The sequence below is a fragment of the Rhineura floridana genome, chromosome 3 (assembly GCF_030035675.1).
Source record: "Rhineura floridana isolate rRhiFlo1 chromosome 3, rRhiFlo1.hap2, whole genome shotgun sequence".
Lineage (NCBI taxonomy): Eukaryota > Metazoa > Chordata > Lepidosauria > Squamata > Rhineuridae > Rhineura > Rhineura floridana.
Genome location: NC_084482.1, coordinates 190,679,517 through 190,816,335, shown reverse-complemented (window position 1 = coordinate 190,816,335; position 136,819 = coordinate 190,679,517). Strand labels below are relative to the sequence as shown.

The 136,819-nt window shown below is 44.8% G+C and overlaps 5 protein-coding genes and 1 pseudogene across 12 annotated transcripts in view; 3 read left to right on the top strand and 3 right to left on the bottom strand.

Annotated features, from left to right (window-relative positions):
- Positions 1–35,006: 35,006 nt before the first annotated feature.
- Positions 35,007–45,316, top strand: LOC133380842 (zinc finger protein 184-like). Its single transcript, XM_061618964.1, has 5 exons — positions 35,007–35,561; positions 37,365–37,433; positions 38,517–38,643; positions 40,667–40,780; positions 41,717–45,316. The coding sequence occupies exons 2-5, from the start codon at positions 37,410–37,412 to the stop codon at positions 42,940–42,942; spliced, it is 1,491 nt and encodes a 496-aa protein (XP_061474948.1). The 5' UTR covers positions 35,007–35,561; positions 37,365–37,409; the 3' UTR covers positions 42,943–45,316.
- An 8,213-nt stretch (positions 45,317–53,529) lies between these two features.
- Positions 53,530–62,558, top strand: LOC133380841 (zinc finger protein 436-like). 2 transcript variants are annotated; one of them, XM_061618962.1, is made up of 2 exons: positions 53,530–53,736; positions 58,524–62,558. In XM_061618962.1, the coding sequence occupies exon 2, from the start codon at positions 58,535–58,537 to the stop codon at positions 60,119–60,121; it is 1,587 nt and encodes a 528-aa protein (XP_061474946.1). In that variant the 5' UTR covers positions 53,530–53,736; positions 58,524–58,534; the 3' UTR covers positions 60,122–62,558. The 2 variants fall into 2 exon arrangements, with proteins under 2 accessions (XP_061474946.1, XP_061474947.1); XM_061618963.1 differs by having other exon boundaries at positions 58,521–62,558.
- A 9,555-nt stretch (positions 62,559–72,113) lies between these two features.
- Positions 72,114–85,725, top strand: LOC133378822 (E3 ubiquitin-protein ligase TRIM39-like). Its single transcript, XM_061613437.1, has 6 exons — positions 72,114–72,500; positions 76,751–76,888; positions 78,112–78,342; positions 78,965–78,987; positions 80,292–80,398; positions 84,343–85,725. Exons 1-6 carry the CDS (start codon positions 72,114–72,116, stop codon positions 84,942–84,944), a joined length of 1,488 nt encoding a protein of 495 aa, XP_061469421.1. The 3' UTR covers positions 84,945–85,725.
- On the bottom strand, positions 76,173–76,291 carry LOC133382545 (5S ribosomal RNA; annotated as a pseudogene).
- A 2,332-nt stretch (positions 85,726–88,057) lies between the features above and the next one.
- Positions 88,058–108,697, bottom strand: LOC133380840 (zinc finger and SCAN domain-containing protein 26-like). Of its 3 annotated transcripts, none has more exons than XM_061618959.1 (9): positions 108,248–108,697; positions 105,289–105,372; positions 103,921–104,145; positions 102,021–102,043; positions 101,811–101,923; positions 98,312–98,344; positions 97,237–97,325; positions 95,444–95,573; positions 88,058–89,705 (listed from the first exon to the last, which is right to left on the bottom strand). In XM_061618959.1, the coding sequence occupies exons 1-9, from the start codon at positions 108,662–108,664 to the stop codon at positions 89,065–89,067; spliced, it is 1,755 nt and encodes a 584-aa protein (XP_061474943.1). In that variant the 5' UTR covers positions 108,665–108,697; the 3' UTR covers positions 88,058–89,064. The 3 variants fall into 3 exon arrangements, with proteins under 3 accessions (XP_061474943.1, XP_061474945.1, XP_061474944.1); XM_061618961.1 differs by having other exon boundaries at positions 108,344–108,697; XM_061618960.1 differs by lacking the exon at positions 98,312–98,344.
- A 28,088-nt stretch (positions 108,698–136,785) lies between these two features.
- LOC133380839 (zinc finger protein 569-like) overlaps positions 136,786–136,819 on the bottom strand; it is a 21,449-nt gene continuing 21,415 nt past the window's right edge. For all 5 annotated transcript variants that reach the window (XM_061618954.1, XM_061618957.1, XM_061618955.1 and 2 more), the window contains one exon: positions 136,786–136,819. This exon is cut by the window's right edge and continues 5,507 nt beyond it. The gene's annotated coding sequence lies outside the window, so the exon portion shown is untranslated.

Below are 136,819 nucleotides of genomic sequence, written 5' to 3'. Positions count from 1 at the left end.
CCTGAATAAACATGCAAAGGATCAGGCTGTAAGCATGCATAGGATTGAACGTATGTAGCACTAGCCCATGTATGTTTATTTGGAACTAAGTCCCATTGAGTTTCATGGGACTTACTCCCGGGAGGAGAGGGGGAGAGAGAGAAAGAGAGAGAGAGAGAGAGGGATTGCAACCTTAATATACTAGCTCAGGGCGCAATCCAACCCATATTTGTGCCGGGCTCAGGAGAGTTGGATGTGGCAGTCCCCTGAATGATCTGGCAGGGTCCTGGCTTCACCAAGCTCCATTGGCAGAAGCCCCTTGCCCCGGCTCAGCTGCAGTGGAGCTGAGACCTGCCAGCTCAGCCGGGGGTCTGCTGGGGAAACGCAGCTCGGCCGAAGGGGTGTTGGCAGAACCTGTCATAAGGTCCGAAAAAGGAGCATTCCAGGGGCATATCAGAGGAGGGGCCAAGGTGGGGGAACTTATGCAACATCCAAGTCCTGTTTGGAGAACTCCTGCAGGTACCGATCCAGGCCAAAGTTACGCCAAGAAAAATGTCTGTCTAAGAAAATAATTAGAGAACCAGTGTGGTGTAGTGGTTAAGGTGTTGTACTATGACCTGGGAGACCAGGGTTCGAATCCCCACATAGCCATGAAGCTCACTGGGTGACCTTGGGCCAGTCACTGCCTCTCAACCTCATGAAAATCCTATTCATAGGGTCGCCATAAGTCAGAATCAACTTGAAGGCAGGACATTTTAAAGAAAATAATTATAATGGAAGTCAATGGGGAGCACTTACTCTCTGATAGGGACATTTGTGAGAGCCACCTTTTTCTTTTCTGTTCATGCGTGCAGCTCCCAGCTGAGCCCATGTTCCATCGGTCCAGCAGCTCCCAAATGGCAAATGGATCCCGCAAACCTTCCAGCCGGCTCCTCCTCTGCCTGCCCCCCATTCCACCAGCTTCCCCTGAGTTGGATTGCTCTACCCAACACTAACTTTCCTCACAGGACTGTGATAGGAACAATATTATAACACAGGTTGCATGTTAAAAATGGTATCTAAATTATGAAGAAAGGACAGTTTTCCAGTCTCTCCTTCTTGGCAGCTGCTCTACATTCTGCTATTTCTACAAAAGAATATAATCTATTTTCCTACAGAGGAGCACAGACTTTAGCATGGTGAATTGAAAAACTCATTATTTTCTTCCAGCTGAAATGTTTGGTGACACTCTGTTGTAGGTGTACGTGTATGTTTTTAAAAAATCAATTTAAACAGATTTCTATTGAAAACACAATAATTTTCAGGTACTGTATAATATTTTGATTTCCTAAAAAAAGGAGGTGTCAGCTCTTTCCTGCTAGCTTGTTTCATTTGTTCATTCCAGTTGGCCACCTCACATGCAAAAGAAAAACAAGTTTAACAATGTTAGAGCCTGCATGATGAGACTGTAAAGCATGCCAGCAAACTCTGGTCCAAAATAAATTCAAAACAAGGTATACTAATTTGTTATTGATGACCAAGCAACAGGGCCTGACCCTAAAGAGTGTGTTGCAGATCCAATCTCTGTTATGCTAGAAGAGGGAATAAAATTCAAATACCATCCAGAGAGGCAGATGCATTGCAAAGACAGTTCAAAGAAATGTCAGTGAAGTGCAAAGCAGATCTGACATCGTCCCACACTAGGTGTGGACACCCTACTCAGTTCACTGCCTCTCAGTCTTAGCCTTCCATCTGTTCAAGGCAAATAAATGTGAACTAACACACAGGGGCTTTCTAAGGATGAATGAATTAGAGATGAATTCCTCCTAACACTACCTGTGTGTTAGGATGGAACTGTAGTCTGGTGACAGGGCACATGCTTTGCACCCAGAAGGTCCCAGGGGGGACTTACAGGCTGTTGGTAATTTTGGGTGAGATTCAATCACATATCAGGAAAAGTAAGTTGTACGATTAAAGCTGATATGGCACTCCTGCACAAACAAATGGTGGGATGGTGCAGGTGGAGCTGGGTTGCTCTCCCAGCTTCCCCAAACTGTGGATTGCGCGGTGTGGCACGTGGCGGTGAACCCAATCCACTCTGACACAGATGAACACCAGAAGCTGCTTTATACCAGCTCAAATCATTGGTGCATCAAGTCCAGTGTTCTCTATTATGATTGGCAGTGGCTCTACAGGGACTCAGACAGATATAGTCAATAGTCAGTTTATGTATATACTGCATTTCCCACCAATTGGGCTCAAAGCAGTTTACATAAACAAACAGCCCAAATACTGTAGCATAATAATATATAATAAAAAGAACAATCACTACAACACTAAAAGAAATCATATAGTATACATCAAAATGTAAACAAGCATAAAGCTCAACAATAAAGCTCAAGCCAAGATATCCAAAAGCAACCCCCAAAGCTGATATAACAATCTCTTCTATCTCCTCGCACCTTCTTCCTCAACCAAAAAGGCAAGAAAGTCTTCTGGAAGCAGCTCCCTTATGAAGGCTCCTAGGGCTGGAGGGTGGGGCAAAATGGAAATGGACTGCCTTCAAGTCGATCCCGACTTATGGTGACCCTATGAATAGGGTTTTCATGGTAAGCAGTATTCAGAGGTGGTTTACCACTGACTTCCTCTTGAGGCTGAGAGGCAGTGACTGGCCCAAGGTCACCCAGTGAGCATCGTGGCTGTGTGGAGCTTCGAATCCTTGTCTCCCAGGTCGTAGTCCAACACTCTGACCACTACACCACACTAGCTCTCCGAGGGTGGGGGAAGGCAGGTAGAAACAGCCATCCCCTGATGGCAAACACAGAGTCTTTTCCCCCTCCAATATATCTTTTCTATCACCTACTACCCGATCCTTTTATTGCAGAGGATGCCAGGGATGGAATCAGGGAACTTCTGCAGGCACGTCATTTGCTCTGTCACTGAGCAATAGCCCCACCCACCTGTTCTCACCTCCAATTTCCCCAGTGGCAGCTGGTGGCTCCGGGTCAGTGGGGCAATGGAATCCACTCCGGTTTTAGTCCAAACTTTCAAGTTAGGCAGAGTGTGTTGCAGTAAGCCAGCCTCAAGGTTACCTGTGCATGGACTACAATAGTCAAGCAATCCCTGTCCAAGAACAGCCACAGCTGCCAAACCAGACAAAGTTGGTAAAAGGCATTCCTAGCCACAGAGGACACTTGGGCCTCTATCAACAGAGATACATATATCCAGGAGTACCCCAACTTACATACTTGCTTCTTCAAAGGGAGTGCGACCCCAACCAGAACAGGTAACTTGCCTGTCTCCCAGACATGAGAGCCACCTACCCAAAGAGTCTCTGTCTTCCTAGGATTCAAACACAGTTTATTGGCCCTCATCCAATCCACCACTGCATTCAGACACATTCCGATAGCAAATGTTGCTGGATGCCTTTGCATTGCAGTTATTCAACAATAAGTAGAACCAGAGATCCATTGCAAGATTAAACATTCTTAGGAAAGAAACTGTTCGGGTACGTTTACTGGCACATTCAGCTAAAGCCTTAGTTTCATTACCTGTTGCAGCATAAGGCAATGAATACAATGTATAGTGGGTAGGAGAAAGCTTCCAGCAATATGTAATGATCCTTAATATGAGGATAGGTGTTATTAATGCAGACATATCCCTCTTTTCATCTGAAATGTTGGAAAGCATGGGGCTATTTAGCCCACTGTGCTGCATAACTGTAGCTTTTTATATTTAAAAGATGTATAGACCACTTTTCAAATAAAATGCTTCCCAACACTGTTTACAAAAATGAACACACAGAAAAAATGAGCCATAATACAATTTTTTGAAAAAGTACATTTCATTGGATTTTTAAACAGTACAAAATGTTGCTAAAATGAGCTTGAACTAAGATGATCAGACCAAAAACCCAGGCACTACCACAGACAGGCTATTGAGAGAAGCAGTAAAAAGGTCAGGATATCTAGCAGACTAGCTTCTCCGGTACAGATTGATTCAATCTTTTAAGATCTTCCAAGGAGCTCCTTCTGGCCTTTCCACAATCAGCGAATTATCACTTGTTGACAATGTGGAAGCAGGCCCATGATTACTGTGTTCTGCCTTCACTAATGGAGGCAGAATGCTTCTGAATACCAGTTCCTGGGAATCACAGGTGAGGAGAGTGCTGTTGGGCTCAGGTCCTGCTTGTGCGCTTCCCATAGGCATCTCTGGTTGGCCAGAGTAAGAACAGGATGCTGGACGAGAAGATCCTTGGCCTGATTCAACAGGGCTCTCCTTATGTTCTTGTATGCCTAGCAACCAAAACTAAATCCAGTCCTATGTACCAGCCATCCCCAATCTGGTGCCCTCCTGATGTTGTTGGACTCTAGCTCCTATCAGCCCAAGTCAGCACTACCAATGGTTCGGGATAATGGGAGCTGTTGTCCCAAACATCCGGAGGGCAGCAGGTTGGGGAAGGCTGCCCTCCAGAGCAGCATGGATCTTTATGTAGCCCCAAAGAAAACCCCTGCACCAACCACACACAATGGGGAGGTATCAGGAGTCTAGGGGGAGCCCCACTTCACAACTGGTGATGGTGGACAGGGGCAGATCAGTCTACAATACATTTGTAGTTTCTGCTAGCAAATCCAAGCCAGGAGAATTTGTTTGGGCTCACTATAATTGTTTGTAGCAGCATGTAATCCCCGCCTATGGCAAACTCTGCGAGTGCCACACACGCTCCTATCTTCCAGTCACAAGGGCATTGAGGAAGAATGTTCCCCCAGCACTTCCTTAGAGAGGAACAAAGGCATTCTCAGGCACGCAGATCTGCTGTGCAATACATCCTCCCCACATGTGCACACACATACACACACACCATGTCTTGAGAAGACAGGCCTGGGGCGTTCAGCAGCGAGAAGTCAGGCTGGTTGAGTAGAGATGATGGGACACAGTGCTGCAGGGGCAGAGAGATGGGCTTACTGAAGCAAAAAGGACAAGTGAAACACACACACACACATGCCAGCCTTGCACAGAGGGCACGGTGGAGAGGCACCATCATACCTCCTGTTGTCAGGGCTGCTTGGGGACACAGCAGTTTCTCCCTGGGGGTGGGCTGCAATGGCCTCTAGCCTCCTAACAACAACAACACCACCAGCATGCAAAGGGATACAGTGCTGGGATCAAATGGGCTTCCCAAAAAATTGGATGCTGGAGAGGGGGAAACAGAGAATGAACCTAGAAATGACTCAAGGTCACAGCATCGATGGGGGGAGGAGGCATAGCTCAGTGGCAGAGCACTTGCTTTGCATGCTTGAGGTCGCAGGTTCAACCCCTGGAATGATCCCTATGTTGAACCATGGGAGAGCCTGCCAATATATCATCTCATTATCATCTTATTACATTTATATCCACTTTCTCAAGAGCTAAGGTGTTACAAGTTTCTCCTCCCTTTTTTCTTCGCAAATACCCCTGTGAGGTCGGGTTGGGCTAGAGGCAAATGATTGGCCCTTAGGTGGACCCAGTGAGCTTCATGGCTGAATGGAGATTCGAACCCTGGTCTCCCAGATCCTAGTTCAACATTCTAACCACTACACCACACTGGCCAAGACTGACCAACCAACAGACTGACACAGTATAAGGCAACTTCCTATATTCCTGCTGAGTGTGTAGTATCATAAGGAGAAGGAATTTGCACTTTTGGCATTCTCATGCTTGGGTTCAAGTGGGAATGGAAAGCTTATAACAGAAAGCTATTGTCCCTCATTGGGTGTTCACATAGTACACTGGTCATCTTGACTTGCTAGTTCATTTCCTACATGAATGTAAAATGTAAATGTACTGCCTTCAAGTCGATTCCGACTTATGGCGATAGGGTTTTCATGAGGCTGAGAGGCAGCGACTGGCCCAAGGTCACTCAGTGAGCTTCATGGCTATGTGGGGATTTGAACCCTGGTATCCCAGGTCATAGTCCAACACCTTAACCACTACACCACAGGGAATTATTAAGGACCCTTAAATCGGGGTCTTTTGCTATGGGCCCTGGATCTCCTGCACCTTCCCCCTTGTTGTTGTTGTTGATGATGATGATGTAACATAAGAACATAAAAGCTTTTCTGAATCAGGCCAAAGGCCCACCAAGTCCAACATCCTGTTGTATTCAGGTCCCATGCCAGATCCCATGGCAAAAGCAGCAACATTGGTCAAAGGCTGCTGCAGGCCCAGTGCTAGCAGATGGCCAGGTTGGGCACTAGCCAAGGGCCCAGGATCTTAGAGGGCGCCTCACCAGAGCTTGGAAGTATCTAGTTACAAGCAACTAATTATTTGTAATTTATTACTTTTTTGAGTAACGAGTGGGTAACTTCGTTACATTTTGCTGGTAATAGAACGAGTAGTAACTTCATTACTTTTGAGGAGTAATTGTAATGTTTCCAGCATTACTTTTGAGCATTACTTGGGGGAGGAGCAGGGGAAGTCTTCTGCTCCTCTGATCTGTGAATAAAAATCATGTGCTTCAAATTGGGCTTCTGTGCAGCGTTGTTCTTCCTTCATGCTCTATGGCTGCTTAGGAGGCGACGAGGGAGGAGGTGGAGAGTGAGACGGGGTGGAGAAAACAATTGCTTAAAAATTGACAGGAGTGGAAGGAGAAAAGAGCTGGAGGCAATATATATATACAAAATATATATATACAAAAATATGTGTGTTGGGGTATCATCATTGCTGGGGGTGGGGTGAGGCGATGTGAGATTCTGTTATGCCATTCTGTTAATCTTATGGATAAAAAAATATATTTTACCACCCTCTGTGTGTGTGTGCTTATTTTTAATGTTGTTCTAGGCTACTCAGATGTGCAGCAGCCAAGGCCAGCACCTTGTAGGCAATTTTTTTTAAAGGCAACTAAAATGTAACTGTACTGATTACCTTTGAGTAAAAGTAATCAGTTACTTTCAGAGCAATTGCAATTGTAACAGTAATTACTACTTTTTGGGGGCCATGTAACTGTAACTGTAATGTATTACTTTTTAAAAGTAATCTTCCAAGCTCTGTGCCTCACCACCCATAGCGCTGGATCTGGTTCCCTCTTCCCACTTCCCATCTTCATTGCTGTGGGGGCCTGCCAGTGCTGTCAGGCCTGACTTGAGCAAGTGAGTGATGTGAGGCAAAAGGGAGGGGCGCTTGCTTGCACGCACCAAAAAGTGGCAGCAGCAGTGGTGCCTCTTCCTTCTCCTGCAGGAGCTGCCGGCAGGTGAGGTGGGGAAGGATGTGTGGGAAGCAGGCAGCCTTTCACTTGAACACCTGAGGAGAAGGAAGAGGTGCATCTCTTGCTGCTGCAGCTGTCTCACACAACACGAATGAGTCCACCCCCTTCACCTCAAGTCACTCACTCACACGAGTTGTGCCAGGCAGCAGCAGCTCCTGCTCCGTCAGCGTGCAACAAAAGCTTCCCTCCTTCCCACCCCTCTTTTCGTAGACCTGTTGCAGGCTGGCAACTCCTGCAACCCAGCAAGCATGGCAAGAGGGGTGGAGGGGTGGCAGCCCCCACCAGGGAGGGGTGTGCAGAGAAAGGGAGCCCTAGAGGGGCCTGTGAGAGAGGGTGGGACAGAAGAGGGGAAGGGCATGGATGTGAGGCAAAAGAGAGAGGTGGGGGGATGAGGAGCAGGAGGGTTAGCGGGTAGTAGGAGGGGTTGGAGAGAGAAAAGAGTGGGGGGCAGGAGGGGCTGGAGATGAAGAAAGAAAAATGGCATAGAGGGGGGATTGGGGTGCAGGAAAATGGAGGGTAGGGGCAGGATGGATGAGGGGTTGGTGAGACAGAGAGAGATAATGGGGGCATGGGGTAAGTGTGAGGGGAAAGGGAGAGGGTGGGGGCAGGAGGGGCTGTGAGTGAGAGGGGGAGAGAAACAAAAATAGAAAGTTATGGAGCAAAATGTACAAGTAAGCAATTTCTGTGAAATGAGCCAGCCTGCCTGCTCCTGCCTGACAGTGTTATTAGCCAATGAATGAAATCAGAGCTGTGATTGATAAGTGCGTTGTTGGGACACCAAGCATTAGGAATCCCTGAGGTCCTGTCATTTAGTGCACTTTTCTGGTCTTTTTTTCTAACCCTTGCAATCTCCATTGTTTGCCCTTTCTCCCTAGCAACCAGGAGACTCCATCTGTGAGAGGAATTGGAGGTCTCCTAACAGCTCTCAGCACCCTTAACAAACTACATTCCCTGGGATTCTTTGGGGGAAGCCATGACTGTTTAAAACAATTATGTTGTCTTTTTGTATACCACTCTTAGAGATATTTAAATATCAAGTTTAGAAATCCATTCAGTAATTAACTAGAAGTGGGGCTCTTGCTCCTTTAAAATGAAACTGTGCGTCATTTTTGCCCATTCCTACTTCCACCATCACAAAAAGGCTCACCTCAGCACACTGCCTCCTCTTAGGCCCAAGCAAGCCTTGTGCCCAAATGAGGACCCTCTCAAAAGAAGTTATGTGACAAGGTTGTGTACTTTGCAACTTCCCAGGGGAAAGCAAACGCCAGCCAGCCAGCTTCCTTGCTCCAGGGTCCCTAAAGTGCCGCTCCTAAGCAGTTCTGTGCCCTCAACGCTTTCTCTCTGTGTTTGTATGTGTGTGTGTGTCTTGTTCTTACACAGGCACATCCATGTGCTGCCTCCGAGGACATTTTTGTCTCCTTCAGTTTCCTGCTAGCCCTGCACACCATCTGCTCCTGACTCCCACAGCATTCGCTCCACCTGGACTCTGCTCCTCCAGGTCTAACCACAGAGGATCCTCCACCAAGAGTAATGGTTGCTCTGGAAACTGTGGTGTTATTTTTATCCCAGTGTTAGGTAGGGGGTGCAATATTCTTGGTGCCCACAAGCACCCCAATTCATAAACCATAAAGGGAAATGGTCCACTGTGCCTGACAGCCCCCAGAAACCTGGAGCTGGCCCTGCCAGTGGGGGGCCGCCAACCCATCCCCTGCCATCATCATCATCACCATCACCTCCACGTCAGCAGAGCGAGCCCCATAGCTATATTACAATGGGATGCCCAGAGGCACTATGATGAGGACAGTCACAACCAACACTGTGGACTGCTGCACACCAGTAGCTTTAACTGCAGCTCCATTCACTCCCAGCCACCCACCCAAGCAGAGAATTTGGCACTTAGCCTTTGAAATGTATGGAGCAAGTATCTGTGGGAGATGGGCAATTTCCACCCCTCCTGGGGCTGAAGACTCCAGACATTAAAATTAATGACCCTCTCCTTTTCATCAAGTGCTTCCTGCTCCAGCTTCTTGAGCTAGCTGCTGAAGTCATGAAAGCCTAAGTACCTTATTCATGTGTTGAATGTTGGGATCCAATTCTGAATGCATATTTGTGTAACTGTCTACCAGGTAATCAAGTGGTTCTTTGTCATTCTGAGCTTATTATTCTACAGGCACAGGAACTCAGCTATAGTCAGGAATTACCTGACCCTCTGGAATTCATGGTGCAGATGCACCCCCCCCAAAAAACGGTATATTTTCCCCCTCTAAAAAAAGGAGAGATGTGGAAAATGTGGGAGATGTGAAAGATGTATTACTTCTTTTGCTGCTGCAGCTGCTTATTCTTACCCCTCCTCCCAAAGAAGCCCATCTGGAACCTCTGGCCAGCTATTGGGAAATAAGGGCTAGAAGACTGGAGGCTAAGAATCCAGGGATGCCTGGGTTCTGTATTCAAGTCAACGATCATAATTTATTAGTCACTTCTTTCAGAAAAGTGAACTCAAATTGACTTGAAAAAACAAGAATAAAGACAGCCTAAAATGATTGCCAATAATATGTATAAAAGAGCAAATCCAGCTGAACCCCACCCCACTAGAAAAGAAGTAGAAAAGTTCTGGGTGAATAATAATGGTTTTGCAGATAGAGATGGCACCAGGCATGCCTTCCAGAAGACAGCACTCCACAAACGGGGAGCCATCACTGAGAAGGCCTGCCATTGTATCACCAACATTTGCGCCTCCCTCAGAGAGGGTACAGGGAGAAGGGCCTCAGATGATGAAAGCAGGGTCTGGGTTGATCCATGTGGGGAGTGCTGATCCTTGAGTTATTGGGGTCCTGAGCCACATAAGGCTTTATAGGCATTATAGATTAAATTTTACAATTAAAGCCTTATCCCTGTCTGCGTCCGTGTTGGAATTGCTTTTTAAGATTTTTTAAAGCTTTTTTTTAAAGATGTTTTAAAAGATGTCTTGTTTTAATATATATTAAAGTCTGTTTTTAAGATGTTTTAGAGTGTTTTTAGTGTTTTTGTTTGCTGCCCTGGGAGGAACAGTGGGATATAAATGTAATAAATAAATAAGACAATCCAGGGGAATACACCTACAGCCTGATTAGCCAGCTTCACTCCTTTCAAACAGCCTCCGCACACCCTTTGCTCCCCGTCCTCTCTTCCAATAACCCAGCCTCCACTGATCTAGTGCCCTCTAGGTTTTTTTAACGGCAAGTCCCATCAACCCAGACAGCTGTGCTGACGGGAGGGCACCAGATGGGCGAAGGCTGATCAGGGCTTGTCAGAAACAGATGTTGACCAGAACAATCTGCCATGATATAAAACTAAAGCAAAGAGGCAGGGGAAAAGTTCAGCGGAGCAGCAGCCCTCCACAGAGAGACAGAAGGATCCTTTCTGCCCTCATTTGTTTTATTGCTGTGGCAGCCTTCTGAGGCCCCTGCTTGGGTCTCCTAGAAGTCAGGTGGGCATGTCCCTGTCACTGCAGTGCTTCCAAAAGCACTCGGAAGCCTCCGGCGCAGAAGACCCAGCTAAATGCTGGTGCTCAATTAATATAGTCAGACAATTAGCATTCCCCTTTTATGCTCCACTTACTCCTTAACTGCAAATCTTCCCTTCCAATCAGCTCGCCTAACCAACTTCTCGTCCTAGGCGGCAGTAATTTGTTAAGAAGGTTGTCCCTTTGGTTTGGAGCAAGAGCGTTTCTTGGGAATCATTTGTGTGGTAAGGGGAGGGCTGCAGCTCACTGGCCAAGCACTTGCTTTGCATACAGAAAGTCCCAGGTTCAATCCCCAACTGCTCTAGGTAGGGCTGGGAGAAACTCTTCTCTGTAATTCTGGTGAGCCACTGCCAGTCAGTGTGGGCCATGCTGTGGTAGACTGACCAATGATTTGACTTGGTTTTATTTATTTATTTAATTTGTACACTGCTTCATACTTCGAAAGAAGCCTCTAAGCAGCTTACAGCGTTGCAAGACAAAACGACACATTTAAAACAATACAGACATTTTTTAAATATCATCTTAAACATCAACATCTTAACATTAATCATAAAAACCGAATTACCTATTTAAGGCAATACAAAGCATTTAAAAATACCTTACATATCAATATAACTACAATAAATCACAATAACTACGAACAGATTAAAACACAAACATACCATGAAAATGAACAACCCCACCAGACGAGCGTATGTGTACAGGTAGCAGCATCTCTCCCACTTCTGCTGCTACCACCCCAACTTATGCTCTCACCAAAAGATGGGGCAACACTACACATTCCCCACCCCTGGAGCTCCTTCCTCTCACCAGGGAGCACCCACAGTCTTTCCACTGCCACACAACACCCATAACGACAAGGGTGGTGGTAACACCATCATCCCATGGGTAATGCACTAAGAATGATCTGCAATAGCACAAGTTGTATGTTCGTGGACTGGGATTTGAACATGCATCGTGTTGAAACTATCCAGCGACTATACTTTTCTTCCCCACCAGTAAGCCGTCACACTCCATTAATGCCTTATGGGCCAGAATCTTGTGCTCAGGCTGCTCACCCCAGGACGAGTGCCCTTTTGCTCATGCCCTTGCCAGGCATGAGTTTAAATAGGTACCTGGAGAGAGAGGAAAAAACACAGCCTTCAGTCAGGGTCCTGGCTGCATCTCCTTCCACTAACACACACACCACCAGCCCCACCTCCAGTGCTTCTTGCAGGGTATAAGGCAGCTTGCTCCTATGGTCCTAGTCACTGTTGTTGTTGTTGATGATGATGATGATATTCCACCCTTTCTCCGGAAGGGCGGCAAACAAAACAATTTAACAACGACAAAAACAAAGCATTCTAAAAACAATTGAAAACACTCTAAAAACAGTTGCATTCTAAAAACAGTTCCGATAAAAACATTATAAAAAACTATTAGAGATAAAAAACATCATTCCATCCAGTGATCTCTGGGCTGCCAGGAACAGCCTCTTTCAGCCATCAAAAGCCTACGTAAAGAGGAAAGTTTTCAAATTCTTCCTAAGAGTCATTAATGTTGGAGACAGATGCACCTCACAGGGGAGGGCATTCCACAAATGGGGAGCCACACCTGAAAAGACTTTGCCATGGGTCAGTGCCAACTGGGCAGCCCCTACTGGGGGGCAGCATTCTCTTAAAGCAGAAGTTTGTGGGATTGGTTAGTTTGCCTCATAGACCCTTTGAATCTCCACTGCACAGATGAGGGAACTGAGGCCTGGAAATGTTGACTAATTACTAAGGTTGCCTTTTTCTTTGTCTTTCTTTTTTTGGGGGGGGGTACTGGCCCTGGTCCTGTGCCTTTAAGAGCAACAGAACATATTGAAGAAGGCAGCAGAGGAGGGGCACTTACCTGATCTTCTGTCACCAGCATCACTGCAGCTTACCAAGAGGGGGAGGACCGAGGTGGTGGCAGAGTGGACATGGTGCAAATACCCCTAGTAGGACAGCCAGATTGGCTCTCCCAGTCTGTTTGTATCATGCCAAACTTGCTGCCACCTCACCCCTCCTCCTCTCCCTCCCAGTAAGCCGCCAGTGACGTGGTGCCAGTGAGGTGAGATTGGGTAAGCACCACCAACTGCTACTGCTGACATTCCAAAATTTAGCAAGGGAAACTTCTCCTGGCATAAAGATGGGGAAAGTTTTTTTAAAAAACTACATTTGGGTATGTCCAGCTTCTGTTAAATGTACAAGATCAGAGTTTGTGAGTAAGAATAGCAATCATATTAGCAGCACATATTCTGCAAGATTGCCACTGAACTCTCTGACCTCAGGGAAACACAAACGCGTTTAGGGTCACTAGATGGCCTTAGGCAAGCCTCTCTCTCTTTCAGCCTCAGCCCCCCCCCCCTGCAAAACGGGGATAACAATACTTTACACTTACAGGATTGTTGTAAAGATGACTGTTGTCAGGATTTTGGCAGATGTAAATACCCAACCAACCACAACCTGGTGTAATGTCTGATTAGGCCAATATACAAACCATTAGTTAGCAGAGGAGCTGCCAACAACTCTGAACTGGCTTCCTGATGCCTCTGTCCCCTTTGAGGGCCCACTGCAGTTTGGTGGCAGCCCGGATTGTGGGAGTGGTGAGTTCTGCAGCAAAGGGCCACCTCTCAGTGGCAGAGGATCTGCCTTGCATGCAAAAAGTCCCAGGTTCAATCACCAGCAGCTCCAGGTAGGGTGGGGAGAGACTCCCTGTCTGAAACCCTAGAGAGCCACTGCAGATAATACTGAGCTAGCTGGACCAGTATCGGCTGGATAAATACTGGATCAGTATTTATTGATTTATTAGATTTAGCTGTCCACAAATAAATATATCCCTCTGCAAAACCATATGCAAAATTTGCAGTTGTGCATGTGTGCAGAACACACGTGGACTAATCGCAATTATGCAATCCTATAACGTGTGTTGTTTGGCTCTGTATAAGGATGTTGTGCGGTGATTAAAGTGCACAGGTGCTAGTCCCCACTTCTGTGCCAAAACTGTAGCAGAGAAAACAGTTCCCCTTTAATCACCGCTCCTTCTCACACTGTGAACATTCTTCAGATCGAGGGCCACATTCCCTTCTGGGCAGCGTTTCAGGGGCCACATGCTGGTGGTGGACAGCGCCAGAATCAAAAGGGGGTGGAGTAGGGTTGCCAGGTTCAGGGGCTGAGACTGATCCTGTATCTTTAGGAGAAGAGAAAGTCAGCCAAGTGCAGGTGTTCTTGCAACACGGTAATGAGAAAAACCACAAGGTGGAATTCTCCCTTCCTCCTGCACAACTTTTAAAAATACAGAAGACCTCTTGGTTGCAGAGCTGGTTGCTGGGTGGTAGGGAAACACTGCACAAGGGACTTTGACAGGTGGGTGGGACAACCCATCTGCCAATCATCTGGTGTCATAATGGTGCCAGATGATTGACATGTGGATCATCCCACCTACTTGTCAAAGGTTGGCCCATAGAGGTGGGACCAGTTAATGATCTGGCCCGCTGGGCCAAATGATCAAATGCCTGCTGAGCTAGTTCCCATTTCTCAGCCTGACCTAATTCACAGAGTTGTTGTGATGATAAAAGTGTGGACTAATTCTGAGCTTCTTGCAGGAAGGCTAAAAATGAACCTAAGAACACTGGCTATTGAAGAAGTAAATAACAGCATATCAAGGGAGATAAGAACCTGTCTGTCAGGCCCAGGATGTGACTCAGGAACCAGACCAACGATTGTAGTTAATTTGTGTTTTATTAGGGTAATGTCCAAACAAAGACTGCGTTTTCTCATGAATCAATACAGGGATACAGGTCCTGCGGCATTGGGAGAAAGTTGACAGAGCAAGGGACTTCTTCCCGCCTGTTCTTTAAGAAGGGGCCAAACGGGCACGCAATCTTTCGCTCCTCCTTAACTGCCCCTCAGGTACTGCCCGCCTTCCCCCCCCTTCTCTCCTGTCTTTTCAGCTGTCTGCGTGTGCGCGGTGAGGGGGGAAGCATCACCCCCTCCTCTTCTGAAGTTTCCGATTCCAGGATGGGGGATAGGGGAGGAGCTGATGGTAAACTGCCTCCCCGCTTTTCGGCTGTGAGCAGCCCTCCCTCTTCCCCCTCTTGCTCTGAGCCTGAAAGAGGGGGAGGCGTGAGAATGTCCAGGGAGGGCTCAGGCTCCCCGTTGCTAAGCGACCTTATCACTGGCAGTTCCTCTGTTTCGTCTTCGCTCCAAAGGGGGGAAGTTCCTCCCCCTTCCCTCTGCCATCCATCCGAATACTCTTCTCCCAACTCTCCGGGATCCAGCTCCCCGGGATTGGGACCCCAGCTCTGCCTTCCGACACCATCCCCCCTCCCAGGCTGTGCCCCCTTCCCCTTGTCTGGCTTGGGACGGTGGGGAAAACGTTGATGGAAAAGTTTTACCAATTCTGGAGCATGCACATCAGCTGCATCTTCCCATGATCTGTCAGCCACCCCATAGCCTTTCCAGTGAATCAAGTACTGCAGCTTGTGGCGTCTGATCCTGGAATCTAAGATCTCCTCAACTTCAAACTCAAGCTGCTCATTTACCAGGAGTGGAGCTCCGGGAGGTTCCTCCAGCCGTAACTCACTGGGAGGGGCGGCTTTCGTTAAGAGGGATTGATGGAACACAGGATGTATTTTAAACGTGTCAGGCAGCTTCAGTCGGTACGCCACGGGATTGATTTGAGTTTCTATTTCGAAAGGACCCACCCTCTTGTCTTGTAATTTTCTACATTTGCCCGGCCTCTGGAGGAAGCGGGTGGACAGCCATACCTGGTCTCCCGGTTGAAGGGGGGGGGGCTCCTTCCTGTGCAGGTCAGCAACTCGCTTGTACTCCGTTTTGGCTTCGTTTAACTGCTGTTTCAGTGTCTGTTGCACCGCTTGCAATTCCTTAAGGAAGTTCTCAGCTGCCGGTACCAGCATTCCTTCTGAGCTGCTTGGAAAGACTTTAGGATGGAATCCATAATTAGCGAAGAACGGGGTTTGTTGAGTGCTGGAGTGCAGAGAATTGTTGTAGGCGAACTCTGCAAAATGCAAATATGATACCCAGTCAGTCTGTTGATAGGACACATAACTTCGTAAATATCTTTCCAAAACGGCGTTCAAGCGTTCCGTCTGCCCATCTGTCTGGGGGTGATGGGCGGAGGAGAGTTTTAATTCCGTCTGCAACTGTTTCCACATTGCTCTCCAAAATTTGGCTGTGAACTGAGTTCCTCGGTCTGAGACTACGCTGTTTGGCAATCCATGCAGCCGGTAGACTTCTTTTATGAATAACTTGGCCGTTTCTTTAGCCTCTAAGGCCCCTGCACAAGGAAGAAAGTGTGCCATTTTGGTAAGTAGATCCACCACTACTAAGATGGCTGTCATTCCTTGGGACTTGGGTAGATCAGTTATAAAATCCATGGAGAGGTCCTTCCAGGGTTCGTGTGGGACAGGCAACAGTTGTAACAGTCCTGCTGGTGTCCCTGTTTGTGTTTTTGTCCGCAGACAGACAGAGCAGGACTTTACATAACTCTCAATATCCTGACGCATTTTAGGCCACCAGAAGTCCTTGGCCACGTTCTGAATGGTCTTGTAAATCCCAAAGTGTCCCGCTGTGATGGAATCATGACACTGGCGTAGGATTCTGAGCCTTAATTCCCCTTCTGGCACATATCTGGCGGTTTTGAACCATAACAGTCCATTTCTCCAGTGAAAGGTTACTTCTGAGTCTTGACCTTGTCCCGTCTCCTGCTGATATTTTAGCATGTCTGCATCTTCTTGTTGTGCCTTTTTCAGTTCCTCTTCCCATGAAGGCTGGCATACTCCCAACGTAAATTTCTCTGGCGGGATTACGTACTGAGGCTGGTCCTCGGATTCACTTTCTTTGTATTGTGGCTGTCTGGATAAGGCATCCGCTCTCTGGTTTTTGGCTTGGGCATGGTAAGTAATCTGGAAGTTAAACCTAGTGAAGAACTGGGACCATCTTATCTGTCTCTGGTTCAGCTTTCTGGCGGTTTGGAGGCTTTCAAGATTCTTGTGGTCGGAGCGCACTTCAATTCGATGAGAGGTCCCCTCTAGGTATTGTCTCCAGTTTTCAAAAGAGTCCTTCATGGCGACTTCCGGGAAGGGTGACTTCGCTTGTGCCTGCTTTTGGGACGGGCTCCCGCCTCAAAAGAAGCTTATTCAGATATAAATCAGTCAGAACATTTTTTTTTTTGACTGATGAAATTTCTCCCGGGCAGGGAGAAACGTAGAGATCAACCTCAAAAGCCTGTTTTTGTTGGGAGGACTGGATTTCATTAATTTATGAGATAAGGTCCAGCCAACAATGCCGGACGGACTTTCTAACAAGCTCTATCTGCTTAAGCGATACGTTTATCTTTTCTTTAAAGAGAGAACGGACTAACAGGCAAGCACCCTTCTTTCTATTATTATTTTTTACTTGGTTTAAATTGTTACAGCAAAAGGAGATTTGTCAGATTGATCGGCTTTGGACAACTTCTGGGTGAGATATAACTCTTTTCTGTTATTCACGAAATTAACAGCTTATCTCTGTTTCTGTCGCAAAAAGCTGTCCTGGAAGTGCATTCTAAAGATAATAAACAGAAGAGGGATTTCTATTCCTGATTTCTACTCCGAGGAATATTATATTGTCTGGGACTATTCTCTTTTTGGTCTATTTTATTTTGACGAATCTGCTTCTTCACGACGCCACTAACTGTTTTGATGCTGGGAACTAAATTTGTTTTGCATTCTTGAACATAGAGAGATAAGGCAGGTTGCTCTGTTTATACTGTGATGTCATCAAGCCTGGAATATTAACCCAATTGTTGCTGAAATAAGAAGTGGTTCTTCTTTATTTTTGTTTTGCTTTGTTTTCGTGGTTTTAAAAATGGCAATCAAGAAAGTGGCTGAGAATCTGGAAGTAACTATGTTTCAGAAAATAATGGATGAGATTGAGATAACGAAACAAACCCTGCGACAGGGCAGTAAGGAGCTGAAAATTGAACTGAGCAAAATGACGCAGGAGCTTAAAGAAATAGGGGATCCTGTGAGAGAGGAGAATGAGATCAGAGATGAGAAAAGAAAAAATAAAGGGAAGATACAAGCCCTGGAGATTGGAACAAATGTGGAATTGGAAAAAGATCTGGAGTTTATGGATTTTAGAAATAAAATCTACTGTTTGGAATTTAACGTTATCTCTGAAGAAATTAATGAAGATATTAGAGATAAAGTTATCAATGGCTTGGATAATCTTCTGGACTGGAATGATGTGATGGAGCTTGATATAGAGAAAATCTATGGAATTAACTGCAGCCATGTGACAATGGAAAAACTCTTAAGAGATGAGCCAGTGCATTTTGTAAAAAAGAAGAACACAGATATGACTTTACAACAGTATTTCAGCAACTTATTCAGAATGGATGGCAAGAAAATATTGGGATAGAGGAAATTCCCATCAGACTCTTATTATATGACTATGGTTACAACAGCAAGATTATTATGGAATACTGATAATGGAAGATTGGACACTGAAATTACTGGACTTAACAGGACTATTGAAGATGGAAGATGGAACTAATAGGGATAATGGAATAATGGCTATTGAAATTATTGGACCTAACAGATTCTGATGAGATGGATTAATCGAAATGTTTATTTGGACTATGGTTATGACAATAAGATTATTATAATTATTAACGAGATGGATTAATTGACATGTTTATTTGGAGAAAAATTGATAGATATATTTCTTAAAGAATTGAAACCTCTCTTTGACTTTTTGTGGAAAGAATAAAGTAATGTTTATGAGATTTGATGATTAATTAAGATAACTACTGGAGGAAAGTGATTTTATAATATGATTTAAGAGACAGGATTGTTATATATTGTAGACCTATAACTGATTTGATATGTGACAAATGGGAAGTCAACATTTTATTTTTTTTGTTTAATCATTTTTGTTTTGTTTTGTTTTTTGTCTTTGAATGTTTTATGATTTTGTTTTCTATGTTTTATGAAAATTTGAATAAAAATTATTGTAAAAAAAAAAAAAAAAAGAGTCCTTGATGGCCAGCAGCTCCTTCTCCCAAACTGTGTAGTTCTTCTCTGCAGGCTTTAACTTCCGAGAGAAGTACGCACAGGGGTGCAGCTCCTTCCCTTCTTGGTCTAATTGTAGCAGGACCCCCCCGATGGCAAAATCTGAAGCATCTGCTTCCACTACGAAAGGGCGGTTCGGATCAGCAAAGCGCAGAATGGGCTCAGTAGCAAACCTTCTCTTCAGCTCCTCAAAGGCCTCGGTGGCGTTCTCTGTCCATTGAAACTTCTTCTTCCCCCTTAAACAGTCAATCAGAGGAGCTGTTAATTTGGAAAACCCTGGAATGAACTTTCTGTAATAATCGGCAAACCCCAAAAACCGTTGTACATCCTTTTTGGTGACAGGTTGGCCCCAGTCCAATATGCAGCTTACTTTCCCTGGGTCCATCTCCACGCCTTCCGCTGAGATTCAATATCCAAGGAAGTCTAGAGACTTGAGGTCAAATCCACATTTCTCTAATTTAGCATACAGGTGATTTTCTCTCAGTCTCTTCAACACCGTCTTCACATGCTGGTCGTGGTCTTCCTGGTTCTCTGAGAACACCAGGATATCATCTAAGTAACAGATTACATATGTGTCCAACAAGTCTCTAAACACGTCGTTCATGAATTTTTGAAAAATTCCTGGACTTCCACAAAGCCCGAACGGCATGACCAGGTATTCATACTGTCCGTAAGCGATCAAGAATCCTGTTTTCCATTCATCTCCCTCCTTCATTCTGATCAGATTGTACGCTCCTCTCAAATCCAACTTCGTGAAGATTTTTGCAGAGTGCAGTCGGTCCAGCAACTCTGAGATCAGGGGCAGCGGGTAGCTGTTGGGGATGGTGATCTGGTTCAATGCGCGATAGTCGTTACAGGGTCTGAGTCCCCACCCTTCTTTTTCACAAACAATAGTGGCGCTCCAGCAGGGGATTGTGAGGGGCGTATGAATCCTCGCCTCAGGTTTTTATCCAGGAATTTCTTCAGGGCCTCCCTCTTATTCTCTGTGAGAGAGTAGATTCTCCCTGATGGGATGCTGGCTCCTGGCACTAGATCAATCGCACAGTCGTAAGGGTGGTGGGGGGGTAAAGTCTCTGCCTCTTTTTCATCAAACACATCTTTGAATTCTTCATACTTTGGCGGCAGGGTCACTTGCTCGATCTCTTGCACTGCCCCCGCTAAAGTGTTCTTGATTCCTTCAGGTTGACAGTTCTCCTGGCAATACTGTGAGGTGAACCACACCACCGCCTCCTTCCAACTTATTTTGGGTTCATGCTTTGCTAGCCAGGGCATTCCCAGAATCACCTCAAAGTTCGAGAGATCTGACACGTATAGCGAAATGAACTCTTCGTGCCCAGGGATTTGAAGTTTCACTTCCTCCGTGGCTTGTGTCACCCCTCCTGACTTCAGGGATCTCCCATCGATAGTCTCCACAGCTAGGGGAGCGTCCAGTTTCCACCGGGAAATTCCATGACGCTTGACTAACTTTGCATCAATAAAATTTGTGGAGGCTCCACTGTCAATTAAGGCAGTGGAATTAAACACCACTCCTCTGGAAGTTGTAATTCGAATAGGCAAGACCAACACCCCCTTTGAGGGAGGTTGGATCGTTGGGGGGCTTTTATACAACGCTGCCCCCAGTCCACCGGCCTGCACGTGGACTGGGTGTTCTAGTTTCCCGACGGCTCGGCTTTCCCCCCTTTCAGTCCACAGTCTCTGGCCACATGGCCCGGCTTTGAACAATAAAAGCATAAATGTTCCCGGCCTCGTCTTTCCTTTTCTTCTTCCGACAGTCTTGGCCTAGCCCCTCCCTGTCCCTCAGTTGCATTACCTGCCATCCCTGTAGTGGGAAGGGACTTGTTGCGGGATGCCGAGGCTGAGTATCTTGGGACCTCCTGCTTCCTTTCCAGGCGCCTTCCTTCCATCCGGTGATCTATCTGTAGGCATAGCCGGATGAGCCCTGGTAGGTCAGCGGGGGGGGAGGTCCTGGCCAACTCATCCAGGATTTCAGCATTTAATCCACTCCGGTACATAAACATCAGGGCGGCGTCATTGTAACCAGTTTCCTGGGACAGAATGTTAAAAGCGTTAGTGTACTCGGAAACAGTCCCTTTAGCTTGCTTCAGAGCGCCTAGTTGCCGCGCTACTGTTTCAGCCCTTTGCAGGTCTTGAAACATCTCGGTCATCTCCTGTATAAATCCTCTGTACCTTCCTAAGACAGTATCCTTTCTCACGAGATACGGAGTCACCCATTTTGCAGCTTCTCCCTCCAGGAGGCTAATCACGAAAGCTACTTTAGCCCCATCGTCTGGAAATTCCGTGTGCCTGACATCCAGATATAACTCACATTGAGCCACAAAGGTTGCCAACTGATCACGCTGTCCCGCGTATTTTGGGGGCAATCCAATGGGAACCTTTACTACGGCAGCTGGAGGGGCTGTTCGCATCTGGTCTATTGTGGCCTTCAAGGTTTGATTATCCGTCTTCAGCGCCTTGACTGCTGCTAGCAGGGCTTGAACATCCGTCTGCAAATCAGCTACCTTAGTCCTCAGGAGTTCCACTTCTTCCGTCTCAGAAGTGGGGTTCGTCCCCCCCCGCTGCTCCCTTTGACATCTTGTCCCAGTCAAGTGAAGAGAGCGTTGAGGGTGATTTAGGTGGCTCTGTCAAGCTGTCAGGCCCAGGATGTGACTCAGGAACCAGACCAACGATTGTAGTTAATTTGTGTTTTATTAGGGTAATGTCCAAACAAAGACTGCGTTTTCTCATGAATCAATACAGGGATACAGGTCCTGCGGCATTGGGAGAAAGTTGACAGAGCAAGGGACTTCTTCCCGCCTGTTCTTTAAGAAGGGGCCAAACGGGCGTGCAATCTTTCGCTCCTCCTTAACTGCCCCTCAGGTACTGCTCACCTTCCCCCCCTTCTCTCCTGTCTTTTCAGCTGTCTGCGTGTGCGCGGTGAGGGGGGAAGCATCACCCCCTCCTCTTCTGAAGTTTCCGATTCCAGGATGGGGGATAGGGGAGGGGCTGATGGTAAACTGCCTCCCCGCTTTTCGGCTGTGAGCAGCCCTCCCTCTTCCCCCTCTTGCTCTGAGCCTGAAAGAGGGGGAGGCGTGAGAATGTCCAGGGAGGGCTCAGGCTCCTCGTTGCTAAGCGACCTTATCACTGGCAGTTCCTCTGTTTCGTCTTCGCTCCAAAGGGGGGAAGTTCCTCCCCCTTCCCTCTGCCATCCATCTGAATACTCTTCTCCCAACTCTCCGGGATCCAGCTCCCCGGGATTGGGACCCCAGCTCTGCCTTCCGACACTGTCTTAGGTAACATTTCATTATACATCACTGAGGAGGCATTAGGCATTGCACACTGTGAGCATTGAAATGTGTGTTCAGAGTGCTCTAAAAATACATGAAAAGTACAACAGGTGGACTGTTCAACACATAAAACATGATTATGTTTTTTCATCTTGAGACAGTGATGATGAAAGAGCACTTAAGTCATTAGTATTATTCCATTGTTCTATCAACAATGGAAACTAATTTGGGGGCAGGTACGCAAGGAAATGTATCAGTATGAAACAGCACAGTTATTAGCCATGCAAAAGACTGTAATGCAAAATCAATGTGGTGTAGTGGTTAGAGCCTCAGACTATGCCCACAGAGGTCCCATCTGCGCTATACATTTAAAGTAGTTTTATACCACTTTAAACAATGATGGCTTCCCCCAAAGAACCCACTTTGCAATGGGTTCTGAGAGTTGTTAGGAGACCCCCCTCCATTCCCCTCACTTTCTCAGGGAACTTTGAGCAACAATTCTCAAAGTGGTTTAACAATCAATCCCTCTTCCCAGGGAATTTTAGGAATTGTGGCTCTGTGAGGGGAATAGGAATCTCCTAACAACTCTCAATTGCCCTAACAAACTACAACTCCCAGGATTCTTTAAGGAGAAGCCATGACTGTTTAAAGTGGTGTAATACTGCTTGAAATATATAGTGCAGAAGGAATAGAAATCTGAAGGCCTGGGGGGGAAAGCAGAAAAGTTTGGGGGTGTGGGCATTTCCCCCCTTTTTTGAGCAGGGGGAATGGAAAAATTAACACACACACCCATTTTTCCAGTTCTTTTCTGAGCCTTCACATCTCTAGGTCAGAGTCCCAAGTTCAAATCCCTTACTCAGCCAAAAAGTTCACTGGATGAGCTTGGGCCAATCACCACTCTTTTAAAGATATTTTCAAAGCTTTTTTAAAAACATGTCTTTAAAGATGTTTTGTTTTAAGATGTTTTTAAAGATGTTTTATTTTAATATATTTTAAAGTCTGTTTTTAAGATGCTTTAGTGTGTTTTGAGTGTTTTGTTTGCCCTGAGCTCCTTCTGGGAGGAAGGGCGGGATATAAATCAAATAAATAAATAAAATCTCTCAACCCTAACCTATATTGCCAGGTTACTGTTGTATAGATAAATTGGGGGCAGGGGAAAAATACACTACCCAGATCTCCTTGAAAGATAACAAATTTGTTTATGTTTTAGAGCCCAATCCATATCTACATCTCCTACTACACCTTTTTCTTCTGCACAGTGGCTGTCTTTTATGGGAGGGCAGGGGTGGAATTTTAGAATGGGTATGGTATGGGGACACTTTGGGCCTCCAAATGCTGTTGGACTTCAAGTCCCATCATCCCTGATCATTGACCCAGCTGACTGGGGCTCATGAGAATTGGAGTCCAACAGAATCTGGAGGGCTACAGGTTCCCCATACTTGTTTTAAACAGTGGGCCCATCTGTTATGTTCAGGGCCGGTTCTAAAGGGTGGCCAGGTGGGGCACTGGCCCGACGGCCCCTGGAGCTACAGGGGGGCCCTCAGCCACCCCTCAGCTCCCCTTCCATGATCCGCATCCCCCCATGCCCCCCCACTACCTGTCTGCTGTCTTTTACCATTGCCCTTAACGAAGATGGCAGCTGCGGTTTCCCTAAGGTACTGAAGCCCTTGCCGCCATCTTAGTTGATGGCAGAGGTGTGTGCGCGTAGCACGCACACGTGCCATCAACAAAGATGGCGGTGGAGGCATCATCCCCTTAGGGAAACTGTGGCCGCCATCTTTGTTAAGGGTAATGGTAAAACAGCAGACAGGTAGGTGGGGGCATGGGGAGCTGTGTGCGCATGCATGCACACACACACACACACACACGCCAGGGGCCAGGGCAAGCTGATGCCCAAGGGCCCCAGCATTCCTGGAGCCGGCCCTGCTATGTTAACATATTCAGTCTGTGGTTTATGTGTTCCAGTTCACCAGAGCCCAGAGGAGCACCAGTTCAGGTTTTACCCAACAACCTCAGGAGCACTAGAGACTAGGCCTTGAGGCAGCTGAAGAGAGAAATTTCTCAGGCTTTGTTCTAAATGTGGTTTGGTCACCTTCCTTCATGCAAACAGTATATCTTACACCAGCCTGCCTAGTTATTATCTTGGGGTTTCAGTATGTAACCTTTTACTTATGTTAGGCTAACGGGGAAAAATAGAAATATTTAGACATTTTAATTTTGCACACACCCACGTAAGCCATTGCAGCAGAAGGGTCCTAAGATGTTTTTGGCATATATTTGTTCTGCTTGCCTCTTGGCCTGGGAGTTTAACAATGAATAATGACCCTGAAGGAGCCGCAGCTGAAATGTGGTCTCATATAATATGTGAAGGTCTGCTGTTCTCCTCGAGTTGGAATTCCACCCCTGCCTGGGGCTGAGCTACAGCTTGGATGATGTACAGGGGAAGGATGGAGCAGTGGTGAAGGATCTGCTTTGCATGCAGAAGGTCCCAGGTTCAATCCCCAACACCTCCAGGTAGGGCTGGGAGAGATCCCTGCCTGAATGCCTAAAGAGCTTCTTCCAATCAGTGTAGACAATACTGAGTCTGATGGACCAATGGTCTGACTCAGTATAAGGAACCTCCCATGTTCCTAATGTCATAACAAGCCCAGTGGTGATGCAGAAAGTCCCAGGTTCAATCCCCAGCATCTCTAGCTAGGGCTGTGTAGCCTGTGTAACACCAAATGCCTAGTGTTTGCCAAGCACAACACTACTGAGTTTGGAATTTCAAATAAATCATGAACACCGCCGGCTGTGGGGAAATGAAGGGTTTATTACAGCAAAGAGATACAAGCAGCTAAAATGGAGGTAAATAGCCGTTAGAGCAGGATTACAAACAGCTAAAATGAAACTAAGCAGCTAACATAGCTACTCCCCCCCTTGTCTCTAAGTGCTCTTATCTCACATCTGTCTCCCTGCATGCTGGAAACCTCCTAACACAATAATAAATCTTGCCTGGGAGGGGTTGAGTCTTCAATCTTCTTGATGCTGCTTCTTGATGGTACTTTGAGGCTATGTCAGCCCCCTGGAGGCTTGGTATGATCTTGTTGGTATCTTGGGGCTTCTTCAGCCCCTGGAGGCTTAATCTCCCTGATCTTATATTTATCCTTCAAAGACCCCCTGGGAGGGGACACCTTACACCTATTAGATCATTATCTTCCCATCATTCAGGTAGCTGGTTTCCCCCTCAGGTGATGTCTCCTGATCCTGTCCTCCTGGCATCTTGAGCTTGAGAATGCAGTTGCATTCTCAAGGTTGCTTGCTTGTTTTGATTATCAGGCTACTTGTTTTGATTATCAGGCTACTTGTTTACATTAGCCAAGTGAGAACATTTGTAACCCAATTAGCTCATCACCTCTTCAAACCTTGAGAAAGCCATAAACAAACCCACCTGACAGATGGGATAAACGGCATTGTTTTGGTTACTGAGCAAAAACTTTCCAGACCGTGTTTTGAGCACAGAGGCAATGGGAAACTTCCCAAATGCTGTGATTGTGTCAGGGAGCCTGCATTTTGAGCTTCCCAGACTCCAATTCTAAGCAGTAACAGAGTACAAAAGCAATCAGCATTCAGCACCCCCATAAATCAGGAGGTTAGGGGCAATAATTAGGGGACAGAGGCCATTCACATGTCATTTCTAATCTCGCTACATCAAAGTTCTTGTGGTGACTGGCAATACCAGCTGGGAGAGACCTTGGTCTAAAATCCAGGCTGCCAGCTAGTGTAGACAGTACTGAACTAGATGGACCAATGGTCTGATCTAGCTTCCTATGTTCCTGTGATAAATGCCTGAGAAACCTCAGTCAGCCTGCATGAGTGATGCCCCTTGTAAACATCCTTATACGCCCCTTGCAAATGTCCTGCAAACATCCTGGGTCTCCTTGGACTGACAAATGGGATGATGGACATCCTCCCACAAATGACCAGCAACTGTTGCCAAATCGGCACCATTCTTGAGACCACAACATCCTGACTCTGCTTTGAAAGGGCAAAAGCAAATGCCTTTAATGCCTACTTGTTGCCAAGCATAATAGAAGAAGCAACCAGACAGCCCCAAAGGAACAGATGCAGCCAAAGGCCAGAGGCATTATATAAACAGCAGCTAGAAAGCAAGAAACACTCTCTATCAACAGTGATTAAGTTGGCCATTAAATATATGGCAAGCTGAGCCTTTGCTGGCTCGAAAGAGTTACCGGTATATGGCTTCTGCATGACATATTGCAGTTGATTTTACAGCTGAGCCAAAATTTCTCGGAAGACATCATTTTTCCCCTGAGAAAATTCCTGAGATGTTTCTTTTTCTCACCTGCTCTAGAAAAAGAAGGCCACTTTGCAGAATATTCTCTGAATATTCACCACCATTTGAGGGGAGGGAGGCAGCCACTGTTCCACCATCATCATGCCCTGGAATGACGCAGGGTCCCTGGCATTGTGGAAGATGCACAATGGTAGCCAGGCTGACAGCACAGTTCCAGCTCTTGCCACTTGCAGCAGCAGTACAAAAGAAAAAGAAAAGAAAACGGTGCTCCTGCCGCTAGAGAAAGGAAGAGCAAAGGTTCCCACAATTTCTTTGTCCACAAATAGGGTAGATCAGCCTTTCCCACCCAGTGTGCCTCCAGATGTTGTTGGACCACAATTCCCATCTTTCCTGACCATTGGCAATGCTGGCTGAGGCTGATGGGAGTTGTGGTACAACAACATCTGGAGGCACACTGGTTGGGAAAGGCTGGGGTAGATTATTTTGAAAGGCCATTTGCACATCACACAGCTAGTTATTTATAGTTGTTGTTGTTGTTGTTTTTATTATTATATCCCACTGGTCCTCCAAGATCTTTACAGCAGCATATATGGTAGACCTCCCCACCATTTTATCCTCACAACAACCCTGTGAGGTTTGAGAAAGAGAGAGAGAGAGAGACTGGCCCAAAGTCAGCGAGAGAGCTTCTTGGCTAAGTGAGAATTTGGATTCGGGTCTACTCTGTCTCAGTGAAGGCTGGTCTATTAGGGAAAATGGGCCATTGCCCCACCAACTTCAATCTGCCCTTAGCTAGCTCCCACAGAGATCCTGTTTTGCACAAGGGGTAACCAGATGCCCATGCAAAGTCCACAAGCAGTCCTTTGCATGCCCATGTGAAGTTCACACAAGCTCAGCAGCCCTGTCCTGCTACAAACCCTGGCAACTGGTGTTTAAAGGCATAGACACTGAAGGTAATATATGGCCATCATGAAAGTAGCTTTATCCTCCACAAATTTGTATAATCCCCTTTTTAAAGTCATCTCTACATCTTGTGGGAGTGAATTCCCTATGTGCTATGTGAAGAACTACTTCCTGTTTTCTGTCCTGAATCTTCCAACAATCAGTTTCATTGGATGATCCTGAGTTATAAGAGAGGAAGAAAAACTTCTCTCTATCCACTTTCTCCATACCCTGCATAATTTTCTGCACCTCTATTGTGTCTTCCTTTACTTACCCTTTTCCCCCTAAACTAAAAAGCTCCAATGTTGTTACCTTTCCCCACTGAGAAATTGCTCCAGCTCTTTGATCATTTTGGTTGCCCTTTGACAACCTTTTCCAGCTCTACTATTTTTTAATTCATTTATATCCTGCCTTTTCCTTAGAACTGGGCCTCAATGCTTACAAAAATTTAAACATTAAAAACATAGAAGTAAAACAATATCCTTTTTGAGGTACAGTGGCCAGAATTGTACATAGTATTTCAAATGTGGTCACACCATAGAATCCTAGGAAATGTTGTTTGTTAAGAGTCCTGGGAATTGTTGCTCTGTGAGGGGTAAACGCAGTTCCCAGGATTCTTTGGTGGAATCCATGTGCTTTAAATATATGGTGTGGATGCCACCCCAATGGTGTGGATGTGACCTTATTTTCAACCCCATTCCCAATAATTCCTAACATTGAATGTACCATTTTTCACAGCTGCTGCAGACTAAGTCAATGTTTTCATTCACCATTTCTCCATGATATACTAGTGGTCAGTGTCTGCTGTTGACCTGAGGGAATTTGATTACTTTTTAAACATTAGATGGGGAAAAATTTAAAATGGTATATACACACACACATATCACTGGAAGCGATACAGTTCGTTCTACAACCTCATGGTTGTCTCACGTCATTCTGTTGCATGTGTAGTCCAGGCCAAAGATAATTATAAAGCCATAGAGTCGGAGGGAGCTTTGTGGACCATTTTGGCCAATCCTCTGCTTAGTGCAGGAAATCCAAATCTAACTAGGGCATCCCCAGCAGGTGGCTGTTCAACCTCTGCTTGAAGACCCCCAGTGAGGATAAACCTACCACTCTGATAGATCACTGGTTCTACTGTTGAACTGTTCTTAGCAGCCCTGCTGGATCAGGCCAAAAATGCCCATCTAGTCCAGCATCCTGTTCTCACAATGGCCAACCTGATGTCAATGGGAAGCCCACAAGAAGGACTTGAGCGCAAAGCAATTCTCACCACTTGTGATTCCCAGCAACTGGTACTCTGAGATATACTGCATCTGACAATGAAAGCAGACATAAAAGCTTGTTCCCAACTTTATATCTCTTTGGCCTGCTTCTTATGGTGTAGTGGAGGTATAGAAGCTCCAGCAGCAGAATATAAGAAAAGATCCTGCTGGATCAGGCCAATGGCCCATCTACTCCAGCATCCCGTTCTCACAGCGGCCAACCAGATGTCTACGGGAAGCCCATAAGCAGGACCTGAGCACAACATCACTCTCCCCACTTGTGATTCCCAACAACGATATTCAGAGGCATCCTGCCTCTGAGAGTGGAGGTAGAAAATAACTAGCATGGAAAATGGAAATGGACTGCCTTCAAGTCGATTCCAACTTATGGTGACCCTACGAATAGGGTTTTCACAGTAAGCGGTATTCAGAGGTGGTTTTACCATTGCCTTCCTCTGAGGCTAGGAGTGACTGGCCCAAGGTCTCCCAGTGGGCTTCATGGCTGTGTGGGGATTCGAACCCTGGTCTCCCAGGTCATAGTCCAACACCTTAACCATTACACCCACTGTCTCTCTTAATAACTATTGTAAGACTCCCCAAAGCGTCTCCTGATGTTCAACCAAAATCTGCTCTGCTGTAACTGAAGTGCCTTCGATCTAGTCCTGTGCTGTGGGGCAGCAGAGAGCTAGTCTTTGCCCTCTTCTCTGTGAAAGCCCTCAGGCGTGTGAAGAGCACTATTATATCCCCCCTCAGCATATGTAAAGTGCTTTGAACCCTCTCAAAGTGCTACATAAATGCATAATATCATAAGGATCAAAAACAAGAGGAAGAAACCAACACTCCCAGGAATCTGGGATAATAGGATGGACTGCAGCCTATCTGAATCTGCCTTTGAATATCACAGCTGGAAAGAAAGTCATCCACTTCACTGGCTATCTAGGCCAAGCAATGAACAAGCGACTTCTTTGCTGTTTTCACCCTTAAGCAATCTAGCTCTAGGTGGTGCAGCATCCAAAGGATTATTCTAGGTAAAATGCCTCCCTCCCATACTTTGTATACTATTACATTGCCACCCCATCCTTCAGCCCATCAAAGGGTCTGAAAGTATGCATATTCAAACCATTAAATAATAACATCTAACAGAGCTTGGAAAAGTTACTTTTTTGAACTACAACTCCCATCAGCCCAATCCAGTGGCCATGCTGGCTGGGGCTGATGGGAGTTGTAGTTCAAAAAAGTAACTTTTCCAAGCTCTGCACAAGTGCAACGTTTTAGTGTATTAATAATGTCATACTCATGCAGTTAATTTTGACCATCAAAATAAGGTGGGAAGGTTGTTTTACTGGGGGGGGGAACCTACCCCACTGTACATTAGTGTTTTGGTTATGATTCTTTATTATTTCTATATCACTTATTTGTATTAACCGAGCTGGGGAAGAGGGAAGGCTGATCTCCCGACTATCATAGCAGGGGAAGAGAGGAAAGCCAAGTAAACGGGTTGCTACTTAGAGTAGACCCATTGAAATGACAGGACCTAAGTTAGTCTGTTCTGAGTAGGAGTAAGTAGATACACTGCATACAACCCAATCATTATAAAATGCTGCACGAATGGTAACAGGCACTTGTTGAACTAAAATGGATTGATTAAAGAATTGATGCATAATTAGCTGATGCTTAACTGGCATGATGAAAAGTCGACTGGATGAAAATAAAATAAAAAATGAGGGTCCCTAGCAAACAAAGTATGAACAATAAAAAAAGGTAAAGGTGTCCCCGCACTTACAGTGCGAGTCGTTTCTGACTCTTAGGGTGATGTCTTGCGACGTTTACTAGGCAGACCGTATATATGGGGTGGGATTCCCAGTTCCTTCCCCGGCCTTTCTTTACCCCCCAGCATATGCCGGGTACTCATTTTACCGACCACAGATGGATGGAAGGCTGAGTGGACCTCGACCGCTTTTACTGGAGATTCGACTTCCTCCTTCCGTTGGAATCGAACTCCAGCCGTGAGCAGAGCTTCAGCTGCATTACTGCCGCTTACCATTCTGCGCCACGGAAGGTCTTTGTGAACAATAACAAGACCCAAAATTTTAAAAAGGTTCTGCATTAGACTCAAGATACATAGATGCATGTGTATCTTGGCATCTTCAGACTTGAACGAGCACATCATAGTGGTTAGAATGTCAACTAGGATTGGTGAGATCCTGAATCAAATCCTCACTCAATCATGAGTCCCCCTAGATGACCTTGGGCCAGTCATTTATCTTTCAGCCCAGCCAATCACACACGGTTACCGTGAGAATAAAATGAGGATGGGGAGAACCACATGCTGCACCTTCAACTCTTTTGGAAGGATGTCATTGTAATAAAAGAAGATCAAGTTCTTCCACATTTAATGGGAATGTCCTTGAAGATTTCATGAGGAAAGACTTCTTGTGTCCATCAGATAACTGGGCATGGCATTCCTTTTTATCAGTTTGGCGCACTGACACAAACAAGGTTGTGAGGAGAAAGCCTTATGAGTTTATGAAAAAGATGTTAATTACTGCTGTTATATTAATAGCCAGCTAATGGAAGAAAAGCAATTTCCCTTCTGTATATGAGTGGCAAAGTAAGCAGTTACAGCACACAGCAAAGAAATAGTTAGGTTTGCTCATCTAATTCAAAGAGACAAAGCAAAAAGAGAATATGCATATTTTATTCAGACTTTATGGATCACATTTTGGATGGAAGCTCACAATCTAATAGTAACTCATCTTGAAACAACGAGTATCTAATGCACCAACTGTACAACATATTAACAGCTTAACTGTATAATAAGTACACATTTGCGTCACTATTTTGTATAAATGTATGCAATTTAACATATGTGCATATAATTCCAGATGATTTTGTAATGACTATCTCCTTCCTTTCCTTGATTTTTAAAATAAAAATGTAAATTCACCCTAAGCATTTTTATTAAAAGTGCTATAACATTTTTTCATTTATGCATTAGCCCTGTATCCCTTTAACAGCAGTTTGATCTGCAGCAATTAGCAGGTGATAACATTTTGCTCCATGATCTGAAAAACTTCAGGTCCTGGTTTCTGCATAACAAATCTCTATTAAAGTGATCTTAGCCAGCCACTTGGCAACCTTAATTTGGCTGAGGGGGGGGGATTCACTATTTAATTGGTGGGATGTTTTACAGATACATTCCATCTAAGGTTGCCAGGCTCAGGGGCTGAGACTGATCCTGTATCTTTAGGAGAAGAGCAAGTCAGCCAAGTGCAGGTGTTCTTGCAACCCTGTAATGGGAAAAACCACAAGGTGGAATTCTCCCTTCCCCCTGCGCAGCTTTTAAAGATATAGAAGACTTCTTGGTTGCCTTTATTCCAGCAGTTCCCCTACTTCCACCACCAATTGTAAATTGCTGATTGATTGATTTATTTTTGCCTGTTGTAGCAATTGTAATGCAATGGGCTAAACACTGTCTGATTTTTAATTGCATGTTATTGTTTCTTTTGTTTCTTGCATATTGAATTTTGTTGTATTTCATAGAGTTCAAACTGTTATATAAGATAAGAAATAAAAGAAGCAATAGAAATACTATTAAAAATCAATATGCAATGGATGTGCCATCTCCCATCTTCAGCCACAAATCCACAGACATGCTGTGGACCACCTGAATGAAGCTTGAGGGCTACTGGTAGTCCACGGGCCACCGTTTGAGAACATCTATTTTAATTTATTGTTTTCATTGACTGTGGTATGCAGAGGTGGGGTAGGAGAGGTATTACAATCTACCCCAAGAACAGGCCAGGCTTAAGATTGCCAACTTTATTTCTAATGGAGGCATGTGCATATCATGTCCAGAGGAGGGTGACAAAGGGCATGGAGACCTACAAGGAAAGGCTGAAGGACCTGGATAGGTTTATCCTATAAAAGAGATGATTAACAAGTGATAGGAGAGCCAGCTTCAGATATTTGAAGGGCTGTCACATAGACTTATCATTTTATTCTACATTTAAAAAAATGTCCTCTCTTTTTGTGTGCTCATGTATACAGATGATGGACCACGTTTATTTTCTGTTGTTCTAAAGGGCAGGACCAAATAAGTTGGTTCAAATGACAAGAAAAAGGATGTGTGCCAAACATTAATTTCTGCTGGCACGAGTTGTACCACTGCCTCAGAAGGAGGACTCTTCTTTGCTAGAGGTTTTTCCGGGAATTCAATAGCAGCAGATTTCCTGCATCAGCAAGACTAGATTGTCTTTGGGTGACCCAGCACTCTGTGGTAGGGCATCTGCTTTGCATGCAGAAGGTCCCAGGTTAAATCCCCAGCATCTCACAGTAGGGCTGGCACTCCTGCCTGAAATCCTGGAGAACCCCTGCCAGTCAGTGTCAACAGTACTGAGCTAGATGGACCAGTGGTCTGATTCAGTACAAGGCAGCTTCCTGTATTCCTATGAGATCCCTTCCAACTCTATGGATCTGTTGTTGTTGTTATGTGCCTTCAAGTCGATCACGACTTATGGCAACCCTATGAATATTGCAGCTGCCAGATAGGTAGGAATTAAAACACGTGCATCTTTATTCAGCACTGTATCCCATTGCTAGCAAAAGCTGTCCCTAGTGAATATCTGGAAAAAGAAGGAGGGACCAAAGCCAAGATGCTGGAAAAATAGAAATTTATTTGTATTGTAAGCCCAATGCATTTCAGCCTGTAAATTTTCAGGCCTTCATCAGGGGTTATAAATGAAACAACAGGGATCAATTTATTCACATAAACATATAAATTATAAATTTGTTTTTCCAGCATCTTGGCTTTGGCCCCTCCTTTTTCCTGGTTTGGATGCTAGCCACTTTTTGTCACTGCCTAGTGAATATCTGCCTGTTGTGAAGCAATGCACCTCTGTCAGTCACCCTAGTGAGTCTAGAAAACTAGTTAACTAATGGATGGATGGATTAAGGCAGCCTGCTCTGTATAGCTCTAAAAACACAAGCTCATTCATGAATATTGCCCCCAGCGCCCACCTCCCTGCTTCTCAGGGTTAAATCCAGCTTGCATGTTTTTGAACTCTTGTGGGAGTTTGCTGAGAAATCAGAAGCCACTCCTTTCACCAAAGCCCTTTCATCAGAGCTAATGGCTCCCCCTGCTGACAATTAAGAAGAACAACCACTATTTATATTTGTATGTATCTATCAATGCATCATTCTAAGTAGAACTTAGCCTCCACCCTCACAAAAAGATTGCTGACTTTTTCTGACCGGGCTTCAGTGCCTTTATCACCTGTGTGATAAACTTCATCAGGTGAAGTTTCTCCCAGCATACACATGCAGTGAATGAAAAAAGCTTCACTTGCTAAATTCCAGCTTCACACAAGTTAAAAACTCAGAAACCTTGCCAGAAAGAAAGCTGGTAAATCTGGCTGCAGCACAGCTGCCCAGTGAGCAGCAAAAAAACACAAAACATGTTCTAGCCTAGTCTTGTTCTTTTAACAGAATCCCGAATTTTAGCTTCGACAAGATAAGAGTAAATGCATTTTTAAGAGGGCATGTTTCAAAAAATCCTTGGAGACCATTGGCAGTTCTGTTTGCCCTCTACTTCAGCATGAACCCCTTGCTTGTTTAAAACGAAGGAGGCTTGTTCTCTGTTGTTGTTCTTTCAAGTTCCACGGTTTATATTAATCTTTAATTTCTAAAAAGGAGAACTCTATCAAGGGCTGCTACTTTGCAACTTTCATCCATTTTAACACAACAAATCTTTTTTATTTTATTTATTTATTATTTGATTTATATCCCGCCCTTCCTCCCAGCAGAAGCCCAGGACAATTATGTTTCCACTTGACATACTCAGAAGCCAGCAATGCCAAAAACCACTTGCAGAGGGCATCCCAATTATCAAAAACTCTAACTGGTTTTTACAATACATCTCACACAAAGCTACTACTAGTATGCTTAAAAGTGCATAGGTAGTTGGAAAGCAACAGTACTTAAAATGAAAATCAAGGAGTTGGAAAGGACCTCAAAGGTGATCTAGTCTAACTTTCTGTCTATGAGGCAAATTCACTGCTACAGCATCCCTGGTAGATGACCACCCAGACTTTTCTTAAAATCCTCCCCCAAAGAACAGTCCACATCAGGTTTTCCTAGCCCTTAGGGATATAAGTTTTTTTAATTAATAGATAGAAATACCCATTCTTGGAACCTGAACCTGCTGGTTCAGGCTCTACCTTCTGGAGTAGGGAAAAGATGCCAGAATCAAATATGCTTCATGCCACACACCATAACTCTACAATATGGGGTTAAACAGATCCCAGGGGAGGCAGTCCGCAAGTGCTCCGCCCCAGCTCAGATTAAACCCTAATGATTTTGTTTTGAATTACAAAGAATTGGCCCAGGTGAGGGTGGGAGTGGCAGACAAAACCAGATTAAGTTATATAGGAGCAGATCCTAATGTGGGGAGGGGGGTTGTTCATGTATTTATTTTTACTAGCAGGCTTCGCCGCTGGACTTCTTTATAGAAGTATAGGGAGGTCCTTACCGGGTTCCCCATTCCCTCGTCCTTAAAATGGTTTCTTCTGTGTCGAGACCTTCATGATCTCCGGCTACAATGACGACCGAAGGACTCGCTTCTTCTACTCTCTTTAAAAGGCCCTTTGCAGCCTTATCTCCGCCTGCCTTCATGAGGACTGGCAACCCGCTAACTCCCTCTCTCAAAAGTTCCTTCCATCTATCCCGCCCTTTAAATCATCGGAGGTGTTGATGTTACCGCCCGTTGCTGCTGTTTCTTCTCCCTCCCCCGCAACTCTTTTCGGGTTTTGTTTTGGGGATGTGTGAGGGTGAGTAGTTGAGCAAGTCAGCAAGCAGCTCAGTTTCCTGGCCCCCTATCGCATCGCCTGTTGGAGAGATGGTCTGTGCTGGAGCGGAGAGACATTTAGATGCCACCTTCTTTTTTGTGCGACCCAGGCAAAGACTTCGCGAAGGCTGCTAAGCCGACATATTCAGGTGACTTGAAGCGCAGCGGTGATGGGGAGCGGGCAAGGAAGGTGAAGTTTTTCCGTCGGGTAGTGCCGAGGCTCCTCCAGGCGAAAGGTTTGGCCGCAGGGGTACCCGTAGTAACCTTGGCTCTTCGCTGTGGCCTCGGTGGGGATTGTAGGGGAGCGGTTGGAAGTGGATGTTGACTAAGGCGACCGTAGCGCAGCGGTAGAGCGTCTGCCTTGTATGTAGAAGGACCCAGGTTCAATCCTTGGCTGCCCGGGAGAGCCGCTGCCAGTCAGTGTAAACAACCCTAAGGTATAGATGATCTGCCGAGCTTGAGAATATTGATTGTTGTCAGCATCGTTTTCACCCAGTGAATTGAAATATGTCCGTTGCAAAACCGCGAAAGCCATTGGAAATGAATCATAATGGCCTGAGGGAGGGGGCTTTTCATAACTCAGCTCTGTTTGGGGCATCCCTGTAGCTGCAAGAGGGGCGAGGAAATTATCAGATGTTAAAAGGGAGGGGGGATTCGGTGGAATTTGAGAGGATGGATTCAAGAGTATGGATACAGATTTGTGACCTATAAACAACGGGTAAATTTTATGGTGTAAGCGTGTGTATGGTAAAAAGCTTTCCCCATTGCCACGTCGCGTGTAGAGATTCTAAACTGGCAGGGCTTGAAAGTGCACAGACTCGGCGTGGCTACTATCGTGGATTAGTCGATCAGGTATAAAAGTGGGTGGTCTTGTGTGTGTGTCCTCTTGTCTAGTTGAGGAATTAATACAAGGCTCCTGGTCGCTTCCTCTCTGCCTGCCTTCCCTACCGTTGAAATTGAGATTAACTCCTTGCTGAAGGAACCTGCCTTCTTTTTTCACTTTTGCTGATTGATTCTGTAAAATGCCAAATACTTGTGTATATATGGCACTATAGACATTTCTTAATAAATAATATCATCAATATGATTAATAATAACAGAGTTGGGATGCCCATCCATGATATCCTCCGAAGCTGTAGTCTGGAAAAAAAGAAATCTTAACCTAAATACAAAGGAAGCTGCCTTCTGCCAAGACAGAGCATTGATCCATCTAGCGCAGTATTGTCTGCACTGACTGGCAGAGTCTTTCCTAGCCTTACTTGGATATGCCAGAGATTGAACCTGGGAACTTCTGCATGCAGCGGAGATTTGCAATTAACTGTAGCCACAGCTGTTAACTGAGCCACTAACTACTACTACTAGGTTGCCCCCTCCTCCTCATGGTTTAATGGCGAATCAAGGCCAAGGAAAAGGCCGTATTATCGCCACCTACTGGCAAAATACTTTAGCACATCTCACTTAACAGCCTTTCATCGCACTTTTTTGGAGCCTTAAACTGCCAAAGAATCTCCAACACCAAGCCCCAAAGAGTCTTATCTCAAAGGGCTGATCCGGCAGACAAGTTTGTCAAGTCGCCAAACCTACGGAAAAGAGGCTCTCCATCTCGCGTAATCCCAAATAGCACAATCCACTGTTTCCACCACCCTACAGGGCTCGCAACACTCAGAATCCAAACTTCCAACCCTGTACAAGCTGCCCTGAAGAGTGCAGTGCCCCGTTAGGACTGTAAACAGACTGACCTTGTCTTTGCCGCCCGTTCAGGGGAAATGCTAACTATTAAGTCTTCTGACATTTTACACACATTCCAAACTACTCCCTCCCCCAAACATTTAAAATATTGGGTGAGGTGGGGATTACAAAAAGGAAGCAAGTGGAGATCTGGAATCGCCACAACTGTTTTTTTTTTTTTTTAAACTGAATCCAGGGTGTAGAATTATATTTTGTTTCTGCAGATCACCTTTGATGAATCCCAGCCTCCAGGAGGCGGAAGAGGGGACATGGCGGCTGAGGAGTATATTCAGGTAAGGCAGGAGTGGAGGTGAGGGCGAGGTCAAGGTTTTGGGCGTTGGGAGGGTTAGGGTCAGGGCTGAGTAATCCCTGCCAGGAATGAATGAGATTTGCTTCTCTGATCTTGATTTGTTTTCATATGCCTGCAGCCAGGAGGTTGAGAATTGCCCCACAGGTATGCTACCTTGGCACTACCTGAAAGCCCACAGAAGGAGCTGAGGCACTTACAGTGCAATTCATAGGAACATAGGAAGCTGTCTTGTACTGAGTCAGACTGTTGGTCCATCCAGCTTAGTGTTATCTACACTGACTGGCAGCAGCTCTCTGGGGTTTCAGACAGGAAACATTCCCAGCCCTACCCGGAGATGCTGGGGATTGAACCCAGGACCTTCTGCACGCAAAGCAGATGCTCTTCCATTGAGCTACTGCCCTTCCCCTTCCAGTCACTTCTAGTCAAAAGTAAATTCTAGTTCAGTGGGAGTTATCCCCATGTATGTGTTATGGGATTGGACTAGGGTGCAAACACTATTGAGTGCCATAGGACTATTTATTTATGTATTTATTACATTTATATCCTGCTCTTCATCCCAGAAGGAGCCCAGGGCAGCAAACAAAACACTAAAAACTCTAAAACATCTTAAAAACAGACTTTTATATTAAAACAAAACATATTTTTAAAAGTATTTTTTTTAAAAAACCTTTAAAAACATCTTAAAAACTAATTCCAACACAGATGTAGACTGGGATAAGGTCTCTACTTAAAAGGCTTGTTGAAAGGGGAAGGTCTTCAGTAGGTGCCGAAAAGATAATACAGATGGTGCCTTACTTTCTTCTGAGTAGACCTGTCTAGGATTACAGTGCAAGACAAATTACACAATGTATTTATTCAAGACTGTTTGCCTTAAGGCTCTTGGAGTTAAGTCTTTTTCAGATGTTCAGTGAATGGAACACCTAAACAAAGCCCCTATGTGTGGCAAGAATGTCAACATGGTAAAAGCAGGAGGGAGATCTGGACTACAGGCATTCTTCTGCTTTCCTTTTTTTAAGCCTAAACAAGTGCTGATTTTTCGGAGGGGGGCTTGCTCTTGCTGCTTTAGGTGCCGACAACCTTTGAAGAGGTATCTGTGACTCTCACTGAGGAAAAGGAGCTCCCTTTGGATCCCTACCTGTTTGCCCTCAGTGGGAATGATATTGAGCAGTATTGCACCATGCAGTCCTGGCTGGGTAAGGCTTGACTCTTCTCATACTCTTTATGAAGGGTTTGTTCCACCTTCTCTCCAGCCATGCAATTTACTGTCACAACACCCCTGTAAGGTAGGTGAATTGGAAAGATAATGGCTTGCCCCAGTACACTTCACAGTGAGCAGGAATGGGGATGTGGCTCTTTAAAATTATTTTTTAGTTGTATGTTACTTCATGCTTCAGAGAAGTACCTGTTTTACAATATTATAAAAATATCACAAATAAATATGAAAATGTTCTTGCAGTGGAGGAGGGGAGTCATGGATGGGTTATCGCCATCCACTCGCCCCACTGTCAGGAAGAAGAATTCTTCTGGAGAGACTACCTGAGTGGGCTGGGCCACCTCTCCCCAGATTCACTTCCTGCCAGCTTCATTGCAGACCACAAGTTCTCCATCGAGAGTATGTGGAGTTAGATGAACTGGGGATTTACAATATTGCAGATAAATATAAAAATAGTAATAAAGATTTCACATTTCAAAATAGTACAGATCAGTGGAGACTGGTGGCTCTGATGTCTTTCAGCACCTTGGACAGCTCCTTGAAAGTTCAGACTAAAACCCGGAGCAGATTCACTGCCCCACTGACAATGATGCCACCAATCTCCACTGGCACAGATCCTCTTAAACTAAATATAAACTAAAGCAGTGAACACAGGTGTGGGGAACATATGGCCCTCCAGATATTGCTGAAGTACATCTCCCATCATCCCTGGCTGTTCACCATGCTTACTGAGGCTCATGGGAGTTGGAGTTAGCAACATCTGGAGGACCAATGGTTCCCCATACCTGAACTAACATATGGGAAGGATAATAACTACTGGCAGCGGAGACAACCAACCCCACAACTAAGTATATAAGCATGTGTTTGTCTAGGTAGCAGCTGCACTCTGGCTTCTGTTGCTCTCTCCCCCCCAACTTAAGCTGTTGCCAAAAGGTGGGGCAAATGTACACGTACTGACTAGTAGCCTTCTCCTGTTTTAAGCCACTCCTTGGGTTATTGAATTCTCTTTTGATGTTTTCTAATAATAATAATAATAAAATTTTATTTTTGAGTCTCCTATCTGGCCGAATGAACAGCCACTCTAGGCAACGTACATAATACAGTAAAATACAATATAAAAACCAAGAAGGACCGTAATTTCATGTGTTACTAAGGTCACTTCCGGATGATCGGTCTCTATATTAATGAGACTTCTGTATATCTTACTCATTAATACCTCATTGGTAACCTCAAGATTGTATGACCGAAATGTGCTCTATGTAGGGCTACCCTTGAGTTTGGTCTGGAGGCTGCAGTTACTGCATAACTCTGGTGGCTAGGTAGCTTGTGGGGGCAAACTATAACTAGCATATAACACCTTGCTTGCAGGATTTGCACTGGCCACCAATCTGCTACCGGGCCAAGTTCCGGTATGTAAGGCCCTATACATCTCAGGACCAGGTTTCTGTAGGTCACTGCAGTCTGCTGGAGAACATCTAGTTCCAAAGAGATCAGAAGCCCTCTCCACAGTAATGCAGATGAGGGATTTCAGTCTGGCTGCCCTTGTTCTGAGAAGCAGCACTCCTGTTGAGATACAGCAGGGCCCCATTATCTGCACTTTCTGGAAACAATTGAAGACATTTTTGTTCTGATGGTCTTTCTCCGCTGGGTGAATAGGTCTCTGCCATGGGTGTCTACTTTGTATTGTTTTAAAATTTATCTGCTTTTTTTTCTGTGTAAACTGTTTCTACTTGGTTTTGATCCTGCAGTATTACATTTTCAAAAGCAATCTTTTCTCAGTTACAGTGATGAGGGTTGTAGTCAAAACATCTGGAGGGCACCAGGGTGGGGAATGCTGGTGTACTCTAAGTGGCAGCAGCTCTCTAGGATTTCAAGCAGAGGTATTTCCCATCATCTACTACTACTTAGTTGGAAATGATGGGAATAGCTGTGCCCATTTAAATTGGTTGTGAGCTTGACCTCGTAAGATTTCTCTCTTTCTCTCTCCCTCTCTGGCTGAACAGAATTGCAGAATCTCAAGCCTGATATGTACCTTGAGACAGAACAAGGTGTCATGATGCCCCTCTCGTTAGTCCAAGTTGTAGAGGAGTTTGAGATTTGGCCGTCCTTATACCAAGGTGAGGAACTGCACGTTTATCCTCAGAAGAAAACAGCACAGTACGTCACTGGTAGTCCCATTTTACAGATGAGGACAGTGAGTAAAAAGATGGAGATGCTTAAGAAACCGGCTTTCTGAGAGCTGATTCAAATGGACAAAGAATGTGATACAGTCCACCCTCTCAGGACTGTACCACTTCAGAATGCTTGTGTGTTTATTATTTGTTCTTATAGCCCACCCTTCACTGAGTGGTTCCAGGGTAAGTTAGAAAAATGTCATAATTAAAACAAGTAAATTTTACATTAAAATCGTAAAATAAAACCACAAAACAACCAATGACAAAGTAGCAAAACAAAAATGTTGGTGGGGGATTGCATATTTGAACACTCACCTAAACCAAGAACTTCCTGTGCATGGAAAGATAGCAAGATAGGGCAAAGATGCAGCCGGAGCCCATTTCCATGATGACATACTGCCTTATAATAGCGATTATAGAGAAAGATGGTAGTAGGTGTTCAACAGTGACTACCTTGGGAGCTGGTGGGCCCTTCTTCATTGGAGGTATTTAAGCAGAGGCCAGATGGGCCATCTGTCAGGCATGCTGTAGTTGCTGATTCCTGCACTGAGCACAGGGTTGGACTAGATGCTCTACAACAGCGGTGGGGAACCTGTGGCCCTCCCGAGTTGGACTACAACTCTCAGTGTTGCGGTCCGTTCCTTATGTTGGCTGGAGCTGACGGGAGATGGGGTCCAACAACATCCGGAGGCCCACAGGTTCTCCGTCCCTGATCTACAGGAACTCTCCAACTCTAAATGTTCTATGACTGTTATAAAATATGTTATCTAATAGGTAAATCTGCCCTTTTTGGCATGCTTTATGCCCAAGGCTGCATTCTTAATTCATTTTCAAAACTGGGTTATGACTCATTCCTGTAATTTCTTGTCATCCGTGCAGGAGATGGGACAAAGCAAATCTTAGAGTATGAATCCATGCAGCAAGAAAGTGCTGTACCACTGGTGCGCCTGCAGTACAATTTCATGCCAAAATCGGAAGGAGATGTCCTCCAGGGAAAACCTTCAGGCTGCATTACTGTTTCAGAGCTCCAACAAGGGACAGATCTAGAAACAAGGAGTGATGAGTCTGTTTCCCCGAGAAAAAAGCTCAGCCTCTCTCCAGAGGCGCTGAAAGATCATCTAGATAGGGAAGAGCTAATAGGAGATTTAAATGCAACAATTCTGCAACAGGAAGCATCTGGGCAGCCAGCTGTGGCAGGCTTTGCTGTAGTGCAACAAAGTGAATGGATTGTTTCCCAGGGATCGCAGTGGAGTAATACCCAAGATGTGGTTGGATTGAATCTGCTTCCAGGAAATGCTTCAAGACAGGAAGGGCATCCCTGTGATCATGGTCCTAAAGAAGCCACCATCCACCATCAGAAGGGAGTTGGCACTAGAAAGGAACCTTGCTTGGGTCCCAGCTTTGGAGGAAAACCTAATCTGAACCTGAACCTAACCCCCCTTACCCAACAGTTGGTCCCCTCTGAGAAGTCCAACAAGTGCCTGGATAGCAGCCACCCCTTTACTTACAATACCATAAGTATCACCGGACACCAGAGAATCTTCACAGATGAGTGGGAGAAACTCTTCAGCCATCTTAACCTCAGTCCCCTTCCCAGCCAGACAGGTGATGTTGGTGAGAAACCCTTTAAATGCCCCGATTGCGGGAAAGGCTTCATTCACCGATCAAGCATCCACAGGCATCAGAGGCTCCACAAGAAAGAAAACCAATCTCCAGATTCTGAGCAAGAGAGCAGCTCCGGCCAGGGCCTAAACCACCTTCCCCATCAGAAGAGCCACTTGCAGGATAAACTCCTTCCGGGCTCTGAAGATGGAGTGAGCTTGCACGAAATGCCAAATGCCCCCCGTGAGCAATGCGCTGCTCTGAACGGCCCTTGTGGGCCAATCTCCCTGGCTTCAGAGGTTTATAAGCATCAGGCCGCTGACAACAAACCCTTCCACTGCCCAGACTGTGGCAAAATGTTCACTGCAAAGGCATCGGTGACCAGGCACCAGCTGCTGCACCGAGGTGAACGGCCCTTCCGGTGTCGCTACTGTGACAAAAGCTACATCCAGAAGAGCCACTTGAAGAGGCATGACCAGCTGAAACATCAACCCATTCATTAATCGGAGACTAGCTTTGAACTCGCGCCAGAGCTAAGAGCTGCATCCTGCAGTTGTATGCTTATTGTCTTTGATCTTGCTCTGGAGGAATGTGAATTATCAAGAGAAAAGACCTCTTCTCTCTCTCGTTCAGTACTCTGAACAGAGCCCCCTTTCCCAGCCTGTGCCTGTCCTTCCCCCTAGACCATTGGTAGGAAACCTGGGCTGTGCCCTCCCAGACGTTGCCGAACTTCCAACTTTCATAAACCTCAGCAGTGTGGTCAATAGCCAGGGATAATAGGAGCTCTAGTCCAACAATGTCTGCAGGGCCACAGGTCTGCACCCCTGCCATAGCCTGTGATCTCTTCCATTCTCCATTGCTGATGCCCTTCAGCCCTCACTATTTTTGGGGTGGTATGGGAAGAGATCAGTGACATAGCCCATTGACTTGTAGAAAACACTCCCCATTCACTTCCAGGTTAATCTGTGAATGGCTGGGAAGTCTGTTCTGCAATAGCTGGGCAGCCTCCACTTCCTTCCTCTCCTGGACATAACAGCGGGCCTTTTGGGACTAGCATCTGCAGGACACCAGGCTGGTAAAAGCTGGTTTAATACATAGGTCAGTAGCATAACTGGCATTAATTGTGGAAGTTTGTGGCAAACCAGGAGATGAAAGCCCCTTGGCCTGGCTATGGCTTTGATTTGGACCAGCACTCCTGTGTATCCCTGCAGCACTGAGCTTCTCTTGGTTTCTTGATAAGAGGGGAAAAAAGTCTCAAGATCCAGGGGAAGAACCTGTGGCCCTCCAGATATTTCTGGACCAGTACTCCGATCATCCCTGACCATTGGCCATGCTGGCTGGGGCTGGTGGGACTTGGAGTCCAACACCATCTGCCCTAGAATGAGATTGTCAGGGGCTTAAAAAGTGCTAGCCAATCCATGCGGTTAATATATCCCAAGTGAACAGCAAGACCAATAGGAACTTGGATAGCAATGGGAGATCAGTACAGCCCTGGTGACAAGAAACCACCTCTGTACTGCAGGAGGGCTCTCCCAAAGCAGCTTGGAAACAGTAGCAGTTGTTATATAACCACCATTTAAAATAACAATTTTTATTAATCTTTTCAAAGTAAAATTATATTTTTCACCATTCAGAATATGCGACAAACCGTGGGTTGTATTCAACTAAATCCTACTCCAAGTAGGCCCATTTGAAATTAATTTAGTCATGTCTATTAACTTCAGTATGTCTACTCTGAATAGGACTAGTGTTGAATGCCACCCACTGGTTTGCTGTGACAAGGACAAGCAAGTCTAAGCCTTGGGTCTGCATGTTCCCCCAAGCTTTATACACGAGGACTCTTAAAAGTGTCTGTTCATCATTTGTGTAGTTCATTTTAAATATATTTCTTAAATCCATAGGTTTTATATCACAGTATAAAAAACAGAGGAAATGGGCATTGTGTAACAAATGTGATGAGAAGTAAACACAAATTAGGCATACTTTCTTTTTTTGAAGACTGACTTAAAGCCTGGCAATTGAAACTACAAAGACATAATTCCCAAGTCCTGCTCGGCCAGCTATTTACCTAGATTTAAATTTTCATCACATCAATTTCCAGGTTTTATAAAGAACTATTTGCCATAATAAAACATGCCAAACTTAAATCAAGATAATTGAAATGAGCAAGGTTCTCCAGTAGTATGCTTTACATTAGCTTTGTAGAATGTGGCTTGTGCCTTCACTGGTGCCATTAAAAAGGTAGCGGCTTATTATCTTGATTTTAATGTCCGTATTGAAAGGCAAGAAATCTATCTTCTGACACACTAACCAATGGGTACCTTTTTTAAACAGAGCAGCAAGATATAAGAGAAATACCTTGTGTCAGCAAGGAAACAATTGAACAGATAATGTGGAAGATCTAAAACACAGAGGCAGAAGAATTGGTTATATGGTGTCCTTGCTAATCTGCCTTTTAAGAACTACATGGAATCTTAATTGGAACCTAACAAGAGTGAGTTCCTTCCTCAAAACAAAATTGTTGTTGTTAAGTAAATAATTCACTAGGCCTGGGTTGTATTTAAGTATGCTATATCAGAGGAGATACCTTAAAGACTTTAGAGATACAATTTTTTTTATTGCATAAACACATCATTTGTACATAATTTTAACTCCTTGACTAAAACAAGATCTCTCTGTGGGGAAAAGTAGCTCTCTGAACTGTGCCACGTTTCTGAAGTAAGCATATCATATTTTGATACCAGGGTTTCTCCCTCAATGGACTAAAGCCAATAATTCAAGATTTGTAACAAACTACACTTTCCTGTTTCACCTAAATATGGAAAATTGATTTGTACAAACTTTAGTTAGTTAATAAGCCATTATATCAAACCACACTTTTAAACCTGCCTTGATAACTTGGTTTGTTAACTAACTGTGACTTGTATAAACTACAGTATGTCATATTCAGACAAACTGGTTTGTTATCAGCTGCAGACAAGAGCTTTAAACTGCTTCCTCTCACGTGCAAAGAACCTGAGGAGCACATGAGCCCAATGCTTGCATTTTGATCACAACAAAGCTAGCTGGTGTGTTTTTGTCCCAAAGACCTGTAAAAGCATTCTAAGTCATATATACGTGAAGGAACACTTCTCCCATTACCTGCTACCCCATGCTTTAAGGTTTGCAGAGGAGACCCTTCTTGCTATCCCATCAACGAGTGTAGCTCATGGGGCGGTAATGCAGTTGTGGTATCCCATCTGTGGAACTGTCTCACCCTAGTGCTACTTGGCTCCCTCTTTACTGAGTTTCAGGCATGTTATGAAAACACACCACTTTAAGCAAGCCTTTTAAACCAGAATGATGATGTTTGGTTTTCTATTAGGATGCCTGCTGCGGTTTTGTTTAATGGTTTGGATTGTTTAATAGCAGGACTTTTAACTTGATTTTTAGTTTATATTTTAATGTTTTATTGTGTACTTTGCTGTTTTGATTGGACAGATGTGTAAACTGTCCTGAGATCTTCATTGATGAAGGGTGTTTTAAAAAATCAGATAAGCAATTACTGTGAATATAGAAGCCCAATTGCCTGTTAGACACATAAGCATAAAGTCAATCTGTAATAATTGTTATACCTGGAATAAACATAATTATAGTTTTAAAAAAGGAAAAGGAGTCAAGTACTAGAAGACAGAACGACTCATCAAAATTCAAGAGGATTTCTAATGTTCTTGCAAAAGTTAACGTATTCTTTCTCTATGGGAGCTGTAGTCCAAAATATCTGGAGAGTGCCATGGATAGGCCAGAGGTTGTTCCAGCATAGGATGATGACTGCTAGAGTCCAATGGTACTTGGAGGGCCACAGGTTCCTCATGCCTGCAATAATCAGCAACAAGCCTGGATCCCAAAGGATTACTTAAGGTACATGCCTGAGTGCTTTCACATGCCTTTCTTTGGCTTTTGTCTTTGAACAGCAGATCTCCCTGAGAGCAGATCACAAGATGCTTTTGAAATACCTCTCAGTTCCAAGAGTGATTTCCATGTGACACCAGGAGATTGCCGCTTTTGGAGCACAGTATTCATTGCACAGTTCTGTGGGTCCTGACTGATGTGTCAGTACTGCCAGAAAACTTTGCTTCTGTGGAAACAACCATGGTTATCTACTCTAAGCCATAAACATAATAGGTGCACAAGGCAAATTATAGCTTCGTCTCTTATGTGGAAGGTAGGAGTTTCTCAAAGAGTTTGATGAGAAACTTCTTTTTTGTTCTAAATGTTGTAATTTTAGATTTACCCCCTCTCATCTCTTTCCATTATATTGCCAGTTATTGAATCTTTATGATTACTGATCTTTTACCTAAATATTTAGAAGACACAGTGGGTTGTATCCAGCACAGTCATCCTGTTAGTGCAAGGACTTCCTTTCGCCTGTTGAATGAGATCCTCTCCCTTCCCCATATAACTATTAACTATAATGGCTTTACAGTGTAGAACTTCCAGGTTTAGCAACAGTATATCTCCAAATAACAATTGCTGGAGAACAATAGCCAGAGTGGGACTATACTTTAATGGCCTGCTTGTGGACTTCCAGAGGTATCTGGCTAAGCCACTAACAACTGTGAGAAGCGGGGGGCCAGACTAAATGGACCTTTGGTCTCATCCAGCAGGGCTCTTCTGAATATTCTTAAGTCCAACTTTGTTCAGCGCCACTCACGTTCAAGTAATTGAACCCAGAATTGTAGCCTTAAGAAAACTTTCGTTTTGTCTCAAGGTTTGATGGGCTGCCCAATTTGGGCTGGGCAGGAATTTTGGTGAATATTATTTTCTGAAGAATATGTAGGTGCAGCCCTTAGATGTAAACAGTCACAGGGGCAGTACACTCAAACTGTTTTAGCTTCCCCTGTGGCGTGCTGCTTGGCTTACTTGCTTGGAGCTGCAAATCTGCTTTGCCTCATCTTCCCAGCTGCATACTTCTTCACACAGCACACAGTTAAGCTATGAAACTCACTCCTATAGGAAGCAGTGATGGCAGCCAACTTGGATGGCTTTAAAGGAGGATTAGAGAAATACATGGAGAAGGCTATAAATGGCTACTACCCATGATGGCTATGCTTTGCCTCCATGGCCAGAGACAGTATGCTTCTGAATACCAGTTGCTAGAAACCACAGGTGAGGAGAGTGCTCTTGCGCTCACATCCTGCAATGCAGGCTTCCTATGGCCATCTGGTTGGCCTGATCCAGCAGAGCTCAGGTTCATAACTGAAGCGGCAAAAACCTTGATGTGTCTCCCTGCTCTCTGCTTGTGGGCCATGATGTGCTCAGGATTGTGGTGCTGGTGGGTGCATGTCCTTGCCCAGATCAGGGATTTGTCCTATACAGGTTGACAATGCTTTGCCTGTTCTTTCCAATTGCATTGTTCAAATTAAGCCTTGTACAGAAGGGAACAACTCAGTCTTTTTCTTATATGTACCACATCACGTCTGCACCATGCTTCCACAAGTTTGAGATCCTATCTGCATAGGGGCCAGCAGGTGGTACATGCCAACCAGTGTAAGCTCTGATCAGACCCTCAGTTCCCTGCCAGAAATTGATCCTGTGGACAGAGGGGGACCTCCATTGCACAGAGGTGGGGCAAGTAGTGTGATCCCTCCCTGCACTCGTCTGTACACAGATGAACAGAAGACATGATTAAGAGGCAATATAATAACCATCAAATATTAAGAGGCTCTCGCATACTGTAGATGATGGACCCAGTTTATCTTCTGTTTCTTCACAGCTGGTTCAAATTACAAGAAAAAGGATTTAGGTTAAATGTTAGGAAGAACTTCCCTGATGGTACAATAGTGAAACAGACAGGCTGCCTCAGAAGGTGGTGGGCTCTGCTTTGTTAGAGATTGCTAAAGGTGGATGTTAAGTGGGTTTTCTGCATCAGCAGGGGGTTGGACTAGATGACCCTTGAGATCCCTTCCAACTCCATGACCCAGAGCTAAGCCCTGCTGAATTCAATGGAGCATAATACTTGGTAACTCAATACAGGACCACAGCTACTGTATGTGTATGGGCTACTGTGAATGCTCAAGCATGTTGGGGGTAATTTATGTGAAGTGCCAGCATAGTGTAGTGGTTTGACTTGGACAAGGAGTCCCCACCCCCTGCCCTGGAGCAATCAGAGTGAGCTTGGGATAGTCACTACCACCAGCCTAGCTTATCTCACAGGATTTTGTGAGGATAAAAAGGGGTGGGTGGAAGCCCATGTTATGCCATCCTGAGCTTTTTGGAGGAAGGGCGGGATACAAAATATAACAAGAAATAAAAATAACAAATCTCTGTTTAAAGCTGCAATCCCAAATGTACGTTCTTGTGATTGAGTTTACCGACAGCCAGCATGATAACAGTGAAAGTATTGGACTAGTACTGGAAGACCTGGGTTCAAATCTGCCATGAAGCTCACTGGGTGATTTTGGGGGTAGTTGCTCTCAGCCTTTTTTTTGGGGGGGGGGACTATGCATGTGGAGAGGGTGAGGAACATGTAGCTAGTGCTGGTGCCAGGCTATTTTGCACCCTAGGCAAGGGTAACTACTTGCACCCCCCCCAAAAAAATTGCTAACTTCAATTTTCAAAAACAGATCTTTTTTTTTCAATTAATTTTTATTCAAATTTTCAAAATCAAAACAATACAAAAAGAAAAAACACAAATTAATAACTAATACAATAAAAGAAAAAAAACTAATACAATTTAAAAAAAAGGAAAAAAAACTATTGACTTCCGATTTGTCGTAGTTCAGCTGTAGGTCTATAATATATAACAAGCCTGTCTCTTAATAGATTATAAAATCACCTTCCTCCAGCGGTTATCTTAGTTGGTATCAAATCTCATTAACATCATATCATTTTATTCCACAAAAAGTCAAAGAGAAGTTTCCAATCCTTGAGATATATGACTATCAATTTTTTTCTAGATAGACATGTCAATTAATCCAACTCATCAATACTAAGTCCAGTAATTTCAAATCGCTCTTCTTCCATTATCCGTGTTGATTCCATCTTCCATCTTTGCGCACCCAATAATCTTGCTGTCATAGTCATATAATAAGAGTCTGATAGGAATTTCCTTCATCACAAATATTTCCTTGCCATCAATTCCGAACGTATCACTGAAGTATTGTTGCAAAACCGCATCTCTGTTCCCCTTTTTTACAGAATGCACTAGCACATCTCTTGAAGGTTTTTCCATTGTCACAAAACAAGAATTAATTCTGTAAACTTTCTCCATTTCAAGCTCCATCAAATCCTTCCAGTCCAGGAATTTTTTCGAACCGATGATATCTTTATCTCCAATCTCTTCACCAATTCCTTCAGGGACAGCGCTGAGTTCCAAATAGTAATATTTGTCTCCAGGATCCATCACAGCCAGGAAATCCAAATCTTTTTCCAAGTCCACATTTAATCCAATCTCCATAGTTTGAACCTTCCCTTTCTCATAGAATCCTGAATTTCTTTCAGCTCCTGTCTCATTTCGCCAAATTCAATTTTCATCACTTGTCTGTTATGACTCAGTTCTTGTTTTGTTAGCTTAATCCCATTCATTATTTTCTGAAACATATCTAAAGAGAAAGTCCCTTCTTGTTCATCCATGATCTCAACCACCTTCTTGATTGTCATTCTTAAAACCAAAAGAACAAAACCCCTTCAATTTCTAATATCCCAAGCAAAGAACAGTTTATTTCTTTATCCAGTTACAAAAATCTTTCAAGCCAGCTGACATCACCCTCTAGACAGCACGAACTGCCTTATCTCTTATATGTCCAAAAGTGCAAAAACAACTTTAGTTCACAGCATCCAAATAATTAGTGGCAGAAAGAATGAGCAGATTCGTCAAAAAAAAAAAAAAAGTAGACCGGAAAAAATAGTCCCAGACATATATTACTCAAAAGTCTTATAAATCAAAAAAAAAATTTCTCTTCAAATTAGAAACCCCTCATCCGTTTGTAATCTTTATAATGCTGAGTTCCCTGCCAGCTTTTTGCAATAAAAATAAAGATAAGCTATTTCTATTTTCTTCCCCTTAGTTCCGTGAATAAAAGAGAAAGTTATGACTCACCCAGAGTTTCTTAATTGCTGATTCTTTGACAAATCTCTTTAGCTGTATTGATAACAAAATAATAATAGGTAGACAGGAGAATGCTTGCCTGTTAATCCGTTTTTCTTTGAAGAAAAAAAAAGTCTCACTTAATCAGTTGAGCTAGTTAGAAATCCTAGCTCTGTCCGAGCTGCTGGAAGACCTTCTTTCACAGACAATTCTAATGAATTCCAGTCTCCAACAAACACAACAAAGCTCTGTGGAAAATCTCTACGTTTCTTCCTTATCTGGAAGAAATTTTTCCCAGTCAAAAAAGCCCTTCTGACTGGTTTTAAAACTGAAAAAGTTTCATCTAAGACGGGAGCCCGTCTTAGAGGCAGCACAGGCGGAGTGATCCTCCTGGGAAGTCCAAAAACAGATGTCTTGTAGAAAAAATGAAAAGCACAAAACTTTATTTTAAATTGCAAGAATAAGTAATACAACAATCTTTGATTATCTTTCTCAAATACAAAAGAAAATGTTTTAGCATACAAATCATTTTGAATAATCTTGTGAACTGTGATGTTAAAATTTAAGTCTCTTAAAAGTTTCCATTTCAGGCACATCAAAATTTCACTTTGCGTGCCTTTTCCTTTGCAAATTTTGTCACCAATTCCTTCAGGTCAAGTGTTGATGCTTGGGCATGTTCAATTGATATAGTTGCCAACCCAACTAGTCTCTTTTGCAACATTGTTGAGTGTATGTAAGTTTTTATAAGTTTGAGCTTTGAGAAACTGCATTCTCCACTTGACACTGACATTGTCATTTGTTCAATATGACTAATATCAGGTGTGCAGTCCAGAATAATTGAGTAGTATTTGGCTGAGTTTGCATGTGCTAAAATTTTCTGCTTTATAGCACCTGCTAGAAACTGTATAAGCTCATTTTGGATATCTTTTCCTAGGTAGTGAACCATTGTTTCTTGATCTTTAACTCTGCGCAAATGTTCATTCATGATAGGATCAAAAAGGGCTAGATATTCTACAAACTTCAAAAAATTTCCATTGCTAGCACTGTACAACTTTTCAGTTGTACCTCAGAATGCCACATTTTGCATGCCAAGAAGTATGACCAAAGCAATCAAGCGTTCCAAAATTTGTTGCCAATATTATTCTTGCCTAATTTTCTGCTGGTTAATATCAATTGTTTTTCCTTTAGTTAAGCGCAATTCAAGTTCTCTCCAGGTCTGATAGGAATACTGACCGTTTAGAAAACTCTCATGTGAAGACAGAACTGTTCCAATGTTCTTCTAGTCTTTTGAACCTGTTTCTTGTAGGTTGATGCATCATTTTTTTTGCTGAACAACTTACAGCAAAAACAAAAAACCACTTTTTGAGGTTTTTGGCTAAGAAAAAAATCTCTTATTTTTCTTAGTTGCCAACTAAGAAGAGATTTTTTTCTTAGCCAAAAATATCCCTAAATTTCAAAAATAAAAATACATATAAAAAGGATAAATAAAAAACAGAATATAGAAATTTTTCATAAGACTTTATAATTAATTATATTCCATAGCACTGTTGTTAAAATAGTGTTTTAATAAAATAGTGTTAAAATAAAAAATATAAATTGTCAGTTGCATTTTTTTTGCAAGAGTTAAAAATACTAATCTGTATAAAACTGCCCCTCAAAGGTCAGTACTGTGCCCCTCTGAGGTCTGTGCCGTAGGCGGCTGCCTAGTTGGCCTAATGATAGCACCAGCCCTGCATGTAGCTCTCCAGATGCTGGATTCTTTAATTCCAATCAGTCCCAGGATTTGTACCTCAAACATATGAAGGGCCACAGGTTCCCCCTTGCCTGATATATACCACCTTGAACTCCTTGGTGAAAAGGGGTGGATACAAATTGAAAACAATAAGATTGCTTATGAGTCAATCTGTTTAAGGATTGGGCTACTGCTGTCCTATCTGTGCTTAAGCTAGGAGCAAATCTTTGTGGACTAAGGGGTGCTTTCAGACATCATTGTGTGATCTGGTGCTGCCCAAAGCCTTGAGTGAGAGAGTAGGATGATGTCAGCAGTTGCCAGGATCCCTAGACTTTTTGGGAGGGAGAAAGCTGAGCTGTGTTTAGGCCTTCGGCAAGAGCCAAGGAGGATGCATGGAGCCCTGTGTGAGAGCCAGGAGTCTGAGCAGGGAGGTTTGCCTGACGGAGAAGGAACTGATATTGGTTTATATTAATAATTTTTATTACTGTAACATTTGTATATATAACATTGTGTATTTTTGTACCATTTGTTTAAGTTGTCTGTAGTTCTTGTTTCAGTTTTCTGCAAACCACTCTAATACATTAATAAATGTCACAAATAAACAAATGTCAGTGTCAAGGTGCCAGCTGCGTTCCCCACCCTCATTTAATCCAGACTTGCCTTTTCTGCAGAAAATCAAACAAGACTGATTTGCTACTTAGCAAGCAACTTGTTTGTAATAGCTGAATGACCTGCTTGTCACATTAAAGGGAGACCAGAGTTCGAATCCCCACACAGCCATGAAGATCTCTAGGTGACCTTGGGGCAGTCACTGCCTCTCAGCCTCATGAAAACCCTATTCATAGGGTCGCCATAAGTCGGAACCGACTTGAAGGCAGTACACACACATACACATGGAAGCACATAAGATCCTTGCTGGGCCAGTCCGAAGGCTCATCTAGTCCAGCCCAGCACCCTGTTCTCTCAGTGGCCAGCCAGTTGCCTACGGCAAGCCCACCTGCGAGCAACAGCCACTCTCCCCACTTGTGGTTCCTCACCAACTGGTATTCAGAGGCCTATACGGCCTCTTACTGGAGGCAGCAGCCAGGCAGCAGCCAGGCACCATGACTAATAGCCATGAATCGCCTTATCCGCCAGGAACACTCCTGAGTCAAAATGCGCGTGCAGGCTGAGCCGGGGGTGAGTTTTGCCACGCAGAGCGGTCTATTGACTCCTCCTTTTTTGCTTTTTTTTCCATCTCGCTTTGCTGCCACCAGAGGGCTCTGGCCGTTTGAAAGGAACGGGAGCCTGCGCTCCCTCTTTGTCTCTTTTTTACGCCTGGCGTTTCTCGGGATGAGTTTCCTGTATCAGGCGCTCGCTGCATCCGGATCAGCGGGAGTGAGCTCGCATTGAGTGCAAGAGCCGCAGCTGCTCCCTAAAGCGATCCGGAACCCGCCCGGCTAGAGGGACGAAAGAGACGCCGGCTCCCCGAGCCTTCCCTTTCTCTGCTCTACCGAGGTGGGAACTGCCTCCGGCCAAGGCGGCTCGAGAGGGCTCCGCCCAAGCTCTCTGCAGCCGTCCAGCCGCCTCCCCGGCCGAGCCAAACGCCCCCGGGGGATGGAGAACGGCGCGATAACCATTTGTCGGGGGCGGGGGGGGAGGAGGCGGCCGGGGGAAAGGGGCCGAAGGGAAGTGCATTTCAAAGAGAAGCGAAGAGGGACCCAGGCTGCCAGATAAAAGCCCCGATCCACCTTCCTTGGCCGCGGGTTGTTTGTCCCGACTCCCAAGAGAGGAGCCGACTTTCGAAGGAACCGTGTTTTCCTACTTCTCCTTCTGTTTGGAGGGTGCATAGAAGGGATTGCTTAGAGCCCAGCCAGCCTCTTTCCACCCTGCAAGTGGCTTTTTTAAAATTGAGACAGACTCTGAAAACAGCACAAGGCGATTTCCTCCCTCTCCTGGAATTCCAGAGGGGAGAGGAAGAGGCTGTTTTTGGCTGGAGAAAGGAAGGCTGGGTCTCTATCGGAAGGATAATGCAATGGGACAAGGCTGCACCGTCTATCGTCCCTGGCCATTGGCTGGGACTAATGGGGTTCAACAACATGTGGAAATGCAAGAAGTTCCCTAACGCTGGCAAAGGAAAAGGGTGCCCTCTTAGCTATCTCCTCCTAGAAAGATAGCAAAAGTGGAGGAAGAATTTCTGGCGATTGCTTCTCCAGCAAGTCCAGAAGAGCGCAGGGCCTTTGTTCTCCCTTGCAAGGCAGTTTTTGCCAGGTTGAAATTTCAGGTGTAGGTCTGGGGTGAGAAGGTTGCCTAGGGCCTTATCTGTGTTGTTTGTTTATGTAGAGCGTTTGTACTCTGCTCCTCAGCCGAAAAGGCTCCTATAAAGTAAAATAAAACAAAGTCAGTCCCTGCCCGCAGGCTTACAATAGAAAAGTCACCACACAAAAGGAAAAAGGGACAGGGTGAGAAGAGGAAAAAAGAACTGGGGTGCCATTTCTTAAATAGTACTGAAAGAAAGATGGGGTAGGGGTGATTTATGATTTGCTTAGGAAGCATGTTATTAAGTGCTAGACTCAAGTAAGGTCTGTGCGATTGTACCACCAGGAACCTTGCAGAAAAATTGGTGGCCGTGACAGGTAGCGACAGCCCAAGACATGCTGCTGAGGATTGTTTGATACATATTTTTTTTTTGTACCTTAGTCTAACGCCCCCGGTTGTGCTGACAGGCGGCAGTTGAAGAGCAATGACTGTGTGTACTGCATTAGGATGGGGGTTATTCTGGGCCCATCAGCCCACCTTGGGAGTGTAATAATTGGGTCTCTTGCCTCTCTTGCTACAATATGCAAGCTGATCCTGTGTGGGATGCATTGTGTGGTGATGGATCCCATCTGGTAGAAAGGGGAGGTGGGCGGAATCCTCCAGTGAGTGAGTCTTGAAGGAAGGAGGACTGGCGGCCAATTGAGCCATGTAAGGAGATGTGGTATAGCCATGCCGGGAGGTGTGTGGTACATTTGCATGTCAAAAAGGAGGTGGCTTAGAAATGTGTACCTTGGCTTTTAGAGTTCTGCAAGGAGGCCAAGGAGGGAGAAACAAAGATCCTGTTGGGCCCTGACTGCGCGCTTTCAAATGGGCGTACAATTATGCAGCTTAGAGATCTTTTCAAAGTAAAAGCAAATTGTTCTAAAGAGTGCAACTGTTGGCCCAGATACTGGATTCTCTGTGTGCTTTGCACAAAGAACCTTAGAAGACCAAAGCCCTACCTGCGTGCTGAGGGAGGTGATGGACAGGAGAGTGTTAACAGCAGTGGGCATTGACATGGGTGGGGTAACTTGAGCAGGCCCTCTAGGCTGGATTATCCCCCTTGACAGCATTTGAGTTGATTAAAGCAGAATTGTAGTTATGTTAAAAAAAAGGAAGGCTGAACCAAACCATTTTGGCCTAAGGTCTTAATATTCAAGGTTTTGTCTGATACCAAAATGTACTTGTGGTGTTTAATCTTGTCTTTGCCTGAAAGGAAGCTGCCTTCTGTTAGGTCTGACTTGGGCTGTGTAGACACCATGCTTTTAGAGCATGTTGCTTCCCTCATACAGTCTTGGGATCTGTAGGTTACTCCTCATAGAGCTACAATTCTTAGCACCCTTAACAGACTATAATTCCCAGGATTCTTTGCGGTAGGGGAAAATGTGTACTCGAGGTATGGTGTGTACACAGCCTGTTTGTCTAGAGCAGTGTTGTCTACCTTGATTGACACCAGCTCTCTGGGTTCTTGGGCAGAGGCAGAAACTTAGGAAGCTGCCTTTATACCTGGGAGACAAGGATTCGAAGCTCCACACAGCCACAATGCTCACTGGGTGACCTTGGGCCAGTCACTGCCTCTCAGCCTCCAAGGAAGGCAATGGTAAACCACTGCTGAATACCGTTTACCATGAAAACCCTATTCATAGGGTCGCCATAAGTCGGAATCGACTTGAAGGCAGTCCATTTCCATTTTTCATTCTAGCTTAGCATTGACTTCTTTAGGAATGGGGAACCTGTGGCCTTTTGGAACTTGTTGGACTCCACCCAGCATGGCCAACAGTCAAGGAGGTGCGATGTGAATTGTAGTCCAATGACATCTGGTCTGCTTTGACAATAGTATAATGGTTCTCCAGGGTTTTCCAGCAGAAGTTGGCTATGATGAGAGCAGGATGCTGGACTAGGTTTTATTTTATTTATTTGTTACATTTATACCCCACTTTCTTTCACCATGGAACCAAAGGCTGCATACATGTGGTTCCCATCGGTCTCCCATCCAGGCGCTGACCAGACCCAGACCTACTTAGCTTCAGCAAGGTGGTGACATCATGCTCCTTCAGATCATAGCCTGGGATCACGTTGGCATAGGCCTTTGGTGTGATCCAGCAGAGCTGTTCTTATGTTCTGAAACTCTTTTCAATCTTTGCCTGAAAGTGCCAGGGATTGAACTTGGGACCTTCTGCATGCAAAGCCTGTGCCTTATGGAGCCAAGTACCTCTCCTGCTGCCAAGTGGGCTGCTTGCCCAGACAGTCTGGCTTCATTGCTTAATGGTGTCTTGATACTGAGAATCCATGGAAATACTCAATACTTTGAGAAAGCATTGCTTGCTAAGCGCTTGTTCACATTGTCACATTGGAGTGTGATAGCTTGGTAAAAGTACTGGTTTGTTTGCAATGTGGATTTTACTTTGTGGATGTGTCCATTTTGTCCCAGAACTTATTTTGCCTGTGGTGTCCAAAAGGAAAGCTCTTCCCAATTATGAGACAGACACATCTGCAGGAGGTGGTGGCTGGAATCTCCCACATTGTTGAAGAATTGTATTCAACTAAGGTCTACCTGGAGTAGACCCACTGAAATTAATGAACCAAAGTTGGCAATTTCCATTAACTTCTGTGGGTCTGTTGTGAGTAGGACTAGCATTGGATACACACACACACCCCGGTGCTCTGTATGCTGGAGCAGTCATGTGACTATCTCTGCATAGAGATAGTGAAGGCCCAGAAAAAAAACAGAAAAATATGCCCCCTTTTTTTCTTTTCTGTTTTCCCCCCAATTTTTCCAGAAAAAAACCATAAAAATTTCAGAAAAGGATGGGGGGAAATGTCCCCCCTATTTTTCTGGGGGGGCGGTCCTTCACATTCTATTTCTGCGTATGCTGACCAGCCACTATATAGTGTCAGTGGATGGGCCTTGACACTCCAGCGGTGACTGATTCACACAATCACTTTAATAGGCTGTCACCAAGGGCTTAACATCTCTGTGGTGACCGCTCTTGTGAATGCTCTAGCCCATCTCCAGCGTACATTGAGATACAGATTTGCTCCCTGGGAATCTCTTTATGCAGCTGTAAGTCTAGAAACTGGTCTGTGTGTTTTCTGCAATAAGGTTAGAATTAAGGCCACATTCTGCCATATTTCATATGTCACACAGCCGGGGGCATTGTTATGGGGTGGCCTGGGGGTGGTGGTAGGGGAGCGTTGAGTCTTTTGTCCTGGGCCCTGGATTTCTTGCCCCTTCCCATTTTTTTTACTTTGGTTACAGTGAGCTCGGTACACTGCAAAGTGCAGTACCAGTGATCCTCCAGCCCTCTTCATAATGTCACTTAATGCTACCCTCTTCATAATGCCTTGAAGTAGATTGAGCTTTGACAGCAAGAGCCAGAAGCATTTTTCCCCCTTCTAAATTTGCATCATTACCTATAAATTCGCATGTGTTTTATGCAAACTTGTGTTATGGGCCTGTGCCCCAAGTCTTTTAAATACCTAGCAGTTCACGTGGATGGCTGTATTGGGTGAGATCACAGGCACTGAGCCCTAATGACCCTGCCAATATCCCTCCTCTTGCTGGCCTCTCAACATCATGTATGTACCCTCCATATTCAGATGGAACATGATGGTAATGAGGCAGATATTGTTGGACTGTAGCTCCCATCAGCCCCAGCATGGCCAGTGGTCAGGGATGATGGGAGTTGTAGTCCAGCAACCTCTAGAGAGTGACAGGTTGGGAAAGGCTGCCTTAGAGGTCAAAGGGTTTGAGCCATTAACCCATTACCGTATGCCGAGAATGGGGACCCTGTGGCAGCCCAGATGTCATTGGCCTCTAATTCCCATCAGCCCCAGCCAGCACGGCCAGTGGTCAGGGACAACGGGAGCTGTAGGCCAGCAACATCTGGGAGGGCTGCAGGTTCCCCATCCGTGTAGGATTGGGTTACTTTGCAGAAGATTTAGCTTGTGGTGCATGTGACTTGACTCCTGAGTGACTTGCTGAGCTCTCTGGTTTATCCAAGCAGGTGATGGAACAATGAAGGACACAGAAGGGAAGACGCTACAGCAGCAGGAGGAGGAGGACTTTGAACCCCAAGTGGAATTGCACTTCACCATATTGGAAGAATCAGAAGGCGGCATTTCTCAAGGGAAACTGTGGCACTGTGAGATCAATGCCGAGCTGCAGCCCGATCGTTCCTGTCAGCCGGAGCTGGATGATGATTCCGTCTACTCTGACCGATCGCGCTCTCCCTCCCCAGAGCTACAGGAAGTACTGCCGGACCCTGACAGGGGAGCCGGAGAGAGAAGGGTGGAGGCTTATCTTCAGCAAGGTCCTGAGCAGCAGGTCGAGCTTCATTTCACCATATTGGAGGAGTCAGAAGGGGGCATCTCTGAGGGAAAACTCTGTGCGAGCGAGGTCAGAGCAGACGAAGCCCTGGAGGTGGACTACCGAGAGCGCCAGTGGAATGGGCCTGTACCTTGGAATGAGAAACTCAGCCAGCCGTTGGAGGCAAGGAAGGCTTCCCTCCCAGCGGAGGGCAGGCCGGAAGGTGAAACCAAAGGGGAGGCCCCTCAGCAACAAAACTCTGAGCAGCAGGTGGAGCTCCATTTTACCATCTTTGATGATCCTGAAGAAGTGAGCCTTTCCCAGGGGCCAGAGGACTTCCCCGTCTGGGAAAGCCCGTTCAAACCAGCCATGTATCAGGGAGACTATCCAAAAGAGGACTGGGATACATCCATTGACAGCCTGGGAGATGTCTTCGAAGCATCTTTCCAGCAGCAGTTCTACTCGGGAGGGAGGATGTACCCCTGTACCGAGTGCGGGCGCGTTTTCAACCGGAAGTCGACGCTGACGCGACACTGGCGGACCCACACGGGGGAGAAGCCCTATTCGTGTCTCGACTGTGGGCGGAGCTTCAGCCTGAACCTGAACCTCCTTACCCACCAGATGACCCACACGGGAGAGAAACCCTACAAGTGCCCTGACTGCGGGCAAAGCTTCACCCGCAGCACGAGCGTCACCAGGCATCAGCGAAGCCACAGAGAGGGGAGCCCTTATAAAAATGACCTATGGGATGAAAGCTTCCCGTACGAGCTCCCGGTCCCTTTTCCCTATCCCATGCCCCAGGCGGAAGAAAGGTCCTACGTGTGCCCCGATTGTGGCGAGACCTTTACCCACAGCGGGAGCCTCAATAGGCATCTGCGGATGCACAGGGGAGAAAGGCCTTACAAGTGCGTCATGTGCGGGGAAGGCTTCTGTTCGATGTCTAAGCTTTACAGGCACGAGAGGATCCACATGGTGGAGAAGCCCTACCACTGTGAGATCTGTGGGAAAAGCTTTGCCGTCAAGTCAACGCTGACCAGGCACCAGATGCTCCATCAGGCAGAGAGGCCCTACATGTGCTCTCACTGTGAAAAAGGCTACGTTCAGAGGAGCCACCTGGCCAGGCACCACCACAAAGCACACCCTGGGGTGCCCTTTAACCCCGTCAAAGCGAACAGTATGCCTGCCACCATTCTGGATTCCGACAACCTAGTCACCTATTTCTGGGGGGATGAGGAAACGGACACTACCTCTGAACCTGTTCCAACGCAGTTGATTTACTCGGGAGCAGACTGCTGAAGAGGGGCTAAGCCTCACCTGGAGTTACATGGTTCCCCCCCCCCACTTGAAGAGAAGCACTTTGGGCCCCCAACCTCTTCTGCTCCATCTTTTCTAAGTCTCCCACATGTTGGAATCTTTCTGATTTTAAGAGCTTGGGGAATTAGTCCCCAAAGTGGATTCTTATTGCAGGTTTTGTTGTGGGCGGCCTCAGTGCCAAGATTACTTTCTTGCCTTGCTGCTTTGCTAACTTGAGTCCGAATGCCAACAAAACATCCCAAGAGGATGCTCTACCTGCTCTGTCCTGCTTTCTACTGTAGATGGCACCAGCATCTTAACTTTTAATGCCTACTGTGGCAGGCAGACCACAGTGGACAGCACAGTTCTGCAGCAGGCGATAAACATATTCCTGAGCAAAACTGGTTCATGTGGACCACTTCCCAAGCTGCTTAATGGAACAAAAGCAAAAGTGCCATTTTGTAAAGGGGGTGGCAAGTCTTATGTGGCGATGGAAAAACCTGCTTTAGAGGGGAGAGCAGCCTGGTCTGTAGCAAAATGTCTAGTCTTAGGGAGATGGGCAAGGAGTTTGGGAGTTCATCCGAATTCATTTTTTTGTTTGTAGTAAGGGAGAAATTTTTTTCTTAAAGGAAAACTACACCTTGTTTTATCACTTTATGTTTCTAGTGATGGCTGAACTCTTGGAAAAAATTAGTAAAATATGGAAATGGGGAAAAAAGCACTCAGACGCTTTTGAGAAGTGTTATTTGATGAGTAAACCTAGAAATCAAATGAGAAAATGAAGCCCTTAGAGTCAAGATCCTTTTGGTACGGGGGGGGGAGTGTTGGTGGTTAAGAGCATATATAGGAAGCTGCCTTATACAACATCAGGCATTTTTTCATCTATTTATTATTATTATTATTATAGTTGCTTGTTACCTGAAAGTCTCAAATGACTTACAACACATTAAAAACCTAAATGTAAATACATAATACCACAGAACAAACAACACCTGGAACTGCTACAGGACACTTGGCGGCAGCACTAATCACAAAAACATCACCTCAGTCTATCAAAAGCCTGGGGAAAAGGTAAGGTTTTGCCCTGGCACCAAAAAGAGGTCTATGATGGCACCAGATGGACCTTGTTGAAGAGAGCATTCCACAGCCAGGGAGCCACAAGTGAAAAGCTCCGGGTAGGTTTATCTCAGGAGAAGCGTTCCAGAAGATGTAATCGTATCTTTTAGCCCTGCATTTCTCTACAGGAGGTGTGGGGAACCTTTGTTCCATCCAGCCATTGCTGAACTAAAACTCCCACCAGCCCCAGCAACATGGCCAGAGGCTAGAGATGATGGGAGTAGTTCAGCTACATCTGGAGGGCCAAAGGTTCCTCACACCTGACCTTCATTTGACTGATCTGTATTTTAACAGACTTGTTGGAAGAGGAGAGTCTTCAGTAGGTGCCTGTCTAATATTTAATGGGAGAGGATTCCGGAGCGTAGGTACCACCACGCTGAAGGCCTGGTTCCTATATACAAGCCCCGTTGGGATTGCTTCCATGCAGGAGTTCCTGATTGAAGCTCCAAAGTGCAGTCAATCCCTGCCCCAAAGTGAGGCTTGCAAATGTTTGCAGCAACAGCAAGCATGATACATGACACAGGAACATTTTACCCTTGCATACTGGCTTGAATTCAAGCCAGCCTACAAAAGAAAACACATTACCCGATGTCAGGTGATTTGATTGCTGGATGTGGGTTGGGGGAATGTCATGATCTCGCCAGCCTGATTGAGTTCCCCACCACTGGTATACAGAGAGAGGATAATTGCCTCTAGTTAAAATCAGTACAGTTTTGAAAGGTTCAGTCTGCCATCTTGATTCAAAATGGCGTCCAGTTGTATCCAAACATAGGTGAAATACCTTCAGAAGCGATCAACTGCATAGTGCAGGGGTTCCCAAACTGGTCCCTGAGCTTCATTTAGGTGGTCTGCAGCATGTCTGGATTTGTGGTTGAAGGTGGGAGATGGCACATCTATCGCGTTAAATGTTCATATTGATTTTCATTGTATCGTTAGTGCTTCTTTTATTCTGTGCAATTCAAATTGTAATACAATAAAATATAATATCTATAAGAAATGAAAGAAGCACTAAAAATACAATTAAAGTCATATAGCACCCAGTACACTGAATTATAACAAGCAGAATAATCACTGCCAAGACCCTTAACAATATTCATGGGGGGAAAGGTTTGGGAACCACTGGCATAGCAAACAGACAAACAACTTTCCAAAATACTTAATAATTATAGTACTTATAGGCCGCATTTTTCATTCAGTACATCTAGGTGGCTTATAACATGCAAAGGCATAATAAATAAATAAATAAATAAAAGCATCAATAATATTGTATTGCCTGCCGGGGGGTCATGTTAAAAGACCTGTCTAACAGGTTCGGATGTTAAAAGATGCCTAAAAGAAAGGAGGGATGGTTCCTGCTGAACCTCTGTTGTTAGGGAGTTCCACAGGGCAGGGGCTGCCACACTAAAGGCTCGGTCCCTGGTAGAGGCCAACTGAAAGTCAGGGGTGTAGGGCACCATCAAAAGTGCCCCATCACAAAATCTCTGTGATCGAGATGGAACGTAGGGAGTCAGGCAGTCCTTAAGGTACTTTGGGCCCAAGTGGTTTAGGGCTTTGTGAACTAACACAAGTACCTTGAATCTGGCCCGGTAGCAACTTGGCAACCAGTGCAGCTCAGCAGTGGGTTAACATGTTGCCAGTAATCTACTCCTGTAAGCAGTGCGGCTGCTGCATTCTGCTTTAGTTGCAGCTTCCAGACCAGATACAAGGGCAGCCCCACATAAAATACATTACAGTAATTGAGTCTTAAGGTTACCAACTCATGGATCACCGTGGTCAGGCTGTCACAGTCCAAGAACGGTCGCAGATAGCGTACTAGCTGAAGCTGGATGAAAGCACTCCTGGCCACAGGTCTCGCTTGATAGATTTATTTATGACTTACCCTTCTTCTATGGTACAACTCATTTTGGTGTATGGAGAGTTTCCCAGTGTCATTCTGGGCCAGCATTGATCAGACCCTGACCTAATTACCTTCAACAAGATTGCTGCATGCATCTTGTGCTTTCAGACCATATCCCCAGGCCACATAATCTTTGGCTTTTACTGCCAGAAGAAAACTCTGAGCGGGTTTTCACTAAGAAACACAAAATATCTGTTAGCTTTGGATACGAATGTGAAGAAAACGTCTCTCCAAATATTTCTTTTTTCATCAGATAATGGCACAGGGAGGACCCTGCACATCTGTGCCAGTTAAGAAAATAAGAAGGGCCTGCTGGGTCAGGCCACTGGCCCATCTAGTCCTATCCTCACAGTGGGCAATCAGATGCCCACGGGAAGCTGCGGTTTCCAGCAACTGGTATTCAGAGGTGTACAGCCTCTGACCAGGGAGGCAGAGCATAGCAATTGAGGCTAGTAGCCATTGAGAGTTTTAGTATCCTTGGATTTGCCTAATCTTTTTTCAAAGCCATCACTGCCTTGTGTGAGAGCAACACCGTGCCAAGTATCATACAGCCCCTCACCTTATCCACCTTTGTAGGCGCCTTCCCTGAGACATGTTACCCATGTTGCTCTCTTTTCTGCTGTTGGTGCATCTATCACACTGTGGTCTATGCACTCAGGTGTAGAGAAGCTGTGGGCCCTCCACATGTTGTTGGCTTCCCAACCATCAGCCAGGATGGCTGAGAGTCTCGGAGCGCCTCTTCCTCCCCGTCCTCTCCAAATGTCCTCACTGTGAAGAAGATGGTGGGTCTGCGAGCTGGCACTTTGCCTTTCCTGTATGTGTGTGTGTGTGTGTGTGTGTGTGATGTAACCTTTAAAGAGCCTTGTTTTTTGTAAGACGCCCATCATAGGCTGCCATGAGAAATTATCATTTGTTGGAAGAGATGGCTGTGAGCTGATGTTTCAATCACATAGTGTGGTCAGGAAAAATTTTGTAAGGCAACTGTCATGCCTCTACTGATGAATGCTTGGTGAAGGGTTTAGGCAGTCTACATAAGACATCTGTGAATGACACTCAATGTACAGAACAGACAGACAAGACTCTCAAACTTGATGATGAACTGAGTTTTACATATGATATCCTTATAACAAGAATGTGTTAGTGATACGTTAGTTAAAGGGAACAGTTCTTGAATATTTTCCTGAATTTACATATTCACATTTCTATACATATTAACATTATAAATTAACATTTCTCCACCCACCCCTTAATTTTTCTTTTTCTTTTGTATGCTGTTCTGGCTACTTACTGGAGAAGAGCAGGATATAAATACTAAGTAACAATAAAGAATGATGGTCAGGGCTGATGGGAGTTGTAGTCTAACAGCAAGAAGGCCACAGGTTTACACTGACAGGCAGTGGCTCTCCAAGGCTTCAGAGAGGAGCCTTTCCCAGCCCTATGTGGAGATACCAGGGACTGAACCTGGGATCTTTTGCGTGCAAAGCAGGTGCTCTACCGCTGGGCTACAGTCCTTTTGCCCAGGAGGGATGTCCCTTGTGTGGGAGACGTAATTAATCTGTTTTGAAACCGGTCTACGTCTGCAGTGTACACCTGCCCCAGGCCAACATAACCACAATGGCATAAAACCCTGAGGTGCCATTTCATGGAGAAACGAGTGAGCGGTTGCCTGGTACCTAACAGGAAAATGGAGACAAGAAAAGAAAGGGTATGAGGTTATGAGGAACAAGCTCTCTGTTAAGCACACAGTGGCTGGCTGATTCCATGAGGAACCTGTGTTTCTGCTTCCATGTTTCTGTGCATTTTTCTTGTATAGGGGTTGCTCCCTCTTCCCTCACTCATGGGAACAGTCAATTATGAAGTGTGGTGAGAGTTGTTAGGAGACCCCTATTCCCCTCACGGAGCTACAATTTCCAGAGTTCTCTGGGAAGAGAGATTGATTGTTTAACCACTCTGGGAAATGTCTTCTTGGCAATCACTTGTGACCGAGTAAGATTGTCTTCCAAAATAAAGTCTTTAACAATGGATCCGTCTGAATCTGTATCCACCGCCAATGTGCCAGTCCATGACTAGGGGCTTCTGGATTTCACAGTCCTGTCCCTGTCACCATTCGCCAATCACCACGGGACTCTTTTATGGAAGATGCCTGTGCGTGAATTTGTTTTATGTGGGGAGATCGCCGCACAACAATCAACATGCAATCTTGACAGAAAAAGGCTTTGATCCAATGGCAAGGGTACCACGATGATTGGAAGTCCTTTATCTGCTGCAGCCTTCATCTGCCTTCACAGCCGTTGTAACGTACACATTGTTATCCTCTGCCTGTTCTGCTGTTGAGGACATTCTTGGGTCGTTCTTTGTCTGGTTCCTGTCCCTTGACCTTACTGCCATGGGTCACTCTGCTGGGAGTACATAGGCTCCCAATGGCATTGCTCATAGGGTTCATTGGAACATGCAAGCCCACTCACCATTACAAAGTGACAATCCAGTGAGGGGTCTGAGAAGTGTAGCTCTGTAAGGGGAATAGAAAGTCTCCTAGCAATTCTCAGCATTTATTTTATTAACTACAGTTCCCAGGATTCTTTGGGGAAAGCCATGATTGTTAAAGTGGTATCATAGTGCTTTAAATATATAGTGCAGATGTGGCCACACTTTAAGGCTGAGATGCTTCATAAAATAATGCAGGACCAGAAAAATGGGGGGCATCTTTGCAGGACCCAGGCATTCTATCCTCTCCAGCTGGATTTGGGCCTGAAAGACCAAGGAAAAGTGTGAGTGCATAAAATGTGAATGAATGTGTACTGCCTTCAAGTCGATTCCTACTTATGGCAACCCTATGAATAGGGTTTTCATGAGGCTGAGAGGCAATGACTGGCCCAAGGTCACCCAGTGCGCTTCATGGCTGTGTGGGGATTTGAACCCTGGTCTCCCAGGTCGTAGTCCAACACCTTAACCACTACACCACACTGGCTCTCGCATAAAATGTAAGCAAGCATAATTTGTGACACTGCACAACATCATTACTGATCACAGGGCATATCTCTCAAGACATTAGCCTTGGCTTCCAATTTCCCAGCTTTAAGCTTTTAGATATAATTGAATATATACTTTTTAAAAAAAAGTATATATTTAGCCTGTATTCTTTTAGTAAAGTGGCAGAAAGGTGTGTGTATTATTTGACAATTAACATTTGTACTATTTATATTATAGTTGCATCATTTGTAGATAATGTTTGCCGCTTTAAAAAAAACCAAACCCATGTATGGTTCTTTCTAAGGGATGCTTCATACATTACCTTTGCTGTGTAGAATCCATTACCATGTGGCCCAGCTCCAGGCTTCTTTAGCAACCCACATAAAGAGGGATCACATTGCATGGTTTGGTCGGCTTGCCTCTTGCCTGTGGGGTCAGAAATGGCATGGGAGGTAATCCATTATCTGCTTCCATTTTCAAATGTGACATGCTACTGGATTACTGGAAACATACCAAGATCAGGAAGCATCCAAAAATGAGGATCAAAAAGGAAAAATATTATCTCAAACATGCCAAAAAATAATTTTATTGTTTGATATGCCCAACACGTTTAGGTAAGAATGCCTTTTTCAAGGACTTATGTAATAATTCTGCCATTTTCTATATTTGACCTTCATCCAGTATGGAGCATAGCTTGTGGCTATCTAGCTCAGGTGTGGGGAACCTGTGGCCCTCCAGTTGCTGCTGAACTACAGCTCCTATCAGCCTTAACAAACAGGGCTAATGGCCAGGGATGGTGGCAGTTGTAGTTCAGCAACATCTAGCGGGTCAAAGGTTCCCCACACAAGCTAATCTAGCTTTTCAATGAGGTGCAAAAGAGGTTTCTCTGCTGTCACTGCTCCAGCCTTTGCAAATGAAAGGTCGACTTCCAACCCTTTTCTCTCCCCCCCCCCCCCCCGGACAAAGAGCCTCTACTTTTCTCAAGCAGGCACAGCCCCCTATCCCTCCATCTGTTGGATTTCCACATATCACTGCAGCTGTTAAGAAAAAGGGCCTTTGTCAGAGGTTTGGAGAAGGTGGCAAATAGGCGCACATATACCTCTGAAAAGTATGAAAGTATCAACATTGGAAAAGCAGCAGCTATGCAAGATAGTCATCATTTCCTGCCACCAGAGGGCTCTGGCAATGGAGCCAGGAAGGTGACTTTTCTTTCTTCCATGTAACCCTCTCTCTCTGACTCTCATACACACAAACTCATCCTGGCTTTAGCATTACAAATAACTAAGCTGGGGTTTTCCTCTTTTCACACACAGCTCCACCTGGTCTTCTCCATCTGGACAGAGTGAGGTGGAAGGGACCAAAAGATCACCGGGTCTAGTCCATGCTGTGGGGCAGGACTGTGCACTCACCACCTCTCCCGGTAGACTAGGGATGGGGAAATCTGTCAAGTTCACTTTCTCCCAGTTTCTCATTTTTCCAGTCTTAAATTCAGTACTCCACATTTCAACATCAGTTTGCGTGTTGATTTTTAAAACTCATGAAAATTCTTCAGCATTTTAGTGTGCATTGCTGCAAATATGAGTTTTGTATGTAATTTTGCACAACAGACATTTTTGCAAAGCAATTTTCTATAACAAAACATGCTTTTGTGTGTTATTTAAACTAGTATTTGCATTTATATGTGCACTTTACCCAACATGTATTTACATGCAAACTTTATGCTAATATATGCAAGTTTGCACATATTACTTAGCAGGAGAACTGCATTGCAAAATTTGGGGAAGTGCAGATTTTGAGAGACGGGCTTTGGGTTCATATATTGTTTCAGAAGTGTGAATTAGGTAGATTTGCCGTCAGTTGTGAACTGAATAAAATTTCTCCCCCATCCCTCCTGTAGAGACTGTAGCACCCTCTGCCACTCCTCCGGAGTCCCTGGCCATTCCCCTCTGTTGGTAATCAGAGATATGTGTTGCCACACAGGCTGCCATGCACCCTAGTCTAAACCAGCCTGCTGCTCTCTGGTGCAGCAGGAGATGCTATCCTATGGCCAGTGTTGAAGTAAGATTCAACAGTTGAATCTGTACATGGAATGGGGAGGGGGGGCATCTTGTCCTTTCCCTCAGGCAGCAAAATATGTTGGGCCGGCCCTACCTGGAGATCGGTGCTGGCCAACCTTTTTGACAAATTGGCCAATGGTGCCACCACTGCAGTACAGTCCTATATGCAAGCAACCCCTTGTGCCTTGAGGTGGTTTTGACTGAGCTGGAGATGTGCAAGCAAAAAGAAGGACGAAGGGGCAGTTGGGAGTGTGAGCTGCACTAATACTGTCATTAATGCTGTGGGTTAAGTTAGTTTCTAATTTAAAGTGGAGCTGGTGTTACAGGAGAAAGCTCCATTGGACTATAGGGAGTGGGGTGGGTAGATATGTCCATTTCAGTTTCTTATCTTTGCCATCTTAAGTTCTCCAGGTTTGCGCATCAGTTTGTGATTTTTTAAAAAAATCTTCATTAAAGTGCAGTAGCATCTTGGTGAAAATTTCTCCTAATATACACATTTTTGCATGCCATTTTGCCTAATACACACATTATTACAAAGAAATGTTTCCTAATATACAGACCCATAGATGGGGCAGTGCGGTGCAGGGGGCCTGCCCCCCTACTTTTCTCTCACCCTCAATCTTATTTACAAAACATAAATAGAATTTATTACAGACATTTTTCTGACCCTCCCCTACTTTTTGGGGGTGCCCCCCTGAGATTTTAGGCTGGCTACAGGCCTGCTAATATAATGCATTTTTGCATGCTATTTTCACTAATACATGCATTAAATGCACACTTTACAGTAGTATATGAATTGCTATACACATTACTTGGTTGGAGAACTGCTTTGCAAAATATGGAGAAGTGCAAATTTCAAAGGATGACTGTTTCAGTTTGCATGTTATTTTGGAAAGTGTGAGTTAGGAAAATCTGCCTTTAAATGCAAACTGAATCAAATTTCTCCACCATCCTAATAAGGACCCAATTAGACCAGAGAGTCATCTGCTAATAATTCCATACTTATGGAACAAAATGGACAGTAACTGCAAGAATATACAGTATGTTTATTGTTGTGGGAAGGCAGGGAGGGAGGTATGTGTATTTGTGGTTCATGATTGTAAGCATTATAAAACAATTAAAATAAAATAAATAAAAGGCTGATGATCCCTGTCCTAATAAGTGTAACTCTATGCATGTTTACTTGAAAGTAAGTCCCATTGCTCCCAAAGGGACTGACTCTCTTGTAAACTGGAGGGCATCAAGCCTTACAAGATTCCTGCAACTGAAGCACACCCTCAGGACAGATGTGCAAACTGTGTATAACAAATGAAGAACTATTGTGCCGAAAACCTCATTGTGGGTCTAACTCCAAGCACTCCCAGATTACCTCTTTGTAGAGCATTCATCCCAATTTGTTTGCAGGGAGATTAGAAGACATTGGCTGTTTAATGAGTATCCATTCTGATTTGTCTGCAGGGAGATTAGATGACAGTTGCATCAAAGCAAGTGTTATCCCACACTTTTCACTGCTTTTTACTGTAACTGTTTCATTTCTTTGAAAATTATTTATTTTATGGTTTTATTTATTTATTGCACTTGTATACCGCCCCATAGCTGAAGCTCTCTGGGCGGTTTACAGCAATCGAAAACATTAAAACAAATATACAATTTAAAATACATATTTTAAAAACAATTTAAAACACAATTTTAAAATTTAAAACAATATAAAAATAATTTGGTTGTATATTTTATTGTTGTAACCCACTCTGCAAGCTTGTGGAGAAGGGCAAGTAGGATATCCAAATAAATAAAATTCCCGTCACTTTCCTTGTTGTAAAATGTCTGATCTTTGGGGGAAGAAGGTTTGTTGCATAAGAGCTCCTTATAAATTTGTGATTGAATCCCACCTGGAAAAAACCCCACAGTCTGGAAGTGCCCTCTGTGATCACATTTCTCTCCTGTTTGCTTTCTGGCAGGCTCCAAGGCTACATGCACACTAGTTCCTTAAAAAGCAGTGAGATTGTTTTATCAGGGTGTGGTTTTAAACCAAACTGCACCCAGCTGTACACATCTTTATTGTTTGATTGGAATACACCCATCACCACTGCTGATGTCACACCTTTTCAGACTGCCCACAACTGTCTGCTGGTGGGTTTGTTTGGACCAGGCAGACCATGGATGATCTCCAGGATTTGCTTATGCCAAAACCTGAGCAATTGGCAGGGATGCTGGGAGCTACAAACAAAAATTTGGGTGGACCTTCCTAGATATTTGCCTTCTGATGTGTGTGCTGCGTAGGCATCATTGCAGTCCAGCCATACGACATCAGCCCAACAAAGGCTCCTGGTCCTTGTGCATATCTGCACAACAAGCCTACAGAGCTTTTATACCAGGTCAATTATTTTTTGTTGTTTTATTCAAATACTGTTTAATTATCAAAAATCTCTAAAGTTACCAATAAAACCAGATGTTAAAAACAAGTTACCCTAAACATTTTCAAAATAAAAAAAGCAGTTTTACAAATATAGATTATAAAATAATATGACATCGTAAAATGCATGTCAAATTTATATGTCTGGGTAGCTTCAGAGAGAGACAAGGGGAGTGTGACTCTGTTGATCCTCCTTGATTTTTCAGTGGCTTTCAGTACCATCTACCATGTTATCCTTCTGGGGCGATTGTCTGAATGGGGGCATCAGATTGTGGTGGTTCCGTTCTTACTTTGATGGCCAGCTCCAGAAGGTGGTTCTTGGGGAGCATTGCTTGGCTCCATGGGTTCTCCAATAGGGGGTCCCGCAAGAGTTGGTTCTGACCCCCATGTTGTTTAACATCAAGATGAAAACGCTGAGTTGGGTCATATGGAGTTTTGCAGTGCATTATTATCAGTATGCTGATGACACGCAAGTCTATTTCTCCTTTTCATATTCTGCAGATGAGGCAGTGGATGTGCTGAATCAGTGCTTAGTTGCGATAATGGACTGGATGATTGCCAATAATCTGAAACTTAATCCAGGCAAGACTGAGATGCTTTTGGTGGGTGGATCCTCTGACCGGCTGAGTTGTGTGCAGCCTGCTTTAGATAGGGCCACACTCCCTCTGAAGAAGTGAGTTTGTAGTTTGGGGGTTCTCCTGGATCCACTGTTGTCACGTGAGGCACAGGTGGCCTCAGTGGCATGGAATGCCTTCTATCAGCTTTGGCTGGTGGTAGAGAGGTAGTGGGCTCTCCGACACTGGCGGCATTCAAGAGGCAGCTGGACAGCCATCTGTCCAGAATGCTTTGATTTGGATTCCTGCATTGAGCAGGGGGTTGGACTTGATGGCCTTATAGGCCCCTTCCAACTCTACTGTTCTATGATTCTAACAACAACAACAGCAGCAGCAACAATAATAGCTTGCTTCAACAAAAAAGGTTTTAGCAGGTGCTGAAAGCAACACAGCAAAGGCACCTGCCTAACATCAATGGGCAGAGAGTTCCAAAGTGTAGGTGCTGCCACACTGAAGGATTCCTTGCAAGTGCAGAGCAACCATTATGTGATAGTTGTAAAAGTGCCTGTTCTGCAGATCAAAGTGGACAAGTGGGCATATACGGGGTGAGGCAATCCTTCAAGCAATCCATTCCCAGTTTACATGGTTCCCTCTTGGACAAACTGCCCTGTAGTCTCCACATTAACCTTCGTTTGTTGTAGGTCTATTATCCTTTGGATTATTGCTCCCAGGAACTTGTTTTATTACTGTGACTGTGTTAATGCAAAATCTCCATGCTGAACTTTGCCTGAAAGATTGCTGGTTTAGTGCTATGAATGACTTCTTGTTAGATCCGTCCATCACAATTATCAATATAGTGTTTGTGCCGCATAGGCCTGGCACAGTTCCCTGAGGATCACTTCGAACCAGCAGCTGCTCTTTCAGTTTTAAAAAGATTCTAGAAGCTAGGAAAGTGAAACCTAAACATCTTTCACTTCCTGGAGGAGTGATGGCTACTGCTGCTTCGAAACCAGCCTCCAAGCCCAAACCCCGGAGGCCAGCTGTCTGCATCATTTGCCAGGGGCCCTTCAAAACTCCTGTCATTATTGATGGCTACAAATTGTGTCGTTTCTGTTTCTCTAACATTAAGAAGGAAGCTATTGCAAATGGACCTTCACCAAAAGATGACAGGAAGGCAAAAAGGGAAGCAGACAGAAAGGGGGCGAAAGGAGCTAGGAAGAAGGAGGAGGAGGAGAGACTTTGTGAGGAGCACAAAGAAGAACTAACATGGTTTTGCAGGAAGGAGGCGGCTCTCATTTGTGAGGTCTGCAAGGCATCCAATATTCATGCATCTCACTTAGTGGTGCCCATTGAAGATGCTGCCCAGGAGTACAAGGTGGGTAAATTTTGCTGCCTCCCTCCCTTCAGTCCCGTGAAGATGAACCTCTTTACTCTGGTCTTTTGACACCTGAGATGTATATTTTTAGGACCTGCCCTATTTGGGGGGTTTTGGGGGAGTAATGTTATGATTTTAAGTTGATTTTTTCATTGTTTTTAATTATGTATATTAAACTGTTGCAACCCACCCTGGGACCTCGGGTTGAAGGGCAGATTATTATTATTATATCATCATCATCATCATCCCATCCTTAAATTTCAACCTGCCTTTGTGTGGTGAAACATTCAAGGTGGTTAATACTTAATTAAAACCAACTGTAAAAATTGAACAGAGCATCAAAGAAAAAACAAGAAATTCCATAACTTGCCTGAGTCATTAGCAGGAATGAGAGAATCAAATTTTATTATCCTGGCTGTGCTGTGCATGTGTTTCTGGGAACAGTGTTCCAAGAGCAGGGTGCCACCACAGTAAAGACCCCATCTCTGGTTGACACCTGTCTAACACCTTGTCTACAAGCCAAGGGTGTAGCCATCCAGGATCAAAGGGGTTGTAGACCCCTTACTTTTGGGGAGCAGGGTCCCAGCCTGGTCCCTATGTAACATCCAACCAGCATGAAAAGGGGCCTCACCTCCAGGGCTTGTAGGCATGACTTTTCTGGAGGGAGGTGGGGCCTCCCCCAAAATCCACAGTTGTCTCTTCACAGAGCTGAAGATACACTCTGTCCTGGAATCCCCTTGGCTCTTCTTTGGCCTCCTCCTGCACCTGTCTGTGCACTCTCAAGCTGCAGGGAGTGTGTCAGGAACTCAACAGCTGGCAACCATGACTCACCTGCTAGAAAGGGAGAGAGAAAACAGTGCTTGAGGGCAGGCCTGACTGGCCTCCTCCCCTCTAGAAAAACAGAAATTCATGGTAAGTAAATAATTTCTGTTTCTCTCTGCGAGGGGGAGGAGGCCCGTGGGAAGTTGAAAAGCAGTTCATCCCTGGGCAGGACCAAACTCTCCATCACCCTGCACCGCCCCCTCCTAAGGGAGGCTGGACTTTTTGTGAGACGTTCTGCCCAAAAGAAGTGCTTGGTGACACACTTGTCTATAATTTCAGAATGTCAAAGCTGGGGAAAAGCCTACGCACACAGCAGTTTCATTCTGGTGTTATAATTCTGTAATTGCAGAAGAGACAGTGAATCCTGGGGGCATGGTGTGACTATTATGAGGGGACCCTGCACACCTTAATTTTCCACTACGTTACTGCTAAAGGGAGCCAGAGAAAGGCCCCTGAAACAGGGAAAGGGCTGTAGCGCTGTGGATGAGCATCTTCTTTGCATGCAGAAGGTTCCAGGTTGAATCCCTGGCTTCTCCAGGTAGAGCTGGGAGAGAATTCTGCCTGAAACCTTGGAGAGCCACTGCCAGTCAGTGTAGACAATGCCAGGCTACATGGGCCAATGGTCATCTACGTAAGAACATAAGAACCTGCTGGATCAGGACAATGACCCACCTAGTCCAGCATCCTGTTCTCACAGTGGCCAACCAGTTGCCTATGGGAAGCCAACAACCAGGACCTGAGTGCAAGAGCACTCTCCTCTTCTGTGGTTTCCACTGGTATTCAGAAGCATTCTGCCTCAGACTATGGACAAAGAGCATAACCATTATGGCTAGTAACCAATCCTTATCCTCCATTAATTTCTCTAATCCTCTTTTAAAGCCATCCAAATTGGTGGCCATCACTGCCTCTCGTGGGAGCCAATTCTATAGTTTACTTATGTGCTATGTGAAGAGGTGTTTTCTTTTCTTTTGTCTGTCTTGAATCTTCCAGCATTCAGCTTCATTGGATGTTATTGTTGTTTGCCTTCAAGTCGATTATGACTTATGGCCACAGCTTGGAAGTAATTCGTTACAAGTAACGAATTACTTGTAATACCCTACCTTCTGGTCCATCTACTCCCACGGGTGGTGCATGCCCTGGTCTCCTCTCGCTTAGACTACTGTAATGCGCTCTATGTGGTGCTACCCTTGAAGACTGGTATAGAATGCGGCGGCACAGTTGATTAAAAACAGCCGCCGGCGGGATCATATCACCCCAGTGCTGGAAGATCTGCACTGGCTACCAGTTGTGTACCGAGCCCAATTCAAGGTGTTGGTGTTAACCTTTAAAGCCCTATACGGTGTCGGTCCAGTTTATCTAAAGGAGCGCCTCCAGCATCACCAAATATGCCGCCTGACGAGATCTGCCTCACAAGACCTTCTCTCGGTCCCACCAGTTAAGACAGCTAGGCTGGTGCGGACCAGAGAGAGGGCATTCTCAGTTGTGGCCCCCACCCTCTGGAACTCTCTGCTATACGACCTTCGCCATGCCCCCTCCCTGGTAGGTTTCCGCCAAGGATTGAAAACTTGGTTGTTTCAGCGGGCATACAGGTCTCCTAGATAATTTTAGTTTACAGTGTATAGATGTAGGTTGGTGGATTATAATTGTTTTATATGTTAAAACTGTATTACATGTTGTATTTTTAATTATGTACGCCGCCTAGAGTGGCCGTTCATTCGGCCAGATAGGTGGCCTAAAAATAAATTTTTATTTTTATTATTATTATTATTATTATTATTACTTTTTTGAGGAACGAGTGGGTAATTCCTTTACATTTTGATTGTAATAGAACTAGGAGTAATTTTATTACTTTTGTGGAGTAATTGTAATGTTTCCAGCATTACATTTGGGCATTACTTTGGGGGGGGGAAGCAGGGGAAGTCTTCTGCTCCTCTGATTTGTGGATGAAGATCATGTGCCTCAAGCTGGGTTTTTGTGCAGCGTTGCTCTTCCCTCATGCTCTGTGGGTGGGTAGGAGGCAACGAAGGAGGAGGTGGAGAGCGGGACAGGGTGGAGTGGAGAAAACAATTGTTTAAAAAAATGGATGGTGGTGGTGAAGAATGGAGTGGAGGGAAAAAGGAGTCAGAGGGCAGGAACATGGATAAAGGAGAAGGAGGCAGCAGCAGAATGGAGATAAAGAACTATGGAGGTGAAAGATGACAATGTGTGTGTGTGTGTGTGTTTGCACTTGGCACATAAAGTTGTCTCCACCACCCTCTCTGGCTTCTGTGCTGCATTTGTTTTAACTTTTTTGCATCTCATGGGAAAATGTTTGCTTGGGTCAGTGTCCCTTAGTTGGTGGCAGGGCAGGGTCCAGGAGGTCATTAAGTGAGAGAGATTATGCTTGCTGGCTGGGGGGGGGTTGCACTTGGTTTGACGTGCAAAGATCTTAGTGGCCTCAGCCTCCCTCCCCACCTCCCTTACCAGCGGAGACCACCATTGGTATCTTATGGATAAAAAGAATTATTCTACTACCTCTGTATGTGTGTGTTTATTTTTAATGTCGTTTTAGACTACTTAGACGTGCAGCAGCCAAGGCCAGCACCTTGTAGGCATTTGTTTTTTTAAGTAACTGAAATGTAATTGTAGTGACTACTTTTGAGAAAAAGTAATCAGTTACTTTCAGAGCAATTGTAATTATAACTGTAGTTACTACTTTTTCGGGCCATGTAACTGTAGCTGTAATTTATTGCTTTTTGAAAGTAATCTTCCAAGCTCTGCTTATGGTGACCCTATTAATCTTTTGAATGTATTCATAAGGGTTTTCATGGTAAGAGGTATTCAGAGGTGGTTTACCATTGCCTTCCTCTAAGCCTATGGCACCTGGTATTCCCACATGGTCTCCCATGCAAGTGCTAACCAGGCCTGACCCTGCGTAGCTTCTGAGATCAGATGAGATTGGTCGTGTTCGGGGGAGTATGGCCATAGGCCACTTAATACTGAGGCTGTGAAATTCATTTCTGGAGAATCCCAGCAGCTGGGTTCTACTTTCCTTGGGACAGAAAAGTGGTGGTGAGGGTAAAAATCACAGTGCAATCTTGTCTACTCAAAAGTCAGCCCCACAGAGGTCAGTGGCACTTACTCTCAGACGTGTGTGCATAAGATTGTAGTCTAAGTAAAATAAAATAGCTCCGGAGTAACTCAGTTGCTCCCCTTGATGGGCAGTAGTCCATGAGTCACTTGACTCAATTCATTCATGAGTTTCAACAATTAAGCTGAAACAACACATGGCAAAATGGGCTGAGTGGTTGGTAACTACTGAGCTCAGCTATGCCAGAATTCTCTGGAAACTGCAAAATGGATTGAATGCACTGAATAGCTTGGGGAAAGAAAGATTAAATAAATTTAAAAAATCTTTTTTCCTCTTTTTTTCCCAATATTCCTGCCAGGGGAAACTACAGCATGCTGTATATTTGCTCACACAACACCTTGAAGAGTCTCGGAAGCAGAAATCTGAGGAAGGAAAGAAAACGGCTGCGTGGAAGGCAGGTGCCATGTTTGCAAGCCTCCAAGGATTTGCTGCTCTTGTAGGGTACAAGCAAACACAGATTACCTGAGGGTTTTTCTAAACACAATACCTTTGAAGGCAGTAGGAAGGGCCAGCCCCTACCATTAGGCAGAGTGGGGCAATTGCTTTGTGTGTCAGATGCCATTCCTTTCTGTTGGAGATCAGAGCTATGTGTGCCACCAGCCTAACTTGCACCCCTTAAGCTAGTCTGCTGCCCTCAGGTGCACTGAAGGGTGCTATCTTGTTGCCATTGGTAACGTAAGGGCACATCCACTCCAAAGATTTAAAACACATGGCTTCTCCCAAAGAATCCTGGGAACTGTAGTTTACCCCTCACAGACCTACAGTTCTCAGCACCCTTAAGAAACTACATTTCCTAGGATACTTGGGTGTGTGTGTTTTAAATGTGTGTTAAATATGCTTTAAATGTATGATGTGGGTGTCCCCTAAGATTCAACTGCTACTAGCCACAATGGCTATCTTCTGCCTCTGCAGTCAGAGGCAATATGCCCCTGAATGCCAGCCGCTGGGAATTGCAGGTGGGGAGAATGCTGTTGTGCTCAGGTCTTGCTTGTGGGCTTCCCACAGGCATCTGGTTGGCCAGTGGGGAGAAACAAGATGCTAGACTAGAAGGGCCACTGATCTGATTCAGCATGGCTCTTATGCCAGCCTTATGCCATCCAATCAGCTTCTGCATATGGTGGTGGTGGGGAACAGGATCCGGCTCCCCCATCCTCTGCTGAGGCCACTTTGACATGTGGGCAAGTCATGTGCTTTAAATGTAAGAGGTGTACACAGCCACACACAAAGCTACACAGGGAATTATAGCCTTGCTCTTTGACCAGCAGAAATCTTACTGAGCAGCTCCTCTGGACCCACACTTTCAGCCCTATCTTCGCAGTCTTAAGGGCTAGAATCTTGCTTTGTTCTTCTTGCTACTGTTGTAAATCAACCTTGATTCTTGGGGCGGGGTAGGTGCATGGCCTGCTGAAATCCCCTCTTCCACGGAACTGGCCTTCTGAAAATATGCTCTTCTACAGAGCTGTGATTAAAACTTGCAGGACCCCTCTCCCAGAGGTGCCACTAGGGCAAGACTGTTGGATGCAGATCCAGGGCCCTGCACCACCCAGAGGGTCCCACACAAATCAGGGTGCCCTCCTTTGCCCCTGGCTACCCTGCCTTACTCTTACCAGGACAGTGGAGCCAAGCTTGGCTGCCCTGCTGAATTCCTTTGTTCCTTAGAATAAGGTGCACAGCCAGAAAGAGCGAATTGAGAATGAGTTTGAGAAGCTGTACAACTTCCTGGCTGAGGAAGAGAAGAGATTCCTGCAGAGGCTGAAGAAAGAGGAGCGAGAGACCCTGAAGAGGCTGCATGGGAATTTAACACAGCTCTCGAAGCAAAGCTCCTCGCTGGAGCAGCTGGTTGCAGAGGTCAAGGAAAAAAGCCAGCAGTCGCCTGTTGGACTTTTGAAGGTGAGTTGGGCCTTAAGGCTGCTACACTGACCTGGGAGTAAGCCCCACTGAAATTAGTTGGGTTTCAACACTGGGCACCAGCTAACTTTAAATGTCCATTTAGGGGAGGGGTCACAGCTGAGTGGCAAAGCTCTTGCTTTGCTGAAGGTTCCTGGTTCAATCCCCAGAACGTGTAGTTAAAAGGATCAGGTAGCAGCTGATAAAGAAGACCACACACATACATCTGAGACCACGGCCAGTTAGAGCAGACAGTACCGGACTGTATGGACAAATAATGTGACCTTCTTTGCTTCCTGTTCCTTAGCATTGAGAACGAATTCCTACACTTTTTTTTAATGGCCTGCAGTCTCAGTTTGTGAATTCTGAACCAGACTGGAACACCACATAAATATCCACCATGGGATAAGTAACAAAACAATTATGTTTGGCTCAGTGAATCCATCTTAGCAAGACCCAGCTAGGTGAAAATGAAAATAAAGAGCTTAGGCTATTTTAAAACTAGCAAGGCAGCAACATTACATGCAGTTGATTTAAGATAATAGATAAAGGAGGTATACTTTTAAAAACATTTTAAATTTTTAAAAAACCCACTGATTTTTCTTTTGATTTGTCTGTTCTCAAGGACGTGGAAGATGCATTACAAAGGTAAGCTTGCCAGTTGCTTTCCCCTTTTAAAAATGTTTATTATTGTTGTAGTTGTTATTGTTGTTATTATTATTATAGCTTTGAAGTATCCAGTGTAAATGCCATATATTAATCAGGCCACAAATGATCAAATCTGGCCCCTTGGCACAGAATTTCCCCTATTTATTTATTTAAAGCATTTTAACACTACTCTTTAGCTGAAAAGGTTTACGCCATCAGTAGTAAGACAGTCTCTGCCCTCAAGCTTAAAAGTTAAAAGACATGACACACAAGGAAAAAAGGAAGTGGGTGGAGAAAGAAAGCTTAGGCACTTTTTCTTACAGTTCTCATAATGAATGGCTGGGATAGAAACAGTTCAGGTAGCTTGGTGGGATTGCTGCCTACAGGTAACATTCGAGGGAGCTCCAAGGACAGCTGGTCTTCTGGCAGAAGTGGTGGATTGGCCTTGCTTCCATTCTTTCTCTCTGTGCTGCAATCTGATGCAGCATAATTCTCCACTACCCACCCACCCCCAGTGATTTTCCAGTGGTTTGGGGCAGGGTTGATACTGCAACTGGATGCAGCTACGGTCGCATAAATCAGAAGGGACATTTGCAGGGCTTAGAGCTGCCCCACCAGTTCCTTGTCCTCACTCTCCACCATGGGTATCAAATTCTCAGCTTTGTCACTGAGGGCCCATATACTACGGGTGGGAAATCTGTGTCTCCCCAGATAATGTGGGACTCCCTGCGCCCATCATGGCCAACGATCAGGGACAATGGGAACTGTAGTCCAGAAATATCTGGAGGGCCCACATGTTGCTCAGCTCTGCTATACAATCTGTTTCCCCTTTCTGCCCCATACATTCCACACATTCTATCTTTGCTCCATTATAACTTGAAATTTTTCAAAAGAACACGATTCAAACAATAGATCTGTATACATGTGTTGCATAAAAAGCATGGCTTCCCCTCTCTGTATTTCACAGATTATGAACTGATGGTGTTTTGAATTTACTTGAGGCCAGGGATGGGGAACCTGTGGCCTTCCAGATGTTGTTGGACTACAGCTCCCACCCAGCAGTTCGTCATATATATATATGGTTAATTATATAAGAACATAAGAAGAGCCTGCTGGATCAGGCCAGTGGCCCATCTAGTCCAGCATCCTGTTCTCACAGTGGCCAACCAGGTGCCTGGGGGAAGCCCACAAGCAGGACCCGAGTGCAAGAACACTCTCCCCTCCTGAGGCTTCTGGCAACTGGATATAATATATATATTATATATATATAATTAAGTAGAAAATCCATGCCATGATTCTTTCAGGAGTGATAACATAACCCTGTTTGAACCAGAAGTTGTTCCTACTGAACTGAAGAACATATACAACATTCCTTGCATCGACATTATTCAGATCTTAACAAAATTCAAGGGTAAGTGCACAGGAAGGCTTGATTTTTCACTCAGCATACATTCCACTTTGCTTTAGCGCAGGGATGAGGGAACCTGTGACCCTCCAGATGTTGTTGGACAACTCCCATCACCCCTGGCCATTGGCCACATTGGCTAGGACTGTTGGGTGTTTTAACTCCAACAAGATCTGGAGGGCCGCAGGTTCCCCAGCCCTGCCTGGTGCAGACAACACTGGGCTAGATGCACCAATGATACTAAGGCAGCGTCCTCTGTTCCTCCTAATGCAAATAGTAAGTATGAGCTTCAAAGGAGCGGCGCGTGCCACCACTTGTGTACTGGACCCTTGCCCTTCCTGGCTCATTACAAGTACCAGAGGGGGACTGGTCGATTGGGTCAGGGGAGTAGTTAATGCCTCTCTACAACAAGGCAGAATTCCATCATGCTTAAAGGAGGCAGTTATAAGACCACTGCTGAAAAAGCCCTCCCTGGATCCCTCTTTATTAGGTAACTACTGGACAGTTTCCAATATTCCATTTTTAAGCAAGATAATAGAGCGTGTGGTGGTCGCCCAACTCCAGAGATTCTTGGATGATACGGATTATCTGGATCCATTTCAATCTGGTTTCAGGCCTGGCTATGGGACAGAGACGGCTTTGGTCGCCTTGGTGGATGACCTACGCAGAGAACTGGACAGGGGGAGTGTGTCTCTGTTGGTTCTACTGGACCTCTCAGCAGCTTTCGATACCATCAATCATGGTATCCTTCTGGGCCGCCTTGCTGAGATGGGACTTGGGGGCACTGTTACAGTGGCTCCAGTCCTTCCTGGAGGACCGAACCCAGAAGGTGGTACTGGGGGACTCCTGCTCGACCCCCTGGCCATTGACCTATGGGGTCCCTCAGGGTTCAGTTTTGTCCCCCATGTTATTTAACATCTACATGAAACTGCTGGGAGAGGTTGTCCGGGGTTTTGGGGTTCGGTGCCATCAGTATGCCGATGACACTCAACTCTATTTCTCTTTTCCACCTGAAGCCAAGGAAGCCGTACAGGTCCTAAATCAGTGTCTGGCATCAGTGATGGACTGGATGAGGGCAAACAAGTTGAGATTAAATCCTGATAAAACAGAGGTACTCCTGGTCAGCTGGAGGGCAGATCAGGGAATAGGGATTCAACTGGTGCTGGATGGGGTTGCACTCCCCCTGAAGTCTCAGGTTCGCAGTTTGGGTGTACTCTTGGACTCAGCTTTGAATTTGGAGGCCCAGATTACTGCTGTATCCAGGAGCACCTTTGCCCAATTAAAACTGGTGCGCCAGCTGTGCCCGTTCCTGGAGCTGCCTGATCTGACTAGGGTGATGCATGCCTTGGTTACATCCCGCTTAGACTACTGTAACGCGCTCTACGTGGGGCTGCCTTTGAAGACTGTTCTGAAACTTAAATTGGTACAAAGAGCTGCAGCCAGAGTGCTAACCGGGGCTGGTTACAGGGACCATACAACTCCCCTGTTACAACAGCTCCACTGGCTGCCAATTTGTTTCCGGTCACAATTCAAAGTGCTGATTTTGACCTACAAAGCCCTATAAGGCTCAGGTCCAGGCTATTTGACAGATCGTATCTCCCTACATGAACCTGTCCGGGATTTGAGATCTTCAGGTGAGGCCCTTCTTGTGCTCCCCATACCTTCGCAAGTACATATGACGAGGACACGAGATAGGGCCTTTTCGGTGGCCGCCCCTAGGCTATGGAATTCCCTTCCGAGTGAGGTGCGATTAGCTCCCTCCTTGCCGTCTTTCCGGCGACAAGTAAAGACTGTTTTATTTCAACGGGCATTTGGGATAGAGAACGACCAAGATTAAATGTCATAGGATTGGTGACTACAGTATATGATTTTATTATTTTAAATTGTCCGCTGTTTTTAACGTATGTTTTATGGTTTTTAATTTTTCTCATAGTTTAATTCTATTTTAATTGTATATTTCTGTATGTTTTAATGGTGTTGTTTTTAGTTGTAAGCCGCTCTGAGTCCTATTGGAAAAAGGGCGGGGTAGAAATAAAGTTTATTATCATTATTATTATTAATGCAAATAGTAAGTATGAGCTTCAAAGGAGGGCTTTTCCTCAGGAGGACAGCAGGGGAGGAAAGGGTTAGGTCCCCTTTCTAGGCCTGACCTAATCCTGTTAATTGTCACTCCCCTCAGTTGGTGCTCTTTGCATTGGTTTGTAAAACTGCATGATGTGAAAGATCTTTGCATGGGACCTTAGAGACCCGCACCTAATCTGCACAGACCAGCCTTCCCCAGTGTGGTGCCCTCCAGATGCTTTGGAAGGGCTGCAACTCGGTGGCAGAGCATTTGCCTTGCATGCAGAAGGTCCCAGGTTCAGTTCCCAGTATCTCCAGGTAGGGCTCGGAAAGTCCCATGCTTGAAACCCTGGAAAGCCACTGCCAGTCAATGTAGACAATACTGAGCTAGATGGACCAATGTTCTGACTTAGTATAAGGCAGCTTCCTAAGTTCTTATGACTTTAGCTCCCCTCCTCCCAGACTATTGACCATGCTAGGTGGGGCTGGGTGGAGCTGGAACCCAGCAACATCTGGAGGGCCACAAGTTCCCCATCCCTGTCATGAAGCTTCCAAAAAGCTTGAAGGACAGTAATAATGGCTCTGCCTCTAGCCATTCACTGAATTCCCGCAGGTGGACAAAAATCCCCAACCATCTAGCCTTCACCACCACCCGTCAGAACAGCATAAGCGAAAGAGTTCTCTCCTTATGAATCTCAGGGTCTAACCGGATGGGATGGCAGTCACACAATTGGCAATTGTGCAAATTACTTTTTAAAAGTAAAGGAATTAACCGCTTTCCCCCCTTGTTGCAGTACTGATCCACCCTTCCTCCCCAAAGTGCTTGCTATTTGTATTGGAAGAAAAGCTTCCATTGGCATAAATAGGAGTCGTCGTCCCCCAGTCTCCAATGTAAATAGCAGGCGCTGACAGAGAAAGATCTGCACTGGGAGCTCTGCAGGATCTCCCTGTACTACACACCACCCACCAAAGTCCTGATCTGGAGCCTGGCTTCCTGCACAGACACACCCCTGCTAATTAATTCTGAAAAGTCATTCATGCAATTGCTAATTGCAGGTACTTTGGGTCATGCTTGTAAAAGTTGTCCAGGTGACTCTTTGGGGGTATGCTAGTTATCAGGGGGCTGTGATGGAATCAAGACATATGAAGGCCCTTTGGAACTGGATTAAGAGACCCCATCTGCTTTCCTTTTTTCCCTTGCTCCTCTCGCAGGGTTCATTTGGAAGTTAGACAGGTTCAGGTAAAGCGTGGTGATTTAGGCAGAAAAATGAATTCCCAAGGCAAGACGTGGAAACCCTTTCATTGGGATTTTCATAAGGATTGTGCCGATATGCTTAGGCCTATTTAATTCTGTCTTCCTGGAAGAGCATTGGACTAAATGCCTTCCAGATGTTTTGAACTACAACTCTCATCACACACACCCCAAGGATGGCCAGTGTTCGGGGATAAATGGTGTGGTGTAGTGGCTGGAAGGTCAGATGAGGACCTGAGACACCAGGATTCGAACCTTCATTTGGCCAAGAAGCTCACTAGGTGACCTTGGATCAGTCACCAACTCCCAGCATAACCTACCTCTCAGCATTGTTGTAAAGGCAATATGGAGAGAACCATGTACATCCTCTTGAGCTTCTTGCAGGAAAGATGGATTATACATGGAAGAACAGAATAAAATAGAGAATGGCAGCCCAAACAGCATACAGAGGACACCAGGATGAGGAAAGTAGGGCTGCATGTTGCTGAACTACAGCTCCCATCATCCCTGGCCACTAGCCCTGCCAAAGGTTCCTCATGATTCTTTCTAGCTCTGCATGTCTCTTCAGCTTTGTTAGAGCTTTATGCCGGATCCAGAACTGATTTCATCACCCTTTTTCTCCCCCCCCCCCCTTTAGTGGACGTGTCCCTAGATCCAGCCACAGCTCATCCGAGCCTTATCCTCTCTGAAGACAGGAAGAGTGTGAAATATGGAGGATCCTCCTGGCCGAAGCTGCCTATGGAAGATGACAATGCAGAGAGATTTGACACTTACGTCATAGTCCTGGGCTCTGAGCGGTTCACCTCAGGGAGGCGCTACTGGGAGGTGGAGATGGGGGACAGCACAGAATGGGACCTGGGGGTTTGTAGAGAATCTGTGAGTAGGAAGGGGCAGGCAGTCCTATTCTCCCCTCTAAGTGGGTTCTGGAGGCTGTGGCTTCGGAATGGAGACCACTACAAGGCCTTGATTTCCCGCCCTACGCTACTCCCAATGAACACCAAGCCAAGGAGGGTGGGGATTTTTCTGGATTATTTTGAAGGCGAGGTTTCATTTTACAATGTGACAGAGAAAACCCACATTTACACATATACTGGGACATTCTATGGCCCCTTGCGGCCTTTCTTTAGCCCCAGCCGCCGTAAGAAAGGGGAGAATGCTTCCCCCTTGTCTATTTGCCCAGGCCCAACGGGTGATACAACCAGAATTAAGAAAGACAAACCTATGCATGAGCAAAAATAGTTATCCATGCCCTAAAATGGAGCTCCTCCTGACATGGGTTGCTGATTTTGAGCCAAACGCTAAAAGGCAAGAGCACTGCACTTCTCTGTGGCTTTGCCCAACACCCCCTCTCACAATCACCTAAATTGATTGTCAGATATGCTGGCCCACTAATTTATTGTCTAGCTGGCTAGCCTTTTTGCTCTCTCCTCACTGGTTGTTTCTCACTTTTGGAGGGCAAAGGCCACTCTAGCCTGCAAACTCAGTGGCATGGAGGCCTCCAAACCAATGCTTTTAAAACCGAAATAGTCCCATCCAATCCTGCTCTCCACTCAGGTTGAGACATTTAGGATAAGCCTCTTTGGAGGATACCTGCACCTCCTCAGGCAGGTATCTCAGAACACAGAAAACCACTTTAAACTAAGTCAGACCATAGTCCATCTAGCTCAGTATTGTCTACACTGACTGGCAGTGGCTCTCCAAGATTTCAGGCAGGAGTCTCTCCCAGCCCTATCCAGAGATGCAGGAGATTGAACTTGGGAGCTGCTGCGTGCAAGGCAGATACTCTATCTCTGAACTATGTCCTTCCTCTCTCTTCTTTAAGCCAACTTGCATGCATAGAGGAAAAATCCTAGCAAATATGTATTGAAAATTCAGGTATGTAGACCCTACAACTTCTAAATTATAATCATTTCCTCCCAGGATTACTATAGGGTCTCAGTGTGGTAAGAATTAAGCTACCCTCATCAAGGCTTGAGTACACATTATTCTTTGTATAATAATAAAATCTCTTAATTTGAATCCTCTTTGTAAAGTTGCTTCATTCCATCATATTTAATAAGAACCACCAAATGAACTTTAGTAACTATGACGCTCAGTCTATGGCATGGAAGACCAGTGCTGTTTTCAACACTCTTAACAAAAATTGTAATAGCCCTGCTGAATTGTACCAAAGGTCCACCTTTTCCAGCATCCTGTTACCCACAGTGGTCAATCAGATGCTTATGGGAAGGCCGTAAGCAGGGTATGCAGGCTTTAGCCCTCTCCCTCACATGGACCCCTCAGCACCTGGTATTCAAAGGCATGGTGTCTCTAGTACTACTAGTAGCATCTAGCCATCATTAGTAGCCAGTGATAGCCTTAGCCTTCATGGAAACACATCTCCATTCTATTTCTCTCCCCACCCCCCATCTTTTACTAAGCTAAAAATCTCCAAATGCTATTATCTTTCCAGGTAGGGAAGTTGGTTCTGGCCCCAGATCATTTTGGTTGCCCTTGTTTTCTAGCTCATTAATAACCTTTTTAAGATGCAGCAACTAGATATGCACCATGTTCCAAGTGCAATCTATGTTATGTATATATTTACATAAAGATTTTATATTGGCAGCTCATTTTCAATCCCTTTCCTAATGATCCCTAAAGCAAAATTTGCCTTTTGCAACCTGCCATGCACTAGGTTAACGTTCTTCCTTGAGCTAGCACCACAACCTTAAGATCTCTTTCCTGATCAGTCACTGCCAGTTCAGACCCCATCAGCGTATATGTGAAGTTCTGTAGTTTTTTTGTCTTCAGTGTGCTTTACTTTACACTTATATTGAGCCACATCTGTCATTTTAAAGCCCATTCACCCTTGTAGGGGAATCATAGAATAGTAGAGTTGGAAGGAGCCTATAAGGCTATCGAGTCCAACTCCCCTCCTGCCACCTTGCTTGATGTAACTTCTTACCTGATATTCTGCATATGTTTTGTTTTTAAGGTATTTAAGGTAGATATTTTAGTGTTTTGTCATTTGCCACCCTGGGCTCTTTCTGGGAAGAAGAGTGGGATAAAAATGTAATGTTATGTGCCTTCAAGTCGATTACGACTTATGGCGACCCGATGAATCAGTGACCTCCAACAGCATCTGTTGTAAACCACCCTGTTCAGATCTTCTAAATTCAGGTCTGTGGCTTCCTTGATGGAATCAATCCATCGCGTTTGGTCTTCCTCTTTTTCTACTCCCTTCTGTTTTCCCCAGCATTATTATCTTTTCTGATGAATCATGTCTTCTCATTATGTGTCCAAAGTATGGTAACCTCCGTTTCATCATTTTAGCTTCTAGTGACAGTTCTGGTTTAATATGTTCTAACACTCAATTATTGGTCTTTTTTGCAGTCCATGGTATGCGCAAAGCTCTCCTCCAACCCCACATTTCAAATGAGTTGATTGTTCTCTTATCTGCTTTTTTCACTTTTCAGCTTTCACATCCGTACATAGAGATTGGGAATACCATGGTCTGAATGATCCTGACTTTGGTGTTCAGTGACACATCTTTGCATTTGAGGACCTTTTCTAGTTCTCTCACAGCTGCCCTCTCCAGTCCTAGCCTTCTTCTGATTTCTTGACTGTTGTCTCCAAAAAAATTAATAATAAAAATAATATTTTGTTTGCTTTTAAGAAAGGTATTGCCAACTGTGGCCTATCAAAATGTGTGAACAGGATTTAACTTTGCAGAAGCCATGTTAACTCTTCTTCAGCAATATTTTTCACCAGTTTACCCAGAACAGCTGGCTATAATTTCCTGGGTCCTTTGTTGAAAATTGGTGCATTAGCTCATTTCTAGTCCTCTTGTACAGAACATGATAAACAATTTCACATTTGAGTTCTCTGATAACTGTCTGCTGGATACTGTCTGGACACACCAATTTATTGATTTTTAATTTGTCAATCAGGCCTAAAATGTCAGCCTTTGTCAGTTCAGACTTCCTTCCTGGTTAAACAAAAAAAAAGTCTATTCAGATGCTCAACCTCTTCCATAGCAAAGGTAAACTCAGCATACACACTTAAAATTAAGGACCAAGACGACTGCCTAATCCAAGGATTTGTTTTCAAAATTGGAACTGATGTCAGTGTCCTTCCAGACACAAAAACTGATGTAAGAAATAACTAATAATTCTTCAGAAGTACAGTATTTAGCTCCTCATGCTACAATCTGGATCAAGTACCTGAAGAGAGAAGACTTTAACCCTTTGATGATCCTCTTTCAAAGCGAGAATCAATTCAACCTTTGCAGGATCCATTAACTTTAGAGGATTAATGACTAATGAAACTTTTGTAATATCTGTTTATTCACACATTTACAGGATAAAGGGGAATGTTTGGGTGGCTGCTGTCATTGGGAGACATAGTTAAAGGCTCAAAACGCCCTATGAAGCAGCCTTCAACCTTGGGACTACAAGCCCCATGAGCCTGAGCTAGCTTAGTCAATAAATAGGGATGATGAGAGTTGTAGTCCAACAGCATCTGGGGACGCAAATTTAAAGCACTCTGCAATGAAGCCCCAGGCTGCTACTACAGGTCTCCAGGATGTAATACAGCTAGATCCAAAGCTATGAAGCCTTTTTTTTTTATAGGTAGGTGCAACCTCAAAGAAAATTACTCATTTTCATGCCCAACAAAGAATCCTGTGACACCTCACAACCCACACAACTTTTATGCCAGTCACAAAAAATTATTTGCCGGGCCAAGAAAAGCTATATTTACCCTTTGTTGGTCTTTTTTACCATTCTGGCCCAACGTGGTAACCAGCATCTACTGAAAATCCATTGGACTGGATAGTCAAAAATAGCTTCCTTGATTCCAGCTGTGCACCAAGGGGCTCCTCCCTGCAGTTACTTAGAACTAATATGAGGTAGGCTTTTTCTGCACAGCATGAAATTTGGCCATTACAGCCAAGAGGCTGTATTTAAAGAAGCACAAGCAGGGCTCCACTTGTGCAATAGGGCTTTCCTGGCTCTAGCATGCCAGGGCACCCCACTGCCCCCAAAAAGCTTTCCTTGAGGGCCAAGGGGCCCTCTGAATCACATGGGATGGGGGAGCTGCAGTAAGACAAGGGCACTGCCAGACTTTGGGAGACAGAAAGTGCCTTTTCAGAGGCACAAGGCAGCTTGAGATCTACGCCATTAGCTGGGAGGATGGCAGAGCAGTTACAGCAGGTGTGTCTAGATGGGAGCACCAACTTGCATACAAAAGGTCCCAAGTTCAATCCCCGGCAACGCCAGGTAGGGCTGGGAGAGACATCTCTTTGAAATCCTGGAGAGCTGCTGCCAGTCAGTGCAGACACTACTGAGTTAGATAGGCCAATGGTATAATATCAAGATTCCTACATTCCTGTGTTTTCTCCCCCGGAATTCAAGAATGTGATTTTTTTCCCCCCAGTTCCTGCATGAGTTCTCTGATGGATAGTGAGGTTTGAGGACCGACTGAAGCGTTTTCCACACTGTGGACAAGGATAGGGTTTCTCCCGCGTGTGGCCTCTCTGGTGAATGGTGAGGGTCGTGCTACGGGTGAAGCTTTTCCCGCAGTCAGCACACCTGTAGGGCTTCTCTCCAGTGTGGGTTCTCTGGTGTGCAATCAGATTGGAGTAATCGCTGAAGCGCTTTGCACAGTAAGCGCAGCTATAGGGCTTCTCGCCCGTGTGCAGGCGGTGGTGGGTGATCAGAACACCAAACTGCCGGAAGGTCTTGCCACATTCAGGGCACGGGAAACATTTATCTTTCCTCTTTTGGACAGCTGTTTTCAAAGAGCCTCCCTTGGGCCAAGTAGACAGACCAGTGTTCTTCGCCAGATTATTTCCTTGCTGCCCTTCTGGTGTAAAAGTGGTTTGGCTTGGATCCATCCACTCACAACTCTGAGAAGTGTTGCATTCTGACCTCCGCAGTCTTGTGGCAGGCAGTTCCACCGTCTCACAACCATTCTGCTGAGGAACCTCTTCCTTAATTTCATCCAACAATGTAATGTCGGCTGGAATAAAAATAGGACAGGGAGGCAGGAGGCAGAGAATGAACAGTAGGACAGTGATTTCCCAACTTTTTTCCCCTCATGGACCACTTGAAAAGTCCTGAAGGTCTCAGAGGACCTCTTTAGGATGTTTCTGTTGGACACAGTGTAACCTCAGGTGAGCACAACATCTAAGGACTCTGGCCAACGGGCAAAGGGGAGAACGGAAGAGCCCTCGATCCTGTACATTCACAAGAAAGAGACCATCTTGCTGATTTCAGTAGTCCAGATGGGACGCTTTGGGACACGGTCCTGTTACTTTTTTGCAGGTGCCCCCCCAGCCCCCTTGTGTCTCTACAGCCAATCACCATTATGAAAGGGCGGCCTCTCCCCCTTCCACATGTTTAAATGCTGCCCTCTTGGCCCAAAGATCTTGAATCCAGTGAGGTCAGCAGGCAATCCAGCCAATCAGTAGTCAGCATGGATCCCCTTGCATGCTTACTGGCTCCCACTGTTTGTTGTTGTGGGGAGGAGAGAGTCATGAGGGAGAGTCACAAGGAGTTGAGAGAAAGAGGTTTAGAGAGAGGGCAGACAGCCAAGCCCAGGTATTTACTTTCTATAATTCTTTAGCAGAGAGGTTCCCAAACTGTGGTCCACGTCTCCTTCACCCCATGGCTTGGGCTTACTTTTAAAAAGAACAGTGTTGGGGGCTTGGGCTAGCTGGAGGGTGGGGAGGGATACATCCTTGCAAGCTCAGGCTTTTTAAAAAAAAGTTGGAGGGGAAAATGGAGCAATGGGTGGGTCTCTGCATGCTGAAGGTGCTGTTGTCTGCCAGCGAGATGTAGATGGTGGCAGGTACTTCCTTTGCACCGGGGAGAGGAGCTTTTTTGAAGGGGAGGGTTGCTCAAGTAGTGTGGGTGGGAATTTTGTATGCAGATGTGCTTACTTACTGAAGGGGCTTGCTCAACAAGTTGTGTGTGTGAGTGTGTGAGTGTGAGTGAGAGAGAGAGAGGGGAGAGGAGAGATTTTGGGGAGACTGGGGCTTGCTTTTAAAAAAAGTTATGGAGGGAAGGATGAACAGTGGTGGGTAAGTCCCTGCATGCTCAGGATGTCTTGAACGCAAATTGTAATACAAGAAATAAAAGTACAATTGAAAAACTATACAGCACCTAGCACAGCACACTACAATTGCTACAAGAAGTAGAAAATCATTAAATGGTCCGCCAATATCATCAGCAATGTTCAGGTGGTCCTGGGGAAAAAAGTTTGGCTACCACTGATCTAGATTTAATGAATTTGGGGAAATTCTTGTGCTGTTATCACAGTAAATGTGAGATCAGCAGTTGCTATAGAAAGTCTTGCGGTAGTAAGGGTTTCATGATTGTCTGGTGTTTGACAATGTGGGCCAGCCAGGGCCTTCGGGGGTGGGTGGGCAAATAAAGGATTGGATCCAGACTGAGCCATGCTTAGCATACACTCACTGAAATCAATAGGAAAAGTTAGTCATGATTTATAACTACCTTAAGTTCCCCTTATTTCAGTGAGTCTGCTCTAAGCATCACTAAGTCTGGATACAACTAAAACGACATAAAAGGCAACTAAATATTTTGAGAAACTGGAACCACTAAGCTGTGAACTATGGAAAAAAACTTCTATGAAATCAGTGGTGGCACAGGCCACAGAATGTTGGGAGAAACGAAAACAGTAATCAACAATTCCAGACTGCTGCTCTTGGAGAATATAACAAGATCCCTTTCTGGCACTGTGGGTGATCGACCTGACCTTCTAGAAGCTATCATTGTCTTCTTCTTGCTGAACCTCAAAAAGACATCTCCTCATCCTGCATTCATCATTCAACAGAACTCCAAACAAAGCAAAAGACTGAAAGCCTATTTTTAACGTATAATCTTAGAAGGCTGTATAATCATAGAAGGGGGCATAGCATGAGCATGAAGGGACCCTGCACTTTTAAATTTGCCACTACACTACTGGGCAGAACAAAACTGCTCAGTTTGCTCCAGGTGTCACAGCCCCTCTGGATGCTATTGAAATACCATATTAACCCATCTTACCCTAGATGGCTATTGATCCATATAGCTCTGTACTGTTGATTCTCCCAAAATCTTAGGCACAGCCTTTTCCCAATCCTGCTACTTGAGACACCAAAGACGGAACCTGAGATTTTGGTGTTCAAAAACATGTATTACCCCACTGGGCCTCTGGTGCCTCCACTAACGGGGAGGTGGGTATGCAGCAGCCAAGCCTCTAACCTAAGTTGTAAGAGATTTTCACGCAGTAGTGCTACAGAGGGACAGACCTAGGCAAAGGAGTGTTTAGCAGAGCTTGGGTGGTCCTTGATCAGCACTTGCTTAATTAACTACTTCACCTTTACACATACCATATAAAGGGCTTTCAAAGGACACTTTATTGATGGAGTTACCTTTCGATAAAGGGTGGGCTGGAAATTCTTGAAAAAATGAACAATTTTTTTTAGAAATGGATGGTAACACACACAATTTTATACATACATACATATTTGATGGTAACATTTTTAAACACATTATATACAGAGAGAGTTTTAAGTCTTTCCTGGGCTGGAGATACATTTAAGCCCAACATTAATACTGTACCTTTCTGTCACCGATACTCAATGTGGTGTATGTATTTGAAGCTGGGTGGCTGGGACAGAATAAAGATTCTGTTGGTGTACCGCCCACCCCGCTGCTCAACAGTCTCCCTTCCTGAGCTAGCCGGGGTGGTCTCGGGGCTGATGTTGGAGTCCTCTTGGCTTGTGGTGCTGGGGGACTTCAACATCCATGCCGAGGCCGCCCTGTCGGGAGTGGCTCAGGACTTCATGGCCTCCATGACAACCATGGGTCTGTCCCAGGTAGTATCTGGCCCTACCCATGTCGCTGGCCACACCCTGGACCTTGTTTTCTGTGTGGAGGGGGTTGATGGTGATCTTGGTGTGGAGGAACTCTCGGTGGTTCCGTTGTCATGGACAGATCACTACCTGGTGGGGTTTAGACTCACTGGGACTCGGAGCCTCTGCAGGGGTGGGGGACTTATTAGGATGGTCCGCCCCAGGAGGCTGATGGATCCGGATGGTTTCCTGATGGCTCTCGGGGATTTTCCTGTCACCTCGGCAGGCGATTCTGTTGAAGCTCTGGTCGACCTGTGGAATGGGGAAATGGCCAGGGCGGTGGACACGATAGCTACTGAGCTCCCCCTCTCACGAAGCGGAGCCAAACCAGCTCCTTGGTTTACCAAGGAGATGGTGGTGATGAAACGTGTGAGATGGAGACTACAGCAATGTTGGCGGAAGACACAAAGCGAGCCTGACCGAACACGGGCTAGAGGCTCCTTGAAGGCCTACTCCGTGACAATGCGGGCAGCAAAGAAATCTTTCTTTTCTGCCACCATTGCATCTGCAAGGAGCTGCCCAGCGGAGCTATTTCAAGTGGTCAGAGGCCTTTTACATTCTGGCCCTCATGAGGGCAATATGGACCACTCAACAGCCCGCTGTCAAGAGTTTGCACAACACTTCGCAGATAAAATTGCTCAGATTCGTTCCGACTTAGATGCTAGAATTGATACAGTTCCAGGGGATGTAACTTTGGCTTCTGTCTGTCCAGTAATGATGGATTCTTTTCAATTTGTTCGACCTGAGGACATGGACAAGATTCTTGGAGAGACGAGAGCCACCACACGTCTGCTTGACCCTTGCCCTTCCTGGCTTATAAGAAGTGCCAGAGAGGGTCTGGCTAGACCCTTGTTAAAAAAGCCTCCCTGGACCCCTCTATAATGGACAATTACCGGCCAGTGTCTAATATTCCATTCTTGGGGAAGGTAATAGAGCGTTTGGTGGCCTCCCAGCTCCAGGGATTCTTGGATGAAACAGAGTATCTAGATCCATTTCAGTCTGGTTTCAGGACTAGTTATGGGACAGAGACGGCTTTGGTCACCTTGGTGGACGACCTATGCAGAGAGCTGGACAGGGAGAGTGTGTCCCTGTTGGCTCTCCTGGACCTCTCAGCGGCTTTCGATACCATCGACCATGGTATTCTTCTGGGTCGCCTTGCGGGGATGGGACTCGGGGGCACTGTTCTGCAGTGGCTCCGTTCCTTCCTGGAGGGATGAACCCAGAAGGTGGTGCTGGGGGATTCCTCTTTGACCCCTTGGCCGCTCGCCTGCGGGGTCCCTCAGGGCTCAGTTTTGTCCCCTATGCTATTTAACATCTACATGAAACCGCTAGGAGCGGTTGTCCGGGGGTTTGGGATTCGGTGCCATCAATATGCTGATGACACCCAGCTCTATTTCTCCTTCCCACCTACTTCCAAGGAAGCTGTCTCGGTTTTAAACCATCAGTGGTGGACTGGATGGGGGCGAACAAATTGAAGCTTAATCCAGATAAGACAGAGGTGCTTCTGGTCAGTCGTAGGGTGAATCAGGAAATAGGGATACAGCTGGTGCTGGATGGGGTTACACTCCCCCTGAAGACACAGGTTCGCAGTTTGGGTGTGCTCCCGGACCCAGCTTTAAACCTGGACTCCCAGGTTTCTGCGGTGGGGTGGCCAGGAGCGCTTTTGCACAGTTGAGACTAGTGTGCCAACTGCGCCCGTTCCTTGAACCGTCGGACTTGGCCATGGTGACACATGCCTTAGTTACATCCCGCTTAGATTACTGTAACGCGCTCTATGTGGGGCTGCCTCTGAAGACTGTTTGGAAACTCCAGCTAGTTCAATGTGCTGCTGCCAGATTGTTAACTGGGGCGGGTTACAGGGACCATACTACCCCCCTATTAAGAAAGCTCCACTAGCTGCCAGTCTGTTTCCGAACACAATTCAAAGTGCTGATGATGACCTATAAAGCCTTACGGCTTAGGTCCAGGCTATTTATCAGACCGTATCTCCCTGTATGAACCCGCCCGGGCCCTGAGATCTTCAGGAGAGGCCCTTCTCTCAGTACCCACCTCCTCTCAAGTACGATTGGTGGGGATGCGGGATAGGGCCTTCTCGGTGGCGGCCCCTAGGCTGTGGAATGCTCTTCCTAGGGATATAAGAATGACCTCCTCCCTGCAGTCCTTCTGGCGTCAAGCAAAGACTTTCCTATTCAACAAGCTTTTGGTACTGACAGTTGCTAAAGTTGGGACTGCTGGGAACTGCACTACTAATGCCGAATTTTAGTATTTTTAAATTGGTTTTGATTCCTTTTTATCTAGCGATATGATTGGTTTTAATATTGGATGTAATTTAATTTCATTTTAATGTAGATTCTGTATTTTTTAATTATATGTGCTTTTATCTGGAAGCCGCCGGAAGTTCCAGTATTGGAAGGCTGGCGGGATATAAATAAAGAATAAATAAATAAATAAATGTGGCTATCAGCTGTTCAAGAGGCAGAACAGATTCCGCTTTTACACACACGCATACACACACACTTCCTCATGCATCCAGTCACCAAGAACTTCACTTTAAGAGAGAGCCCTACATGCTCAGCCGAAGTGCCTCCATACATGTTTCACCAGATGAAGAAGACCAGCGCAATCTCTCCTTTATCCAAGTTTTCTTCCTCAGTCACGGGGGCTAGAAAACTTTCTACTGTGCTGTTTTCTTATTGGCTGTTCACCATTTTCTCGAGGAGACTCGGTTAAACAATTTCAGTGACCTCAAAAAGTCCTCCATCCACTGGCCTTGGTGCTCCACAGTGACGTAGCATGGTTGCCTCGTCACAGTGAAACAAGCGGGGTATGAAGCTCCTACCTGCAAAGACGCCAACTTCCTCCTCCTCCTCCTCCTCTTTGATTGTTTTGGGGAGAACAGCGGCAGCATACGGGAAGTCCACCTGCAACTCCTCTGAAAGCATAGCAGTTTGCTTGCAGGCTGTCAGCTCCTGAAACACCAAGAGCAGGGGTGGGGAACTTTAGACCTGGGGGCCAAATGTGGCCCCCCACACTACACCACACGCCACAGAACCGGCCTTGCACCTTCCTTGAGCCTTTTGCCTGGCTGGAATGTGCCCTTGAACTCTGTCTGGATGGAGAACAGAAGGGTGCATGAGCACGTGGACAAACTAGCCTAATGTACAAAGGTACGGTTTATGTTCACTGCTCCGCCCACTTTTGCTTCTGGCCCTGCCCACAATTGACTTGTGGCCCCGGGACGGTTGCCCAAAAGGGAATTTGCTCTCAGGCTGAAAAAAGGTTCTCCGCCTCTGACAAAGACCTTCAAAACAGCACCTGCTGCTCCAGCTGCAATTCCAGGGCAGAAACCGAGTCTACCCCTGCACGCTGCTTCTGGCAAGCAAAAGATATCCTGCCCAGATGCAATATTAGGATATATAATATTCAGATATTCATTCAGACCTGAAATGAAATTTCTCACTCTAAAGACAGCAGACAAAGATATTAGATGAGGGCAAAATTAGCCTCAAGAGTCCACATAGTTACCCACTGTGGCAGCTAATGGTCAGCTCTAAGTTTCATCTTACTGAAGAAAGCATGTGCAAGTTTTTAGCATGCCCACCTGAAGCCAAGCTGGGGGAGAAGGGGGGAGAGAGAGAGAGAGAGGGAGAGAGAGAGAGAGAGAAGATCCCTCTGAAACTGCAAGGGGGAAAAACAACTTGCATGGCCCAGTATCAGGTCCAGTCTTGCAACACAGATTATCTCAAAGAGCCACCAGGTGCAACACATGCGGTTTTAAAACTTTCCTAACATAACATCAACAAAGGCTAGAAGAGGTAGGCATCAATCTGAGCGCTAGAAAGTCTGTCCAAAGTGGACCCCTTTGATTTTCCATCAGATATATTAGTGGTGGGGAAACCTGTGGTTTGGACACAAACTCCCACCAGCCCCAGCCAGCAGGGATAATGTTCAGGGATGATGGGAGTTGGAGTCCAACAACATCTGAAGGACCACAACTTCCCACTACTGAGATATATAGGATGTTTTTCAAAAGTGTCCCTCTGTAATAATCAGAATTAAGGGGCATATGCCAAAATGAAAGCAGAAGTCTTTTGCAGTGTATAGAAACAGTCTGATCCTGGGTAGTACTTCCTGATGTGGATAAGCGGCCATGATTCTATGAAGCAGGCCCAATAAATCAGCTAGTTTCTGGAGGTTTATTTCACCTTCTGTCACCCTTTCTCACCTTTACTACTTGTGCTTATTCCATGCAAACCCAACAGTGAACCCAAGTGGGACCTGCAACAAAAATGTTGGGCTCGGCTAAGTGGTCCAATGTCAGCCATGCTCTCTTCAGCATACTCCAATCTATTCCCCCTGGTTTCCAGTTCCCTTACTAAACAGTCAAGCCAGCATTCTGTGCTCACTGAGCATGCTCAGTTCACAATGGTTCTATGGGGTTCTCACCCTCCTTAGGTCCCCCCCCCCAACATTGGTGTGGATTTTTTTGTACTTCTGCAAACCTTGGAGTTTCTGCAAACTAGCGTGGATGGTGCTGTTTTGGCTATATGATCCACACTCAGTCTGAACTTTAGAAATAAAGGGAATGATTAAGCAGTGTTTAATGCTAGCTGCTCTCTGAAAACCACATACCTGAATCATGTCTGCTGCAGATGTTTCACTTCCGTCTTCCTGGAGAGGGTGGATCAGTGTGGACTGAAACGAGGATACTGTTCTGTAGCCTTGTTGAACAAGAAGGGTAAAAGGAGACAATTACAGAAGGGATCCAAGGAGAAAGGGGGGGAATCTTAATTATCATTAGCTCTAGCTCTAGATATGGGACCAGCATTTTATGCTGCACAGAGGGCAAAAATGAGTCATCAGGGGGAAGAAAACCTATATGGTTGGCCAAGTGAAGCAAAGCTTTTGGTTTAAGTATCCCAACTCAGAATTCTGTTTGCTTGCAAAGCATGAACTCTACTGAACATCAACTTGAAATTTAAAACTCAAGTTCAAACGCCAGTTCAACCCCTCTCCTGCTTCCAAAGTGGTGGGGTGAGCAAAATACAGCATTGTGTGATAATTGCCATATATCAGGTGTGGGGAACCTTCGGTCCTCCAGATGTGGCTGAACTACAGCTCCCATCAGCCCCAGTAAATGTGGCCAATGGCTAGGGATGATGGGAGTTGTATCTGAGCAACTTCTGGAGGACCAAAGGTTCCCTGGATTATATAAATATGCACACAACAGCGGAATTGTAATTAGAGTTAGTGTTCAGGTCAAAGATGTTGCATTTCCAGTATGAACCCCACCCCCACCTGCTTCCAATGGGGGGACAAGAAAGATGTAAAACCCAACATGATATCTCCTTCTTGAAAAGAGAAAGGAGTTGGCATTCACATTCAGAATATCACTATTTTAAAAGCTTATGTCCTTTTCAAACCCCATCCCCCACACCATTACCATGCACCAATAATGGCGCACCAGCATGCCTGTCTTTTTTCAATGCACCAGTCTCCCTCTAGGTTTCCATTCTTTTGTCCCTCCAGGGTATATGGAATTTAAGACAAGCAAAGACCAGGAACCCAGCTGCTACCATTGTAAAGGCATGAAGACAAGGAGCATCACAGAGCAAAAGAAAATAATACTGTGTATGGCGAGATCACAGCCTCTTTCCTCCAGCAATGTTCTTTAGTTTGAGCTATTGCCTCAGAGACAGTCACTTACCTGCATCCCCATCAATTTCCAGCTGGAGATACTCTGGAGGGAAAAATAAAACTGCAGTGTTAACTCACTTGCTTGGGAGCAAACCCCATGGAACTCAATAGGGCTTACTTCTGAGTAGACATGCAGAGAATAGCACGTCAGGAAAGAGAGAACTAGACTTCCTCAACAGAAGGTGGTTTCCCAAATTAATAATTGCCATCATTTATGAGACAAAATAATGCATGTGGTCCACTGATCTAGGCAACTAAGATTGGACATTTCTGTATGAGATCAAAACTTGAATGATGGGCTTGGACTGGAGTTGCTAAACTGCCTTGGGCTGCAGGTCTCCCCATAATGCACTTCTCCAGCATACATACAACAGACCAGTAGCACAATCCTATGCATGTTTATTCAGAAGCAAGTCCACCTGATTTGTACATAATGCTAAACCATGGTTGATTAAACTGTGGTTATATATAAACCATGGCTTAGTGTAATGTGGGAACCCAGCCCAGCACCTTAACTATAGTTTATTTACTGCCAACAAGCCACAGTCTGAAGCAATGGTTTGCTATCGGCTTACAAATCTTGGTTTGTTTTTATTATGGCTTGATATTATGTGTAAACCCAGTATTGTTTCCTAACTATTGTTTGACTACCCCACTCTAGATGCTCACCAAACTACAATCGCACAAGGCAAGAGCTGCTGAAAACAAAACAAACTTTGGAAAAATAAGCCATGGTTTGTTTGATCATCTGTTTCTACTAGGGCTCTTGGCTTTCTCGCATAATAATCCTCAACCTGTCCAACAGGCTGCTTTTTTTACATTTGGAATGTCAAATGCATTTGCAAAAAACAGGTTCAGAGGAGGGCAACGAGGATGATCAGGGGACTAGAAACAAAGCCCTATGGCGAGACTGAAAGAACTGGATACATTTAACCTTGAGAAGAGAAGACTGACGGGAGATATTTATTTCTTGAATTTAGATCCTGTCCTTCCTCCCAGAAGGAGCCCAGGGTGGCAAACAAAACTACTAAAACATCTTAAAAAGAAAAGACTTTAAAACATATTAAAACAAAGCATCTTTAAAAATATTAAAACAAAACATTTTTAAAAGCAATCTTTAAAAAAATAACAGCTTTTAAAAAATCTTAAAAAGCAATTCCAACACAGACACACACTGGGATAAGGTCTCTACTTAAAAGGCTTATTGAAAGAGGAAGGTCTTCAGCAGGTGCCAAAAAGATAGCAGAGACGATGCCTATCTAATATTCAATGGTATGATAGATATGATAGCACTGTTCAAGTATCTGAAAGACTGTCACACAGAGGAGGGCCAGGATCTCTTCTCAATCATCCCAGAGTGCAGGAGATGGGATATTGGACTCAATTATAGGAAACCAGATTTCAGCTGAACATCAGGAAAAACTGCCTAGCTGCTGAAGCAGTATGACAATGGAACCAATTACCTAAAGGAAGTGGTGGGCTCTCCAAAACTGGAGGCACTCAAGAGGCAGATGAACAGCCACCTGTCAGGTATACTTTAAGTTGGATTCCTGCATTGAGCAGGGAGTTGGACTTGATGGTCTTATAGGCCCCTTCCAACTCTATTATTCAAAGGCAGGGAGGAGTGCTGTTCAAACAAATCCAAATCAAACATCCTGCAGGGAAGGTTCAAGGCTGTGGCACAAGCCTAAAGCCAGAAATGTTGTGGTGAGGGAGCCAAGGACATCAATGCAGAACAGCCACCACAAAAAGTTATTGAATTATATTACTTCATAGTAAACAATTTGGTAAAATGCCACCTGGATTAGGTTTTAAGGAGAATTAGACAAATCCATGGATGGTAAGGGTATCAAGAGGCTACTCGCCACAATGGCTATGCTCTGTCTCCACAGTCAAAGGCAGTATGCTTCTGAATACTAGTTACTGGAAACTGCAGGAGGAGAGAGTACTCTTGTGCTCTGGTCCTGTTTGCGGGTTTCCTACAGATATGTGGTATGCCACTATGAGAACAGGATGCTGGACTAGATGGGCCATTGGCTTGGTCCAGCAGGTTCCCACCAGGTTATATGGAAGCCAATGCTCCATGTGCTATGACATGAGCTCACATTTGCTATCAACCCTCTCTCCCAGCGGATTGTTAATGGGGTAGGAAAAACTCAGGGCACCTCTCCAACTTAAAAAGAATCTCATCCTGGAGAGTCACAGCCAATCAACGTAGAGATAAGGTTGAGTTGGATGGACTAGTGGTCTGACTCAGTATTGAGCCAGCTTCATCAATAATCATTATTCATTTTTCTTAGTTAGTGTTATTAATTGTATTTCTTATCCATTCTTCACCAGAATGATTGCAGCATATAAAACCACAATTAAAACAGTACAACAACCCCACTCATAACATAGATCAAGGATAGGCAACATGGTACCATCCAGATATCTTTGGATTCCAACTCATATCATACCCAGTGAGTAGAGCCAGTAGTCAGCGATTATGAGAGTTGTAGTCCGAAGATGTCTGGATGGTACCTGGATGTGCCTTTGGAGGACCACAGGCTCCCCACCCACTCTTGTAGACAACCAAACAATTCACGCTTTGGGGTGTCCCAAGGGGAGAGAGCAAGTGTACTTAAAGTTCAACCTCTGGGAAGATAGTGCAGTCCTTGAAATCTTTTGGCCTTGTAAGTCATAAACCAGTTAGGAAGAAAAGAGGACAGAGTTCCAACACTTTTAATAGCAGAAAAAAAACAAAACTTCAGCAGGTGAAGCGAGACATGCATTGAATGCACACCCGCATTCCCTTTTCAACACAGCTGTTAAAGGTGCAGGATCCCCATCTTCTTTTTCACCTAGCCACTCTAGTATCAGACACTGGTTCTCAGCCTGATCTACCTTGTAGGGTTGTTTTGTTTACAGAATGGGATAACCCCATGTCCACAGCCCTTTAGAGCACTGTTCTTCAGCCTTGGGTCCCCAGTAGGGTTGCCAGGTTCAGGGCCTGAGACTGATCCTGTATCTTTAGGAGAAGAGAAAGTCAGCCAAGTGCAGGTGTTCTTGCAACACTGTAATAGGAAAAACCACAAGGTGGAATTCTCTCTTCCCCCTGCACAACTTTTAAAGATACAGAAGACCTCTTGGAGGCCGGGCCTGGCAACCAAGAGGTCTTCTGTATCTTTAAAAGTTGTGCAGGGGGAAGGGAGAATTCCACCTTGTGGTTTTTCCCATTACAGAGTTGCAAGAACACCTGCACTTGGCTGACTTTCTCTTCTCCTAAAGATACAGGATCAGTCTCAGGCCAAGAACCTGGCAACCCTAGTCCCCAGATGTTGGTCCCCAGAAAATGGCCTGGCCTGCAACTTTGATAGTTGTAGTCCAGCAATATCTCAAGAGCACCATGTTGACAATCTCCCAACAGATTCATAAAGCCACAAAATCAATCCCATCCACACAGCTGCAGTAATCACACAAACACCACAAGGCCCATGGGGCAGTGAGACAGCAAAGCTCCTGCTTACCTTTGAACTGCTGCAGCGCCTCCTGCAGGATTGCCCGTTTCCGGGAAAAGTTGCCAAGTCTCTGCTTCAGCTCCACTACAGCAAGGTCAGTCTTTAACACTCCATCCTCCATGCTGGGGGGAGAAGAAGGATGACCCCAAAAGCCCATGATCCATTTCTCTGCTTGTTACAAACCCAGCAGAGCTGTAGAAGGAAGAGCCCAGGATTTACCTGCTCCTTGTGATTCCAACACCCTGAAGTAAAAGAAGAGAGATGGTGTGTGGGCATTTGCCCGGGAGGAATCCCGCCCACAAAGCCACAGTAGGAACTCTCTGACAGCTGCTAAACAAGGTGGCCGTTAGATCATTAAAATTACAGCAGCTCTACATTGAATGAGACACTCAGCTGCCTTCAAATGTTTAATTAAAGCAACCCTCCTCACATTATCCTACATATCACATTTGTTCCATCTCTTCCTCTAAACCCAGCCTTTCCCAACCGGTGTGCCTCCACATGTTGTTGGACCACAACTCCCATCAGCCTCAGCCAGCATTGCCAATGGCTGAGGTTGATGGGAGTTGTGGTCCAACAATATCTGGAGGCACACTGGTTGGGAAAGGCTGCTCTAAAGCATTGTTCTTCAACCTTGGGTCCCCAGATGTTGGACTACAACTCCCATCAACCCCAGCCAGTTTAGCTTAGCCAAGGATTATGGGAGTTGTAGTCCAACAACATCTTGGGACCAAGGTTGAAGAATAGTGCTCTAAAGGGCTCTGGATGTGGGGTTATCCCATTCTGTCAACAAAACTGGAACTCTGTCCTCTTTTCTTCCTGACCAGCTTATGACTTACCCAAGGCCAAAAGAGTTCAAGGATTGTTCTATTTTCCCAGTGGTTGAACTTTAGTGCACTTGCTCTCTCCCCGTGAGACACCCCAAAGCGTGAATTGTTTGGTTGTCGTCAAGAGTGGGTGGGGAGCCTGTGGTCCTCCAAAGGTCACTGGGTACCAGTTCCCATTAGCCCCAGCCAGCATGCCCAATAGTCAGGGATCACGTGGGTTGGAGGCCAATAGCATCTGGAGGATTTCAGGTCCCTTGCTCCTAATCTACAAGAAACTGGTGAGTAGCTCATCCTGCCTTGAAGAAAATGGTTGGGTATAGGGTTGCCAAGAAGCCAGAAGAAAATGGCCTGGCCCGCTCATTTGATAGTAGTGCGATCTGCAGAAATCAGCAGCTGGGGCTGTTTATGGTATAGCATTGTACATGATCTCCTGCTATTGACTGCAGATTAATATTGCTAAGAAAGGGTTAGTTAGAGTGCCATTCCAAAAACCGGCAACCTTAATTTGCAAATTTGTAACACTAGAACTCGTGGATATCTGATAAAGCTGAATGTTGGAAGATTCAGGACAGACAAAAGAAAGTTCTTTGTCAAACACCACATAATTAAAACTATAGAATTCGCTCCCACAAGAGGCAGTGATGGCTACCAACTTGGATGGCTTCAAAAGAGGATTAGACAAATTCATGGAGGGTAAGGCTATCAATGGCCACTAACCATGAAGGCTATGCACTGCCTCCACAGCCGGAGGCAATATGCTTCCTGGAAGCCGCAGGAGACAGTGCTCTTGCACTCGGGTCCTGCTTGCGGACTTCCCACAGGCATCTGGTTGGCCATTGTGAGAACAGAATGCTGGACTAGATGGGCCAGTGGCCTGGTCCAGTAGACTCTTCTTATGTTCTTAAGCTGCAGTTCCAAAAAGTGTCAGCCTTGCCCTTCCTGGTCCTTTCTATCCATTATAGTAGAGCAGGTATGGGGACCCTTTTTTTCAGTCCCAAGGCTGCATTCCCCTGTGGACAACCTTCCAGGGGCCTTGTGCCAATGGTAGGCGAGGCTAGAGGCAAATGGAGGCAGGGCAGAGCAAAGGATGCAAATTTTACTTTTGTACAGTAGATCACATTCCAGCCACACAAGCCAGAGGTGCACATGCACCATCCAGGAGAGCAAGAGGGTTTAGCACTGGCACACTCCCACCAGGAAAAAGCACTTGAGGATATGGAGCAGGGGAAAGAGGCCTGGAGGGCCCCATGAGGTTCCTGGGCTGGAGGTTTCCCACCCGTTGTAGAGCTTACCGGCAATGATTGGCTGGGGAGCTGCTCTGTGCCTGGCTCTCTGAACTGCTCCTGCAGCAAGGAATCCTCACTGAACGTGCTGGAAGCTTGCTCACAGCCTCTCTGGACAACGTCTCTCTTGAGCTCTTCCAAATGGTTCAGCAAATGCCTTTCCCACACATCAAGAAACTCACGCAGCTCCTTCCATTCCCAGAGGACCTGCTGTTCTTCTGCCTCTGTCTGCTTCTGCAAGTTACACGATCAAGCAAAGCCAATCAAGCATATGACAAATTCTGGCATCCTGAGAGCTCTGGGAAGGGTCGCCAATGTTGTCGTTTTTCCTGGTATGGCTCTTGTGCCTTTAACTGCTGCCTGGCAAGCAGAAATTCAGCAGGTGAAGCTCTTCTGAACACAAAGTTAACATGTGGGGAAACCTTAGGCTAAATTTCTACCTGTGGTACGTAACGTTTCGAATAGAGATGGGGAACCTGTGGCCCTCCAGATGTTTATTTATTTATTTGATTTATATCCCGCCGAGCCAGTGTGGTGTAGTGCTTAAGGTGCTGGACTACAACCTGGGAGAGCAGGGTTCGAATCCCCACACAGCCATGAAGCTCACTGGGTGACCTTGGGCCAGTCACTGCCTCTCAGCCTCAGAGGAAGGCAATGGTAAACCACGTCTGAATACCATTTACCATGAAAACCCTATTCATAGAGTCGCCAAAAGTCGGGATCAACTTGAAGGCAGTCCATTTCCATTTTTTTCCCATATCCTGCCCTTCCTCCCAGCAGGAGCCCAGGGCGGCATGTTGTTGTTGGGCTGCACCTCCTACCAGCCCCAGCCAGCAGCTAGGGATGAAGGGAGTTTTTTATTTTATTTTATTAATTGGTTGATTGATTTATTTATTTATATCCCGCCCTTCCTCCCAGCAGGAGCCCATGGTGACATTATTTTGTAGTCCATCAACATCTGGAGGGCTACAGCTTCCCCATCTTTGGGTTACAGCATCACACTCAAATCATCATGCATCCTTGGAACTCACTGGGTGACTTTGAGTCAGTCACTATCTCGTAGCATAACCTACCTTACAGGATCAATGACAGGATAACATAGGGTAGGGGAATTGTTCCTTGAAAGAACAGTGGAATAAAAATGTGATAAATAAGGGCACAGGAGTTCTGTCAAGGGGGGGGGGGATTTCAACTAGGATGGCCAGAAGCAAAAGAGGACAGGGCTCCTGCACCTTTAACAGCTATGCAGACTATGGAATGTGTCATGCAAGCTACACCTGCTGAAATCTTGTCTGCTTCACAACTATTAAAAGTGCAGGAGCCTGCCCTCTTTTGCATCTGGCCACCTTAGTGGCAGCCCTATTTTAAAGCACCTACCAGCAACTCTTCTCTTTGCTTCTCTTCACCGGTGTTGGTTTCTCTCTCTGTCTTCAAATAAGATTGGTGCACCAATGATTCTCCCTGAAAGACAGGCATAGGCATCTCTGTAAACAGCTGCAAATAGGGATGGCAGCCTTTGCCACCAGGCCTTGCTCCTGTGCCTTTACCAGGTTTATTTCAGAAAGCCTTTGCACCATGAATGCTGCTCTAATGTTCTTCTTCTCTGATGTTTTAATCTATGTTTTAGTTTTTGTACATTATATGTTTGATTTTTTTTGTAAGCCACTTTGAGACACACAAAAAAAGTAGGGTACACATTTTTAAATAAAATAAAATCCCCAGCAGTTTGTGGTGACCCTTAGGCCTGTTTGCTACTCCTCACTGGAAAAACACAATTCAGGCTGCAATCTTATTCACCGCAGATGAGGAACTTGTGATCCTCCAGATATTGTTGAAACCCACCTCCCATCAGCCCCAGCCAGCATGGTCAATGGTTGGGGATAATGGGAGCTGGAGTCCAGCAAATTCTGGAGGCCCAAGGGTTAGCCAGCCTTGCTTTGCACACTTATCCGGAAGGAATCCCAAGTGAAAACAATGTGACTTACTTCTGAAAAGACATCTATACTATACATTGTGTGGATCTGAACTACTAGACATCCTACAGTCACAGGTCTTGGCTTAGTGTTTAAGTAGGACCATGCTGCAATTTAAAGCTTGAAGGTATATGGATAAGCAATAGGTACTGAAAGTCCAGGGAGCTGTAAAGAATATTCCCATGGCCAGTGGAAGCATCCTTTTGGAGCAGGGCTGTAGCTCAGTGGCAGAGCATCTGCCTTGCATGCAGAAGGTCCCAGGTTCAAGTTATGGCATCTCCAGATAGGGCTGGGAGACGGTCCTACCTGAAACTCTGGACAGCCGCTGCCAGTCAATGTCGACAATACTGAGCTAAATGGACCAATGGTCTGACTCTGTGTAAGATAGCTTCCTATGTTCCTATCATTCATTCAAAGGTCCTCTAGGGCTAGGCAACTGATTGTGCATACGCTTTACATTCAGTAGTGAATGTATAGGTGTCTGCATTACGCCAGGTGAAATTATTTGTCCACTTAGACAAATAGTCACCAATAGGCAAAAAAAAACATTGCACTTTTAGAACATATCCATAGCCAACAGATATTTCCATCAAACTTTAAAAAAGCAGGGAAATTGGGCAGCTACAGTGAATATACCCAGGGAGCAGGGGACCTGACCTCCTCTCGGAGATATTATACTGCCCATATATGGAGCGAGAAATGCCAGATGTCCAAGCTGGATTTAGAAAGGGAAGATCAGAGATCATACTGCAAACATACGTTGGATCATGGAACGGACCAAGGAATTTCAGAAGAAAATTACCCTGTGCTTTATAGATTATAGCAAAGCCTTTGACTGTGTAGATGAAAAAACTATAGAATGCTTTAAAAGAAATGGGGGTGCAACAGCATCTGGTTGTTCTGATGCACAACCTATACTCTGGACAAGAGGCTACTGTAAGGACAGAATAAAGAGAAACCAATTGGTTCCCAAATAGAAAGGGTGTGAGACAGGGGTGTATTTTATCACCCTATTTGTTTAATCTATACACAGAACATATCATATGGAAAGCGGGATTGGACCAAGATGAAGGTGTGAAAACTAGAGGGAGAAATATCAATAATTTAAGATATGCAAACGATACCATACTACTAGCAGAAACCAGTCATGATTTGAAACGAATGCTAATGAAAGTTAAAGAGGGAAGAGCAAAAGCAGGACTACAGCTGAACATCAAAAAGGTGACAACAGAAGATTTATGTAACTTTAAAGTCAACAAGGAGAACATTGAACTTGTCAAGGATTATCAGTACCTGGGCACATTAACCAAAATGGAGACAATAGTCAAGAAATCAGAAGAAGGCTAGGACTGGGAAGGGCAGCTATGAGAGAACTAGAAAAGGTCCTCAAATGCAAAGATGTGTCACTGAACACTAAAGTCAGGATAATTCAGACCATGGTATTCCCGATCTCTATGTATGGATGTGAAAGTTGGCCAGTGAAAAAAGCGGATAAGAGAAAAGATAAGAGAAAAATCAACTCATTTGAAATGTGGTGTTGGAGGGGAGCTTTGTGGATACCATGGACTGTGAAAAAGACAAATAATTGGGTGTTAGAACATATTAAACCCGAACTGTCACTAGAAGCTAAAATGATGAAACTGAGGTTATCATACTGTGGACACATCATGAGAAGACATGATTCAGTAAAAAAGACAAAAATGCTGGGGGAAACAGAAGGGAGCAGAAAAAGAGGAAGACCAAACAAGAGATGGATTGATTCCATAAACAAGAGATGGACTGATTCCATAAAGGAAGCCACAGACCTGAACTTACAAGATCTGAACAAGGTGGTTTAAAACAAATGCTATTGGAGGTCGCTGATTCATAGGGTCGCCATTGACTTCAAGGCACATAACACACACACACACACATTTGTAAAAATGCAAACACAGTTTGGGTTAGTCTTGTCCAATTCACTTCCTATGTAGTTTGGAAGAATTTGGTAAGCTCTCACAGCACTTGCAATTCTCTGCAACTGGTATTCAGAGACATACTGCCACCATCAGTGAAGGAAGAATATTGCTATTGTTCTTTGTTTTATATTATGTGGCTTTGAAGACTTTATTGCCAAGTGACCCCAGATTAAATAAATAAATATTATTGTGACACCTAGAAGCTTTTTGTTGGAACTTTAAAATCCTGGTGAATTCAACAGCCTCCTGAGACACCGCGCTTCATTAAAACTAGGCACTTATAAGTGATGGAGTAAGAGGCAAATGTCACCCTAGTAGGTCTATAAATACTTCCCTCTAGTCAACCCGTTCTCATCCCCCAAACGAAGCGTCCATCAACCCCCATTGCGGAGTATCTTTCCTGCTCACAGACATTCCCCCAAACACCCCCGTTGCCGTTCCCGCGATCGGGGCCGAACCAGGCGCACTGCTGGAGGAGGATCCTCTTTTCAAAGGAGCTTTTACTACAGGAGGTCTCTGCCCCTCCACGTGGCTGTCTGCTGCCAGGCGGCCCGGAGGCCTGGGAGTCGGTGGGAACGTCCCGCCGTGCTTCCGGATGAGCTGCACGATGCTCCCCAAAAGAGGATTGGGCTGAAACAGCCTCTGCAGCGGGAGGGACTCCAGGCATTGAGGGCAGCGTAGGCTCCTCTCCATCTGCCCCCAACATTTGGCCACGCAGGCCCGGCAAAGATTGTGGCCGCAACCCGAGACCATCACCGGATCCCGGAAAAGGTCCAAGCAAACGGGACAAAAGAGCACTTCCCGCAGGCCTCCAGCATCAGCCATGGCCGCTGCAGCTCGTACAGCTTCGCAAAGCACAAAAGGATCAATGGAAACCAGGGCGGGATTTGGGGGAGTGGGCGAGTCTTTTATTAGCCCCGCCCTCTCTTTTCAGCTGTTGCGGAGAGGCGACGTTGCAAAGGTCCCACACCCTTAAAGCTTGGAAATCACTCCTATGCAGCCAGGAAGGGATTTTTGACAGATCAAAAATGTTTAACAAAACACATGCAATAGTATCGTCGTCATCATCATCATCATTATTCTATGGTCTGTGGATCTGTACAGTAGTTTAGTGGCAAATTCAGAAGGGCAGGGTCCCTTTATGTTAGTAACAGCGAGGCCCCTCCCCCTTTTTTCTTGCTGGGTTGAAAATGAGAGCCTTGTTAATGCCTTCTCCCACAACAACAGCCGTCCCAAGGAGCCAATCAGCACGAAAGATGAGCATGTTGGCTACTGAGAAGAGTCTTCTCAGTGCCTGACTCACTTCGTTTAACTCTGGCTCCAATCATCAGGCAAGGACAAGGAAGCATGTTAGAAGTCTCTTCTCAGTGGCTAACACTCTCGCCTTTCATGCTGACTGGCTCCTAGGATGCTGGAAACATAGGGACCCTGCTGGGATCCTGCTCCCAAAAAAGTAAGAGGTGTAAGACCACCACCATCCCAGACCTGAATCTCTATGAAATGTTCTTTCATTACATTTTAGGACAGGTTTTCTAAATATGATGATGATTTATTAAATTTCTTTTCCACCCTTCCTCCCAAAGGGTGGTAAAACAACACAAAGCATGATGTTCTATAACTTTGATGTTTATTTTCAGCTGCAATTATTTTAATTTAGTTGGGGGTTTTTTAAATGCTTTTTCTATTCTGCTACTTGTATTCTCATGTTTGCACAGGGTAGTTTTAAAATGCAATCCTATGCATCTTTATTCAGAAGTAACACTTGAATTCAATTGGATTCACTCCCAGGTCAGGGTATATGGTGGGGGTGGCTCATCTGTGGCGCTCCAAATATTCCCCCTCAGCCCCTGCCAGTGTACCAGATGGCAAGGATGGATAAGAGTTGTAATTCAACATCCGGAGGGCCACAGCTTCCCCATCCCTGCTATAAGAACTTCTGGAAGATTTTCAAATGAGTAAAAAGAGACAAGTTAGGCTGCAATATAAACACAGTTTCCTAGGAGTAAATCCCACTGAGCTCAATTGCACTGTAAAAGGGGATTTGATAGAGGATTGTAAAATTATGCATGGTAGGGAGAAACTGGATAAAGTCAAGTTTTTCTCGGTCTCCAGAACTTGAGGTCATCCCATTAAACCTATTGGCTTGAAATTCAGGACAGAAGAGAAAGCATTTAACTTATGGAATTAATTGCTACGCTCTGTGGTCATGGTCACTTGGACGGTTTTTAAAATGGGATTCAACAAACCAAAGGAAATTCATCCATCACTATTAGTCATGGTAATTAAATGGAACCTCCAGATTCAGAGGTAGTATACCTTTGAATACCAGTTGCTAGAGAACAAGGAGTGGCGGAGAGCTATTGCTTTCTTGGCTCACTTGTGGAATAAAAACGGATAGGTTCTTAAAGATACTAATACTAATTTTACTATCCCTGTGAATTTCACAACGAAAGCTCTAAAAAAGCTTATACTGCCATCTAAAGGTTCTTATTTGCTCTTGCTATTTCAATACAATTGGAGCAAAAAACAAAACAAAGAATCTTGTGACACCTTAAAGATGAACAATTTTTAATGGACTATTTATTTATTGACTACATCCATATTCCATCTTTCCTCTGAGAAGCTCAAGGCAGTGTACATAGTTCTCACCTTTCTATTGTATCCTCATAACAACCTAACAACCCTGTAAGGTATGTTAGGATGAGAGACAGTGGCTGGTCCAAGGTCACCCAATGAGTTTCATGGCTGAGTGGGGAATTTGAACCCCTGTCTCCTAGGTCTTAGAGGCCAAATTATCAGATGTATGAAGTGTAATCCCCAGTTTCTGGTATACACATGAGGGAATTGTAAATAGTAAGATTAGAAAGAAATGAAATGCAAAAAGTATAGACAGTGACAATTCAATTTGAGCTAAAAATTATGCAAAATAAGTACAGTAACCGGTGATACAACAATCCACTTGGTAATGCTGGGTCAGGAAACCATTATCTCGATTCAGACCCAAATGAATAGAATTGAACTTCTTGATTAATTGTAATTCAGCAGTTTCATGCTGGAGCCTCCCTTTGAAATTTGACAGCCACCTTAAATATAAGTGGTAGAGTACCCTGCTAGACTAAAATGTTCTGCTTGTTTCTGAAAATTGCCATTTCTGATTTCAACCTTGTGTCCATTGTTTCTTTTGTATAGCACAGGGAGGGAGAGAGAGAACTTGGCCTGTTTGTCTTTTGTAAAATACAGAAGGGCATCTCCACTTGGGAGATATGGTTAATTTTAAGCCATGGAAGTAACAGAGGAAAAAACAAGCATTGACAGGAGCCCAAATACCAGATATGAAACATAGAGGAAGTCTCTGAATAGAAGTGCCTGTTGAACAGCTAAAGCCTCAACCATAATCTCCCAGAATGCATCTGGGCTCTCACTCAGTCAGAACCCAAAGGTATTCTGGGAAATTATGATAGCTGCAGCTATAGCCACTTTGCCTGGCACTTCTCTTTCCAGCACTAGATTCCCTTCTGCTGCTGTCTGCTGTGCTATCACCACTCCTTGGTAAGAAGAGCCCTGCTGGATCAGGCTAGCGGTCCACCTAGTCCAGCATTCTGTTCTCATAGTGGCCAACCAGATGCCTATTAGGAGCCTAACCTACCTCACAGGGTTGTTGTGAGGATAAAAAGGAGAGGGAGGAGAAGCACGTACACCCCCTTGAGCTTCTTGGAGGAAAGGTGGGATAGAAATGTAATAATGAGCAACCAAACAAACATCTGGGGAACTCAAGGTTGAAGAACACTGGGCTCCAAGACTGAGGCTTCATCCAGACCAGGAGCTCCCACACTTATTTTCCCATGGACCACTTGAAAATTCCTGAGGCTCTTGGCGAGCCACTTCATGATTTTTCTGCCTGTTGTTGCTGTTGTAATGTGATATGCTGGATGATTTTTAATCTTTTTTTTTACTGTTGCTTCTATTTCTTCTTTTGCATCTTAGTGTATTGCAGTTTGCATTCTGTTGAATTCAAACTGTAATACAATAAAACGCAACATAAGAAATAAAAGCAGCAATAAAACTACAATCAAAATCAAGAGGAACGTTTAATGCTGGCTTGTCGTGGACTACCTGAAGTTTGCGGACCACTGGCACTCCACGGACCACTGTTTGGGAACCCCTGGTGGAGGCAGTATTTTGTTCCAAGTCCTACATGTTGTGTTTTGATTGCCGCCCCTTTCCCTCTGCAGGTGGGCAGTGTGGTGAGCCCTGCTGGGAGGGGGAGGACAGACAAGAACGAAGCAGAGGAGGAGGAGGAGGAAGAGCCGGTGAGGGGCCAAGCGGGGAGTTGGACTCAGACGGCAGCCCAGCTCTGGACTTGGACAGTTCAACCCCAGCAGCTCCAGATACCCCTATGGAGCGCCAACCTGACTAGCCAGTTGTTTCCCAGCCTGACGCTTCCACTCTCCCTGTGCCCGCATGGCCAGGAGGCAGCTCCCTCCCTCTGAGGCGGATGATGGCACCAGGAGGCGAATGCAGCAGGAGATTCAAGAGACACAGTTGAGGCAGAGCCTTCGCTTATGCACGTGCTCCCAACAGTGATAGTTGGCACACGCAAGCAAGGTGCCTTACTTAAGCTGAGTGGGGGGCAGAGTCGTTGCTGAATCAACGTCTTAATGCCACAAAGCAGCACCTAGTTAGCCCTAGAGAGATGCTGAGTTCTGAGTAAGCCGTAGGTAGATTCATGAAGTGCACTGAATTGAAACTGTGTCTTACTACAATAAAGGGGAAAAAACCACAGCCGTGTCGAGTCTGAGTACTTCGAGTTTGGGCAGGGCAGGCAGAGACTTTGAAACACATCTTTTATTAGTCCTTCAGAGGCAGTCACAAGGTGGAGAAAGAAGTTGTGAAAAGGGTACTTGCCTTTTCCCAACCTATTGGAACTCTTTTTATTCAGTCATCCTGAGTTTCAGCAAGGCATTGATTGCCTGGCCAATTCCAAGCCATGAGGACTAGCAACTTCTTTTTTTCTTCTTCAAGGAAGCTGAGATTCTCACAAGGCGGGATTCAGACTCAGCTGTTGGCATGGTGCCATATAACAGCAATATGAGCAAGCCTTCAACAGAGCGATCCCTCACGTCAAAACGATAATCAACAGACTAGGCCTTTTGGAAAAGCAACTCGCATGTTTTCTCGATCTCAGACTGACCTAAAACAAAAAGCGTAACAGGCTTTTCTGGGGGTCGGCGGAAGGCTCTGACATCGCGAGCTTTAAAAAAGTGTCTAGCTTTGACTCGATCGTGCCCTGCATTAACAGAAAACAAAGTGAAAGCTTTGCACCTGAGCAATCCAGACTCCACAGCCTGTTCACATTATGCTAATAGAACAGATTTGAATTCTCTTTCTCTGTTGTCACGTATTTTAAATCTTTTAAGTTTAAAAAAATTGCATCTCACAGGGAGGAGAAAAATGTTATGCAACAGTACTTGCATTCTCCCCAGCTACTCGAAGTCTTATTCATTGTCTGGATGCTGCCAAGCCTATCGTTCAAGCCATAAGGACCAGCAACTTCTTTTTTTTCTTTTTTTTTAAAGAAAGCTGAGATTCTCACAAAGCAGGATTCGGAGTCCGGTGCCACACAGAGCTTCTTTCTCCGCCCCCTAAGTGCAGCACGCACATAAGCTCTAACCATTATTTTGCAAGCAGACTTCATAATAACCTAAAGGTCTGTCCACAAAGCAGCTAAACCTTACAACTCCAGAAGACTGGAAAGTCAATCAATCCTTGTTAAAGGCAGTGAACAGACCTCACAATAAGACTTATACATCTGTTAACATACAAAAACGGGAGTTGGTTAGCCATGCCATGGCCTGATGATTATCAGCTTGTGGTGATGCGGAAGTGAGGTTTTTTTCCCCTGGTACCAAGAATGGTATGGAGTGCACCCCCTGCTGAAACACGAGAGGCTCCACTCATATTGGCATTCCCCCGGCCGACACACCTGTTTACACAGGCATTCCCTGGATCTCTTGACCCAAATAATTGCTATGTTGTTTTACTGTGTATTTTAATTATGGATCTTTATACTTGAATGTCTGTGGAATACATTTTTATATGTTGTAAACTCCTTAGAAGCCTGTTTTGGCACAAAGCTGTATATAAATTAACAAATAACAGGTTGTACTCAATGTTAGTCATACTCACTGCAGATCCACTGAAATTAATGGATATATCTAGCGTCGGTAAATTCATTTCAATGGGTCTCCTTTGAGTAGGACTTAGTTGAATACAACCCAATAATATTAATAATGAATAATAATAACCAATAATAATAACCAATAACCAATAATAATTATAGATCAATAAGCCATAATAACAATATGTGGCAATAATGATGATGGCGATGTGCTGCAGAGTGCAAAACATGGATCAATCATGAAAATCCAGCACGCTCATTTCTTTTTTTTTTTTTTTCAATAATTTTTATTCAGATTTTCATAAAACATACAAGACAAAATCATAAAACATTCAAAGACAAAAAACAAAATCAAAAATAGTTAAACAAAAAGAAAAAAAGAAAAAAAAAAACAAAAATAAAAAATAAAGAGTAAAATATTGACTTCCCATTTGTCAAAGATCAAATCAGTTATAAGTCTATAATATATAACAATCCTGTCTCTTAAGTCATATTATAAAATCACTTTCCTCCAGTAGTTATCTTACTTAATCATCAAATCTCATAAACATTACTTTATTCTTTCCACAAAAAGTCAAAGAGAGGTTTCAATTCTTTAAGAAATATATCTATCAATTTTTTTTTCCAGATAAGCATATCGATTAATCCATCTCATTACTAATTATGATAATCTTATTGTCATAACCATAGTCAAAATAAACATTTCAATTAATCCATCACATCAGAATCTGTTAGGTTCAATAATTTCAGTAGCCATTGTTCTATTATCTCTATTAGTTCCATTTTCCATCTTCCATCTTCAGTAGTCTTATTAAGTCCAGTAATTTCAATATCCAATCTTCCATTATCAGTATTCCATAATAATCTTGCTGTCAAAGCCATAGTCATATAGTAAGAGTCTGATGGGAATTACCTCTATCCCAAATATTTTCTTGCCATCCATTCTGAATAGGTTGCTGAAATACTGCTGTAAAATCATATCTCTGTTCTTTTTTTCAAAATGCACTGGGTCATCTCTTAAAAGTTTTTCCATTGTCACATGGCTGCAGTTAATTCCATAGATTTTCTCTATATTGGGCTCCATCACATCATTCCAGTCCAGAAGATTATCCATGCCATTGATAACTTTATCTCTAGAATCTTCATTCATTTCTTCAGAGATAACATTGAGTTCCAAACAATAGATTTTATTTCTAAAGTCCATAGACTCCAAATCTTGTTCCTGTTCCACGTTGGTTCCAATCTCCGGGATCTCCTCTCTCACAGGGACCCCTATTCCAGTCTCCAGGGTCTCCTCTCTCACAGGGACCCCTGTTCCAATCTCCGGGGTCTCCTCTCTCACAGGGACCCCTTCCAGGGTCACCTCTCTCACAGGGACCCTTATATCTTTAATCTCCTGCTTCATTTTACTCAATTCAATTTTCGTTATCTCAATCTCATCCATTATTTTCTGAAACATAGTTATTTCCAGATTTTCAGCCACTTTCTTAATTGCCATTTTAAAAGAAAAATATAGGAAAACCACTTCTTATTTCAGCAACAATTGGGTTAATACTCCAAACTTGGTGACATCACAGTATAAACAGTGCAGACAGCCTTATCTCTCCAATAGTTAAGTAAACAAAATGCAGTTCCCAGGATCGAAACAATTAATGGCAATCGTCAAGAAACAGATTCGTCAAAATAAAATAGACCAAAAAGAGAGTAGTCTCAAAACAGTATAATATTTTTCAAAATAAAAATCTGGAATAGAAATCCCTCTTCTGTGTATATCTTTAGAATGCAAATCCAGGACAGCTTTTTGCAACAAAAACAGAGATAAGCTATTAATTAGTGCGTAGCAGAGAGAAGTTATGGCTCCCCAGTGAGATGTCAAAAACTGATCAATCTGGCAAATCTCTTTTAAACAGCAACAATTTAAGTCAAGTAAAAGAAAAATATAGAAAGAAGGGTGCTTGCCTGTTAGTGCGTTCTCTCTTAGAAGATAAGATGAACGTTCGCTTTAACAGATAGAGCTTGCTGTTGAAAATCCGTCCCACCTTCGTCGGCTGGACCTCGTCCCATAAATTAATGAGATCTGGTCGTCCCAACAAAAATAGGCTTTGAGGTTAATCTCTTCGTTTCTCCCTACCCGGGAGAAGTTTAATCAGTCAAAAAAAAAAGAAAAAACTGACTGATATATCTGAATAAGCTTCTTTTGAGGCAGGAGCCCGTCTCAAAAGCAGGCACAGGCTAAGTCACCCTTCCCGGAAGTCAAAATCCAGCACGCTCATTTCTGACAAGAGCAAAAAGCCCGCAGGCACCCAGGTGTAGTTTTAACTTTTATTTTAATGTTTTAAATGTCACCATCAAAAGTAGTTATTCTGTACAGGGCAACGTCAAAATCTTTTGGGCGAAGGAGGAAACACTCACCAGTTAGAAAAACCAGGATGTCTCCGGCCGAGCTAGTCAAGTGGATATCCAAGGTGACTTTTTGGGTCTGAAACGACCAATGTTAATGAGATTAAGGCAGGTTCAAATTCAATCCCCTTTCAAGCAAAGCACCGGAAGCAGTTTCCCTTCTCACTCTCACCCATCCACTCACAAGTCTTCCTCGGGTGTAAATGTTAAGGTAAGAATTGGAGTCTCAGGCCCAAGTTCAGTTCATCAGATGACTTTATTGCTAGCAGAGGCACAGGGGAATTTGTCCTCCAAACTGTGTCTCCTGACAGTTGAGGCACAGCTCTTTTATTGGGTTACAGACAACAGAAAAGATACATTGGTGAGTGTGTTGCACAAAACATGACTGTATAGCTGGTAATTTTCCATTCTTAGAGCAATCCTCTGCGCTTGTGCCTCCTTCTGGTCTACGTGCTGAATCCTTCTTTGCTAATGGCGTCCATTAACCCTTACAATCCCCCCTTTGATACTTCACTTACCTCACTAAGAGGTTTGGGGAGTATCATTCTTACAGGTAGGTATGGACCTATATTCATATAACGCCATTAGCTGCACTGCTGTTCTCCTGTCCGCTATGCTTTCCATCATGTTCCTTAACCCTCGCATTATCAGAGGTAGAATACAGGGTAACAAGACACACATCAGAATTCCTACAATTAATGTTCCAATAACACCTCGTATCCCTCCTATCCATTGGAACCACGGACCCAGCCCTTCTGCCCACTCAAATCCTTTCCATGTTTGTACAGGCACATGTGCAAGCTTAATTATTTTATCGGTTATATCTTCTATTACTTTTCCATTGTCATCAATATGTAAGCAACAATTAGTCAAATTGAACTTCCCACAAACCCCTCCTTCCGTTGCCAACAGGTAATCAAGGGCGAGTCTATTTTGGTACACAGCATTTCTAAGTTGGGTTTGTGTTTTAGACAGAGCAGTCAAAGCCCTTGCAGTTTCATTTGTTATAAGTTCAAGCACTGCCTGTAACCAAATTATTCTATTTAACATGTAGATTGGGGTTCTATATCCATATAACCCATCCTGGGCCCAGGTTGCAGGTCCATAGTACTGAACTATCCTTTCAGGGGGCCACTCATCATCCTTCCAGTCACCAATCTTAACTGTCATCCTCTTTTTCCTACCATACAAAGGATGTCCTAACTGAATTCCTGCACTGAGGGGAATGAGAAAGAAGGATGGTCTGACCTCTCCTAGAGTACAAGTCCCCTCCCAAGGTTCGGGTAACTCTGAATAAGCATATCTCCCACAAACCCAGTAAAACCCTGGTAACGCTTTCCAAGACTTATTATTAATAACTGACAAATTTAACCTTAACTTTAACTCTGCTGTCCACAACAGATTAACTGGAATCACAGAGGCATTGGGCCAATAACTAATTGCAGACTGATTCAAAATGGTCATGGTCTCACAAGGCATCTGACCTATCTGTGGGGCACCGGGGGAGATCCTTTGTACACACCAACGACCAACAAGAGTAGCCTTCAACATCCATTGACTATGGGGGTTTGTGATATTGGTGGTATTATAAAGCTGACTAACATTCAATTCGGCAGCTTCCCAGGGCCAGTGATCTCCAATCTGAGTTCCCCCACAAACACAACAATTACTGACGTTTAAAGCGGTGGCCACAGTTTCTGCAAAAGTAATAAACAAATTTCTGGCCACTTCAGGTACCTGGAAAGAGGTTTTTATTTCCTCCCAGAAATCAGAGAAGAAGGTTTGCTGCAAGGTATGGCCTGTCTCTGTTAGTTGAACAAGTTTCAGATAGAACAATCCCAACGGATCTCTGCCTGTTCCATGAATGCGTAACCCAAAGTGTTGCCCAAATTTACTCAAAAAGGCCTGTGGATTATTAATAGTAAAATTTATGTAATTACACTTCCTAGGCCCGCAATTACTTTGTACCGTAACTTTGGACAGGTGAGCACTTATCCCAGTAGTTTGCCAAGTGGCCCAGCCTACACAGTTCCAATAAGGACACTGATTTGTACATTCAGTACTGATAGCTTTTTCAGGACAAATGTATTTATCGTCCCACGTATAAGACTTTTCCCAATCATGATTTCCACGTTGGTCAGGCCATTTTGAAATCTCACAAGGCTCAATTTTAACCCATGCTGTAGTATTAGGGGTTGCTAATCTGGTCTGGAACAGTATTCGTCCACTCTGCGTGCCTTCCCTCACCTGAAGCCACCATTGGTCAGGACTTTCTTTGGGGTCATAACAAGTTGTCTGGTTTCCCTGAATACAGGCTGAATAACTAACATTACGAAACTGGCATGTGACAGTTGTCCCTTTACAACTGAATTTACTCTGATAAACTAGAGTGTCCTGGATATTGTTATGGTTCCTAACAGTCTTAATACACATCCTGCAGGATGGAAGGGTAGCCGTTACACAGAGGGGAGGAAACAACAGCAGCATTAGAATAACCCCAAACTGGAACAGAATAATCAAATAAGATAATTTACAACAGGGCATTCTAGTTGAAGTTGGGCAAATCTGAATCTTCGGGCGGTGTCCCACTACTCTATCCAGGACGGTAGGGGATGCAGCGCCCTCAGCTATTTCGCTCTCTCGGTTGCCGGTCCCGAGGAGGCTTCTCCCGTCGCGTCCCGCGTGGCCTCCCTTCTCAGGGTCATCTTCAGGTTTCTCTGGCTGGCAATCGCCCATCTTTCCGGAGAGGCTATTTTAGCACGACTCCAATGGATCCAGGTAGGGTTCCCCTCGACCTTTAAGGCAGTAGGGGTAGTTAATAAGACAACAAAAGGCCCTTCCCACATTTTTCCCAAAGCATCTTCTTTGTAACTTTTGACCCATACTGTATCTCCAGGACGAAACCCATGAACAGGGGTGGTGAGTCCCAAAGGACTCTGCTCTGTGTATTGACCTATCTCTAGAACAGTTCGGTTTAATTCTCTTAAAATGTGCTTCAGGTTTATTTCCCCCCTTAGTGCCAGGGTATCCACTGCCACAGGCAAAGGTGGTGGCCTCCCATAGACCAGTTCATATGGGGTGAGACCATTAGCTCCAGGTGTACATCTCATGTGTAACAAAGCCACCGGCAGCATCTGAATCCATTTAGTCTTTGTTTCAGCGCACATTTTCCTGAGGTGTAATTTAAGGGTCTGAGGTGTCATGACAGGTCCAGCAAAGCTTATTCTTAAGCTCTGTTACCTTACAGGGATAACTGACAAAAGCGAGGTGATTTCACTGTGATGAAGGACTTACTCATTCATACAAGATCTGTCCCAAAACAGAGAATGCGTGAAATTGGGGGGGGGGGGGCTCCTAATTACAGTAACAAAGACGATAATGTCCAGAAAGAACTTTCATTGGGGAAGTAAAATGCTTTACTACCATACACAATTTACAGATTAATTTAGAGAAACCAGAGGAGCATCTCTGATTGACTGTGATGCTGTTTATACACTAGTTCAACTGGAGGGGTTGAAGAATTCGTCCTCCCGCCCCTATGACAGGTATACAGGTTTTCTTTTTAATGGACAACTCAGCAGGCAGCACATTGAGGACCGAACGCTGAGCTCCGGAGTCCAGAAGGCCCTTGATTTTCCTGCCTCCCACAGTGATTTCCAGTACGGGGTCGGGAGGCAGAATGCCCCGTAGGCATCCTCAGTCTTCTGCATAATAGTCCTCTGTAGTCATGGTCCGAGCAGGCTGCTGCGTCTGGGAAGACGATAGTGCCTGAGGGTTGAGCCCTCCTCGTCCCTTTTCCTGACCTCGGCCCCTGCCGGGTCTAATGCCTCGGCCATAACTTCTCCACTGTTCCCGGGGTCTTTCTGAACATTCGTTTTTCCAATGGCCTTCCTTTTTACAATATGCACACTGATTACGTCCTAAAGACAGACGAGGGTGTGGGAATTGTCCCCGTGACTCCTGGGGCCTCAGGACAGCTGCAAGAAGATTAGCTTTTTCCTTCATCCGTTTTACTTGTTCCCACTTCTCTTCCACATCTCGATTGAGAAATACTTTATCTGCTAGAACCTTCAACTGGCTGAGGAGCATTCCTTCAAAGCCCTCGGCTTTCTGTAATTTCTTTCTGATGTCCGGTGCTGATTGGGACATGAAGGCCAGCGCCACTGTCTGTCGGTTCCTTTCATCCTCAGGGTCGATGGGGGTGTATCTTCGGTATGCCTTCATAAGCCGTTCTAGGAAGGCGCCTGGACTCTCTTCCCTTTCCTGGACTACATCATGGATTTTCTGCATATTCATCATTCGCTTCCGCCCTTTCTTCACAGCTTCCACAAATGCCTGCTGATATTGTCGCATCACAATACGGTCCGCTGTAGTGGAAATATCCCATCGTGGATCAGCAGTGGGGGCGAACCTAGCCAGGTAGTCTGCGTGGTTTCTAACCTCAGCACCCTCTCGCTTAGCAATCTTGAGTGCTGCTTCTTCCAAGTTAGTCTGTATCTGCATTCGCTGTTCAGTAGTCAGTAAGTAGCCCATTAATTGCTGTGTATCAGACCAAGAGGATTCTGGGCGGCCACGATTCCATCTACCATATCTACAAACTTTTCTGGCTCTTCCTCATATGATGGTCCATGATTTTTCCAGTTAAGCAGATCGGAGGAACTAAATGGCACATACGTGAAAGTATTGACTGATTTATAGGCTACTTTGCCGGGATCAATTGGGTCTGGAGCGGGGATCATAGCTGGGACCGTACGAACAGGCAGGATTCTAGAGCTTTCGGAATTTCTGTCATGGATACTCTCAGGATTGGGTTTCCCTAGTTCCTTTTCTATTAGTCGAACGGACCTTCGGAGATTCCCAATGCCCTCCTCTAAGGGGCTTCCTTGGCTTTCTTCTCTAGGTAAGGGCTGGTACAAAGATTTTTCTGGCGTCTCAGTTATAAGGGGTAACGGAGTTAACGGTGCCGAAGGTGGGCAAGGACACACATATGGCGGGGGTGATTCTTCAGGTGGATTTTCTAGAACAGGTTTTTCTGGTTTCTCGGCCTGGCCTTCTGAGGCAGCCTTCTGTTTCCAGGTGACAGTATAATCAAGATCAGGCTGCATCTTGGCCTTCTGGCTTATTTCGCGGCCTGTCTTAGAAGTCTTCTTGACCTGAGTTAACATAATCGTGGCGGCATTCTCCACCCACTTCTTTGCCCAAGGTGGCGGATTACTTGCCACTTTCCTCCACCCTTTCACATAAGGAATATCTTCAGGGCATCTGGGATTGCCTTCCACTGTAATTACATTCCAGAGGCGGGAAATGATGGGGCCATAGAAAGTGCCCTCTGCTGGCCAGTCCACTAAGGGCCCAAGTCTAGGCCAGTCCCAGGAACATTTAGTCTTCATGGTCTGCACATTGCAGGTACTGGTATCAAAGACTTCAGGAAAGTGTTTGACCATGAGAGCCAAAGGGGTTGAAGAGCCTCCCCCCATCCTGACCTAACTCTTTCCTAACCTAATCAATTCAGGATAGTGTATAACACACAGAGAAGGGAGGGGGCACAGGACACAAGTCGCCTATAGGAATTGGGGGAAGCGACTTGCTGAGGTGAAGGTTACAGGCACGCTCCGCTGCCCACGTCCCCCGGACTTTCAAGACACCCGAAGGCATCCCAGGACCAGTGCGTCCAACGGCCAGACGTGGAAATCGAGCGGTCAGTCACACACTCACCAAGCACACAACAAGAAACCCCCCTTCCCAAACCTCCCGACAGAGAAACAGAAATGGAGGTCGATCAGACCCCCCTTCGATCCACTGGGATCGGCTGGCAGGCAGAAACAGGACAGAACAGAAAGGGATCCCTTAATACTCGCCTGACGGTGAACACCTCCGGTACTGGTTTAAAGTGATCTGGACCGAACTTCTGGAAGGCCTCCATTGGTTCCGCGTCGCTCCCCGGCCTCCTCCCTAGCCCAGCCAGGCATCAGCAAATGCTGAAGGCGCGCTCCCTGCAGAGTAGTGAAGCGATCCGGGGAACCGCGCGGCCCAAGGAAGGTGAAGGGGAAATATCCCTGACCGAGAACTCCGCTGTAGGACAAGGGGGAATACCCTTGACCTTATGTCCCTGTTCGGGTGCCAAAATGTTAAGGTAAGAATTGGAGTCTCAGGCCCAAGTTCAGTTCATCAGATGACTTTATTGCTAGCAGAGACACAGGGGAATTTGTCCTCCAAACTGTGTCTCCTGACAGTTGAGGCACAGCTCTTTTATTGGGTTACAGACAACAGAAAAGATACATTGGTGAGTGTGTTGCACAAAACATGACTGTATAGCTGGTAATTTTCCATTCTTAGAGTAATCCTCTGCGCTGGCGCCTCCTTCTGGTCTACGTGCTGAATCCTTCTTTGCTAATGGCGTCCATTAACCCTTACATAAACACCAAAGGGGAGGGCCACGCTTTGCCACCCAAGTTGGGGATTGTGAATGCTCTGCACTTCCTCCACAGGGTAAAAATACCTAACAGCAGCCTGGCAACCTCATCTGTGGCTGCAATTGTCATCTGCAGATGATGATGATTTAATTTATATCCCGCCCTTCCTCCCAGCAGGAGCCCAGGGCGGCAAACAAAGCGCTAAAAACACTTTAAAACATCATAAAAACAGATCTAAAAATACATTAAAACAAAACAGCATTAAAAAGAGTTCTTTAAAAAACAACTTTTAAAAAGGGTTTAAAAACATTATTAAAAACATATTAAGCAATTCTGACACAGATGCAGACTGGGATAGGTCTCAAAAGGCTTGTTGAAAGAGGAGTCTCCAAAATATGCTGAAAAGATAGCAGAGATGGCGCCTGCCTAATATTCAAAGGGAGGGATTCCAAAGGGCAGGTGCCACCATACTAAAGGTCTGTTTCCTATGTTGTGCAGAACAGACCTCCTGATAAGATGATATCTGCAGGAGGTCCTCACCTGCAGAGCGCAGTGATTGACTGGGTATACATTACATTAGATCTAATGGATTACATTAAATCAGTGTTTCTCAGTGGCCCGGGAATCACTGGGAGGCCTTTGGCCACTTTCAGGTAGGCCTCAGTGCCACAGCCTGCCCAGCAGCTGTGCAATCATCCAGAATCGCAGGGGGACGCAGACCCATTACTTTTTTGGGAGCAAGATCATAGCCAGGCCCTTATGTATGAGCCAATCAGCATGAAAGGGGAGCATGTTAGCCACTGAGAAGAGTCATTGTCCTCTCATGCATATTGGAGCCAATCACAGTGGAAGGAAGCAAGTCAGCCACCCAGAAGACTCTTCTCAGTAGGTAACACACATCCTCCCCTTTCCTGCTGATTGGCTCCTGGGGGATGTCTGTCGAAGGGGTGTGTGGACTCTCAAGACAAAAGGGAGAGCAAAGGAAATGAGGAAAAGCGGGAAAGGGGGCATGGTTGTGGGGGGCGCAACTATCATGAAGGGAGCCTGCACTTCTGAATTTGCAACTACACTACTGCTGCCCAGTGCTTCCTCCCTTGCCAGCTCCACCAATAGGCATGCCCATAGCCTTTTGATTGGACAGATGCCAAAGTCAGCAACTCCTTGCATGCTGAGTAAAATGGCTGGGAGACAGAGAAGTTCAGCAGAGAGGAATGATCGACAGAAAGTCGCCGTCCACTGAGGGGAGAGGGCCAGAGGAGGTGTTGAAGGAAATTAGAAAGTGAGATAAAAGGTTAGTATTTATTCATAATAAACAAACAAACTGGAGTAGAAAAAAAGGGAATAAGAGAGAAAAGATGTTTATCAGAGGAACAAAAAGACCAGGGAAGAGGGATGAAAGAAACTGACAGTTTTGGGAAGGAGGAGAGAGTAAGGTACAAGTCGAGCGCGAAAGAATGGGGAGGAAACTACAGGAGATGAGTAAAAATATTTTGAGAGACATGTAGGGATGGGAAGGGGAAAAATATAAAAGAAAAAGGCTTCTCTGCTTAAGAGCCTCTGGATCAGCAAATTGCACCTAAAACAGGGAGGCTAAGTCACACTATCGTCAGAGTAAATGTCAGTACTTACACATGCACTCTTGTCTCTCTGTGCAATTGCAGTGAAACCTTCCTGCTGTTCTACATGACTTTCAGTGGTGCAGTTATATAATTTTAGGCTGCATGCACAACCCATACAGCAAGCACATGACTTCTCCCAAAAACTCCTGGGAATTGTAGTTTACACTTCACAGTGTTACAATTCCCAGCTTAACAAACTACATTTCCCAAGATTCTTTGTTGGGGAAGAGATGTGCTTTAAATATATGGTGTGTATACTCCCCCAGCACATCCATAGAGAAGGCGAGAGGTAAATGAGGTGGTTAAAAGGTTATATTTTTAAATATCACAAAATCAGAAGATCTGCAAAAGCAGTTAACCAAGTGATAAGAGTCTGGACAGGTGGGTTTAAGTGATGAGGATGGATCAGGTCTTTCCCTTCTCCTGGACATGTTGACACCCACAATCTGTGGCCGTGCTACAAAGGACTTGCAAATAAATTATCCCTCCTTGCTTTGTGAGCCTTGAGGTTTTGAAGCCGACACGTGCATCCTGGCCCCGCTGTCCAACGATCACCAAGGTGCGCATGCCAAACCTAAAGGGCACCCCAAGGACACCAAAGACAGTGGAAGGCGACCGAAGAAGGCTGTTGACCTAAAACTGCCTCAGGTGTTTAACAAATTGGTTCTTAACACTTCTCCTCACCTTAACAGACTAAATACCAAATAAATATGCATGACACACCAAATTTCAATTAGAATAGCCTGAGGTTGTGAAGTAGGTGAAAAAGGAGACCCAAAAGCCTATTAGGGACTTGCCCCCCCTAAACAAATTCCTCCAAAAGGTGACTAGAAAGACCGCACTGTAAAGCAGGTGTGGGGAATCTTTGGTCCTCCAGATGTTCCGGAACTACAACTCTCATCATCCCTAGTCATCGGCCATGCTAAGGTCAGAGGCAAGACCGATGAGTTGCAATTATAATTCCCAGTGGTAGAAAATCTGGCTTGCATGCAGAAGGTTCCAGGTTCAGTCCCTTGCTTCTCCAGGTAGGCTGGAAGAGAACCTTACCTGAAATCCTGGAGGGCTACTGCCAATCAGTGTAGAGAATACTTAACGAGATGGACCAATGGTCTGACTCAGTATAAGACAGCTTCCTGTGTTCCCAATGCTTTTTGGCTTGCTTCATGAGGTGAATGTTTTTAGCAGTTAGCTAGATACAAAGCTTCATCTGCCACCATATACACCATACATTGAGCTCTGCCCTCCCAACTTGACATACTGCTTAATAAACATTGTGTTTATTTATTTATTTAGTCTGGGGTAGCCAACATGGTGCCCTCCAGTTCAGCAACATCTTCAGGTCCAAAGGTTCTTCACACCTGATGTGGAGGGTGAGTGTTGTAAAGAAGAAGGAAGCACAAGCGTCCCTGAAGCCTATCTCGCTCCTCTTCACCATTTGACTAGAAAGCCCTGCATTCCTGACTGCAATTCTCCCTGGGAGAAACCACTTGAGGCTTCTCAGTAAAGGGGTGTGTGTGGCAAATTCACCCCCACGCGAGCATGAGAGCAGCATATCCAATCAGAAAGGTACTGTTACCAGGTCTTGCAAGTTATTGAGCATTGCCAGTTTGCCACACAGGAGTATTTGAGCCTCTTCCAACATGCTGACACCCTAAACGTTCCTTATCTTTCATGAAAACTCAGCTCTGCTTCCAATAATTTTCTTTTTTTTATGTGTGCTGTTCATTTAGGCTTCCCTATCGGGTGCCCAAAAGGATATCCCCTAGGAATATTCCCAGCACTCTTAACAAACTACAGTTCCCAGGATTCTTTGGGGGAAGTCATGTGCTTTAAATATATTGTGCATATGCAGTATTTGACTGGCCTTATTAGGAGGGGGCACTTTAGATCAGGGTGGGAAACCTGTCTCTCTCCAGAGGTTGTTAGACTCCAGCTCCCATCAAACCAGTTTGGTCCAGTGATCAGGGATGATGGGAGTTTTAGTCCAACAATCTCTGGACAGCCACAAGTTCCCCATCCCTGCGTGATTTATTTATTTTATTACATTTATATACCACCCCATAGGCAAAGCTCTCTGGGCAGTTTACAAACATTAAAAACAAATATACAATATTAAAACCATACAAAATTTAAAACCATGTTAGATAAGTAATGTTTATTGCTTCACTTACTTCTCCCTTTGATAAGCTAGCCTTGCTGCATTTGACAGCCCTACTGCTCATTCTGCTGAATGGGACACTAGAATTCTGCCACAGGCGCCTGTTCTGACAGAGCCGCTGCATGGTCTTTCTGTTTGCCAGCAGATTCCCTATTCTCTCTCCCACACAGGCACATTCTGGGAATGCCCCATCACACACACGCATCCCCAAAAATCAATTTGTCAGGTGCAGTGTTACAATTTTCCAGCTGGGGGGGAAATGTCATTTTCAATCTGATCTTGGTGCTACATTTCCTAGAATGAATGAGGGTTGCAGGAATTAATCTCTACCTACTACCAAACACAAGAACCACCGTGCAAAGTTTCATTTTCATCATGAACAGAACTTCATGTTCCAAAAGAAGTCACTCTCTGCCGGATCACGTGAATGAACTCATAATGAACTACCTGGCACATGAGAAGCAACTGAAAATGAATGCCCTGCATTCAAAAAGTGTACGAACAGAGCATGCTGGCATCCAGAATAAAAATGGTATCAATATAGCTAATGTTAAAACTAAAGTTAAATCTAATATAATGACCATGTTTATGAATCACTTCATTTTTTACTATGGTACCACAGTCCGTAATCAGCAAGAGTAATGGAACTTTTTAATTCCTGGGGAAAACACTGTACTTTGCTGTCTTTGCAAGATGCTCATAGGATCATGGGGTCTGAGGGGCACTTGTAGGCTACGTAGCCCAATCGCCTTCTCAATGTAGGCAATCCAGAACTAGAACTTCCCAACAGGTTTGGCCTCTGCACCATGCCTCTGAATACCAGTTGTTGAGAATCATAAGTAAGGATGGGATCTGTTGGCTAGTTCTGGTTCAAAAGCACAGGCCAATATCAATTCGAGCAGGAGATCAGGTTGGAGGGTCAAGTTTGTTTGGGGTTTCTGGTTAAGGCGTTGGACTACGACCTGGGAGACCAGGGTTCGAATCCCCACATAGCCATGAAGCTCACTGGGTGACCTTGGGCTAGTCACTGCCTCTCAGCCTCATGAAAACCCTATTCATAAGTCGGAATCTACTTGAAGGCAGTACATTTACATTTACATTGTTTCTCCTTTAACTGCCCTGTTGGGGATAAATCTGTCTACCTCCTGGGTTAAGTATTTCCTTAATAAGGAAAATGACTGTGAATTGGCCTGCATGAAAACCCCAGTTCTTCAGCCCAAGGACAGTCATTATGAATAGACTATCCAGGCTATAGAGAGTACTTAAATAACAAAAAAGAATGGCTGAAAGGAATCTCAGCAGCACAGTCCCAGGAAGGGCAAAAGGAGCACATGATGTTATCCTTTTTGCTCTGCTCTCATAAGAACATAAGAAGAGCCTGCTGGATCAGGCCAGTGGCCCATCTAGTCCAGCATCCTGTTCTCACAGTGGCCAACCAGGTGCCTGGGGGAAGCCCGCAAGCAGGACCCCAGTGCAAGAACACTCTCCCCTCCTGAGGCTTCCGGCAACTGGTTTTCAGAAGCATGCTGCCTCTGACTTGGGTGGCAGAGCACAGCCATCACGGCTAGTAGCCATTGATAGCCCTGTCCTCCATGAATTTGTCTAATCTTCTTTTAAAGCCATCCAAGCTGGTGGCCATTACTGCATCTTGTGGGAGCAAATTCCATAGTTTAACTATGCACTGAGTAAAGAAGTACTTCCTTTTGTCTGTCCTGAATCTTCCAACATTCAGCTTCTTTGAATGTCCACGAGTTCTAGTATTATGAGAGAGGGAGAAGAACTTTTCTCTATCCACTTTCTCAATGCCATGCATAATTTTATACACTTCTATCATGTCTCCTCTGACCCGCCTTTTCTCTAAACTAAAAAGCCCCAAATGCTGCAACCTTTCCTCGTAAGGGAGTCGCTCCATCCCCTTGATCATTCTGGTTGCCCTCTTCTGAACCTTTTCCAACTCTAGAATATCCTTTTTGAGATGAGGTGACCAGAACTGTACACAGTATTCCAAATGCGGCCGCACCATAGATTTATACAACGGCATTATGATATCGGCTGTTTTATTTTCAATACCTTTCCTAATTATTGCTAGCATGGAATTTGCCTTTTTCACAGCTGCCGCACACTGGGTCGACATTTTCATCGTGCTGTCCACTACAACCCCGAGGTCTCTCTCCTGGTCGGTCACCGCCAGTTCAGACCCCATGAGCGTATATGTGAAATTAAGATTTTTTGCTCCAATATGCATAATTTTACACTTGTTTATATTGAATTGCATTTGCCATTTTTCCGCCCATTCACTCAGTTTGGAGAGGTCTTTTTGGAGCTCTTTGCAATCCCTTTTTGTTTTAACAACCCTGAACAATTTAGTGTCGTCAGCAAACTTGGCCACTTCACTGCTCACTCCTAATTCTAGGTCATTAATGAACAAGTTGAAAAGTACAGGTCCCAATACCGATCCTTGAGGGACTCCACTTTCTACAGCCCTCCATTGGGAGAACTGTCCGTTTATTCCTACTCTCTGCTTTCTGCTTCTTAACCAATTCCTTATCCACAAGAGGACCTCCCCTCTTATTCCATGACTGCTAAGCTTCCTCAGAAGCCTTTGGTGAGGTACCTTGTCAAACGCTTTTTGAAAGTCTAAGTACACTATGTCCACTGGATCACCTCTATCTATATGCTTGTTGACACTCTCAAAGAATTCTAATAGGTTACTGAGACAGGACTTTCCCTTGCAGAAGCCATGCTGGCTCTGCTTCAGCAAGGCTTGTTCTTCTATGTGCTTAGTTAATCTAGCTTTAATAATACTTTCTACCAGTTTTCCAGGGACAGAAGTTAAGCTAACTGGCCTGTAATTTCCGGGATCCCCTCTGGATCCCTTTTTGAAGATTGGCGTTACATTTGCCACTTTCCAGTCCTCAGGCACGGAGGAGGACCCAAGGGACAAGTTACATATTTTAGTTAGCAGATCAGCAATTGCACCTTTGAGTTCTTTGAGAACTCTCGGGTGGATGCCATCCGGGCCCGGTGATTTGTCAGTTTTTATATGGTCCATTAAGCTTAGAACTTCCTCTCTCGTTACCACTATTTGTCTCAGTTCCTCAGAATCCCTTCCTGCAAATGTTAGTTCAGGTTCAGGGATCTGCCCTATATCTTCCACTGTGAAGACAGATGCAAAGAATTCATTTAGCTTCTCTGCAATCTCCTTATCGTTCTTTAGGACACCTTTGACTCCCTTATCATCCAAGGGTCCAATTGTCTCCCTAGATGGTCTCCTGCTTTGAATGTATTTATAGCATTTTTTGTTGTTGGTTTTTATGTTCTTAGCAATGTGCTCCTCAAATTCTTTTTTAGCATCCCTTATTGTCTTCTTGCATTTCTTTTGCCAGAGTTTGTGTTCTTTTTTAATTTCTTCATTCGGACAAGACTTCCATTTTCTGAAGGAAGACTTTTTGCCTCTAAGAGCTTCCTTGACTTTGCTCATTAACCATGCTGGCATCTTCTTGGCCCTGGCGGTACCTCTCATCCTAAAAGAATCCAGGAGGAGAGCGTTCCGGATACCATGGACTGCAAAAAAGATAAATAATTGGGTGTTAGAACAAACTAGACCAGAACTGTCACTAGAAGCTAAAATGATGAAACTGAGATCATACTTTGGACACATAATGAGAAGACAGGATTCATTAGAAAAGATAATAATGCTGGGAAAAACAGAAGGGAGTAGAAAAAGAGAAAGGCCAAACAAGAGATGGATTGATTCCATAAAGGAAGCCACAGACCTGAACTTACAAGATCTGAACAAGGTGGTTCATGACAGATGCTCTTGGAGGTCACTGATTCATAGGGTCGCCATAAGTCGTAATCGACTTACACTACACACTACAAGAAACAGCAATTAAGTATGAAAAGCTGCCCCTTTGCATCTACTTCATTGCCTTGGCTCTGGACTTGTTTTGATATCATACTTGAGTGGGGCCCAGGCAGAAAGCAGGGATACTATGTGCTCCAGTGGTCCCTATGTACCAAGGGCTTCATCTGTTTGCTTTGGTTCTTATTCCTTGTGGTAAATAAGCACCTCTGTTTTGTCTCAGTACTGTGTTTTGGGGCTGATTTAAAATATATTATTCAGGCACGTTTCTCCAGTTTTCTGCAACCTTCCTAAAGAATTTAGAAATCAAATCTGTCAGTGGAAGTCAGCGCCCTTTAGGATGCACACCTTAACGTGGTGAGGGGTTTTGAGAGTGTTGAAGAAGCTGAGAGCAATGCCGTCAGGAGTCTAGACCAAGAAGCTAGACTCCTAGCAGGGGCACCCATGGCGGAATGGTCAAAGCTGAGACACCAGACTAAGATGCATCCAAACTCAGAGGAAGGCAATGGTAAACCACCTCTGAATACCTCTTACCACGAAAACCCTATGAACAGAGTATCCAAAATGCAACACGAGATAGTGCTGGAAGATGAGACCCCCAGGTCAGAAGGCACTCACCGAGCTACTGGGGAAGAACAAAGGACAAGTACGAGTAGCGCTGTGACTAAAGACGCAGCTGGGTCAAAGCCGAAAGGAAGCCTGGAGGCTGATGCGCACAGATGCGAAAGGAGAGTCTGGAGTTGTACGACGCACACAATAGGAACATGGGATGTGAGAAGCATGAACCAGGGAATGTTAGAAATTGTCAAGCAAGAAATGGAGCATATCAACATTACAATACTTGGCGTGAGTGAATTAAAATGGACTGGAATGGGACATTTTCAGCCAGGCAACTACAAAATATTTTATGCAGGAAATGAGAAATCAAGAAGAAAAGGGGTTGCTTTAATAATGAGAAGTGATGTAGCAAAAACAATTAGGAGCTACAACACAAGGTCTGAGCGAGTGATATCAATGACATTAAACGGGAAACCTATTAACATAACCATCATCCAAGTCTACGCTCCAACATCAAATGCAGAAGAAGAAGAATTGGAGAGATTTTATGCAGAAGTACAGGAGGAAATTGATCACACACCAAAATAAGATATGATGATAATCATGGGGGACTGGAATCCAAAAGTAGGGAACAGAGAAGAACTAGGAATTGTGGGGAAATGGGGCTTAGGAGACAGAAATGAAGCAGGAGAAAGACTTATTGAATTCTGTGAAGCCAGTGATTTGTTTCTTGCCAACACATTTTTTGAGCAACCAAAAAGACAACTGTACATGTGGACATCACCAGATGGTCAATATAGGAATCAAATTGATTATATAACTGGAAACAGAAGATGGAGAAGTTCCATACTTTCTGCAAAAACAAGACCAGGAGCAGACTGCGGGACAGATCATGAACTGATCGTATCGAAAATCAGAGTAAAGCTAAAGAAGAACAACAAAGCACTCATAATGCCAAAATACAACTTAAATAACATCCCAGAAGAGTATAAAGATCAAATAAGGAACAGGTTTGAGGCTTTAAACTTATTTGACAGAGAACCCGAAGACCTATGGACTGAAGTCAGGGACATTATCAGGGAAGAATGCAAAAAGACAATACCTTTTGTTAAAAAGAGAGAAAGACCTCAATGGATGACTGAAGAAACTCTTAAAATGGTTAAAGAGAGAAGGAAAGCAAAAGCAAAAGGAGATAGAAACACAATCAGAACCCTAAATGCAACTATACACCGACTAGTACGTAGGGACAAAGAAAACTATTACAATAGTTATTGTAAATAGAAAAGGACAAAATGGGAAGAACAAGAGCCCTATTCCAAAAGATTAGAGAAATGAAAGGGAAATTTAAACCACGAGTAGGGATGTTGAATATAATCAACAGGGGAACACACTGACTGACCGAGATGAAATAAAAGGAAGATGGAAGCAATACACTGAAGAACTCTATAAAAGAGATGACAGGATGACAGATTCATTCATGGAGGAACCGTATGATGAAGAACCAGGAATTTTAGAATGTGAGGTGAAAGCTGCTCTTAAAATTCTTGGAAGAAACAAATCACCAGGAATAGACAGCATACCAATAGAGTCGCTACAAGCTACTGAGACTGAATCTGTCCAAGTTTTGACAAAAATTTGTCAAGAAATATGGAAAACTAAACAATGGCCCACAGACTGGAAGCGTTCAATATATATACGACTTCCAAAGAAAGGGGATCCCAGAGAATGCAGTATTATCAAACTATTGCCTTAATATCCCATGCAAGTAAAGTAATGCTCAAGATTCTACAACAAAGGCTCTTACCATATATGGAGCGAGAAATGCCAGACGTCCAAGCTGGATTTAGAAAGAAAGAGGCACCAGAGATCATACCGCAAACATACGTTGGATTATGGAACAGAGCAAGGAATCTCAGAAGAAAATCACCCTGTGCTTTATAGACTACAGCAAAGCCTTTGACTGTGTAGATCATGAAAAACTATGGAATGCTTTAAAAGAAATGGGGGTGCCACAGCATCTGATTGTCCTGATGCGCAACCTATGCTCTGGACAAGAGGCTACTGTAAGGACAGAATATGGAGAAACCGATTGGTTCCCCATTGGAAAGGGTGTGAGACAGGGTTGTATTTTATCACCCTATTTGTTTAATCTGTACGCAGAACATATCATACGGAAAGCGGGATTGGACCAAGATGAAGGAGGTGTGAAAATTGGAGGGAGAAACATTAAGATATGCAGATGATACCATACTCTTAGCAGAAACCAGTAATGATTTGAAACGAATGCTGATGAAAGTTAAAGAGGAAAGCACAAAAGCAGGACTACAGCTGAACGTCAAGAAGACTAAAGTAATGACAACAGAAGATTTATGTAACTTTACAGCTGACAATGAGGACATTGAACTTGTCAAGGATTATCAATACCTCGGCACAGTCATTAACCAAAATGGAGACAATAGTCAAGAAATCAGAAGAAGGCTAGGACTGGGGAAGGCAGCTGTTAGAGAACTAGAAAAGGTCCTCAAATGCAAAGATGTATCACTGAACACCAAAGTCAGGATCATTCAGACCATGGTATTCCCGATCTCTATGTATGGATGTGAAAGTTGGACAGTGAAAAAGGCAGATAAGAGAAAAGTCAACTCATTTGAAATGTGTTCCTGGAGGAGAGTTTTGCACATACCATGGACTGCGAAAAAGACAAATAATTGGGTGTTAGAACAAATTAACCCAGAACTGTCACTAGAAGCTAAAATGATGAAACTGAGGTTATCATACTTTGGACACATAATGAGAAGACATGATTCACTAGAAAAGACAATAATGCTGGGAAAAACAGAAGGGAGTAGAAAAAGAGGAAGGCCAAACAAGAGATGGATTGATTCCATAAAGTAAGCCACAGACCTGAACTTACAAGATCTGAGCAGGGTGGTTCATGACAGACGCTCTTGGAGGTCGCTGATTCATAGGGTCGCCATAAGTTGTAATCGACTTGAAGGCACATAACATCAACAACAGTGGAAGTCAGATGCATCAGAAGAGTATAAAATATGCAAGAAGAGCCCGGCTGGATTGGACCAAAGGCTCTGGTCCAGTATGCTGCTCCCACAGTGGCTAACCAGAGGGCTAAGGGAAGCTCCTAACAAGGACAAAAGCACAATAGACCTCTCCCACTTGTGATTCTCAGTAACTGGTATTTATTTTTTTATTTATTACATTTATATCCGGGGCCCTTGGGCAGAAGCCTGCCCTGAGCCCCAGGGCTCCCCTTCCGCAATTCGTGGCAGGATCGCTGCAGCAGACCCCACAACGACAGCTCCAGAGCCTCCACCATTCTGTTGCTTCAATCTTGGCAGCAGAGGCTTCAGCCCCCTAGGGAAACCTCAGCCGCCATCTTGGTTAAGGGTAGCGCTGTGTGCACAACCGCACAACAGCCAAGAAAGGTAGGTTGAAGCAAGGGAATGGTGGGCTCTGGAGCTCTCACCATGCAGTCCGTGGCAGCGATCCTGCCGTGAATTGCGGAAGGACCCCTCAGGGGCCCCTTTGGAACCAGCCCTGTTTATACCCCAGCTTTCTTTTCATCATAGAAACCCAAGGCAGCTTACATATGGTTCCCAGGTGGTCTCCCATCCAGGCACTAATGACAAGACCTAACTCTGCTTAGCTTCAACAGGGTGCTGGCCTCATGTGCCTTCAGACCATAGCCTGGGACCTAGAAAGGCATTTTCCCTCTGAGGTAATATACAACCATGATTGCTAGTTATTGATCACGTTGCCTATAAATGTAGTGCCCAGCCTAATTCCTGGAACTCCCTGCCTTTTGACATCAGGCAGGCACCCTGGCTCTGTATTTTTTTCAGCTCCTGCTTAAATTTTTTTGGTTTAGGCAAGCCTATCCAGACACACTGAGAGCCAGTGTGGCGTAGTGGTTAGAGTGTTGGACTACGACTTGGGAGGGGAGACCAGGGTTCGAATCCCCACACAGCCATGAAGCTCACTGGGTGACCTTGGGCCAGTCACTGCCTCTCAGCCTCAGAGGAAGGCAATGGTAAACCCCCTCTGAATACCGCTTACCATGAAAACCTTATTCATAGGGTCGCCATAAGTCGGGATTGACTTGAAGGCAGGCCATTTTCCATCCAGACACACAGATGTTGATGTGTTTTAATCTTTCTAGGCTGTTGCTGTTTTGTTTTAAATTTTTTTTAATGTTTTATCTTGCTTTTATTTGTTTTATTGGTAATTTTAATATTTTTTTGTAAACCACTTAGAGGCTTTCTACAATCAAGCAATGTAGAAATTTTGTTAAATAAAAACAAATGCTTTATGCCATGCAACTGATGAGGTTCATTTTGAACTCTTGATACCTTATTATACTGACTTTACTTCCAGCATTTTTATTCCACTCTTTAGCTGAAAAAAAGTCTTTCAGAGTGGCTTACAAAGATCAGCAGTTATACTGGAGAGTGTTTTTTATCATGCAATTCTATGCCTGTCTACTCAGAAGTATGTTTCACTGAGTTCAGTGAGCCTTATACCCTGTTAAGTATGTATAGGATTAGTATATTAAAAAAGGACAAACACAACTTTAAAGATTAACACATTTATCATGTTGCATGTTTTTGTGGACTACAGTCCACTTTATCAGATACATCAAGTATTGTCCTGTGTTGCAGGTGATTAGAAAAGACTTTGGAGAGCTACCACCAGTGAGAGTAGATCAGGGATGGGGAATATGTGGCCCTGTAGATGTTGCAGGACTACAACTCCCATCATCTCTGAAAATGAGAGTAGTTGGAATCCATCAGCCTCTGGAGGACTAGAGGTTCCTCATCCCTGGAGTACATAATACTAGCCTAAATGGACAAACAGGCTGACCTGGTTTAAAGCCACTTTCTATACTTGGGTTTTGTACAGAAACTTTTTTTAAAAAAATTAAAAACCATTTTCTATACAAATTAGTGTGTGGCAACAATAATGTTGTCTGAAGCTTCTAATCACATACAGGAAGTAATCCAAGCTTCACCACCTCCCGGTTTCCATATGGCTGGAACCTGAAGATGTCTGCCTCCCCTAATAAGAATTCCATGGTAAGGAGCTAAACCATAGCTCCCAGTTATCTCTATCATCCTATATCCTCATAGGAAACCCTTTCTGCAAATACGGACCCTAACTAAAATAGCACTTACCAGGCATAAGAGTAAGGCCAGTTAATGGGTTGTCCTCCAGATGTTGTTGCCCTAGAATCCCTCTTATCCCTGAAGGCCACACATCAGTTGCAGGCAGTCCCAAAGGCAAAAGTGGGCAGAGCAACACATGCAAATTCTTCCTTTGTACAGTGGGCTACTCTCTACCCACACTCTTCTCCATCTTCCATCCATGCAAGCAAGAGGCATTATTAGTGTTCAGCCACATTCCTGCCAGGCAAGTGCATCACAGCAGGGTCAGTGATGGGTGTGGCCTGCAGAGAATTCTGAGGGTCAGATAGGCCAGGGGGCAGAATGTAGCCCTCCAGACCCCGTCTGAGGATCCTTATCCCTGTATGCCTCTAACTACCAAAGGCAGAAGAGAGAGATGGATCTCATGATAAAAGCCAGTATGTGAACTTTTCTAGGCGATTGAGCTGCCTCTTAAGACGGCAGAATGTGAAGGAAAGCAAGGGGGACAGTAGCTCAGTAGTAGAGGACATGTTTTGTATGCAAAACCCCTCAGGTTCAGCTAAAGGCTAGGCAAGATTTCTGCCTGAAACACTGGCGAGCTGCTGCCCATCAGTCTTGAAAATAATGAGC

Excerpts from the sequence above, each read along its gene's own strand:
- LOC133380841 (XM_061618962.1), top strand. The coding sequence starts at position 58,535 with ATGAAGGACACAGAAGGGAAGACGCTACAGCAGCAGGAGGAGGAGGAC.
- LOC133380840 (XM_061618959.1), bottom strand. The coding sequence starts at position 108,664 with ATGGCTGATGCTGGAGGCCTGCGGGAAGTGCTCTTTTGTCCCGTTTGC. Across the intron at positions 102,044-103,920 it reads TCCCCAGCCAATCATTGCCG|GGTGTTGGAATCACAAGGAG; the intron begins GTAAGCTCTACA and ends CTTTTACTTCAG. Across the intron at positions 89,706-95,443 it reads GGAAGTTGGCGTCTTTGCAG|CCGACATTACATTGTTGGAT; the intron begins GTAGGAGCTTCA and ends TTTTTATTCCAG.
- LOC133380842 (XM_061618964.1), top strand. The coding sequence starts at position 37,410 with ATGGCGGCTGAGGAGTATATTCAG. Across the intron at positions 37,434-38,516 it reads CGGCTGAGGAGTATATTCAG|GTGCCGACAACCTTTGAAGA; the intron begins GTAAGGCAGGAG and ends TTGCTGCTTTAG. Across the intron at positions 38,644-40,666 it reads CACCATGCAGTCCTGGCTGG|AATTGCAGAATCTCAAGCCT; the intron begins GTAAGGCTTGAC and ends CTGGCTGAACAG.
- LOC133378822 (XM_061613437.1), top strand. The coding sequence starts at position 72,114 with ATGGCTACTGCTGCTTCGAAACCAGCCTCCAAGCCCAAACCCCGGAGG. Across the intron at positions 72,501-76,750 it reads ATGCTGCCCAGGAGTACAAG|GGGAAACTACAGCATGCTGT; the intron begins GTGGGTAAATTT and ends TATTCCTGCCAG. Across the intron at positions 78,988-80,291 it reads GTGGAAGATGCATTACAAAG|GAGTGATAACATAACCCTGT; the intron begins GTAAGCTTGCCA and ends TGATTCTTTCAG.